The sequence below is a fragment of the Notolabrus celidotus genome, chromosome 11 (assembly GCF_009762535.1).
Source record: "Notolabrus celidotus isolate fNotCel1 chromosome 11, fNotCel1.pri, whole genome shotgun sequence".
Taxonomy (NCBI): domain Eukaryota; kingdom Metazoa; phylum Chordata; class Actinopteri; order Labriformes; family Labridae; genus Notolabrus; species Notolabrus celidotus.
Genome location: NC_048282.1, coordinates 32,871,583 through 33,015,761, shown reverse-complemented (window position 1 = coordinate 33,015,761; position 144,179 = coordinate 32,871,583). Strand labels below are relative to the sequence as shown.

At 41.1% G+C, this 144,179-nt stretch overlaps 2 protein-coding genes and 1 long non-coding RNA gene across 3 annotated transcripts; 2 read left to right on the top strand and 1 right to left on the bottom strand.

Moving 5' to 3' along the window:
* The first annotated feature begins 34,369 nt into the window (after positions 1-34,369).
* LOC117821972 (N-acetyltransferase family 8 member 3) lies at positions 34,370-35,985 on the top strand. The gene is made up of 3 exons (XM_034696562.1): positions 34,370-34,385; positions 34,553-34,651; positions 35,170-35,985. Exons 2-3 carry the CDS (start codon positions 34,633-34,635, stop codon positions 35,919-35,921), a joined length of 771 nt encoding a protein of 256 aa, XP_034552453.1. The 5' UTR covers positions 34,370-34,385; positions 34,553-34,632; the 3' UTR covers positions 35,922-35,985.
* A 13,214-nt stretch (positions 35,986-49,199) lies between these two features.
* On the top strand, positions 49,200-116,317 carry LOC117821032. Its single transcript, XR_004632900.1, has 3 exons — positions 49,200-49,407; positions 53,575-53,638; positions 115,891-116,317. It is a non-coding gene; the product is annotated as an uncharacterized LOC117821032 (long non-coding RNA).
* A 6,895-nt stretch (positions 116,318-123,212) lies between these two features.
* Positions 123,213-127,627, bottom strand: cbln4 (cerebellin 4 precursor). The gene is made up of 3 exons (XM_034695025.1): positions 127,193-127,627; positions 125,795-125,911; positions 123,213-123,954 (listed from the first exon to the last, which is right to left on the bottom strand). The coding sequence occupies exons 1-3, from the start codon at positions 127,457-127,459 to the stop codon at positions 123,757-123,759; spliced, it is 582 nt and encodes a 193-aa protein (XP_034550916.1). The 5' UTR covers positions 127,460-127,627; the 3' UTR covers positions 123,213-123,756.
* Positions 127,628-144,179: the final 16,552 nt, after the last annotated feature.

Below are 144,179 nucleotides of genomic sequence, written 5' to 3'. Positions count from 1 at the left end.
TTGAGAAGACCAAGCCAAATAAACAAAGCTCGTTACCCACCAGGCAAAATCGGTTTCTGCCCCGAGGCCCTTAGACCCCCCCCCCCGAGCACCGCAGATCTTAAGTCCATGGCGTGTCCTTGGTTATTTGATTAAAAATGTACGGCTTTAAGGGAGCTGGTGGGTGTAATTTTGAACTTTTGAGAGGGCCAGGGGAGCCATTTACCCCTGCTGCCAATCTTTATGCTAAGCTAAGCTAATCAACTCCTGGGCCTTGCTTCATAATTAATGAACAGAATCAAGAGTGGTTTGGAGCTTCTCATTAAACTCGTGGCAAAAGGGCAAAAAGTTGTCTTTCCCATGATGTGAAAAATCACCAGAAAGAAGACAGAAAAGAAAATGTGTTTTCAGTGAAGTCAGAATGTTCCAGTCTGACTTTAATGTCTATTTAAGCTTCAACTGAAGCGATGTAAACTAGGACTGTCAAAGGATTCATTTTCAAAATCCTGATTTATTGCATGATTGTCTGTAGGTAACTTCAGATTAATCACACACTTTTTTATCTCTTCTAAACCTCAGGGGGACCCCTCGGTGAAACTCCTGAAGTTCGCAGACGACACCACCGTCATCGGTCTCATCCAGGACGGAGACGAGTCTGCTTACAGACAGGAGGTGGAACAGCTGGCTCTCTGGTGTAGTCAGAACCATCTGGAGCTGAACCCGCTCAAGACGGTTGAGATGACAGTGGACTTCAGGAGAAGCTCCCCTCCACCATCCTGAACAGCACTGTGTCTACTGTGGACTCTTTCAGGTTCCTGGGATCCACTGTCTCCCGGGACCTGAGGTGGACCTCCCACATAGACACAATCAGAAAAAAAGGCCCAGCAGAGGATGTACTTCCTGCGTCAGCTCAGGAAGTTCAACCTGCCCCAGGAGCTGCTGATCATGTTCTAAAACTTTCCTTTTTGATAAAGCTTATAATTAAAGCTGGCTCAGGCTTGGACCAGCTTTTGTTATGCTGCTATAGGCCTAGACTACCGGGGGAACTGGTGCACTAACACACTGGGATCCTAGCTCACCTCCTTCCCCCCAACCCCTTCATCACTTACTTTAACTCTTCCTGTCCCATTAAAGTTACTAACCATAGACCTTTCTGGAGTCCCTGAGCTCCCTTGTCTCGTAGATTCCTCTGAGCTGCCGTAGACTTCCTCCTGCTGCGGACGATCTGGACTCCAGCTGACACGGACATACTGGACTTCAGCGGCAACACTTCTACTACTCGTCTCATCACTATCACCTCTCTCTCTTACTCCCCTCTATCTGTCTTTCCAGACCCAACTCAGTCGAGGCATGATGGCTGTCTAACATGAGTCTGGTTCTGCCTGAGGTTTCTGCCTGTTAAAAGGAAGTTTGTCCTCGCCTCTTTAACTAGCTAAATACTGCGAGGTGCAATGCTCATGGTGGATTAAGGTGGGGTCAGACTGAGTCTTACCCTGTCTTGAAGTTGGGTCTCCTATGTTTGTAAAAGTGTCCTGAGATAACGTTTGTTGTGATTTGGCGCTATACAAATAAAGATTGATTGATTGATTGATTGATTGATTGATTGATGTTCTACACCTCAATCATCCAGTCTGTTCTGTGCACCTCCATCACTGTCTGGTTTGGATCTGCAACCAAACTAGACAAACACAGACTGCAACGGACTATAAGGACTGCAGAAAAAAATCAACGGTGTCGACCTGCCCCCCCCATCCAGGACTTGTACCGGTCCCGGGCCAGGAAACGGGCAGGTAGCATCACCGCTGACCCCTCACACCCTGGACACAAATTCATCAAACTCCTCCCCTCCGGCAGGTGCTACAGATCACTGTGCGCCAAAACAACCCACCATAAGAACTGCTTCTTCCCCCAGGCTGTCACTCTGATGAACACTAAACCATAACAGTGTCATACCTGCTGGATCAATACTCTCTGTAAATATACATGTAAATATACAATGCAACAATTCTCCAAGCAGAATTCCATATTTCTATTTATTTCATTATTTAACTACTATTTTTTTAATGTAAAACTACCTCTGCTACTCACCTCTGCACTTTATCATATTATTTTAGCCTGTACATATTAGTCAAGCCTATTTGTTGTTGTTTTGTATTTATAGTTAAGGTTATTGTTATTATATGTTTATTTGTATGTCTTATTCTTGGGCTGCACGGTGGTGCAGTGGGTAGCGCTGTTGCCTCACAGCTGGAAGGTTCCTGGTTCAAATCCCTGGTGTGGCAGGTGCCTTTCTGTGTGGAGTTTGCATGTTCTCCCTGTGCATGCGTGGGTTCTCTCCGGGTACTCCGGCTTCCTCCCACAGTCCAAAAACATGCACTCCAGGTTAATTGATCACTCTAAATTGCCTATAGTTGTGAGTGTGTGCGGGAATGGTTGTCTGTCTCTCTGTGTTAGCCCTGTTATAGTCCAGGGTGTACCCTGCCCTCTGCCCTCTGCCAGCTGGGATAGGCTGCAGCCCCCCCTAATGGGATAAGCGGTCAAAATGATGGATGGATGGATGGATGGATGGATGGATGGATGGATGGATGGATGGATGGATGGATGGATGTCTTATTCTTATGCCTTGTACAAAGAGAGCACAGTTTACCTTAGTCAAATTCCTTGTGTGTTCAAGCATACCTGGCCAATAAAGCTGATTCTGATTCTGATTCTGATTCTAAATGCACCTCAAAGGACATTTTTAAGTTTTAAATATTTGTGTCAACATAGGAGTGAACAAATATGCTGGCTTTATACAAATGTATGTCTATCATTTTTGCAAAAATTCAAAAAAATGAAAAAATACCATCCAGAGAATTCTACAGAATATTCAAAAGACCTATTTCCTTATCAATTTCTGCTTCAGGATTGATCTATTTCTGCATGCCGTCCATATCACTGCTGCATCACTTCCTGATTTCCCCTGAGGACAAGCTGAGGATCATTATCACAGAATATGCATGTCTTAATCACGCATCACAAAAATGAGTGGGGTTAAAAGGAACTTGTGTTAACGTGTTATTATTTCATTAACCCCGACAGCCGCAACGTGAACATAATTATTGTTAGGAGTGATAAAGGGGACAGGTGTCTTCGATGAACACATGGAGAATACATGACACAAATAGAAACACCTTTTTCAAACATGTTGAAATAATTTAATCTTCACCTTTTAAAGTGTGACTGGCTCTATTTAAAATTCGTCATTGTTTCACCTTCTGATTCTCGGCGCTGGTTTGAAGGGACATGTCTGGAAAATTAGCTCCACCATCTGTTCATCTCTGCAAACTAACTCCCAATAATAACATAATGTGAATAAAAACATAATAATAACAACGTTTATTTATGTAGCACTGATCAAAACAGACATTACAAAGTGCTTTGAATCATAAAAGTCCACAATAATAAACAAAGCATGAGGGGGAGACAGCAAGACAATTTAAGAGGAACAACTTAAAGAAACAGCTGAGTAAAAGAGGAGAAGAGAGAGAGGAGTCCAGCTGCAGACCTCCACTCTCAGCCGGCTTAACAGCTCCTCCAACGAGAACCGGAAGCTCCCCTCCATTGTGGGACGGAAGTGACGTACATCTAATCCTCCTTTGCAGTCTCAGCCGTCTGATAGGCTCCTCCACCTCCAGCTCCTCCTCCTCTATCGTCGGACGGAAGTCAAATTGCACATGATAAAATATGCCTGCCTAACATAAAACAGCTTCTTGACCGTTGAGATATCATAGCATAAGACCATTAGCTTTGGACTGTTGGAATCACTTTAATCACCATTGTCGTGGAATTTTCATAGTCTTATATATATGTATGAAAGAATGTTTCACTATTGTATTCTTTCAGTCTAAATGTCATGTTTATAGTAACTTCTTTCCTATGTCGTCTGTGATGGGCGAGATAGTGTCAGGGTAGTAGTCAAGGTCTCTCCCTCTGCTCCCGTCTTTATCTATGTGTTATGGCCGACTTACTGGCTCCAGAACCAGAGCACAGGTCTTCTTCCCACTTGTTGTGTTCCTATTGTCCAAACATGGTTATCTAACTTTAGTGTCGTATTCAGAGGGAATAAATACCATGCCAAGGGTTTTGATTGGCAGAACTGCCTTGGTATTGCACTGCACTCTCCTGCCTGTGTACTGTTATATGTTATTTCTCCTTGATCAAGTTCTACATAAACTATTTCAACGTGAGCCGTCCGAGTCTCCTGAGTCTTCTGTGTCCAGTGTCCAGTTTGTTGCTGAATTCCATCACAACCATCACACAGAAAATAATTATAATGAAATAACTGTAAAATTATTATCATGAAATGGACTTAAATGAACATATTTTACCTTTATGTGTTGCATATAGGAGGAATCAGGTTAACCCAAGCGGCAAACTCCGGTCTCAAACGATGAAGCCAATGCGGAAGTGATATAAACTGCAATACATCGAAAATCCGCTTGAGGCTGGCTGCAGAAACACCGGAAACCACATAGATATGAATGGGAAAAAGACGATCTTTGCAGCATTAATAAACATGTTTACAGCCTGGTTCAAAAAACGGCTTGGCCCTACAAAGCTAATCTCTCTAATGGCACACACTGTACGGGGGGTGAATTTTTTTCTAACTTGACGGTTAAGAAGATATTAAGATTATGAGTTTTGCCCAAATAAGGACATGACTGACGTGACTCCCGGTCGGGAACACACAGCCATTGGCTAAGAGACTCACACTACGTCACACTCTGCCTAGTTGAGTTCCGCATTACCAATATGGCTGCTGCCGTCGATTTGCTTCAAATCAGCTCTCAGGAACAGATGGGTGACGTCACGGATACTACGTCCATATTTTATACAGTCTATAGGTTAACCAAAGTAATCAAAACGCAGAAAAACCTAGAGGGGTCCAGCTGCAGACCCCCACTCTCAGCCGGCTTAATCCTGATGTCACCTCCTTCTGACGGTGGAGGGAATGTCAGAGTGGGGCCTGCAAGAGAGTCGGCTGAGAGTGGAGGTCTGCAGCTGGACTGTCTTGAAAAGAGAAACTATTAAAAGCAATTAAAACAATAAAACAATTTAAAAAAGTAAAACAATTAAAAACAAAAGAAAAACATGAATAAAAGTAAATTAAAAATAAATGTTGCATCATGGATAAAACAATATTACAAGAAGCCCTTTTCTAAGATCCTCAGGCAGGTCGTTCCACAGTCGTGGAGCCTGAGCCACAAACACTCACTCACTCCTAACGGGAGGGAAATGTATCTTATCTTGATTTGCTGCAGAATTTCTTCCTAATTTTGGAAGTTCATGCACTGATTTAGCTCAGTGGTTAAAATGTGTGCTTAAGTCCTAGAGGAGGGCAGCCCAGGGTCAAATCTAATACTGTGGCCCCCTGCTGCATGTCATCCTGCATTTTCTTCTCCTAGTTTCCTACTCTACTCATTGTTGATAAAGATGTTAAAAACCCACATAAATAACTTTTAAACATTGTGTACGTTCTGGCTGACTGCCTTCTTGCAGTTTGGGACTTGGTGAGAAATTTGCACAGTCATGGTTTTGGAAAATTGTAGTGGTTAAAAGAAAGAAACAACATTTATTTTCTTACTCTTCTCTATTACTCACTTACTACACTTGAGTGTTTCCTTATTATTCACATTCATACGTCTACTACATTTTTAAGACAATAACGTTATATCCCTGCTTCCCATTAATCTGACAGCAGTCTTTTTGGGCTCACAAATATTACTAAAATTACCCTCAGACAAGGATCCACTCTGCATAGTGAGTACTTGCACCTAGCTCTGAGCAACTCCTGCACTTTTAACACACTGACTGCAAAGTGTATGAATAATTTTCCAGCATTGTACCTCCGATCTTCCACTCGTCACAAGCTGTAATAAAGGCAAAGACTTGGAGCAGACGAGCTGCAAGTGTTTGGAAGTTTGAGTTCTCAGTCGGCCTTGTAGTACATGTAAAAACCCAGGGATGAAAATGCAGGTATTGTCAGGTATAATCCTCATTAAATTCCTCTGTATGAAAGTATGACAACATGGCTGCAAAGATCCCAAACAAGCTGACAACACGTTGCAGCATCTGTCTCACTAATTACACCTCTGCATAGAAGTGAAGGGAGAGGGTTAAAACAGAGCGGGGCAGAGGTCATTTGGAGAATCTGAAGGTTTTGTCAGCGTCATGATGTCCTATTAGGTTTTGTTTACTTTCTAAAAAATATCCCTCCGTCTTTTAAACCTCTCCCAAACTGCTGTGATTAATAATATTCTCCAAAGTACCACAAATTGATGGAGCAAATTGCTTTTTTATCCATCCTTTCAAACTCAGTCTAATTTGCATTCTTGTATAGTGCTTTCACCTTGTAAAAAGACAAAAGAGCCCTGCTTTAATGCACTGTGCATTATGGGACCTGCATTTGTAATATGTTATGTCAGAGAGAATAATTTGATGCATAGACACATTTTACATTTTAATCCACTCTACATCTAATCCAATTTTCAGATACACTTTTTGCAGAGTCCATTAAAAGTGCTCTCAGTCAAACGGGAGGCTGTTTACTTTGAAATGAACCCGGAGCTCTGCCAGGTCACAGAAAAATAAATAACCTTAAGTGCCAATAATAGACTCCACTTCTGTGCTGGCACGTCCGTGTTAAGATTAAGACCGGCATTAAACAGGGCGTGCCATCAGATTATGCTGTGCATTAACATCAGGAAGGGAGGAGAAAATGGCAATATTTAACTTAATGAGTGGGAAGAGGGTATAAATAATAATAATAAGGAATGGTTGAAGCATTCCCAAGCAGGATGTGTGTGTCATGAACATTCAAGAATACAAAGAAGACCACAGTTTGTGTCAGGTTTTGGTCCGTTCTTTGTTTTCTCTTGGTGATTTTTGGTTCTTCTTGTCTCTGTTCTGGTGTGTTTAGTTTCTAGGGTCTTTTGTTTCCTTGTCTGTGTATCTGTCTTTGATTTCCTGTGGTCTTGAGTTGGTTTTCAGTGATTTATTTTGTAGAATATTCTTGCCTGTTAAGTTTAGTTTTACTTCCTGTGTCTTCACGTCTTTGTGGTTGTCTTCACCTGTGCCTTGCGTCCTCACCTGTGTGTCCTTAATCGTTACCCAGCATGCCTATTTAGTCTCTGTGTTTCCTCCCTTGTGTTTGTCTGTGTCAAGTGATGGTATAGTGTTTCCAGAATTTCCTGTATTTCCAGAGTTTTTTGTTGTTTTAAGTATGTTTTTGTTTCATCTTAGTTTAAGTTTATTAAACCCTTTTTTAAAATTAAATCTGAAGTTTGGGTCCTCCTCCTTTTGGTTCTCAACCATGACAGTTTGAAGTGTAAAGCAGGGTACTGCACATCCCTATGTTCCCACAACCCTATGTCCCCACATTTCTAGAACATTTCCAAAATTAGTTCTTGTGTTCCTATATTTCCCTTTAATTTAAGCCCTATCCTCCCACAAGATTTTTGGAAGCCCTTTATAGTAAATGAATGAATGAATGAGTAATTTCATTTTGATCTGCAGCAGAATGTGGGAACTTAGGGATGCTCCCCACACTGCAAGATAAACAGACCTGATTCCCTCCTCTGACAAAAGTCAACAAAGTTTTGATTTTTTGATGTCTGACAGATTGTCTTTCCAGATCTTCCTGTGGTGTGAGGTGCATTTAGAGTGATTTTACTTCTCCTGGCATGCTTTAAGGGGTCAAAGGGCAGCGTCCATTTGAAGTCGTAGACAAATCTAAGCTAGGACAAAGCAAGTTAAGCAAAGCTAAGAGGGAAATTGAGTTGTTGCATCAACACAAGGCAACGTGAGCAGGTAAGAAAGAACAAATAGAAATAAGAATAAGGATAAAAATACATTTAAAATATTTGCGATACAGCTAGTATAGAAAAACGTAAAAATGAAAGAACTATTAGGGACAGTTGGGAATTGTTCTGCTTCAATGACAAGTTAAAGGGGGCGGCAGTAGCTCAGTCCATAGGGTCTTGGCTTGGTAACCGAAGGGTCGCCGGTTCGAGTCCCAGCATGGACGAAGTTTGGCAAGTGGACTGGTGGCTGGAGAGGTGCTGGTTCACCTGCCTGGGCACTGCCGAGGTGCCCTTGAGCAAGGCACCGAACCCCCAACTGCTCGGGGTGCGCTGGTTGACGGCAGTATCCTCACTCTGACATCTCTCCCTAAGCATGTTCCCTGCATGTGTGTGCATTTGTATGTATATACCAAAAAAACTGTATGTGTAGCATGTCCAAAATAGCATGAGTGAAAAAATTGAATTTCCCCCTGGGGATCAATAAAGTACCTTTCTTTCTAAAGTGTCATTTATGGGATAAAGTGAAACGTGATGGGATACATTGGGCAGGTTCACCAGGATGAGGTTTAATGTGATGTGATGTTTAAAAAACGTTCATATAAGGTGTGATGTGAAGTGGCAATAGTATAGTGTCTGCATGTGTCTAACATGAGTCTGGTCCTGCTGGAGGTTTCTGCCTGTTAAAGGAAGTTTGTCCTTGCCACTGTAACTTGCTAAATGCTGCAAAGTGCTCTGCTCATGGTGGATTAAGATGAGATCAGACTGAGTCCTGTCTGTAAGATGGGACTGGATCTGATCCTGTCTTGATGTTGGGTCTTTGTCGATGATAGAACATAGAGTACGGTCTAGACCTGCTCTGTTTGTGAAGAGTCTTCAGATGACGTTTGTTTTGATTTGGCGCTTTATAAATAAAGATTGATCGATTGATGCAGAGTGCAGCAGTAAAACCTATTTTCTAATTTGGTAGGACAGCTGGAGAAAGACAGGAAATGTGGGGAGCAGGGCAGGAGTCAAACCCACGAACGCTGCTACGAGGACTATAGCCTCTGTACATGGGGCGCATGCTTAAACCGCTAGGCTAACGGTGCCCCAGTTGCCACATTTTCAACATCTGTTAACACTTTTTTGTTTGTGCCAAGCTTAAGGTGGATTCCTTTCGACAGATGTTAAAGCTACTGTGATGAACTTTAATTTATGTCATGTCTGGCGCCCCCATGTCGACAAATTACATATTAATAACAACACATTAATACATCTCCCTTTAAAAGTCTTCCATAGAAAAATAAATCAAGGCTGTGACTCTCATTAATGTTAAAAATTACTGAATAGGCTCTATGGATTAATTTGCTTGTTTAGGTCATAAAGTGGTCTCTGCATTAATGTTTAAACCTTCTATTAAGTCTGTTTCATGCACAGTTAAAAACTCCTCACAGTACAAATAAAGCTAAGACACACACAGTGAGAATATGAAATCATCTGTAACAACCAGCTCTTTTCCAAAAGGTTAAATGTGAGATAGTCACAGCTAGAATCCTGTTTCCCTGATGATAATTACTGTGATATAATCCTGCTTTAAAACATCCACATATAGAAAGCTTTTTTGCATGCAGATGTGTCGATTCATCGGAAACAGAGAAACAAAAGAGAGAAAAACAGAAGATGAAATGTTGAAAGTATTTAACTCTTTCTGCTTTCGCCTTCTATAGAATTTCAACTTGAGGGTTTTTCACGAAATCCAGCAGAATCGCAGACCTCTTTTATTCATGATTCAGCACATTTCTTAGAAAATATCAGGAAATCTGGACTTTTTCTGGGATTGCCTTCTACACATGAACCTCACAGTAGGACATTTTTGGTGCTGGAAATTGACTTGACTTAATGTGAGGGTGGGGGTTGCATATAGATTGCAGAGGATAAGGAGCATACAGCATTTATAAGAAGGTTTTGAACTCAACATTAGACTGTATAAGAAATGGACGTAGGATCTGTGACGTCACCCATCTGTTTTTAAAGCGCTGTTTTGAAGCCGATCTTTGGCTGGTGCCATATTGGAAATGCTGACCTCAACTTCTGTCGAGCTAGTGTGAGGTAAAGAGGCGGGCTTTGAGCCTCCTTGCTACAAGCTACAGTGTTCCCGCCTGTCAATCAAGTCAGGTGTGCCTCTCATAATGGAAAACTGGTAATCTTAATATCTTTAAAATTGCAGCGTTATGAAAAAATTCACCCCCTGATAGAGAAATTAGCTATTCAGACTAAACTCATTCTTGCACCAGGCTTTACACATGTTTAGTTCAGCTGTAAAGATTGTCTTCATTGAACATGTGTGTATGTGGTTTCCGGTACTTACGGAGCCAGCCCCTAGTGGACACTCAAGGAACTGCAGCTTTTAACTCTTCTGCATTGGCTTCAATACAACATACAAGTATTGTTACGGACTTCCCCGAGTAGAGGTATGAATGCAAACTAAAAGCTCTAACATGAACAGTGATATCACACATGAACGAAGGGGATGACTGGTTCCCAGTAGGGGAAACTGAAGAAGGATCAGCTCACCTGCGCGCCGGTCCACTGGGATATACTGTTCGGCGTGGGTTGTGTGGGGTGAGCCCAAACTTCTTCTAGGAGTTCAATAGTTATTTTTGTTTGGTTGGGACAAGGTTAAAAGCGTTGTTGGTTCTCCAAGGGTTTTCGGATGTCTCTCTTGGTTGTCCTAGGTGATGTCATACAAACAAGACCAAGCCCCTTTCATGGGTGGCACCTCAGGCACAGGATGCATTTAACATTGTAGGACAAAACCTGTGACAACCGAACCCAATCCCAATTTCCCACATAAGAACCAGTCAAAACAAAATAAAGAAAAGAAAAGAAGAGGAGGTTTAAGGTACCCCTTTGTCCTAACAGTATAAAACTGCAAAAGCAGACCTAATGTATGTCTATCCATTCGTTCACAGTGATCGTTGCAGACTTTCTGCAGACTGTTTGACATTTTGTCTGGGAATACGTCTGCTTCAATTCGGGGTGAACAGGTTGGAATATTTCCTTTTTTATGCACAATGATTTCAAGAGTGTACTGCATTTGTAAAAAAGGCTGAAACTGTAAAGAGGTCTTGTTGTTGTTCCCCCTTGTCATCGTTCGTCCCCGTCACATTGGCTGCGACAGAGTGACTTACACGTCCTGTGTTTCTTTGTTAACCTACTTATTGTTTTAATTTTCTCCTCAGTGTTGCGCCCTTTGTTTGTCAGGCTTCCCTCCAGGAGCTGCTCTTCAAAATGTGCCTTGTCTGAGACAAATCAGTTGTTTAATATAGCCCAGAGCCACGCGGGGACTTGTATCCTTCTGAGCCATGTCCCCCAGTCAGTGATTAACCTTAAACAATACCAACCTCTCCTAATGAAAAAAACAAGCCAATGGTTATTCACAGCTTTATCTCTCTGCAAAATCCCTCTCTAATCCCCCCCAACATCTCCTGGCGTGTTGGTGGTGAGGTGGAGGTGGGCAGCTTTTTAAGTGTGATAGATGGAGTTTAGTTTCAGGCTGCTGCCGCTGCAGCTTCCTGCTCTCAGCCAGCCGTCCCCAGAGAGACCAGGGATGAGCCGCAGCCACAATATAGTTCTGCTGAAAAGACTTTTGTTGTCGTTCAATCTGTATTCAGGAGGAGAGCACACAGAAGACCACCTTTACTCAAGGACTTTTAAAAAAAATGTTGGCTTTGTGATGTTGATTTTGATCCAATTAACTATAAAAGTACACATTTCTAATATTAGGGCTTTGTTTCATGAAGAGGTTTTGTGTGTCTCATGCTTGACTTCTTTTTGACCGACTTTTTCATCTGCATTCAGAACTACTCAGCCTTTCCTCCTCGCTGAGAAACTCCTCTCACTTTATCTTGAATTGAAATCTTGTTGGCTGGCTTGTGGATTTCTTGTCTGATAGGTCACAGTGTGTAAGGGCGTCTTGTCCTCTAATTTATTCTCCTCCACGGCTTCCCCACAAGGCTTTGTCCTCTTACCGTCGCTTTTGATTTTATACGCTAATGACTGTAGAAGTGCTCATAAAAAAGAGGCATCTCGTGAAATTTGATGGTGACACAGTCATTGTGAGTCTTTTAAATAATGATGTCGTTAATGATGGGGCTGCAGGTTGGATTCAAACCTGAGATGACTGCTTGAGGCCAATAGCCTCTGAAAATGGAGCACACGACTTAACTTTGGCGGCAGTAGCTCAGTCCATAGGGACTTGGCTTGGGAACCGAAGGGTCGCTGCTTCGAGTCCCAGTATGGACGAACTTTGGCAAGTGGACTGGTGGCTGGAGAGGTGCTGGTTCACCTGCCTGGGCACTGCCGAGGTGCCCTTGAGCAAGGCACCGAACCCCCAACTGCTCGGGGTGCGCTGGTTGACGGCAGTATCCTCACTCTGACATCTCTCCCTAAGCATGTTCACTGCATGTGTGTGCATTTGTATGTATATACCAAAAAAAATACACTGTATGTGTAGCACGTCCAAAATAGCATGAGTGAAAAAATTGAATTTCCCCCCTGGGGATCAATAAAGTACCTTTCTTCTTCTTCTTCTTCTTCTTTCTAACCACTTGTCCAAACCAGCACCCTGAAGAGATTTTTATTCATGAATAAATGTGACTCAGATTAAAGACATAATGATTGACTTTTGTTGACACAGCTCAGTGTCAGTCAAATTGTCAGTGAGGACGATAGCCTCTGTACATGGGGCACACCCATAGGGCGCCCCAAAAGTTTAGTTTGTTTGACTATCAATCAGTCTTTATTTATAAAGCGCCAAATCACAACAAACAATATCCGAAGACTCTTTCCAAACAGAGCAGGTCTAGACCGTACTCTATACTCTATTATTAACAAAGACCCAACATCAAGACAGGATCAGATCCAGTCCCATCTTACAGACAGTTCTCAGTCTGATCTCATCTTAATCCACCATGAGCAGAGCACTTTGCAGCATTTAGCAAGTTACAGTGGCAAGGACAAACTTCCTTTAACAGGCAGAAACCTCCAGCAGGACCAGACTCATGTTAGACACACATCTGCTGAGACCGTGTTGGAGAGAGGGATAGAGGGAGATGAAGAGAGAGAGAGATGATAGGGGTGAGATGGATAGTAGTAGTTGTAGAAGCTGGAGTCTGGCATGTCCACAGCAGAAATCCAGAGGAACCTACGAGACAAGGGAGCTCAGGGACTCAAGAAAGGTCTTAGGTTAGTAAATTTAAAGGGGACAGGAACACATAAAATAAGTGAGGAGAGAGAGGGAAAGACAGGATCCCAGTGTGCCAGTTCCCCTGGCAGGCTAAGCTTATAGCAGCACCGGCTCCGGTCGCAGGTACAGATCCCCTTACTGTAGGCGAGCCTGGTTTGGCAGAAGCTTCGTCCCATCGGCCATAGCACTGCTAAACAGAATGCCACTGTAATGTGTTCGGTGTGTTTATATGTGTCCGGTGTGCATATTTGTGTCCAGTGTGTTCATATGTGTTCGGTGTGTTTTATATGTGCCCAGTGTGTGCATATGTGTCTGGTGTGTATATTTGTGGGATGCGGGGCACCATTGCTGTGAGGCTGGGTGGATGGTTATGGTTATTGTGTTCATACATGTAGTCCTGTACAGACGGTGGCAACAAATCTCCTTATTAAGGACAAATAAAGATCTATCTATCTATCTAACTAAGAGCTGGTCCAAGTCTGACTCTTGTGAGTGCTTCGTATCTACACTTCCTCTGCCCTGGCACGGTTGGAAAAAGCAAGCCTCAGCATGATACGGTTGCTAATGCAAGAGCACAAGCAATGTGGACAAGACATGTAATAATGCAACCGTTCCTATCCCCACTTTAAAATACTGATCTAAATAAAAAAGAATAACTGCATTGGTTGGATACAAGGCAGGTTTTTTTCCCTTGAAATGCATGTGAACAGTGAGATTGTCAACTCAAGGTCTACCCTTCATTATACCAGAATACTTTCACACCGGTTTAGTGAAGTACCTGATTTCTATTCTTTCAATCAAACGCCACAAGTCACAGCGACAGAAAGGAAATAAGGAAATGAGTCGTGTCAGGTTGTCAAGTTTGCTCAAACAAAAGCTGCAGGAAGACACGACTCAAACAAATAAGATGACAGGAAACATAAACGACTCCTGTACTGGTAATGACTAAACGGACAGATTGCACAGCGCACACGCACGTCATCAATCATCATTCTCCCACTAGTTGGTCAGAATGAAGTCTGGAAAAATCTACCACAAATGAAAAGATAAGACAGATCCATAACCTTACATGTCTTCAAACACCAGCAAAGGATTATCTTCTCTCTCTCTCTCTCCTTCTCAGTGCAGAAGGTTAGAGTTGACTTTCTGTCTCATACCTCTTTTCCACCAACTCAAAGTGGGATGTATTTCCGGGCTGATGCTAGCACTGGTTCAGAGCTGGTTGAACTCACGAACCAACATGGCACCCGTTTGTTTTTCAGCCCGCTCAAGGAAAAGGAAGAGGCACGCCATGACGTCAGATTCACATGACCGCTTTCCCCAGCAGCGCTAGTGCCAACTTTCCCTCACAACAATGAGGGTGACCAACAGCAGCTTGTCTCCTCGACCGACCACCGCTTATCCTTGGAATTCATTAGTCTCTTTTAATTTTTCACTGCAGGTATTATAAAAAAGGTCCATAAACAAGCAAAAACATGATAGCTTAAGTCACAAGATCGTCAAACGTGTTTTTATTTGCAAAAACAAGTGAAAAAAAACAAAATTTCAGAAACAATCAAAAGAAAAGATTAATTAACACAAAATTCCAGCATGAAAACCAACCTCACTCATTGAGAGCTACTCTCAAACTCCTCAAAAAACATGGCGGACAGAGGCTTTTAAGGGCTTAGCCCCTCCCTCTGGAACCAACCAACACTTACAAATAATTAACAGTTCTATACCCACTATACCATATCACCAACTCATCTTACCTTACACACCTATGTTACAGTACAGCACTAATCAAAAACCTCTCTGTTCATGAATAAAAGAGAATTAACACCTCACCACCCTCCACATGGTTCCTTCCATTATTACTACACCTGGGCTCCCCCATAAAAGGAGGCTGCACCCTCAGCTCCTATTCCAACCCTGCAACTGTGAAGGAGCAGATCAACATGGTTAGTGACCAGAACATGAATAAACGGCGAACCTTAATGATCTAGCAGTGGGTCTCTTATTAAGGAACACTTGATCATCATAGTGTGTGCACTCACTATACAACAATCACAGGGAGACAAGGTGTGTGTGTGTGTTTGTGTGTGTCCAGGTGTGTGCGTGCCTCACCATGTGCCATCCACAAGTGACAACACCTTTGTCAAAGCAGGACAATGGTGGAAACATATTTGGTTTGTGTTTTTGATCACGGCAGCCCCACTCCCCGCCCCTTGCCCCTGACGTAAGTGGTTTGCGGTTCTAGACTTCCAAAGAGTTGGAGCTGCTCTGGTTTTCGCCAGTTTTCCCGGCCGGGAGCCGGTTCACTTGCAGTTGAAACACGAAAAACCGGATCCTAATTGAGCGCCGGCTCCAAACCGGCCCTGAAACTGCCTCGGTTCAAAAGGGGTATCAGTGCACGATTGTCTTTGGGCCCAGTGTGAACATGCGCTTCAACCGCCATGCTAACCGACACCCTGAGTACAGAGTGTTGATTCCTTTATAGAGTCCATCCTCGCTTCCTGCATCAAGGCTTGGTTTGGTTGTCTCAACAGTATGAATCAAGCGGCAACCTCCGGTCTAAAAATATGAGTCAATGCGGAAGTGTTAAAAGCTGCAGTTCATCGAGGATCCGCTTGAGGCTGGCTCCGGAAGTACCGGAAGTCACATACACATGAATGGGGAAAAGACGATCTTTGCAGCATTAATAAACATGTTTACAGCCTGGTACAAAAGATGAGTGTAGTCTGAACAGCTAATTTCTCGATGTCCTCTCACTGTGAGGGGGGTGAATTTTTTTCTAATTCGGCAATTTCGAAGATATTGAGACTACCAGTCTTCCAATGAGAGGCACTGTCACAGTTATCACCTGCCACACCTGCTCAGCCTCTCAGCCCACTACATTTCCACTCCCCTTCGTTTACCTGAACCACACTCTCCTCATTAAGCCAACACAAATCACCTGTTTCTCATTACCTGCTGCTAGTATTTCAGTCCCGGTTTCAGCTCACTCAGTGCCAGATTGTTCTCACTGCAAATGCAAGACTCTCCAGCACTTTTCCTCGGACTTATCTCCCGGTTTCGACCCTGCCTGTCCCCGACCTTCCTTCCTCGTTTCTGTCCTGGTAACTACCTCAGCCTTCTGTCCCCTACCGTGAGATTTGCCTGCTCCTCGTCTGTTTCCAGCCTGATCCTCCACACAGAAACCAGCTTCAAGACTGTTACCTGCTGTTTCCTCCGGGCTCCAGTGTGCTGCTTTTGGGTTCACCCTCACACCCGTAACAGGCACAGCCTGCAGGAACACTGCAGCTGTTGGCTAGGAGGCTCAAAGCCCGCCTCTTTACGTCACACTGGCTCGACAGAAGCAATATGGCTGCCGCAGCCGATTGGTCTCAAAACAGCTCTTCAGAAACAGATGGGTGACGTCACGGATACTACGTCCATATTTTTTACAGTCTATGGTATGAATAGGCTGACAAAGCTTGTTAAGGTAGCAGGTAGGGTGATCATGGTGCAGCAAGCCCAGCTGCACCCGATCTCCTGAGTGCCCTCTTCTTGTGGCGTTTGATCTCCTTCCCTCCTGCCGCCATCTTGATTATTTATTGCTCTATTTATGTATCTTACTGTGACTTATAATTACTACTTATTCTACCTTGCCACTGCACAGCTCTTTATATATCTTGTTTATATTCTTCACTGTGCCTCTCTGTAACTGCCTCAGTGTCGGCTTCAGTGTGGGAGTATCTTGTCTTCACTTGAATGCCGGTTTCAACGCCAGATGCAGATCAAATTTCCTTCATGATAATGATAATAATAAACTTGAACTCGACAATTTGCTTCTGCTCTGAAAAATGAGACTAATAAACCAAAGAGAAGTTAATATAATAATGAAGTCGTTTCTCTGCAGCTCCATTCATCCTTCCACACACTTCATTTTCCTGGCGTTGACCTGCTTCATTCTCACGTCTAGGGCTCTGGTAGAAACAAGTTCTGGTAGAGTAAAGGTGGAAAATGTGTCTGAATGTATTCACACATGCACCATCTGGAAGATACAGTTCAGAAACAGTTCAGGTGCATGTGTGAAGACGGTTTTGGATATCCCAAAATATCAAAAAATCTGAAGTGATCCACCGAAATGACCTTCCCTGTAACCGCCCTCAGGCTGAAAACTAGATAAATAAAAATAGAATAAAAGAGATGCCACAAGAATATCTAAACACTCTGATGCCCACTGGAGGATAAACACTTTTGATTCTGCTTTTTAGGATTTCAGGATAAAAGCGTTCTCCCTGGCACTGAATTCTCCTGTCTTTTTCCTCATGCATGCCGCAGCATTACAAAGATTTACTGCATATTTACAGAGCTGTATTTGTTACTCCCAACCTTCAGTCTGGTTCCGGTACAAAATGTCTGTGTTAAACATAAAACCATGAAACTTCTATGAGCTGTGGAGAGAAACTCGATAATGTCTGGCACTGATCATTTCTCATTTTGTGCATTGTTCAGAGCTGACCTCTTCCCCTTTCTCCTTTTGCAGTATGTGTCTAGACAACTTTGTGTTATTATTCAGAGGAATGCAAAGCACTGAAGACTGCAGCATCTAAAGGGAGCTTTATGTCTGTCTGAGATCTTTTTATTTCAAGTTTGAAAATGACCTGATTCTCAGTTCGAGGTGAGACAATTGCTATTGACTGCTTACAATGTGTGAAGTGTCTGAGCGATTGCAAAGAGAGAGAGGCGTGACTTGGATTGAGATAAAGTAAGATTATCATAAAATAAGATTTGAAAGGAGACTCTCTTCGTCTGCTCGTGGGTTTGCAGAGTACTTCAGACTTTCATTATGGAGCCTTATTGCTCCTAATTTAAAAAAAAGTTTTACAAGATAACCAAAGCACAGTGTGATCCCTGGATTCTCAGAACAATTACTTTAAAATCTGAGATTAAAAGTGAAAGATTGGGAGAATATGCATTCAGGCAACTTAAAATCATTGTTCCCATTGCTCTTTTTTTCTGAGCTGGCAGGTCAAAAGGTCACAGAATCAGCCCACATACACTTTTAAAGCTCACTTAACACACACAGCATATGTGTGATTAATGCATATAATAATAGAGTCACATATTTCATAGTTTAATGCAGGCTTTGTGATGGTAAAGTTAGTGGAATTTGTCACATTTGGACAGAATCACATCAGCTGTTTCCTTGTTTCCTGTCCTTAGGCTAGCTTAATTAGCCGGCTGAAAGTGGTAGCTTTTGCCAGACATGTGATTTAAGGTTTGGAGTCCAGGCTTTCTGTATGCAAATGTTTTTAGTTTACTTCTGGCATGACACTTTTAGTTCTATTGTTGGGTTGATGTTGAGACTCTGTGTTGCTGCCTTTCTCTTTAACATCTCCCTTAAAAGAGACTAACCTGGTTAAATAAAGGTTAAATGAACCGATAACTGTCTTTTTAATTAAATAAAGTATTGATATTGTGCTAAAAAAAAAGGGAATATGTGACTTTATTCAAGGATTCACAAAGAACACACAATTAAAGCTGGGGTTGGTAGTCTTGGAAAACTAGCATGAACCCCTCCCCTCCTCCCTCAGAGCTCCTCCAAAACGACGCCCCCCCCCCCCCCCCCCCCCCCCCCTCCGCGCCGCTGACTTCCGACCATTCAAAACTTCTGACTGATTCAAAACCGGTCCTCACCAAAACATTATCATAGTGAAAGTTAAAAACACAAACAAACATGGCTGCTGTTAGTACTCACAACTATCATTCTATCATTATCCAGTTGTCATGGTGACACGACATCAGGAGAAAAGTTATAACACATATATAACACTGTAACAGCTCTACTGTTTGTTAAACCTGTTCAGTGTAGATGTTCTTAATTCCTACAGTGTTGACAGTCAGTGAAGGCATCAGGAGAGGTGTAGAGTGTGTGAGCTGGAGAGAGGAGAGACAAGCGGAGAAGTTCTTCATTCATTCAAACATTGATTGTTGTTTTGTTGGTTGGCGTGATCACGGCCGACAGTGACCGGTTAGTAAAGATCAACGTGTTCACGAATCGGCTCGTCATCCCTACAGCGTCCGGATGGACGCTACAATACATATACATTTTCTGTAGGACTTACTGAATGTCATTCATTCTTCTGCTTGTCAGAGCCCCCGTGGTGAGAGCTTTTTAGACTCTGATCTGGACTACAGTCCTGAGCAAAGTACCTCATCAGGTCAGAGGGGACAGGCCCGAGGTCGAGCGAGAAGGGCAGTAAATAGAGTCAGGGGAAGTAGAGGCAGGAGACGGGGACTCGGAGTGCACGCTGGGGAAATGTACGCGCAGGAGGAGGGCAGAACGGCAGGACGGGATTTGAATGGTTTAAAATTTTGGCACCCAAAAAACGGTGATTGGTTGGTGTTTTCCCAGGTTTACTCCGGCTGTAGATAGCAGCTTTCCTTCGCTCTTTTTTAAGAACACATTATGTATTGATTGCCATCAGGACATAAAGATCATTTTAACCAGTATAACAAAAAGTGTATCTAAATCTGATTACCAACCCCAGCTTTAAAGGAGGACAACAGTAATAAATATAAATACAAATATAAGTACTGTGCATGGACTGATCGGGTTGTTTATGTCATAGTGCAATTGAAAGTGCAAATGTACGATGTGCAAGTTTTTGAGGTAGTCCTTTGTGTTGTACTGTTCGTATCGGAGTCTGTATGGCTGGGAGCGGCCGAGACTACAGAGCACCACCAGAGTTCAGCAGTCTTACGGCCTCAGGAAAGAAGCTGTTCCTCATATCTTTTATCCTTTATGTAACCAAGCTAGGGCTGGAAAGGGATTTCTGGGATTAGAAGATAAAATACCAACAACGCCACCTTGGGACTTTCACCCAAAGAGTTTTAACAATATACTTATTTTTTAGTTACCGACCCTTTAACAGAGGGTTTCCCCTTTAACAATACGCAGGTGAGTTCACAAATGAATACAAAGGCATGGTTTAGGAAAATATATACACGATCTTTATTTAACTGGCAGAAAAATAGTTTTAAAACACAATTATTATTATTACTTCAACATGAACCACATACTAGAAATCAGTGTTGGGACACCGCTAACTGCAGCCAGGTTATAAGTATCGGGCTTATGAACACGGCACACTCACTACAACAACACACATCTAGTTGATAAATTAGACTATGCAAAGAACATGAAAAAGCCTGACACAATAAACTGTAGCTACAGCCACGGCTGCTTACACAGCCTGGACGGGGATACTTTAACACTGTTACTGAGTAGAGTCTTTAAAGCACACTGTTACTGAGCAGAGTCTTTAACTCACACTGTTACTGAGCAGAGCCTGTAACTCAAGGCAAAAAGAACAAAACAAAGACAAGCTAAATAGAAGGCAAAAAGAGACAAAAAGACAACAAAAAGACAACAAAAAGACACCAAAAAGACACCAAAAAGACAAGGCAAAAGTGGCAATCTGCAACAAAATACATGAACGTTAACCACTTACATACAACAAAACGGCACATTAAGATAAACAAAACCCAGTTGAGGTTTACCTCGGCCGCCCGCGACCCTATCACGTCACTACCCGCGCTCGTACCGCGTACTATATGCGCTGGCGGCACACAACGATCCACCAACACGAAAGGAACACCGTCCTGGAATAAGAGTGAAAGTTACTCACATGTACGAACATTGAAAACACTTAACACACGCGACTCGTACCTGCTCTCAACCCGGAGCTCTGCAGAGACTGAAGGGAGCTCCGTCACTCAATTTTATCCCCGCAAACAACCAGGTAACCGCAGGTGATTGGTTCCCACCCAGCTTTGGGGCATCAGCGCTAATCAGCCGGTTACATTTACAACAAAGGAAGACAAAGAAGAAGCAGCAGCAGCAGAAGAAGACCAAGTAACCAGCTAGCTAGCTAGTCTCAACTGCAATATGTGGCTTCTGCTGCAGGAAATGAGCTGAAAGCAAGGTCTTCTACCTGCACCCAACAAAAGTTTCCTCATCAGTTTGGAGGTTTTCAGGGGGTTTTGTAAGAAAGATGGGGATGTTAGCGGACAATGTGTAACGCAGAAGAAGCTGAGGACAAAACATAACTTTGAACGTTATTAGAAATGGATGATGACATGTCAGTAAGTTAGTTGTGTTTAATAGTGAAGTTTATGGAGTAATGTCTTGTTCCACCTTAGTTTGGCAGATATTCCATTGATTTTTTTCTCTGTTTTCCTTACATATCGTAATATTATCATGATTTATTTGGCCATGATGATCTTGATGTAAAGAGATGTTATCATGACAAAGCACAGAACTGGCTAATGCTACTGTAGCCATTATTTTCACCTGGAGAGGGAGGCGGGTTACTTTCATGTTTGCACAAATTCAAAGTCTATCTGTCTAACCTACAATGCAAATGTGGCCTTGCAGAAGAAGAGCAATTTGGAGCAGAATTTTAAGACGGTGCTCAAAAGTTATGGGACTAATTTCCCACAGGAAGTGTGACAGTTGAAGGCTCAATTAGCAGAGCAGCAATTCGTTTTCACAAAGCCACACACCGAGTAAGGCTGTAACCATAGAAATGTATGGTGTCAGACAGCCTTCGAGAGACAGCAAAGTCGTGAAAGACGTATTCTTGGACCGCCTTTGTTAGATCTGTATCTAGGTTTACTTCTCTGTTTGTTGTATATTTGTGTTTCATACTGTGATGGGTTATCTGTAATAGCTATGGCTCCCTGCAGACTGGCAACTGTTTGCATGTTTGTGCGTGTCCGAACCCACGTGTATGTTTGTGTGTGTTTGCAGAAACTGGACTGGTCGATCTCGGCAGACTGGTGACTGTGAAAGTAGATAATGCTTCAAGAAAGGTTGGGCCCCCATGTCTTGTCATGTTCATTAATAATAGCTGTTATATGACCGTAGGCTGTTTAAAACATGGACCACTGACTTCTGAAAAGAGGTTCTAAAGCTTAGGAGTAGCCGTCGTTGTATTTGAAATGCTGACCCAACTCGACTTTCAGTCAACCCAGAAACAGACAAAGAGGTGGAGCTGAGACGAGCTACACCTTGCTCACTTGCCTGTCACATCTGCTATGCAATATGCAATACCGTGCATAGTTCTTATTTCCTGCTATCTTTAAAACAGATGAGGTATCAACAAAAAAAAGACCTTAGTAGCCTATAGTGTGTTTGAACAAAGACATTAGCTATCTAGACCTTCATGTTTTATGTACCAGGCTGTAAAAATGTTAAAAATTGATGGAAAAAAAATGACATTTGTGTGCTCATGAGGATTCATTGACTTTTGGAGACAGCCTCAAGTGGCTACTAGAGGAACTGCAGTTTTTAGCACTTCTGTATTGGCCTTTCATTGCTTGGTTATGACTCCTTTTCGATTAACGCGAACCTGGTTCTAGTTTCCGGCTGGTGCTCATGCTGGTTCAGAGCTGGTTCGGAGCTGGTTCAACTTGTGAACCAATTGGCACCAGTTTGTTTTTCCATCCTCTCGAGCCCGTGGAAGAGCCACGTCATGACGTCACTTCTACGTGACCGCTTTTCCAAGCTAGCACGAACTTTCCCTCACAACAACAACGATGGTGGACAATGTCCCATGCTTGCTGGTGTTGCTCCTGGCTTTTGGTAATCACAGGAGGTCCCGAAGAGAACTTGTCCAACTTTACCAACACTTCTGTGCTACTCGTTGTGCTTTACATTTTCGTTTTGGTCACGGCAACCCCACCCCTCGCCCCCCACCCCTGATGTAAGCGGTTCATGGTTCTAGACCAGCAAAGAGTTGGTGCTGCTCTGGAACCTGTTTTCCTGGCCTGGTGCCGGTTCTCTCGCAGTCGAAAAACAAAAAACTGGTTAAGGAGAACATTTCTGATTTTTCTGAAACATACATTATTTTGACCCTAACTCGCTACCGTATGTAATCGCTAACGTACAGTACAGTAGCTATCATTTTTTATAGTTCTGCATAAAGATAGTGGGATACAATTCATCATGCTCTCTAACTGACTCAAAGAGAATTACAGTCTCTCTCTTCATTGCAGGGATTCAACTTACAGGAACATTTTTCTTATGTGTTTTCCAAAGATAGTAAAGACCCTGCACAGAGCCAAGGTGTGATTATGGTGCATACGACAGGAACAGCCTCCACTCTCATGTACGACATACCTGCCACACTTAATACCTGTGTTTCACTTGTCCAGCACTGTCAGTCATACCCCATTGTAAAAGCTTGATTTTCCAAACTTATATTCCGTACAAGAGCAAAGGGAGGGTTACTAAAATAATAAAAGATGGCTGGAGTTAAATGGAAATCTCTGGGGAGTGTTTTTGCCCACTTTGTATGCTCTTACGCGACACAGCAAGCCACCGAGAAAGTCAGACTCCATTCAGAGTTTTTTGAGAAAGGCAGTGGGTCGGAAATAAAGTTGTGTGAGGTGTGTTCAGTGCTGGGGAGCCACTGGATATGTGGAAGAACTCAATAATGTAATGGTTTAATCCCTTAATGTCGTAGCTCTGTGACAGGCATGCCGAACAGGCTCTTGAGGAAGTGCATGACCATGAATAACAATGTATTCCAGCGCGCTCTCATCGTCCCATTAGAGGTAGACCCTGCAGTTTGCAGACGGTGTTTGGTTTCCACAGTAACTTTTACCTCCTTTACTTCTTGTGACTTTTTGTCTCAAGACAATGTGCAATCAACGCTGAAGCACTCTCGGCTAATTTTATCACGCCGTGTTGGAGTATTGTGTGGCAATTCATACCATGACGCACTCTAAGTGGCTTGATTATTGCTACAGCTTGTTCTTTTAATTTTCAAGTAGCGGTCAGGACTCAAAGTTTGGTTTAAGAAACTTTTTCCAAGTGACTTTGATTCAAGAAATGTACCAAAGTGATGGAGTGGCAAACTGCTTCTGATGTGATTGTATTACCAGATATTTGTCAACTACTGTTTGTCGTCTTGATACCAGTTTGAATTTTAAAAGCCACAGATTTATTTTCTCCCCAGAAGAAAACAAACTCTTTCAAAGTCAGCATGTGTGAGTGGAGTGCAGCACTGTGGCCCTCCTGCAGCCCTCTTAATCAATACATTTACATTTACGTTTCTTTAGACCTTAATCATATCAAAGCTGTCCTGAGACCCTTCACAGAAAGAGCAGCTCTAGTACTCTTGGAGACCGTATTAATCAACCAGGAATGAAACACTTGGCAGTAGTGGTGAGAAATAAACTTTCTTTAAGCCTCATTTCCACTTACGTACGTGGACCGGAAGTCTGTTAACTCCCTGATATCCAATGTGCCCGTGAAACTCCTCCTCTGCCTCCAGTCAATCAATCAATCAATCTTTATTTGTATAGCGCCAAATCACAACCCAACATTATCTCAAGACGCTTTTACAAACATAGCAAGTCTAGACTGTACTCTATGTTTAATTATTAACAGAGACCCAACTTCAAGACAGGATAAGACTCAGCCTTATCTCATCTTAATCCACCATGAGCATTGCACTCAGTATTTAGCTAGTTACAGTGGCTAGAACAAACTTCCTTTATCAGGCAGAAACCTCAAGCAGAACCAGACTCATGTTAGACAGACATCTGCCTTGATAGAGTTGGGGTTGGAAAGAGGGATAGAGGAGAATAAGAGATAGAGGGAGCGGTGATAGTGATGAGACGATTAGTAGTAGCTGTTGCCGCTGGAGTCCAGCACGTCCACAGCAGCAAGACGTCTACAGCAACTCAGAGGAACCTATGAGATAATGGAGCTCAGGGACTCCAGAGAAGTCTGTGGTTTTAACAGTGCGCTGTAAACAATTCAACTTTTGGGTTTTATCTCTGGGAGACTGAGAGTGTGCTAGCTTAGCTCAGAGGTTTATATTGCGCACAGCAGCAAGCAAGAACTAATAAGCCAATCATAAAACCTTCATATTTTATTGTATTGTTCTTTTAAAGCTAGAGGCAGCATAATTCCTTCAGGGATCATGATGAAACAAAGACAAGAGGAAAATTGGGTAACACTTTATATTAACTACACACTTTTAAGCATTAATTAAGCATTAATTAATGCTTAACTCATCATCTGTAAAGCATTGTTCATACATTAACACTCATTTATATATCATGTACAAACACAGTTATAAATGTTTTATTATTCATGAATATGACTCTCTATAATGTGTTAACTAACTCTGTTCATACTTTATAAATGATGGATTCACCAAATACAAATGAGATATTATGGTCATTATAAACCAGTTATAAACACATTTAAAGGTTATGATTCTAACATTTAGTAAGGGTTAGTGAACACCTTAATACATAGCAAACTATGATTAATTAAGATAGTCACAAAGGACTTATAAGCTGCTTGTTCATGGATTTGTGAGCTAATCTAAAGTGAGGACTTTTTATGCTTTACAAAGCATTCATTAATGAAATTTAAGACCAGCAGCACCTTAAAACACAGAAGTCACAGATTTTGATTCAACAGAATAAGGAAACAGACACAACACATGGACTTAAACTTGTAATGTATGAACAATGCTTTACAGATGATGAGTTAAGCATTAATTCATGCTTAATTAATGCTTAACTAATGCTTAAAAGTGTGTAGTTAATATAAAGTGTTACCGAAAATTGAAGACAATTTTATATTTGCTCCTTTTTTTTCTAAAATGTAGCTACAGTTTTTGTCTATATTTTTACTATAATGGATAAAATGTGCTATTTTACATAATTCTAAGAAGGCATCTGGCGATCCACAGGGGGTCCCGACTGCACTCTTTGGGGGCCACTTTGTCTACAGCCTGCTGGCTAGCTTGAAGGCTATTCCCTTCAATTCGTTTGCCTGTGTTGGTTGTCAAATGAGTTTGTATAATTAAAAAGGGTTTGTTTATCTTGCTTTAACATATTCTGAATTTGAGTAATGTTATCTTTATTAAATATGGTCATTTATAGTCATTTAAACAAACATTTATATGTTACTGAAATAAATTAGCTTCTCTACAATGGCTACAGGTAGTTTCTCTCAGGTTTCTATCCATCTGTAAAGAAACACACCCCCTTGTGTTGGACACTAGAGGCATCATTTGTATGTTTCTGAATCTAAAGTCACCAGCTGCATACGTTGGTGTCAAACAGGCAGAAACCTGAAGCAGAACCAGATTCATTTGTGAACTGCCTTCTGCTTCAACTGGAAGAGAGATATAAAGAGATATAGAAAGAGATAGAGATGGATAGAGAGAAAAACACAATAGGTACTTCAGACCTTTGGTTACAATGCTAATGAGCTCCTAGATGAACAGTAAAGACTATAATTAAGGTAGTATAATAAGACTGACAGTAATAGTTGGAGCAGTCAAGCAGCAGGCGGCCCCTTAATTTCACAGGAACCTGTGTGAGACTAGAGAGCACAAAAACTCTAGTGAACAGTTTTAATGTGAGCCAGCCATTTAATGCTCTGATAACATCCAATGTCTGTGTTTTAGCTCAATTATTTCATCAGTAAACAAAGTGAAATTTAAAGGTGACATATCACGCTTTTTTCATCAATATATATTGGTCTAAGAGGTCCCCAAAACATGTCTTTAAAGTTTATGCTCAAAAAAACACTTTGAAATCAGATTTTGGCATGCCTGAGAAGCCCTCTTCTTCAGTCCTCCTCAGAACACTCTGTTTTCCCTCTGACCACGCCCCCTCAGGAAGTGGATGTGGCCTCGGCTCTCCAGCACGTTGATCTAATGTTTACATGTTGGCTGAATATACACGGCTGTTCAGAGATCACGTTACTTCAACCCTCTGAATCTGATCCAGAATCTGATCCTGATGGAGAGGCGCCTGCAGCAGGACCTTTCTGAACGATTGGTCACAGATTTAGTGTTTCTTGTTGTTTTATTTATCAGTATGTCGACGTGTGTCTTGGTACACAGCTACGAACATGTAGCTATGTGGCTATGCTAACTAGCGCTAGCACTTATCCATGATAAATGAAAATCATCCACTAGATCTTCAAATCTGCAGGCCTGGGGAGTAAAACCGACCTCTGCCAGAAAGGCAGCAGGACCTTTTCTGAAGGATTGGTCACAGATGTAGTGTTTCTTTTTTGTTTTATTTGTCAGTATGTCGACGTGTGTTTTGGTACACAGCTACAGCTACAGCTATGAACATGTAGCTATGTGGCTATGCTAATTAGCTCTAGCACTTATCCATGACAAATAAAAATCATCCACTAGATCTTCAAATCTGCAGACGTGGGGAGTAAAACCGACCTCTGCCAGAAAGGCAGCGGGACCTTTTCTGAAGGATTAGTCACAGATTCTGTGTTTCTTGTTGTTTTATTTGTCAGTATGTCGACGTGTGTCTTGGTACACAGCTACAGCTACGACATGTAGCTATGTAGCTATGCTACCTAGCGCTAGCACTTATCCGTGATAAATAAAAATCATCCACTAGATCTTCAAATCTGCAGACGTGGGGAGTAAAACCAACCTTTGTGTTTATTAAGACAGCCTACAACTAGCATGCCTCCCTCCTAAGCTCCTTGTTAGCACACATTTGTGCAGGTAATGAAAAACGGAGGAGGGGATTCAGTATTATTTTATACAGTCTATGGGCTGAACAAGCTCCGAGCTCTGACTCCGTGACAGACCGGATATTGTTGTTACGTAACAAAAGCACGGAAGTCTGAAACGGCTCGTTTCAGCACACATTTACAGAAAGGTGGAGAAATCCGAACAGGGGCAGAATGGATTTTTTTCATTCTCGGGGGGTTTGTAGACAGGGACACATATTTCAGGTAAAGAACCATTAAAAAGTCTATTTTGCATGATATGTCACCTTTAAAGTCGGGTGAGTATGGAAGCTGATTATTTATGTTTTGACCTCTCAAGGATCAAGGTTGTCTTTATTAACCCCAAGGGGCAATTTGTTTCACAGCCAGCAGACAGATGGTGGAAATTAATATTAAGACAAATACATGAGAAATAAAACAACACACTACATTGATTAAAATGGTAATGGCATTAAAACATAGTGTTAAAAAAGCACCACATTGAGCTGTTTGAAGGGCTGATGGCAGCTGGGACAAAGGACGTTTCAGTCTGTTTGTCCTGCATGTTGGCAGGAGACATGAGTAGCAGCCAGACAGAAGCAATCAGCAGGTGGTTTGCATCATTTAAGATTGAATACGTTGTTTTAACAGTCCTGAGTTTCCCTCAATTAATTTTAAGTGCCTCTGATTTTTCACCACATTCTCACAAACTGTATAAACATTTTAATAAAAACATTTAGCTCGGCTTATGACGAACTCAAATTCTTGATGTCTTCCTCATGAGGCTCAAAAGTCTGCTCGTCATCCACACTGTTGTTTGTACTGGTGCCATCTCTGTCACCTGTCCTTTTGTTTCTCCTGGAGTGACTCATTCCTCTCCTACGACCCTTTGAGTGTATCAAGAGTATCAAGCTCCACTATATTTACTGTGTCCTCTGATACGCCACCCCATGCACTTACACTGAACCTTTACAAACCTTTAAACTGCTTTTGATCCCACTGTCACCCAAGCAGAGCTAATCCTGCAGGATTAATCTGCAGTTTCATCTGAATGCCAATGCCCATGACGTAGTCCACCATGGCTGTTTGTGTAGTCCAAACAGACTTACCCAGTACCTGATAATTAACATCTACACTGCTGAGAGGAACATAAACCATGTCCCTGGATCTGTTGGTGAGAGTTTGAATGCAGTCAGCAGGGCGCTCTGGTTATAGTTGGGATCTGAAGTGAGAGGAACAGTGTGTTCAAATGTCACAGAGCCATCCAACTCTGTCTGCACCCAAACACTCAGCACAAACAAGTTATATTCACTTGCAACAGCTTTAAACTAGCAAGCATGCTTCCAAATCCAACGTGGAATGCACCACATTAGGCTTAGGTGATAATCATGAGTGTGTTCTTGACTTTTTCAGATGTAAGCTCGTCAAAGAGAGTCAAAGAAAAGATGTGAGAGAAGAAAACTGAGATTGTTTTTCCCACATGGCATTACCAACAGAAGTTAAAACCTGTTTTGCAACTGAAGTATTATTAATTGACCATCATGAGTTTGAGTGATACCTAGCTTAGCTCCTCGAATATAATCTCCTCTGTTGGAACTCTAAGAAAAAACAGTCCAAACTGCAAAGTTAGAAGCCCCTTTCACAGAAGCACTGACGCATAAATGAAATTTCCCAACATTTTCCAGGTGCTTGTATGAACCATAGACGGCAGGCCTTTAGGCTCCTCACTAACAGCTACAGTATGCCCGCCTATCAGTCAAGTCTGTCTCTAATTATGCAAAACTTGTGATCTTAATATCTTCCAAACTAACAAGTTGTTAAAAAGTCTCCCTCCCTTCAGTGCGTGCTTTTAGATAAACAATCTAATCAGACCCAATCTGTTTTTGTACCAGGCTGTAAACATGTTTATTTCTGTTGTAAAGATCTGCGTGTTTTGAATGAGTGTGTATGTGGTTTCTGGTACTTCTGGAGCCAGCCTCAAGTGGACACTCGAGGAACTGCAGTTTTTAGCACTTCTGCATTGGCTGTAGTTCTCACGGCCTGAGGTTGCCGCTTTGCATTAACCAAGCGGCAACCTCAGACCGTGAGAACTTCTGAGTGTGCAGTTCCTCGAGTGGCCACTTGAGGCTGGCTCCAGAAGTACCTGAAACCAGGTTTACAGCCTGGTACAAAAAATGAGTTTAGTCTGAATAGCTAATTTCTCGATCGGCACACACTATACGGGGGTTTAATGTCTTCATAACACAGCAGTTTTGAAGATTTAAAGATTACGAGTTTTCCATTATGAGAGGCACAGCTGACTTGACTGACAGGCGGGAACACTGTAGTTGTTAGGGGAGGAGGCTCATAACCTGCCTCTTTACCTCACAGTTAGGTTGAGTTCAGCATTTCCAATATGGCACCCACCGACAATCGACTTCAAAACAGCGCTTCAGAAACAGATGGGTGACATCAGGGATTCTAAGTCCATTATTTATACAGTCTATGATATTAACAGAGACAGATAAATCCGCTGACGATCTGAAAATGCTAATTTCGACTAGGAAGTATGGAATTAAAGATATCTGTAATTATTATTTAATGTTGGTATTCAAAGTAGAAACAGCTTGCCTTAATCTACAGCTAAGGAGGACACTTGTGAAAGTCTTTTCACGAAAACGTCAGGACCTGAATGTCCTGGATTTGTTTAGAAATGCCGGGGTCTCATGCCTGACAGCGTGATGTAGTAACAAGCCATCAAGTTGATGTTTTTGTAAGCGTACGTCTGTATTTGAAGTACTATTTGATATCTATATACACATCAGGCTCCTCATCTCTGCAGTTAGCATTGATCCAAACTAAAAATAGAAGGCAGCAGGCAGCTGATGATGGTTGTTGTGGTGAAAGTGTGAGCTGTAGGTCTGTGCTCACCTCTACAAAGATACAGAACCTTTATATTTTCGTCTTTAGTGTCCTGGGATGTTTTATTTCCCAGCAGCACTTCTCACAAGCTGTCCTACTATCCTGTCCTATCAATCTCTGTTTCTCCGGGCAAGTCATAATGGCCCATACAAACCGGCGTTACCCAGGGGGCAGTGCGTGATGTCCACCTGTTCATGTTCTCTTCTCACTTCTTTCTCTGTTGGCTTTGTTGAATGGCTGCAAAGAGCATCCATAATAATCCACTGGGGCTGCTACACCAACACTATCACACTACTCTTTTCTTTACATGGCTGATCTAAATACTTCCCTACACTCTTTCAAACATGCAAAGAAACACATTAAAATGCATAGAAGTGTTTTTAAAAAAGGGACAACCGTTAAAGAAATGATGACAGAAGCTGTCCCAGCCTCTTATCAGGAATAAAACTGCGACTGTCTTCATCCACAAACTGAAGTAAAGACTTTTTGATGCCACCTCGGACATTTTAATTACTGAGTGCGTATGAAATGGCTTGTAGCTAATACCAAAGTTATTGTGACAGCAGTGGAGGTGTTCATTGTACATTCACGGCGGCAGCACAGAGCAGTTTAATGTGTACGCGACAGTCTGAGAGAAGCAAAGAAGTAATAAGTTAAAGATTATTATGGAAGTGCAAATGAAGTTTGGCGACAGAATTGAGTGCAGACTGATTAATTGCTCCATTAATCTGTATCTACGAGATACATTTCTCAGAATTGCATGAAAAAATTGTAAGACAATTAAAAATCTGCACAGTTTTTGTGAATTTTCAAGATAGAGTTCTTTAGTTTCACTCCATGGACGCCTAGTATTTCTAATAATTGCTTTATCCTCTCTTATGTCACCACATAGCTGACCTGAATGCATTTCAGAGTCACCATCTTTAAATCTGTAACATGCCTGGGCAAAATCAACAAGTTTATAACAAATCTGTCCGTGAAGCCATGAGTAACTCCCAATGTCTCAAGCTCAAACTTAAATAATACTGGATTACACTAAGCAGTCAGGCATGTTTCCTTCTTAAGTGGACTTAATTAAAACTTTTATTGGGATATTGAGGCAACGGAAGTGGGTTGTACTCCCTTGAGAAATAAAAAGAAGTGCTTTTCTGAATTAAGGAGATACTGACACCTCAAAATCCAAACCAAGCTTAGACCACTCAAGGGAGCAAACATGCCACAGCTGTTTATTTTGATGCTGCATATTTTTGGTTTGGATCTGAGGCATTGAGGGATACTCATGTCTTAGAGCAGGCATGTCCAAAGTACGGCCCGGGGGCCAATCGCGGCCCAAGGTCCATTTATTTATGGCCCCAAGCTTCCATCTTAAATTGTGTTATTAATAGCAAAGAAATTAATCACCTTCTGAATTATGTGTACATTTGCAGTTTCTATCAAGCGCAAAAACAAAACTAAAGTCAAACCAGAAACGTCTCAAAAAGCTTCATATGGACTGCCTGTCTAAAGCCAAAGTACTGGGAATTCTGCAAGACGGCAATGAAGAAGAAACACAAGAACTCTTAAAACTAGGGTTGGTAGTCTCGGAAAACTAGCATGAATTTGAATGTAGCTTTTCCTCATGACTCCGTCTAAACCTTCCCTCCTCCCTCAGAGCTCCTCCAAAACGACGCCCCCCCTGCTAACATCACTTATGCTATCTGGATTAACATAAAGCACCGGCTTCTTTTTCTTCTCACTGAAAGCTCTGCTCAACCCTCTGCTTCTGTGCACCTCGTTGGCATTCATATAGACTCATCAGCTCATTCACAGTGTCTCAGATTTATGGATTTGAGTAGAAGAGAGTTCTATATAAGAAATGTATTGAGGTGATCTCAACAAAGGTATTGAGATGGGCAATTTGACTCTGTGTTTAACCTTGTGCTGGCGGAGCTTTTATTTACCTGTGAGGAGGTAATATTCAGATCTGTGCTGCATTCACAGACTGAATCAAATAATTAAATAATATCATTAATATAGAGTCTGTGGTTTCATTACAGAAATGTTATTTGGCCTGACCTTTTCAGATTGCCTTGACTTTTACTGTTAAAGTGGCGAATAAACAAAGGAGATAAAGAAATGAGATCACTGCTTTTACATAACGAGTTAAACGTCTGAAAAGAGGAGTTTTATGTCTCTGAATGTTAACTGGATGTAGGATTTAAACACTAAACACAGCTGCTGTGCTTATGAGAGATCCAGAGGCTGAGACATTCAGAGTCCATGTTGGGGAGGTGAGACGGTGTGAGGAAGTGAGAAAGTTCCAGGTTTCTTGACCTTCATGCACTCGCAGATTCATGAGGCTGCTCTATTGATTTAAACAGGTGTAAAGGCCGTTTCCCTGCCACGCAAATTTAATCATGTCAGAGGGACACCGGGTTATTGCACAAGACACCGTCACCGACTCCACAGATATGTCAGAGGGGCTAGAGAGACAATATTAATTTTAGCCTCGGCTTATATTCCCAGAGAGGAAACAGTGAGGAGATCCAGAGCAGCTTCCTCAGAGAGCATCGCCAACATAGAAGCACCGAATAATGAGGTTAATGAGAACATTTCATTCTTGGAAAATATCAGATTCACATTCAGCTCAGTATTCTGCTCTAATATATTCACGATCTGTGCTCATCCTCCTTGAGAAATCCAATGATGGAGTTCTTTACTCTGTTGACTCAGCTAATTAAGTTTGAAAAAAAAAGTTTCATAATCAAATCAACACTGAGATTAATTTCAGTTAAACTCTGGAGCACGCCGCCTCAAAACACCGCCGGTACAACCAATATTTCTCACAATACGCTGCAGTTTTACCTCAAAGTCCTTTAAAGGTGACATATCACGCTTTTTTCATCAATATATATTGGTCTAAGAGGTCCCCAAAACATGTATTTAAAGTTTATGCTCAAAAAAAGACTTTGAAATCAGATTTTGGCATGCCTGAAAAACCCTCTTCTTCAGTCCTCCTCAGAACAGTCTGTTTTCTCTCTGACCACGCCCCCTCAGGAAGTGGATGTGGCCTCGGCTCTCCAGCACGTTGATCTAATGTTTACATGTTGGCTGAATATACACGGCTGCTCAGAGATCACGTTACTTCAACCCTCTGAATCTGATCCAGAATCTGATCCTGACGGAGAGGCGCCTGTAGCAGGACCTTTCTGAAGGATTGGTCACAGATTTAGTGTTTCTTGTTGTTTTATTTGTCAGTATGTCGATGTGTGTCTTGGTACACAGCTACGAACATGTAGCTATGTGGCTATGCTAACTAGCGCTAGCACTTATCCATGATAAATAAAAATCATCCACTAGATCTTCAAATCTGCAGACGTGGGGAGTAAAACCGACCTCCACCAGAAAGGCAGCGGGACCTTTTCTGAAGGATTGGTCACAGATTCTGTGTTTCTTGTTGTTTTATTTGTCAGTATGTAGACGTGTGTCTTGGTACACAGCTACAGCTACAACATGTAGCTATGTAGCTATGCTAACTAGCGCTAGCACTTATCCATGGTAAATAAAAATCATCCACTAGATCTTCAAATCTGCAGACGTGGGGAGTAAAACCGACCTTTGTGTTTATTAAGACAGCCTACAACTAGCATGCCTTCCTCCTAAGCTCCTTGTTAGCACACATGTGTGCAGGTAATGAAAAACGGAGGAGGGGATTCAGTATTATTTTATACAGTCTATGGGCTGAACAAGCTCCGAGCTCTGACTCCGTGACAGACCGGATATTGTTGTTACGTAACAAAAACACGGAAGTCTGAAACGGCTCGTTTCACACACATTTACAGAAAGGTGGAGAAATCACAACAGGGGCAGAATGGATTTTTTTCATTTTCTGGGGGTTTGTAGACAGGGACACATATTTCAGGTAGAGAACCATTAAAAAGTCCATTTTGCATGATATGTCACCTTTAAGAGTCTAGAAGTTTTCTCCATGTGTGTGCAAGTGTGTGTGTGTGTGTGTGTGTTTGCATGTTCTCCTAGGTGAGCATGCTCAGACTAATTTCAATCCCTTTGGTGAATGGCTGATTACAGCAATCTGAAGCTTAAGTGCAGGCGAGCAGCAGCGCTAAGTCCTTCAGATTGAGCGACAACACAAGGGGGAAGGAGTCGGCATGGCCCAGAAAAAGAACAGTAAGTTTGATGTTCTGATTATGTTAATCATGATAGCTTTTTTTTTTTTAGGCGGCTGATTTTGAACAACAGCGTTAATAAGACAGCGAGGGTGTGAATGAATGACACTACTAAAATGCCTGAATGACACATCAAACATTTCAGAGCAGCTAAAAAGCTTTTGTTTGTTGCCTCAGGGTTCCTCACCTTGCTTTGATTTTCATCATTGAAACTCTTACATGAGCTAATTGTATTATACTTTGAATGGCTCTCAGTTTTGAAGTCTTAAAAGAGACACAATGATATAATTGTCATTTTAATTGGGTCTCACCTCAGGTTGTATTTTGAATGCAGTAGAGTTGAATTAAAAGTGAAAGGTTCTGAAAAAGGTGCATTGATTCAGATTATTCCTTTTCAGCTGTGTGTTACGTGAGCGTATTGAGCCGTGTTGTGAAACCAGGAGGAATTTCTGATTGCAAAAACAGGCAGATCAGATTAGTCTCACTGAGCTCCTTCTCTTTCTTTCCTCTTGCATACAGCTGTGTTCTCCATCCGGGAGTATAGTCCCTCAGACAAACACGTGATCCAGTCGCTCTTCCGCGACGGCCTCCTCGAGCATGTTTACCCGGCTTTCTTCAAAGCCATGAGCCATCCGGACCACATTGGCATCGCTCTGAGCATCTCCATGGCGGGCTACGTGCTCGGTGGCAGCTCCTACTTCCAGGCGCTCCTCTTTGGCAGCGCGTGGGCCGGCCTCATTTACTTCTGCTGCCATGAAATCTACGAAGGCTACGTGTTGAGGCGGCTGAGCTCAGACATGGCTGACATTCAAGCACACTACCTGGAGAACCCTGATAACGGCTTGTGGGTGGCTGAGGCTGACGACAAAGGCAAGTCCAAGGTGGTGGGGTTGGTGGCGGTGACGGGGAAAAGAGGAGCGGACGAAGTCGAAAGGTTTGACGACTGCAACGGGGGCGTCTTCGGAGGAGGAGCAGAGTTCGGCCAAGATGCCATAGACGGGAGTTACGGCGAGATGTCCCACATGGTCGTGTTGTTTCCTTGGCGCCGCAAAAACCTGGGTACGCTGCTGATGGAGAAGGCTCTGGATTTCTGCAAAGACAGAGGCTACTCCCGACTCATTGTGGACGTCAGCTCGCCACAGAAAGCCGCCATTTCCCTCTACCAGAAGTTTGGTTTCATTCAAACTTCGTCCCACAGAAACACACACTCAAACCGCTGGTTCTCCAAACTGGCAAGAATAAATGTGAAGCAAATGGAGAAGTTTGTTTAATGCAGAATGGACTTCAGCAGGTTCTCATTCCCCCGATCGAAATCCACACTTTGTCGCCTCACTTTGTGTCTCATTTAGCGCACAATTTAAACCCTTCCATACAGTGATCATTTCATTAACGAAAAATATGAGGCTAAACATTCGTTAACAACACATTATTTCATGATGGAAACAAGACTATGACATGATAAAGTGCATCACTGATAATCAAAACTCTGTCAAACGTATGTTTAGTTTTTGTTAACAAGGCGGTGATGAGATGAAAAAGTTAGTAGTGGACTGCCGGACATTTAAAATCCATGTTTTCCCCCACTGTGCTTCTATTCTTTAAAATTACGAGTGACAGGCTGAGTTATTACTTGAGGGTTAGCAGTGTTAGCTTGGTCACCAGCTCTCCTCGCCTCCATGCCTATGTCTCATCTTCATTGATGATTTTTAACCCCCAGTGTGCGTTGATGACAAAGACCCAACCGGGGGACGTCTGTTTCATATTTCACCTTTGCCGATTTTGCTGCTATAGCCCTCAAAAGCTCTGCGTCTAGAGCTTGATTTAATCCAGTTTGGCGACACATCAGACACGTTTAGTAAGTTTTGATCAACTCCTTGTCATCAATGGTGCAGATGCATTGTCACCAGTGTTGCCAACTTAGCAACCAGAGGTTTTCAGACCCCCCTAGCGACTCTTTTTCAAAAAAGCGACTAGTGACAAATTTAGAGACTTTTTTTGGTGTTAAAAGGAGACTTTTGGAGACACATATTTAGAGTGTTTTTAACCTCTTTCTGTCTCTCCCTCAACATTACACGTCTCTCCTGCAGCGTCCATTACAATTCCAAATATGCAAATTAAGTGATGATGTCATTTAGCGACTTTTAGGACAGCCAATAGCTTCTTTCCTCACTGAGGAGTTGGCAACACTTATTATCACTGCAGGTGCATTCAGGGACCGTTGTAAAAGTGCAATGCAGCCGTTGTGTTTGGTGTCATGGCATTTTTATTTGAATCAAGAGAATCAAAATACACTCATATTGGTCACATCAAGAATGTTTGCTTTTGATTTTTTTTTGCAGGGACAGGCTAAATTATTCAACTTAAGATATTACACAAGCAAAAGTGTTAAAAGAGTGAAATATTGCTGATTTTACCACTTGGTGCAACCCTGATACCGATATCTGACTGACTACATGAATTATTTGAAGAGAGGGAGTGTTTTGACAAAAATCAAAGACTAAAACTAACAGCCATTTTGGTTTAAAGACTGAAATAGCTGCCAAAATTAACACTACTTACACTTCCTTTAGAGGAACCGTAAGTGAGGTTACATAGAGGAGGTGTAAGTCCACCCAGGTTGGTAGTAATGGGCCAAACAAGTCAGGACTTTCACCCGCTTAAAACAAAGTGAACCGTGCAGATTGTAACACTTGGTACAACCCTGACACCAATATCTGATCGACTACAGGAATTATTTTAAAGAGAGGAAGTGTTTTGACAAAAATCAAAGATTAAAATGTGACTAAAACAAACATCCAAATACTAAGACTAAATCTAAAAAAGCTGCCAAAAGTAACACTGCTTCCTCTTCCTTTAGAGAAGCTGAAGAGACGTAATATAGAGGAGGTGTAAGTCCACCCAGGTTGGTAGTAATGGGCCAAACAAGTCAGGACTTTCACCCGCTTTAAACAAAGTGAGGCGTGCAGATTGTAACACTTGGTACAACCCTGACACCAATATCTGATCGTCTAAAGGAATTATTTTAAAGAGAGGAAGTGTTTTGACAAAAATCAAAGATTAAAATGTGACTAAAACAAACATCCAAATACTAAGACTAAATCTAAAAAAGCTGCCAAAAGTAACACTACTTCCTCTTCCTTTAGAGAAGCTGAAGTGACGTAAAAGAGAGGAGGTGTAAGTTCACCCAGGTTGGTAGTAATGAGCCAAACAAGTCAGGACCTTCCCCTGTTTAAAACAAACTGAGCCGTGCATTACTGACTGAAACTTCAGGCCCAGAAACACGCCGTTATTCGTACCTCAGCCGAACCCAAACTTAGTGCAGCGTTATCATTTTAAATCTACCCCAAGACCTTCACCCTGCTGCTTTCATGCCCAACAAAACCGACCCTTTGAGACCGTCACAACTCAGCTGAGTACATCTGTATTCCATGCAAGAGACACTTCTTTGTGAATCTGAATGTGTTCACAAAAGGACTGTGACAAAGTGTGCGTATCATCGACCTGGGACGAGGAACGTGTTGGAGACGACCTCGACTGTACAGCACATTAAGAGCATTTCCATTAATTTAAGCTTCTTGTCTCATTTAATGCAACAAAATCTGTCCAATGTGTGATACTCAGTCACTCATGTCTCTTTTCTTGATCTCATTGTAGGAGAAAAAAAATTATTAAATTCCATGTTTTTTTTCCACGATGCAGTATTAATGATCTGAGTTTTCTTGTGTTTCTTCGTTCCTTGATGTTTTATGCATACACCTGCACCCCCTGATAGCTCATTGCCCACGACGGTGGAGAACAATGAGACGATTGGTCGACTTCTCCGGTACATTAGATGTATTTAAGATCTGCTTATGCACGAGTTAATCCCAATAAGGTATAATTACTGAAAATTGACAGTTTAAAAGAAGAGACTCTATTCAGAATCAATAATCTATTTTTCCCCTGTCCACTGAGGAATATAGAAATCTATGTGAGAAAGGAGCAATTTAGTCATTTGGAAGCAGGAGAACTTTCTTTTAAGCCTCTTTCCAGGCAGAAGTTGAATCCCTCTGCCTCAGAGGAATTAATGCCAGCTGACTTCTAAGACCTCACAACTCTTTGCTTAAAATACCAATGAAAAATGCAATAGTATCAGGACATTGGGAGGTTTAAAATTCTTTGGAGCTAAAGGAGCCCCTGTGTGAGTGTGTGTGTGTGTGTGTGTGTATGTGCGATGCATAAGAAGAGGATAAAGGGTTCAGTATACCACGCTGCATTCAGGTCATCGAACACAAGGCGAAGACGGAGATTATCGACACTGAACAATGGAGAAAAGCTTGAGTGGTGGTCTCATGATGCGTGTGAAGGTTGCCTTGACTAAAAGAGAAGAGGGCTCTAGAGAATTAGAACTAAAAAAACAAAAACAACCCCCGGTAATTACCCAGGGTTTCTTAGCTTAAACATCGTTCTTGCCAGCTACACCGCCAGCAGGATATTTCCTTAATCAACCCATTGTCCGCCACACGCATTGTGCAGCATCAGCCAAACTACTTAGATTTGCAGATCTTTTTGAACCTACATTGGCTCAGAAATCCCCCAGAAGTTGTTCAAGTTTTCCAAAATATTATCAGCACCAGACAGGACCTGCTTATCTCCAAAGAGAGCATCCAGGGTAAGCCTTTAAAGGAAAACTCGTGTGTGCAATGACAGGTGTGTCCTAAATGAGTTTCAAGAGAAATACTCATGTACAGATAGAGCAGTGTTGGAACGGACACACATACATGCACAAACACACACACACCATCAGAGGCCTCCGGGCATCAATCATTCCTGCTGAGCCTGTCAGAAAAAAAATTAGGCCGTTGGCCAGCAGGCAGGTGCCAAACTAGCCAGAGGAAGATGAGCCCTAATGCCAGCCAACCTGTTGTCATCCTCACAATTACCACTACAACTGGCCTCAAGGTAATGACAGCTTGATTGTTATTCCTCTCATACACATGCTCTGCTGATGAGTCAGTTGGCGTTCTGTGGGTCTGCTGGCTGAAAGAGCTTTTGCAAAATCCTCTCAGAATTGATAGAATTGCTGCATCTTCAGCGTCCATAAAAAGTACTCACCCTTTGTTTTGTACCGACTGGAGAAATTGAATCAAAGCACATTTGTTGTGGCAAATCAAACCCCTTTTTGTGAAAGTGGAAACAAATCTCTACAAAGTGATCTAAATTATTTTTTGAATCCAAAAACATGACACTTCTTTGCACAAATACAAACCTCTCGAAGTCATGATTTAGTAAATGCACCTTTGGCAGCGAGTGCAGCACATCTTGGCACAGCATTTTCCCCCCTTATTCTCTCCTATAAAGCAGCTCCAGCTCTGTCAGGTTGCATGGGGGATTGTGAGCAAATAGACTTTCACAGCCATCAACTCCCGACTGGTTTGAGTTTTGACTCAGTCCCTGCAGAGCTAGCTTGGCATTTCGAGACCAGTTTCCTGTGTGCAAATTTGTCTGGGAACTCTCCGGTGACTTCTTATTTCCAACAGATGACCTCAAGAGACATGTCCTCGCATGCAACAACCCATAGTACGACAAAATGTGTGATGCAGCAGTAGGCTGTATGGATTTTAGTTTTCAAAATAAGCTGCAACCTCTGTCATTGAAGAAGCACAGCTGATACTTAGGGTGCAAAAAACTGCAGTTCCTTTAGAGTCCACTTGAGGCCAAAACCAAGGGTACCCTGTTGAGGTTTATTTTAAATTGCCTATTTTTATAGCAGAATTAAACATGATCACAGCCTGGTACAAAACAACGCTTTGGTCTACACACCTCAGTTCCCTGGTAAGTTTTTCAATCAATCAATCAATCAATCAATCAATCAATCAATCAATCAATCAATCAATCAATCAATCAATCAATCAATCAATCAATCAATCAATCAATCAATCAATCAATCAATCAATCAATCAATCAATCAATCAATCAATCAATCAATCAATCAATCAATCTTTATTTATATAGCACCTTTCATACTAATCAAATGCAACCCAAAGTGCTTTAAAGCGATTGAAAAACAAGAAAGAAGCAGAAGTAAAACAATGGCAAGACATATTAGGGGAAAATAATAATAATGATAATAATTAAAATAGTACTAATACAAATAAAAAATAAAAATAGAATATAATAGAGACTAAAATAGAGACTAATGCACACCAACAATATAATATGTGTTATTAAAATAAGTTAAAGCATCAAAATTAAGAATACAAATAGTTAAAATATTTTTAAAAGGGTAGGGATACGAGTTGAAAATAAAACTAAGGCTAAAAATATCAAAAATAGAGTAGATAAATAAAATAAATAAATAAATGAATAGATAGATAAATAAAAATAGATAAAGCAGCATTTAAATCAATATTAAAGTAAAAGGTAATTAATAAAAAAATTTGCCACAGTGACCTTGATGGATTAATGCAACCTTGCAAAGCAGATGAATTTGCCATATGGATCCATCTTCCATTCAGGATGATACGCTCATTCCCAATCATACAATTACCAGAGCAATGCAACGTTATTTTAGAGGAAAGAGGCGGTAATTTAAGGCACAGCTTAGTTGTGGCGTGAGCAAATCTGTAAAAAAAAAATGGCAGCCAGAGAAGAGATTAGCATGGATACAGCTATTGTGGCAGTTTCATTAAAACTGTTACATGTATTTCTTAAAGGTGACATATCAAGCTTTTTTCATCAATATATATTGGTCTAAGAGGTCCCCAAAACATGTCTTTAAAGTTTAGGCTCAAAAAAACACTTTGAAATCAGATTTTGGTCTGCCTGAAAAGCCCTCTTCTTCAGTCCTCCTCAGAACACTCTGTTTTCTCTCTGACCACGCCCCCTCAGGAAGTGGATGTGCCTCGGCTCTCCAGCACGTTGATCTAATGTTTACATGTTGGCTGAATATACACGGCTGCTCAGAGATCACGTTACTTCAACCCTCTGAATCTGATCCAGAATCTGATCATGATGGAGAGTCGCCTGTAGCAGGACCTTTCTGAACGATTGATCACAGATTTAGTGTTTCTTGTTGTTTTATTTATCAGTATTTAGACGTGTGTCTTGGTACACAGCTACGAACATGTAGCTATGTGGCTATGCTAACTAGCGCTAGCACATATCCATGATAAATAAAAATCATCCACTAGATCTTCAAATCTGCAGGCCTGGGGAGTAAAACTGACCTCTACCAGAAAGGCAGCGGGACCTTTCTGAACGATTGGTCACAGATTTAGTGTTTCCTGTTGTTTTATTTGTCAGTATGTCGACGTGTGTCTTGGTACACAGCTACAGCTATGAACATGTAGCTATGTGGCTATGCTAATTAGCGCTAGCACTTATCCATGACAAATAAAAATCATCCATTAGATCTTCAAATCTGCAGACGTGGGGAGTAAAACCGACCTCTGCCAGAAAGGCAGCAGGACCTTTTCTGAAGGATTGGTCACAGATTCTGTTTCTTGTTGTTTTATTTGTCAGTATGTCGACGTGTGTCTTGGTACACAGCTACAACATGTAGCTATGTAGCTATGCTAACTAGCGCTAGCACTTATCCATGGTAAATAAAAATCATCCACTAGATCTTCAAATCTGCAGACGTGGGGAGTAAAACCGACCTTTGTGTTTATTAAGACAGCCTACAACTAGCATGCCTCCCTCCTAAGCTCCTTGTTAGCACACGTGTGCAGGTAATGAAAAACGGAGGAGGGATTCAGTATTATTTTATACAGTCTATGGGCTGAACAAGCTCCGAGCTCTGACTCCGTGACAGACCGGATATTGTTGTTACGTAACAAAAACACGGAAGTCTGAAACGGCTCGTTTCACACACATTTACAGAAAGGTGGAGAAATCAAAACAGGGGCAGAATGGATTTTTTTCATTCTCGGGGGGTTCGTAGACATGCCAGGGACACATATTTCAGGTAGAGAACCATTAAAAAGTCCATTTTGCATGATATGTCACCTTTATAGAAGAGCAGAGTCCTTGAATTTTCTTTTCAAAAATAGCAAGAACCATGTAATGACATGAAAGCGTCTGCCTTTTGAGCTCAAGTTATGTAGTTTACTCTACTACGTCATATGTCTTGTTGCTCTGATTGGCCCATATGAATTTGACTGAATTTCCCCTTTCAAATTCTTGTTTTGAAAATGTCTGCCCTTCCCAAAAATCGTCTTTAGGATGTTGCACAGATGGATGTGAAATATATCCCATACTATGAATATGTGAAACAGTCTATCTGGCGTGTAGGGACAGGATTAATGATGGGTCTCTGTTTATACCATAAGAGACCTGCGTGTCTTGATATAACATTTGGTTTCAATTGTCGCTATACAAAGAAAGCTTGCTTGTTCTCTTGAATTTTGTTTAACTTGTCTGTTTTGATTATATTAAAGCTGAGAGTTATTCATAATCATGCACACTTTGGGGCTTGGTTGAATTGACTGACAGGTGGATACAACCTCCACCTCATTCTGGTCAGACAAGTTGGTGCATGTTGGCATTTCCAATATGGCCACTGTCATTGAAGCCTCTTTGGAGCGTGTGGCGGAAATCTGGAAATGATAGACTCAAACAACAACGGTTTGTCTTTGTGAGCTTTATTCCGGCCTTCAGTAAGCTTTGCAAAGCGGTCAGATGGCAGAGTGATCTAACAACCGAGACAAGGTCTGCTCAACTGACCCAGAGTGAAGATACAACACGTTACTTATCCTCTTCAGAGAATAATGTTAACACATCATTAAGCATCTTCAAAGAACTGTAAGACAAACAAGAGAGTTTCTTATCACCTCTTATCACCTGGTCACCTTCCTGACTTCTCACCTTATGGTCTGCTCCTCAGCCATGGGAATAGATAAAAATATGCAAATCACAGAAGGTTTGGTATGTGTGAATGTTTCTAGCTTCTGATCAAAGCAAGAACAACATACTATCATGTCTGTATTTTTCCCACCACAAGCGTCACTAACAGATAATGTCACTAAGACTACATCTATGTGTGCAGTCTCTATCTTCTACAGAAGTGTATAGCATAGCATGATTCACTTGTTATTTCTGAGTCTTTCTGCAGTCGTTGCTTTCATAGATAAGTGCAGAGGTTGTAGCAATCCATAATGACAACAGTGTAATGACAGTCACAGAAGGGAGCTTCAACCAAAGGCACATGTGCAATGTCTCCTCAGTTATACCAAAGAAATCTGCAGCTGAACACAAAATGACATCTAAAGGTTTAAAACCACAAACGTTAACACACCCATGCTGGAGCGTCTCACTCTGACAGCTAGTTTGGTGGAGAAATATGAAAATGTGCTCCGCCACAGAATTGGTAGCTCCTCCGTCTCACTGTGTGTGCTTTGTAAAGCCTTATAAACACTTTAAACATTTCATTCCCCCAAGAGACAAATTAAAGCCAATCAAACTATAAAGGAGACGCTGCATGATAGCACTCCGTGTCTGCTCAGGCAGGAGAGCTGTGCTGTTGTGTCAAAAAAAATATTAATGAGATTCTCTGTGATTGTCACAGACGAGTCGCACATGACGCTCAGAATCAGTTGTTATTGACACTCGCTCTGCATTTGGCTGTTTGTGTTTGACTTTGAGCTGATACACATTTGTGGTGTGCTCTTGGGAAAAATGCTGTTTGATATTGTGTCACTTACGAATCATGTCAGGAAAGTTGTTACTCCTTACTACAGTGGTAGGTAATTGAGGCTAAGTTGTGCCTGGGTATAGTGTTTAATGTTTAGGTCTGCTTGGGCTGCAGCTTGCTAATGCTTGTGTTTTAAAGGTGTACTCGTTCTCTGTCTGCCATTGTTCTTGCTTTCTACAAATTGCACAGACAAACTTTTGGATGATGTCTTGAATTCTCAGGAGGAGACTGTGAATTGCTTTGGTTATTGCATACATTGTTTTCTCTCCTTGTAAACCAACCACTGCTTATTGGCGAGCCACCCTAGTTAACGCTAGTTAAGATAAAAGGTCAAACTCAGTCTTGTGAGATTTAGAATTTTGAGGACAATAAACTGGTCCATCACACATTTTTACTGATCCATGCCAAGTTTGAATTGGTGAATCTTTACATCTCTAGCATGAGTCTTACAAATTTGCATAATTAGGGGCACAGCTGAGTTGAGAGAGATCGGTGAGTTGTGTCCATAGACTGTATATAGTCACATAGTCACCCATCTGTTCCTGAGCGCTGTTTTGAAGCATATCGTCGGCGGGTGCCATATTTGGAATGCTGAACACAACTTCGTCCAAGCTAGTTTGAGGTAAAGAAGCAGGCTTTTAGCCTCTTTGCTAAAAGCTACAGGGTGCCTGCCTGTCAATCAAGTCAGCCATGCAGTGGTGGAGCCAGACAGTTTTGACTTGGGTGGTCAAACTGGGGCACTGACTGTTGAAGGGGTGGCCAGGCGTGGAAAACAAACTTAAGAGCTTACCCCAAACCTAAGAGGGTTACTTCCAATAATCACATCTACATTAACTTCTTTTATAAAATAATTTTAAAAATATTACATTTTTGTAGATTTCTAACGGTGACATTAAAAATGTAACGGTACAGAGTATCAACATTTAAATCTGCTGAACTGAACTCTTTAAGGACTCAAAAGTCAAAGCATCAACAAAAACAACATTCAAATGCAAAGAAACTAGTTTCTCTGCAGCTTGCTGAAACACAACACAATAGCTGATTTCAATATAAGTAATGCCTCTGACATGGCAAATAGCCAATCATGTTTAAGAATTTCAGGGTGGTCACAGGGGTGGCCAATCAGTTTTCAGAGGTGGCCATGGCCACCCCGGCCACTCCGCCACTGCAGGCACGCCCTTATTTGGGCAAAACTCATAAGTCTACTACAGTATCTTCAAAAATATTGAGTTTTTAAAAAAAAAATCACCCCCCGTACAGTGTGCGCTGATACAGAAATGAGCTACTCAGACCTAAACTGCTTTTTGAACCAGGCTGTAAACATGTTTATTTCAGCTGTAAAGATCGTCTTCTTTGAATAGGTGTGTATGTGGTTTCCTGTGTTTCTGCAGCCAGCCTCAAGTGGACGCTCAATGAACTGCAGTTTTTGACACTTCCTCATGGGCTTCATATTTAAAGACTGGAGGTTGCCACTTGGTAAAATACACCTTTTCAGAAATCTAGAGTCTATTATTTACACGGTCCATGTTTACAATATGTAGCATAAACTCTCATCCAGTTACCTTAATCCTTAAGTGAAGCTGATTCAGACCATTCATCCTCATTGGTAGCCATCTTTGTTGTTTACAAAACCCCTGCTTAAACCCGCCCACTATCATGTGATTGGCCCTAATGGGGAATCTGTTTCATCAGAAGGGGGACACATATTTCACCAGGACCCAAAACAGAGGCTTTGACTGGTTCCCAGGATACTCCAGAAGATTAACATTGTTGTGTTTAAGTCATTCCTGTAGCTTTGACTCCATTATCGCCGTATTTATTCTCCAATCCATTAAAACCACTCTGCTACACAAAGGTGATCATGTTTTACTCGATGATGTGACTTCTACAACTTAATGGCTGCACTTGTGATGACTGTAGTGTATCCTATAAAGGCTGACTTTAAATTAGCATATTCCATATACTCTGTGTTTGGATCCTCTTTCACCTTGACATTGAAGCCTCTTTTTTTCCCGTTGATCTGCGCTAAAAAAAGGCAGCAAATCTAATTCAATTCATTTTGTAAAACAATAAAACTTTCACGTGGGGTGAACTAAAGTGTGAAATTTAATTTTTCCATGGATGCTCGCATGCAACAGCTGGGAGATAATTGGATTTATTAGCATAATGACTGACTTAATGAGTGTTAGTACTGACTCCGGAGGAAAAAACTTCACAGGGTTGTCGTCCAATTTTGCCTGAACGTTGTTTATATTGCTCTGCCCTTTCATTTTTGTTCTAACAGGTCAGGTATGCACAAGAAAATGTAAAGGGGATTTTCATCCGTCAGTCATTATTGGACTGGAGGTTTTCCCAATTTGAGATAACACAGAGATCAATGAGAGAGGTTGGACTCTCATCAAAGGATGAGCTCAAGAGATTCAGTTGGAAAACATCCCTTTGTCCACCACTTTCAGAGCAAATAGTGTGCGTGTGTGTGAGTTAAATATAAGTAGGTGTGTGTCTGTGTTTGCAGGGATTATCCTGATCATTCCTGCGTGCAAGCATTCTCACCACCAGGTATTTCTTGCGATGTTTAATTAATCTGACTCGGATCAAGATGGAAGCCGCGAAGCTTACCGAAGGAAAATAGTAAATTTATCTTACTGCAAACTTTGATGACACTTTCAAAGTAATAAGAAAGCCAGTAATCAACATTACAAACAGCACCTGTGTGTAAACAAGTTTGTCTCTTTTTCTACATTAGCACCCTTATTGAATCGGCAAAGATTATGGAGATTAATCGCATCAGGATAGCAGTCGCCCATGTGCTGCTTGTCTGAGAGCCAGAGATAGATTTGTTTGGATCATACATCATTGTACGCTGCTCACCACTGCCGCGCATAATCACTTTTCATCTTCTTTGTTGCACCACAGGAAGTAACTTTTTGGCCGTGCTGTTGAACTTAACTGCAGAAGACAACACCTGGGTAATTACTTTAGATATTAAATCACAACTTACAAAGGCCTGCCACGCACGTCTACAAACAGATAGCTTTTTCTGCACCGTCAATTTTGCTTCATTTTCGGAGGCTGACATTATGCAGAATCTGCACTTCCTTTTACTGAGTAATTGGTCAATTATTCGCTGCATGGTTTCAAGAATGATAAATATGTTTTTCTGTAAGAGAAGAGTATTAGACCACAGTGCACGCTCTGAGGCACTCACAGGTAAAGTATGAGGAACAGGGGAGAGACCTGCATGCTTATAGAGTGCTCCTTTTCAAATGCCTTCTTACTTTACAACACCGGAGCATGTACAGCCGCACAATTAGTCTCATTATTATTCAAAATGAAAGTCAAATTATGGGGATAAATGTGGGATTAGATGTGGCTAATGAGTCAGTATTGAATATGTTTACACCACAGTGAACCTCCACATGCTGGATAAATGTTTCAGAACATTAGGCTCCGGCTCGTTTGCCGAGCTGCAGCTCTGATGCAAGAGGACTGTGGGGATTTGGTCAAGGAAGTAATTGGACACAACAACAAGCGAGAAATTGATCACAGCTGTTGTAATCAGGAGAAATATGGGACAATCAATTTCTTTATTGTTTCTGGCTCAATGCTGAGCTGCCTACAATAACTGCATTCCAAAACACAAGATAGTGGAGTTTGATGATTATAGAGTGAGCCGTTTATGGGATCCTCACAGTGATTCAGCTGAATTTTAGGGTAAAGAACACAGATCTCCATCACGCTGAGAGGTGCATGTTACATTACAAGACTGACTGTACAGCTGTACTGCAATTAAGGTGTACATAAAGCTCATTTGAAGGACTGTAGGAGAGTTATTGAAGAGGGAGGGGGGGCAGGAAACTTTTATTTCACTTAAAGAAGAAAAAAAACTCGCTACTATTTTAAACATTTTCTCTACACTCTCCCTGCTAAGTAGGGGAGAATGGGGTTGGTTGTCACACGGGTTGGTTGGCACACTCATTATATCTCGCCACCAGAGGGCGCTGTCTCTCAAATTGGGGTATGGACATTTCCAGAATTAGGATCAGAGCTCAACTACATAGTCTTCTCTGGAGTCAGACAGCTGAACTTGAGGTGAGAGGACTTTTTGTGTTTTTCATGTCAAATTGTAAATATTCAGCTCCTCAGTATTTTTCTTCTAGGCTTTTAAACGATGGGTTTATAACAAAACAAGTTGTACCCTTACAAAGTGTGAGGGGAAAGCTATAGTTTAGATTTTTATTAGCTAGCTAAGTAGTTGTTAGGTGGTTGTTAGCATTGATGCTAGCAAAAATTCCAGTTGGGGTTGCTCGTCACGTTCTCTTTGGGGTTGGTTGTCACATGTAACGGCTTTGTCTTTCCTGCATTTACAGCACTTCCGGGATCCCGGACATCGGCCGCACATCGGCCGTGTATTTCATCTCCTCCTCTCTATTCTTCATGTAATCATGTCTGTATAATAAACAGCAACACGTATCAGCTGTAGATGAACATAACACGCTCTGAATCTCTGTGGAAAAGTAAACAGAGATCGTAGCGGGACCGGAAGCAGGCGGCCGGCTATCAGAGAGACCGCACTGCCCTCAGGCGTTTCGGCGGAGAATTGCTGCGCGACACGGACACACCGACGCACAAGTATGTGGTGCTCATGTCTGCGTCAGCCCCTGCTGCGTAGGGGAGACGCAGAAGTATAAATCAGCCTTTACTTCCTGTTTGTCTGAGTCATGAGTTATTCTTGTTGTCCCATTATTCAGTTTTCAGTTCTTGTGTTATTTTGTGACTCAGAATCTGAGTCTCCTTGTGTTTTGTCGTTTGATACCCATGCCCTGAGTGTTTCCTGCTTTATTCTGAAAGTCCTTGCCCCAGTGTGTCAGGTTTAACTTCACTTCCTGTCTTTATGTGTTTTCCCACCTCAGTAATTGTGTGCCCCGCCCTAATTAGTTTCACCTGTGTCTCGTTCGACCCACCTGTGTCTCGTTTGACCCACCTGTGTCTGATTACCCCTTGCATGTATTCAGTCTCTGGTTTCCTCCCTCCTGTGTTCTTCTGAGCTCCTGTTTGGATTTTGAGTTGGACTTTCATTGAGAGTAAGTTATGAGTTTTGTTATTTGGATATTTTTATGGTAATAAATTGCAGAGTATAGCCTGCAGGCGGGTCCTCTCCTTTTGTTAAATCGTTACTGTGACAGCCTCACAAGCTTTTTTTGGTTGAACTGGGGACTGTTCCTAATAACAAAACAGCTCTCTAAGCAGTGGAGCCAAACAGAACAGCATTAAGTAAAGTGACTATTTAAAAAAATGTGTCTGAAAAATGAAGCCATTGCCTTTGAGCCTTAAATCTGTATTCTCAGTAACAGCCAGCAGAGGGTGACAAGATGGAAAGTCCCCCTTACCCCCTGTCATCCCACAATCCATATACTAGTTATACAAGGTATAAAATATGCCAGAAAAAAAACAAACATGTGCTGATGAACAAGATAATACAAAAAAATGGAGGCATGAATAAGAAAATACAATAAGAGAATATTACTTCTGGGAAAAGAAAATGAGAAAATGAAATGGTAAGATTTAATATTGTTAAGTAAAACACAATAAAAGAAAACACTAAAGGGTAATCCTTAAATGAAAACTTGAATAACAGAACATTAAAAACTAATAAAGAGACTCTTTAAAGTAAAAAGCAGGTCTAGACTGCTCAAACAAGAGCCAACATCAAGACAGGATAAGATCCAGTCCCATCTTACAGACAGGACTCAGTCTGATCTCATCTTAATCCACCCTGAGCAGAGCACTTTGCACCATTTAGCAAGTTACAGTGGCAAGGACAAACTTCCTTTAACAGGCAGAAACCTCCAGCAGGACCAGACTCATGTTAGACACACATCTGCAGAGACCTTGTTGGAGGGATAGAGGGAGATGAAGAGAGAGAGAGATGATAGTGATGAGACGGAGAGTAGGCACATCCACTCACTGCAGCAGGCCAGAGCAAACCTACAAGACAAGGGAGCTTATCAGGCAGACAGAGGCCAGAGAAGGAAAGACAGGATCCCAGTGTGCCAGTGCCCCCAGCAGTCTAAGCCTATAGCAGCAAAACTAAGAGCTGGTCCAAGCCTGAATAGCATGAGTGCTCTGTATCTACACTTCCTCTGCCTTGGCATGGTTGGAAGAGGGGAGCCCCAGCATGGCACGAGCACAAGCATGGGTAGACAACGTGGACAGGACATGTAAGGGTTCAACAATTCCTTTAGCAAGTTACAGTGGCAAGGACAAACTTCATTTAACAGGCAGAAACCTCCAGCAGGACCAGATTCATGTTAGACACACATCTGCTGAGACCGTGTTGGAGAGAGGGATAGAGGAGATTAAGAGAGAGAGATGATAGTGATGAGACGGGTAGTGGTAGTTGTTGCCGCTGGAGTCTGGCACGTCCACTGCAGCAGGCCAGAGCAAACCTACAAGACAAGGGAGCTTATCAGGCAGACAGAGGCCAGAGAAGGAAAGACAGGATCCCAGTGTGCCAGTGCCCCCTGCAGTCTAAGCCTATAGCAGCAAAACTAAGAGCTGGCCCAAGCCTTAATAGCATGAGTGCTCTGTATCTACACTTCCTCTGCCCTGGCATGGTTGGAAAAGGTGAGCCTCAGCATGGTACGGTTGCTAATGCACGAGCACAAGCATGGGTAGACAACGTGGACAAGACATGTAATGGTTCAACAGTTCCTTTAGACGAACTTCCTTTAACAGGCAGAAACCTCCAGCAGGACCAGACTCATGTTAGACAGACATCTGCTGAGACCATGTTGGGGTTGGGGAGATTAAGTGAGAGAGAGAGAGATATGATAATTGTGAGATTTATTAGTTGTTGCCATGTTGTTGTTTTGGTGTCTCTTTTGTGGCTTATATCTTGAAATACATTTTGTAAATGTCTCTTATAATAAAGTTTTTCAGATATTTTTCTTTCAGAAATAAGACAAAAATACTTGCTTAGTCTTGAGCTTTTGCAGTGTCAGCATTTTTTCTTCTTGGGGGTTTATAGTCTCAATTTTTAATCCCCTTTTTTATTATCACTGCATGGTTTTTAGATTACCAATTTCAGTCCCTTTTAAAAGTAAAAGCCACCATGAAGCAGGGTAAGTCTTCAGCCTGGAAACCAAAGAAAGAAAGTGATGAATAACCGGAGGCTCCAAAACAGTCATCAACAAAATGATGGGTCATGTGAAGCTATCAAAGCACACAATGATTACAGAGCATCCATTCATCCATGCATTATAAAGATGGTTTATACAGACTGGAATGAAAGTGGTGGGCTCCTGTCAGCTTGTAGTGACTGTGATCCATCAATAAAATACCAGCGTTTACTCTGCCTCTGTGAACCGACATATTGACTCTACATGTTGACTTAGTGGAGGGAAAACAATCCGAGACAGGACGGTTGTTCCCTTCATATTGTCCGACACACCTTTTATGACCTGTGGCAGGTACAGACTGAAACCTCATGAGGTTAGATTTATAGGAAATGTATTAATCTACACCTCCACCTTCACCCTCTCATCATTTTATTCTCTCCCTATAACTAACAGCATTTGAAAAGCATAAGTCATGATCCAATATATTTTGCAAAATCATTAATTTCTGATGATAAAAAGCCTAATTTCCTCATATCTGTGCGTTTCCAGAGGTATTGAAGAAAATTAATCCCCATCAGAACCGACCAGCAGAATCCATTAAAACCCAGCTTTGATTGATTGGATCTCTATATTAACTAAAGACCAACTGAAGTTATTTGACAAGGGAGTTGGAAGACAGTGTTTTATCAGGCACCTTCAATGAGTCTCGGATTAAGTTATGCTGCGGCGGAAGATATCTGGCACGAGTCACACTATTGAAGGGGCGAGAGGATAATGTCTCAGTCTGTGGGTGATGAGATTTGTGCTTCCAGCAGGAAAAAATAGACCTGTTATGGGCTTCGATTTCTGCTCGAGGAAACGTCTGCGAGGATGCACGCATGTCTCCCAGTTATTGAGCGTTTGTTACCATCTGTTATGTAACTGCATACATGCCAGCTGTCATATCAAAACAGATTATGTATTCATTAACTGTGCTGCTGTTTGTGTTAGACACTGAAGCAGCAGATTTCTCTGTTCCAGCATAATGTGTCTTCAAGGCAGAGACCAAACCTCCTGTTCTTGTTTTAGTCACTTCATATGCACGGACTAATCCTGCATATAGGCGGCACTAGTGCACACATTATTGATTCATGCAGAAGCAGATAGGCTAACCTCTGTTTAAAAAAGCCTCTGATAAAAAAATAATAATTAGCATTTCATATTTGAGAGGCTATAAAACCTTTATATGAAATTATTGAACATTTGCTTTGCCACTATGTTCCAATGGGTGGAAGGGGCGGAGCTAGCAGGCTGAGCCCCCATACCCAAGGCAGTTATTTTATTATAATTATTTTAAATCACATATATTAAATTTTTCATATATATATATATATATTTTGGGGGCTTTTTCACTTTTATTGGATAGGACAGCTGAAGAGAGACAGGAAATGTGGGGAGTAGAGAGTGGGGGAAGAATTGCCGACCGGTCTGGAGTCGAACCAGCGACCTCTGCAACAAGGACTATAGCCTCTATATGAGGGACACTTAGACCGCTAGGCCACCAGCTCCCCATATATAATAATTTTTTAACTTCAACCTGACAAATATTTACTTGAATAATTATAAAACAAATTTTTTGATTGCATTATTTTATTCACATGATCACCAGGGGTGTGTCCAGAGGGGCGGCTATGGGTGGCCTTGCCCCCCTGATATCTGATTGGCCACCTCAAAAACCTAAACTATGATTCAAAGCCTGCTCCAAAAGGCTAATTGGACTGTTATATTAAATTATATGCATTGTCTTTGCTCAGTTTTCCCAGAGAACGAGTTAAAGCTAGTGGTTATTTGAGATCACTATTAATAAATCATGACACAGTTCGTTTTCTTTTTTTTTTTATATTTGAAATGTATTAGTTTTTACAAACATTCAAATAAAGACACACAAATAATGACATTACAATAAAATTTGAAAAATGATAAATACAATTAAAAAAGCTGTTTTTCTCATTATTTGAGTCGTTTCCTCGAGATCTTGACTCATCCTTCTCTAGATCTCGGGATGTCACAGCTTGTTTCCTATAATATGTGATTATTTGAATGAATTCCAATCATCTTAAGCTAACAAAACTTGTCTTCTTGTGGTTACAGGATCATTTCCTGCTGACCAAGGCCGGATCATGACATGCCACGCTGCCATTGACCTCACAAATGAGTAAGTTGTTTTTATTTCAATGCTTATTTTGTGCTTTTGAAGCTCTGGAGATACAAGTTTACAAGGAAGTTTGTCCTTGCCACTGTAACTTGCTAAATGCTGCAAAGTGCTCTGCTCATGGTGGATTAAGGAGAGATCAGACTGAGTCCCGTCTGTAAGATGGGACTGGATCTTATCTTGTCTTGATGTTGGGTCTAGACCAAGGTTATTATAGTTAACGAAAACTAACGAAATAACGAAAACGAGAGGTGAAAAAACATTTTCGTTAACTGAAATAAAAATAAAAACGAGGCTTCACAAAAAAACGAAAACTAACTGAAACTGTATTGTGAGTTTACAAAACTAACTAAAATAAACTAAAATGATAGAGAAAATGTCTTTAGTTTTCGTCTTAAACTCAGTATTTTGAGTGGATATGTAATAAAGTCAGAGACTGATCGGGTGGACGTCTCTGCTCTGCTCTCTGCTCTCTGCATCAGCGCGGGAGCGCGCCGAACGGAGCCTGCAGCTGACAGGCGCGCGCACTCACAGCGAGGCAGAACTGCAGGGGGATTAAATCGAGACGAACTCTCTCGCTCCGACTACCTGCCCTGTTTATAACCGTTCCTGTGTGAATGCCCAACAAGTAAGTATAATGAGACGGAGAACTGACTTTTCCTGTCCATAAGCATTCACGTGTGTTAAAACTCCCGAGAGAGAAAATAGACGCCATGAGCGCATGCGTCATCTCATATTATTAATCACCCATATGATCCTGTTGATTATTGATTATTAGTATACTTGTAGTGGTAGCATCTGAATCATTATCTCTGTATCAATGATTATTGTTTATTGCTTATTTTATTGTTAAAGATGTATCAGTGAGTCACCATATTATTTAACACTATAGAGGGTCAGTAATGCTAGCCTAAGTGTCCATATTGTGACCATCACCCTTATGTTTGTGTATTTATTTGATGTGTTTCCGACCACACTCATACCTATTCCTCTGTGGCCTCATTGGGTCTGCTGAACTGTTGTGCTGTACAAGGAGAATATTCACTAAACGGTTAAAGCTCCCTCCTGCCTCCTGTCCAGTGTGTTCTGACCGACACCCCAGGGAGAGTACTATCCTACAGAGTATCCACCAGTATTCCCTATTTTTTAGGATATGAATTTTTTGTTTGTTTTCTGCCAGTTTCACTTCATTTGGCTCATTCGCACAAGCAGGCACACGTCCACACTTTGCCTGCAGAGCGTTAATGGCAGCGAAAGTCAGGAGAAAGCGGCAGAGCCCCATTTGGGATTACTTTGAATATGACTGTCTCTGATAGGAGTAAGTGCCTTGCAATGGAAGGTGATAAAATATGTTGAAAATATGTTTCTCAAGGGGGAAAATCCCACTAATCTTAAAGTCCATTTGAAAAGCTCACACAAGACGGCTAACCTAGCATACCTTGTCAAGGCAAGAGAGAGCGGCCAGGCCCCTTACCCTGAAACAGAAGCTAACCCCCGGCCAGGCACACAGGCAAAAAAGACTAAAACTAATACTGAAACTAATAAAAACTAAACTAAAACTAAGCATTTTCAAAAAATAGAAACTAAACTAAACTAGCAAACCCGCTTCAAAAACTAATTAAAACTAAACTAAAATTGAAAACAAAAAGTCAAAACGAAATAAAAATAAAAACTAATGAAAAATGCAAAACTATAATAACCTTGGTCTAGACCAGCTCTGTTTGTAAAGCATCATGGGATAACATTTGTTGTGAATGGGAATACAAAGATTGATTGATTGATTGATTCATTATAATAAGAAATTATCAGACCGTATTTCACTTGAAGCCTTTGGCTCCATCTTAAATGAAAAACAGACCCCAGAGCAGTGCCTGTGTTTTTAAATCCTGTTTTCATGATCACAAATTACACTTTATTTGCAAATTAGTTACACTTTTAAATCATTGATTGTTTCTACATACTGTCTGTATATATGCTCCATGCTGTTGAGTTGTGCTGTTTATTTTGACGTGTGCTGCTGACCTCTTGGCCAGGTAGCCCTTGTAAATGAGGTCTTGATCTCAATGGGTCTCATCTGGTTAAATAAAGGTTACAATTATAACAGGAAAACATAATTAAATTGTAAGGATGCAAATCCACTTAGGGCTTCCATAGTTTAGTTTAGTTCATATCTTGAGGAGACGTTTTGCTTGCTCTAAATATTGAGTAACGTGCAACAACATCTGTAGTATTATTCATTTTTATTGTGGAAACACTAAAAGAAATAACAGCAATCTTTAATTCCCCTCAAATGATCTCAGTCTAAACTAAGTAAAGTTTAGAAAATGTTGAAAGAGTAAATAAAAGAGATGTGTGATAAATATAAGGGGTAAAAATAGACAGACAAACTCAGTAAATCACATACTGGCCTACCTGAAGACTCTTCTTGGAAATGGCATCTTATTTTTACTGGGTTAGATCTCACCTCTTTACCTGGCTCATATTTCACACAGACAATCAAAATGTCAAATTAAAGGTTTCATGTCAGCACTGCTGGTATTTTGTAAATTACGGGCCAGACCCGAGCACTGGTGGATGTTTATAAATCCTTAAAGGCGTCTGCTGGAAAAGCTCAGTGTTGCTGTCCGTTCAGGCCAACAAAGCAGAGTGACTGAAGGATGTGCAAGGTGCAACCTGAGCTCTGAAGTGAATCAAAAGGTGCAGACACCGAGTATCGACTGTCTTTGAGAGCTTAATAGGAGATTTAATAGGCCCAGACAGGACAACAACTTACATTTTTCATGAGGCTATTCCTCCTGAGGATTAATGTTTGGACAAGCTGACAAACCTAAATGATATTTAGAAACAAAGTGTTGTGGTTGCAACAATTCAGGCGTCTCCGAGGATCTGTTTGGGCGGGATTCTTACTTCTGGAGCAGAGGGCCGTAATGGATTTCTCTCAAAATGAAACACAGACATACAGCACCTGCTCGGACAGGGAAGGCTCTGCAGTGCAGTTTCTTCACGGTGCATCTATAAATACTCGGGAGCAGTTTATCATAAAGGGCCCACAAAGGCAGATTACAGGATAAGAAGAGTTCAGACGAGGTACAGTAAATCTGTCAGAGTTTGAGCTGAATGTATGGATGCATAAATCGACATTTCAGGGGGTGTGTTCATATACATCAGTTTAACCCGTCTGTAGTCACCGGATTGTGTGGTTCCAAGAACTGTAGGTGTGCCAAACATCTTCCTATAAGCTATTTTTATATTCCTTCCTGTGAGCTGCAGCAGGATGTACATTTTGCAATAAACAGTCCCTGCTGTGTTAAAGAGAAACTGAGGGTGATGGAGGGTCTAATGTGGGAGCACAGTACACAACCAGGCCTCTTCAGTGGCGATGAAGCCTTATGGAGCTTTGAGACTGTCTATTCTTTTCTATGTGTACCAAAAAAGACTGAAAGCTTCAAACTCGGCGAACATGGTGACATCGGGTGGCTTTTAAAACTTACAGCAGCCTTTGCAGTGACGATCTGAACTATGGCACCCCGCTGAGATTGACAGCTTTGATCTAATTTGTAAGAAATGAAGGCAGAAGAACACTTTTATGCACGTTTATTTCTATGTTGATATTTGTATTTTCGGGCATTACGTTGCAATTAAATAACCTTGCGCTGTCGCAAAGCTGTAATATTCAGCCTATTTTGCAGTGCTTCTGCATCAATCATTTTGGTGTTGTTGATTGAGAACATTTTGGGAATCAGATCTTTTAGCTTCATGATATTTGTGTGACCTCTCAGTCCCAGTGTAATGGAGTTAAAGCTGAGGTTGGTAGTCTCGGAAAACTAGCATGAATTTGAATGTAGCATTTCCTCATGACTCCGTCTAACCCCTCCCCTCCTCCCTCGGCGCTCCTTCAAAACGACGCCCCCACCGCTCACATGCAGGAGCGCCGCTGACTTGCAACCATATGATCGTGACTGATTCAAAAACGGTCCTCACCAAAATATTATCATAGTGAAAGTTAAAAACACAAACAAACATGGCTGCTGTTAGTACTCACAACTGTCATGCTAGCATTATCCAGTTGTACTGGTGACACGATATCAGGAGAAAAGTTATAACACATATATAATACTGTAACAACTCTACTGTTTGTTAAACCTGTTCAGTGAAGATGTTCTTAATTCCTACAGTGTTGACGGTCAGTGAAGGCATCAGAAGAGGTGTCGAGTGTGTGAGCGGGAGAGAGGAGAGACAAGAGGAGAAGTTCTTCATTCATTCAAACATGGATTGTTGCTTTGTTGGTTGACGTGGTCACTGCCGACAGTGACCGGTTAGTAAAGCTTAAAGTGTTCACGAATCGGCTCGTCATCACTACAACGTCCGGACGGACGCTACAATACATATACATTTTCTGTAGGACTTACTGAATGTCATTAACTCTTCTGCTTGTCAGAGCCCCCGTGGTGAGAGCTTTTTAGACTCTGATCCGGACTACAGTCCTGAGCAAAGCACCTCATCAGGTCAGAGGGGACAGGCCCGAGGTCGAGCGAGAGGGGCAGTGAGTAGAGTCAGGGGAAGCAGACACAGGAGACGGGGAATCGGAGTTCACGCCGGGGAAATGTACGCGCAGGAGGAGGGCAGAACGGCAGGACGGAATTTGAATGGTTTAAAATTTTGGCACCCAAAAAAGGCTGATTGGTTGGTGTTTTCCCAGGTTTACTCCGGCTGTAGATAGCAGTTTTTTTTCACTCTTTTTTAAGAACACATTATGTATTGATTACCATCAGGACATAAAGATCATTTTAACCAGTATAACAAAAAGTGTATCTAAATCTGATTACCAACCCCAGCTTTAAGCTATTACTAAAGGCTAGGACTGTTGGCTGTTTGCTTCTATGACATAATTACTTGGTATCAGGCGTAGATTGAGTGTTCATATTTTTGTAATGTGCATGGCTATCTTTCGTAGTGAATGCCATCTCTTCTGATCTGAGAACAACAATCCAACAATCACACAGTTGAGGTGTAAAAATCTTCCCTGTAGTTACACTAAATAAGCACCCGTCATGCTCAAAGTTTCGGACGTCAGCAGTCACGTTACATTTAATGTTCGAAAATTTGTATTGAAACCAAGCAGCAACCTCTGGTCTCAAAATATGAGTCCTATGCGTAAGTGCCAAAAACTGCAGTTCACCGAGCGTCCACTAGAGGCTGGCTGCAGATACACAGGAAACCACATACACACCCATTCAAAGAAGACGATCTTTGTAGCAGAAATAAACATGTTTACAGCCTGGTTCAAAAAATGGTTTAGGTCTGAAAAGCTCATTTCCCTATTGGCACACACTGTACAGGGGTGAATTTTTTTTAAAGCTCTGTTTTTTTGAAGATATTGAACTTGCAAGTTTTGCCCAAATAAGGACAGCCTGTTGGCAAAAAGGATAAAGGCCTGCCTCTTTACCTCACACTATAGCTTGAACGAAGTTAGGTTGAGTTCAGCATTTCCAATATGGCTCCCGCCGATGATCGGCTTCAAAACAGCGCTCAGGATCACATGGGTGACTTCATGGATACTACGTCCTTTTTTTATACAGTCTATGGTTGAAACAGAGCGGGTCACTCAAGGAAACTGCAAAAACTAAAATCTAAGAATGTGTTTTGTCTTGTTTCTATTAAACAATGTCTCTGACTAGTCCAGATAATTGTCTTAATTTAAGATATAATCAGCCTTATAAGTAAGATCTGGATTGCTTGTACTGAGTAAAAAGTTTACCAATAGGAAGACAAAAATGTGCTCGACAAGTTTCTTGAAATACGAATAATGTCTTAATTCAAGAATCTTCAGTCAATGTTCTTTTGGAGTTTTTGCAGTGTAATACAAGCTCAGGAGCTTTCATATCACCTCCCTATCTCTACTCTAGCCGTCACTCTCTCTGCACTGATACACACGCACACACACACACACACACACACACACACACACACACACACACACACACACACACACACACACAAATGCACCAAAGGTTGGTTCAAAAAGGCAGCAAATCAGACAGATCAGACAAACCAACTGAGAGCTGGACGGAGCCGTTTTTAATCTTTATTTAACCAGCAGTGAGGTCTCATTGCGATTAAAAATCTATATTTCAAGAGTTCCTCGGCCAAGATTGACAACAGCACAAAAAAAAAAGTGACTTCAAGACAAAAAAACTCCAAAAACCTAACAAAGGTTACAGAATAAGACATGAACACACACTGATCTGACATGTTGTATCAGAGCAGACTTAAAGTGCATCCAGTGAGGCCTGCTGCTGATGAGTCAAAGGAGTTTACAGCTGATTCCAAGAAGAGGGAGCGTTGCACTTGAACGCCCCTTTTTCAAAGTTCATGGCAGACATCAGGGACAGTTAGTAAAAATAAGCCCAGGAACCAGAGACAGTCACGTCTCATATTTTATTTAAGCAGGAGCAGAATAAGAACAGCGCTTTAAATTAGGAAACATGGAAGGTTACGTCTGCAGATTGTACAACCAAAGTATACCATAGATGGATAGATGCAAAGATGCTGAGAGAGCATGGCAGCAGCATTCTCAGTGACAGACAGATGTCACCTGCTTCATTTTTTTTATGTTAGTGTTACAGAAATTGAAACACATCCTTCCTGCTCTCTCACATCTCTCCCTCTGTTCTGGCAGCAGCCTCAGACATCCGCTGCTCTCTCCCTCTCTCCCTCCCTCCCGTGGGAATGGATTTAGTTGGATTTTTAATTATCCAACGCTGATTTCTAAATTAGTTTTTTTATGCCAAAACTAATAATAACAATAGACAGTGATGGATCTTGGGAGACTTGAATATGCTTATGAGGAGACAGACTGTTCTGTATCCCAGCCGTCAGAGAGTACCACCCCCACTTAGAGGGTTATGAGCAAATAAAAACACTTGTAAGATAATTAAATGACACTATCACAGCAAGTCTTCAATCAGTGTGATCAAGAAGCACACACGGCTACATCACATGTTTCTTATTTAAGCATTTGGATCCTTTTTAGCAGCTAACCAAGCAGAAACTACTTCATATATGAAAAACCACAAAGCACAAATGTATACAAATAAAAATCACTGACAAAAACAAATGTGATAATACTAATAATATGGCAATAACAATATAGTAATAATAATAATAAAAAAAACTAATAATAATAATGATAAATAATAACAGTACTACTAATAATAACGATAATGATTATTAATAATAACAATAATAATGGTACTATTATTATAATAGTAATAATAATCATACATACATACATACATACATACATACATACATACATACATACATACATACATACATACATACATACATACATACATACATACATACATTTATATATCAACTTCAATGCAATACTGTTTGGCTCACTGATAAAATCAAATCAAATCAAAGTAACACTATAAATACCAGAAGAGGGGAGACATGTTTCATCTCCAATGATTATACAGTGTTGTCATATTTTATTTAACAAATCAATCCCTATTTGGAGAGATACTGGCAACATGATTTCTAAAAACTCACTTTTAAAACAGTGTTAAATGTGATTTTCCTCTATATAAATCATAATTCCCATGAACGTAACAGTACATTGTTTGTCATTAGTTGATATTATCTTCACTCCGTAGTTCAAATAATATATATGACACGATACAATATGATACGGTAAGATGCGATAAGATACAATAAGATATGATACAATACAATTAGATTGGTACAATAAGATAAGACTTAATTGGCCTTTGACTTCAGATATTTTAACATCACTGTATATACTGTAAATCCTCAAACAAAGACTGGGTCCTTTATTTGCAATTACCACTGTAGGTACCAGGCTTTTATATGAAGCAGGCTTGTATGATTGATGAACAACATCAAGTAAACCCACACATGTATGTAGCGATGTAACGATACACTCAACTTACAATACGATATGATATTAGATTATAACACAAGTTAGTAGTCAGTAACTTATTTTATATATAGGCTTTAGAGAAGATGTTACATCATTTAATTTTTGTGTGTGATGCTTCTGCCTTATGTACGGGTAGCTTTATTTCCCTTGTAGATGACAGATGTGCTTTTATTTTGTAAGGACGCAAAGGGTACTTCCACTAGATTGGAAAGTCAGTAAAAAAATATTTAAAATAAAGAAATTTGATGCACAAGAGCCCCCAATAGAAGAGCTGTAAACTCGTACACCTGCATGCTGTAATGTTGGCTGTCATGTTTCTCTATCTCTGGTGTGTGCAGAGCAAACGGAGGGACACTACTTGCAACCTGAGGCAGAGTAGAGAGAGAGAGGGGGGGATCATCCACCAGTTTATTGATGGCTGATGGTGATCTTGTATGAACAGAAAAGTAAAAATGAAAAAAAGGTCAGCAAATGTTCAGATATTCTTTAGCGGTTTGCCCCGGTATGAAGGGAAACATTGGCTATGTATCCTGCAACTGCAAATCTTCACCGGTTGCTGCATTTATGTAGAAGTCTACACCTGTATTCAGCTACAGACATGAGAGATATATTGTGTCAAACAAGCAAAATCAAAGCCAGTTAGCGCCCTCTGCTTTTTAAAATTAGTATTGATATTTAATTTTCCTCTCTCCTATTTGAGTCGTCCCTTCAACTATCCAACCAAGTATTGTTATGTCTCTGTACTCAGCTTGTGTTTGGAGCTTACAGTAAGAGAACAAGGGGACAAAGGAGTGGACCCTGTGGCATCCTCCTGATAGGTGGAGCTGGTATTCACGGTGGACAACATAAGGCAAGTCTGAGATAATGAGTTTGTGCCTGTCAGATTATGATCAATAGAAAAACATCCTTGATGCTGTTGAACTCTAATGATTCCTGTGGCTGTCTGCGTGAGTCTCTTGATTTGGGGCCTTTTAATTGAGCAGTCAACTGACTTTACATTTCTGAAGCACATGACTTGAAGTTTCCTGCTGTTTTTCTGAATGAAAATCTGAAAAAAACATGTTTTTGCAGTAATTAGACCGTACTCCCACAATAAGCATATTTGCTGACGTGTTACAGCTTAATTATTACCCTGTTCTTTGGGAAATGTAACACCAGAGTCTGCCAGTGAGACAATCCATGCTGGAGACACTGTCTTCAGATCACAGCAATAATTCTTCCTCTCCAACTGGGTGAAAGCCACCCATCCACCCATCCATCCATCCATCCGTCCGTCCACCCTCACACACACTCATTCACCACTGTCACACACATACAGAGAGACTCCCAGACAAACCTTCATCCCTCATTTGCTGGCTCTGTCTCTGTCTGTGTCCCACTGTACCGCTGAACCAACACACCGATATCACTAAATTTGACAGATACACCTCCAGGCTCCGTCTGCTGGCACTTTGAGACGAAAACCCACAATTATTACTCAAAGGCAGCGCCCCATGTCCAAGTTTGGACACGGGCTACAGAGGATAGACAGATGGATGTTTACTAATTCTGTGTGCTGCATATAACCGAGCAGTCTGCCTTGGATCTCGTGTTGTGTACCGTCCCCGGATTTTGGCAGCTGAGACCCTCTGAATAAGCACATCCTCCTGCTCCCTTCTCAGGAGACCTAATTGTTGCTGGACATTGTCTGTGATTCCTGCCAAGTTGCCACAAAGTTTTCCTTTCTTGCAGCTTTTTGTAACCCCAACACAGCATGGTCCCTGTCCTGTTAGTGTCGTCCCCTCATCAGATTCATGACTATAGAAAAAGCTGATGAGACCGGAATAAGTTCCAGCTGAGGGGCATCATCAGTCACATTTCCTCCTCTGGGTCAAACTCACATAAACTGCAGCAGCCTAACCAGGCTTGCATCTTAATTTGGACTGATTTCCTTTGTGTCTGACTGACACTTTGAGATCATAGATTGGCAAAACTTTGCTGAACTGTGTAATGAAATATCTTAAGTTTTGTATCACTCTGTTCTTTGGGGTTTTACTGAGGATTAAGAAATAATCAGGCTGTTTTTGCTAATGTAAGAATATCCCCCAAAATGAAGCCTGTGATGAAAAGCCTGCATGAAGCCATCCAAAATATCTGTTAGAGATAATGAAATTTAAAAGGCAAACCTCTGATATAAGTAACAACAGTCATGCAAGCAGCTTTGTGAAGATGCACATTAAACTATATGCCGATGACAGCATGCTAACATTCAGCTGAGATATAATTGTGCTAATATTGATCAATTAAAGGATAATCTTTAAAGAATGGATGGTTATGCACATTAGTGTTTTGACAGGGTGAGCAAATATTACCCTCTGAAAAAGCTCTAATTTGCATAACCACTCATTCCCTGTACATTATCCTTTAATTGATCAATTACCCAGCTCCTAAGCTACTTTGGATGTGCAGTTAAGATCTAGTATTCTTCCTCTGGCCATTGAGGTCGGCTGATTTAAAAATATCCCAAAAGACAGACTCTGTGAGATGCGTGATTTCAATGAAGTGGAAACAGTCCCATTTTCTTTTGTACTGTACAAATTATGAGACCTCAGGGAAAGATTTATTCAAGAAATTGCCTGCAAAAAGCCTGAAATATTGAGGTGGACTGATGTACAAAAACTGCATTGGTTGTTTAATTTTGAAGTGTTCAAACTAGCTAATTTTGTAACAAAAGCCTGGAGAAGAAGACAAGATAGTCTTTTTTAGTAGTGTGCTTTTTTTATTTGTATTATTTTTTTTTTCTGTTGTAATTTTCTCCCTCAGTTTCCTTACAATGAATGATCTTGCTGTGGGCTCTGACCCTGCACTGCACAAATTGATGGCAAGGCAAGGCAAGGCAGCTTTATTTGTATAGCGCATTTCATACACGAGGGCAACTCAATGTGCTTTACATTAAAACATTAAAAGCATTGGAGACATTCAGACAGGCATAAAATAACACAATTAAAATGACAAATATGATAAAACAGAAAAGAAAAGGAAAATTAGAAATAGATTAAAAATTACATTAAAATTTTAATTTAAAGTGGGTTAAAATGAGCTAAGATAGGAAGGCAGTGGCAAATAAAAAAGTCTTAGTCTTTGATTTAAAAGAGGTGAGAGTTGGAGCAGACCTACAGCTTTCAGGGAGTGTGTTCCAGATATGTGGTGCATAATGACTAAACGCTGCTTCACCATGTTTCGTTCTGACTCTAGGGACTGAAAGCAGACCAGTACCTGATGACCTCAGAGGTCGAGGTGGTTCATAAAGTAGTAGCAGATCAGCAACGTATTTTGGGCCTAAACCATTCAGTGCTTTATAAACCATCAGCAGGATTTTAAAGTCTATTCTCTGACAGACAGTAAGCCAGTGTAGAGATCTAAGAACTGGAGTAATGTGGTCTACTTTTTTGGTCCTTGTTAGGACTCGAGCAGCAGCATTCTGTATGAGCTGCAGTCGTCTGATGGACTTTTTAGGGAGTCCTGTAAAGACCCCGTTACAGTAGTCTAGTCTGCTAAAGATAAATGCATGGACCAGTTTTTCTGCATCCTGCTGAGACATAAGTCCTTTAATCCTTGATATATTCTTAAGGTGATAGTAGGCTGACTTTGTAATTGTCTTAATGTGGCTGCTGAAATTAAGGTCTGAGTCTAAGACTACACCAAGGTTTCTGGCTTGGTTTGAACATTTCATCATTGCAGATTGGAGCTGAGCAGTAACCTTTAACCTTTCTTCCTTGGCTCCAAAAACAATCATTTCAGTTTTTTCTTTGTTTAACTGAAGAAAAATGGTGTCTTGTAAGCCCATGCAGGCTGGGCATATGAGTGTATGCATGACACAATAATAACATAAAAACTTCCACAAAGTCCACACAAAATATTGATTCACAGATAATTCTATTGATTCAAAAAATATTTATTTATTTAGTTAAAAAGGAATGTTTTTCCACAGTGTCAACAGGCAGAGGAGGAATTTCCCAGACCCCTTTCTGTGAATTGATTTGATATGACATGCTGTTCATACATCTGTGACAACAGGGCTCCCAAACCTTTTATTCTGTGACCCCCAAAATAACAGTACCAGAGACTGGAGACCCCCACTGTCCTGATGTGGTTAAATGTTGCTCACAGAACTAGTAGGCCAATCCAAAAATGTAAAGAAGGCTGTAGCAGTATAACTTCCTTAGGGGTCCTTTTTTTTAAATAACTTTATCTGCCAAACACCTGAAATTCCCTTCAGGGATTAATAAAGTACATTCGATTCGATTCTATTCTATGTGGCATCAAGGTAAAGAAGAAGAATTGATGATGTTTTATATTTACATTGTTGTATCCAAGATTTAGCTACAAATGTTGTATATGTTTTTACAACAAAAGGATAAAAGCTGCAATTTTAGATCAAGTTTTTATTGATTTTTGGAAGGCATCTTGCGACCCCCCCCCCCCCCCAATCAGTGTCTTGCGACCCCCCAAGAGGTCCCGACCCCCACTTTGGGAACCACTGTGCTACAACAGAGTCTAGCTTGTCTCATTTAATCATACACCCCACTCTCATTTTACACACTTCAAGACAACGTGACACAATTTTAGGCAACTTCATGATTTCCCAAGTTACCTCCATCAAATTACGTCCTCCAGAAGCATCCTGTGGCTCTCTTCAAAGTTACCAAACGAGTCCAGATTTCCTGTGAAATATTACTACAACCCCTTCTCCTTCTCCACGTCACCTCACTTGTTGTTACTTGCCAAAAGAGGAAACAGGAAGTAATGTCCCGGGCCTAAACTGACCTTTCAAGATCTGAGAAATTGTAACAGTTTACACGATATAAGTTCAGCTCATGGCCTGATACCTTATGACACCAGCTTCCAGTGGGACTGAGGGTTTGGTACATGGTCTGATGTAAAACCCTACAATATAATCTGCTGTTGAGAATACGTCACTGTTGTTATGGGGTTTCAACCAATGAGAATCAAGTATTAGACACAGATGTGAAATTAAGTAAATGTTAACCAAGTTCCACATCTTAGCACACTGTACAGATACATACTTGTTCCTGCTGAGTACACTGCAGAGCTGAGAATGTCCTTAACCAAACTAAAGTCATATTTTCCAGTATAATAGGCGTGTTAGTGCTGTTATTTTAAGTCCCCATTAGAACAAGAGGTTAACACCACAGGAAGCAATAAAAACCGGCGGGAGCAGATATTAGTGGCTGATTGTGAAAGAGCACTGATGGGAACTTGTTCCGTAAGTGGTCGCCTGGGGTGAAGAATTCCTTAACTGTGATGAGAACAGATGGCTGCAGGATATCTGGAGCCATGAACTCAATTCATTCAACTTCACCCGAGACCAGTTTGTAATGCTCAGTGATCACTTCGGCCATTTAAAGACCTTATATAAAGATTAAAGCTTCAGATTAAAATGAGCTATTACTGATGGGTTTTTATATGATGGATTCAATCTTGCTTGTTAATTTTGGAGCCAGGTATAGTGTAACATCGGACTTCCACCAGATCCGATGTGGTCCGGCTCAATTATCTCTCATCCGTCAACACCCACGGGTTGCGTTTTCAGAACCCAGCACTGAGCAGGACCGCCGGACAGCTGGAGTCAAGTGACCGAAGTTTTTCTGCAATAACCACTGAATCAAGGATTCTCCTCCTCCTCCTCTCCTCATCCATGTTGTCTTTCTGGTCCTCTGAAAACCTCTGACCTGTTGACTCCAGGCCTGGCTCCGCTCATCATGACGGTTTGTTGTAGTTAAGTGAAATACGATCTGGTGATAACACAGAGTGTTTTATTCTGAAAATTAACCGGATGTTTTCAATTTGTTTTGGTGCCTGACTTCCTGTTCCACTCCATCTGCTCTGTTGAGATTGATGCGTCGTGCTCCGGCACTCTGGCAAAAATAGAAGTCTTGTGGATCTGATCCATTGCGCTCCGACCTGCCAGATCAGAGATACAGCCGGAACAGAGCAGATCCAGTGGAAGTTAACACATTGACTAGAATAGAAACCAATCAGATCCGGTGCTGTGACGGATCAGAGACGGACCGGACATGGTTCTGGTGGAATCTGGCCGTTAGTGAACAGCTTCAGTCTTTAAGTGAACCATGACAAGATCAAACCTATCAACTAAAATGAGCATCCTGGTGCTTTTTTTTGAAAGGCTTCTAATTCTTGAGCTAACCTATCAACTTATTTCGATTACCTGGTGTTCATACTCAGCTTTCTAGATTGTTCGTTTGTTTGTCCAGTATTCCTGTAGCTAGTGCTTTCCAATGGTCCAATACATCTTGTTTTGGGGAATACATCAAATTTAGTGGAAATTCATTAACTAGTCTGTCAAGAGATTCCACCCACGCAAAATCAATCTACTGAATAGAAGTCCAGATATTTTAAATGAAAAAGTGGAAACTTTACTGCATTTATATTCTTCTTCAGTAGAGCCTCCTGTACTTCAGTCTGCAGCCCTTATTCACTGACATTCACTTAACTACATGAATTACTGTGTTCTACTATAGAGTCATAGACAGGCATTAAGTGTAAAAGCCAAGAAAATCTGCAGCTATGAAAACTTAGAAACTGCAACCTGTCAGCTGAATATTTGGCCAAAGGATCTGGCTTTAACCCCAACACATGGAGAACTTCCCCTAAAATAGAAGAGCTAAGGGTGAAGAAACACTGAACAAACAAAAACTTAAACCTACACCTCTCTAAGGACATACCAACCTGTTGGGTCTGTCCTGATTCATTAATTCAACTCCTATAATTGTTCACAACAGCTGCTTCACAGGTACCGCTTACTACATTTGGATTACTAGACGCATAAGCCATGCCGGATGCCTGTTGGGTACCGTAAACACAGCACTCTGTAACTCTTGTTACTTCTCGGTTGATGCCAGGATGTAAGCGGTTGTTCTCTGCCTCCAGAGTGGACAATGTTCACGTTCATGAGCTGCAAACTGAGCAGTTAAGTTCACCAAAATATGAGCTCTTTCAATGAACGTGTTCATTTTAGCATTTTATTTATTTATCTTTTTAAGTTATATTTGGGGGCATTTTTGCCTTTTATTGGATAGGACAGCTGAAGAGAGACAGGAAATGTGGGGAGTAGAGAGTGGGGGAGGACATGCAGTAAATGGTCGAGGCTGGAATCGAACCTGTGACCTCTGCGACAAGGGCTATAGCCTCTGTATATGGGGAGTGCACTTAGACCGCTAGGCCAACGGCATCCCCATTTTAGCGTTTTTGCGTTCATGCACAACACTGAGTTTAAAGCAGGTTGTTATAATGTTATATCTGCTTGGTTATTTGACTGTAATATGAAATAAATGATCTAGTATCTACACAAGTTTTAACTGTAGTTCATGTAATTAGTGAGATACAGTCCAAGAGGGAGGAACAGACTGATACAACCAACAGCCTTTCTCAGAAACAAACTCACACAGAGGGATAAAAAGGTCTGAGTCTGAACACGCCGCCTGACTTGATCATAATCAGTGTTTCAGTTATGACATTGGAAATACATGAAGACCCATTTTGGCACAGAGTGAAACTGACACACACTTTTATCTGGCCTCATAAATATCTCTGTGCGGTGGAGACTCGGTGAAATAAAGTCTCCACAGAGCAGTAAATAACACAGAGTCCAGTGTCATTTTAGACCTGCATGCACCGTCAGACCTTGAGGAGAGTCTGGAGTCACTTTCCTACCTGCTTTTATTGTTATATTACTCTATACTCTTAAACATTGTGCACGTTATACTATCTCACTGCATTTACATTAAATGTTAAATGCAAAAGTAAGGTCACAGTTCCACACATACAACCTCAGAACTCATCATCTGTAATCTGATGATGATATATGCCTCTGGGACTGACTGTGGACTTAAAGTGAGACCGTGCAGCCAGCAGTTAACTTCCAGCCAAGACTCTTTTCAGTCCTCTGCAATGTTTCCAATCAAATCAGCAACTTTGGACGCATCCATGTGTTTAGATCAGAGACCCAGCAAGAGCAGTGTGCACTTTGGGTCTCAGTTTCACTGTAAATCAAGTTACACAACAGCTTCTCTCTGACTAACTTCAGCAGTATGAGGCTGAAGAAGAAGCCAATCTTCCTGTGATTTACTTGGAATTCACACGTCATAAGTTTGCTGAAATAACATCACGATGCAGGTTTGTGGAAAGATGAGATGCAAACTTTGTTGGCGGAGTAGACCTGACCTGGATTCTAGGGAGCTGAGGAAACAGTGGTTAGCTTTTGTTTCAAGCAGCATTATAGGTTGAGAATTTTTCATCTAGAACAGGTTTTTAGCTGCATTTCCTGCAGAAATCTGTTAACAGAGATAAATAAATTGTTATCAGAGTACTGATAATCTAGCTTTTAACTTGGAATAAATTATTTTTAGCTCTGGACTGCATTATCACCATTGTTTTAGCATCATTTTTATTTTTTATTTAATTATATCTTATTTTATGTTACTTTGTTTTAATTTATTTTATTTGTTCTGCTATTTGTGTGATTGTATTTTATTGATTTAATTTGATTTTTAAAGCTGCTGTGAGGAACTTTTGATTTATATCAACTTTGGCGCTCCATTGTGGACAAAGTGATACCTCTTATCTCTTGTTCTGTACATGCAAAAGTAGTGTTTTCAACAAAAACCTCACCCTGCTGTCTTTTAACAGCCAGATTTATCACTCAATGTGATTATTTGCCATGAAAATAGATGAAAAAGGGTGTTTTTAAAACCAAATATCAATCATGTGGTCTTACACCTACCCCCTCTGAGTGGTTTAAGGCAGGGGTGTCAAACTTATTTCAGTTCAGGGGCCACATACAGCCCAAGTTGATCTAGAGTGGGCCAAACTAAAATCATAACATGATGAACTATAGACAACGACAACTCTACATGTTTCCCTTTGTTTTAGTGCAAAAAAGTACATTCTGTAAATGTCTCTTTTTACATAAACAGCTGTTGCATTTTTCACCATGATGAGTCTCATAGTGGGCCAAATATTATATTCTGTAAGCACTGAAACCTGCTGCGAACACACCAAACACACAGGTTTCCCAGTCACCTTCCACACAGAGTGTGATGTTTACTGCAAAAGAACAGAGATTATAATAATGAAGAAGGTAAAGTGGACTATTAAGGACCCCCCTGCTCAAGCATGAACAGTTTGCTTGTTGGACAGTGTTGAATGCAGGGGTCCAAAAAGTCACAAATCTCGACCAGATTATGCAAACTGAAAATATTCTTTTCCTCTCTTTGAGAAAAACAGTCCCGGAGCGCTGTTCAGATGCACTCTGTCAGCCGTCTGATTGTAGGACAAATTTGAAACAGTAGTTATGTTTATTGAAAAATTGCAGTTAATGTCTTCTCTGTATTTTTTTCACTTTGCAAAGTAATCCTGTGGGCCGGATTGGAACCTCTGGCGGGCCGGTTTTGGCCCGCAGGCCGTATGTTTGACACCCCTGGTTTAAGGCATTAAAAATGACAACAGAGAAGGTATCAGTGTTGTTGTTTATGGTTCTGGTTGCTTTTGAAGGTCATAAAGAGGCATCAGTGTTGGTTTCAGTCTGTTTCTCAGCTGGTGAAAAACTCCTCATAGTGCCTTCTAAGTTACTTTCCTCTATCTTGTTTTAGATTGATATCATCAATTTGCAACCAGGAATTTTCGTCCCCATGGTAAAAAAAAAAATCTAATCAGTTCGCATCTCTTCACTATTACATATTTTCAATATTCTTTGTGTGGCCCAGTTAGAACTGTCCTAACTTTTCTACCCCATACCACCCCCTGTATGTCTTCAGTGTCTGGTGTTCTGCCTGCTTTTGCTCTCCATGCAGACTATTTCCCTCTCTCCTCGCAACTTTCCCGCAAATTTGACCAATTACCTTAATCTCAGCCCCTGTACGTCATCGGTTTTGTCATCAATTTGACTTCCTTGGAACATAAACATAAGTCCTCACTTGATCGGCACTTTTCAGCAACAAAACACGCACAGAGAACGGGTGAAAAGAGGGGACAGCAGGCAGGACAAGTGAACATGACAACGTTATTATTTATAGATTGAGGGGCTCAGTGTTAGCTTGGTCTCTACCTGCAGCAGGTGTGCTTTATGAACCAGCTCTCCTCACCTCCATGCATCTGTCTCATCTTCATTGAGGATTTTTACCCCCCGGTGTGCGTTAGTGACAAAGACACAACCGGGGGACGTCTGTTTAATATTTGATGTTTGACGTTGTTGCCGTGGTTACCGTAAAAAGCTCTGCATCTACAGCTTGATTTAATCCAGTTTGGTGATACATCAGACACATTCAGTAAGTTTTGATCAACTCCTCGTCATCAAAGATGCAGATTCATTTCAGAGTGCCGTGAACTGACTGTGCATCAGTCGCTGCGAGGTGCATTCAGGGACCGTCGTAAATGTGCAATACAGTCCTTTCATGGCATTTTTCTGTGAATCAAGAGAATCAAAATACAGTCAGTGGCCACATCAAGAATGTTTTCTAAAAACAACTGTAATTTAGCGTATTTACTTGCCCCTGAGATGTTATTGGGGGAAAAAAGAAAAAAAAAAACAATCACAACTTTCACCGCAATTTTTTCAAAGAGCTGTCGCAAATTCAGGCTTTTTGGGGCCGCAACAATCACTAAAAAGTCCCGCGAAATCCTGGAGGGACTGAAACTGGGTCCAAAATAAAAAAGTTTAAAAAAGTTCTTCTTTGGGACTTTTCACACCAGACTTAAAGAAGTCTTAGAGGCTCTGACATACATTTTTCCAATGAATCAACTGTGAGTTGCATTTGATGATTATAATAATGATTGGGCCATGTATTATTGGTCCCAGGGGAGGCGTACTCTGTTGGTGTTCTTGTTCAGGACGCCGTTTGATGCTGAAGGACACTTCAGCAGGCTGGCTGATTGCTAATAACCGAGTGTGAACCCAAATCGTCAAGGTGATGGAGCTCGCTGCTCGCTGAGCTAACCTTGTGATCTTGATTTGGTTCTCTGATAGAGGGGACTGGGTGCTGTTTGAGCTGTTTCCTGCTCTGTGAGAGATAAGGAGCAGTGGCCCATTAAGTCTGTTCTCCATTAAACACAAAACTTGTTGACTTGTTTTCAATTCAGGGCATGCTGTGTCGACAGCAAGGTGTCTCTCACCTTAGGCCGGTGAGGGAAAGACACAAAAAGGTTTTGCAAGATCACAAATGGAGATTTATTTTAAGAGTCAGCCAGGCGATGCCTTAGACTTAGGGTGCTTTCACACCTGGATCGTTTATAGTTGTTCTGAAACGTGGGTTGTTTTCCCCCATGGCTGGAATAGTTTGGACAGGTGAATGCAGCAATCGCACTCTGAAAAAAACGAGGGTGCTTGTGTACAAGTGACCCACGGCACTGTGGAACATGGAGATGTGAACTGGAGGAGCTGTGTGGCGGCACATAAGAGCTGCAACCAAACCTGGAGAGCAGACTTCACAGAAGAGAAAACCTGAAGAAGTTAAAAAAAAAAAAGAGAAAGAAAGAGGAGACAAAGAAAAATAGATAGGTTGATGGTGAAGATCCACCAGATCCGTCTCCAATCCATCACGGCACCAGATCTGAGAGGTTTCTATTCTACTCAATGTGTTAACTTCCACTGGATCTGCTCTGTTGTGTTCTGTCTCTCTGTCTCTGATCCAGCAGGTCAGCTGTGTTGGATAATTGATTACGATTGGTCCAAATAACAACAGTGATTATTTCTCAACAGCAAAAGTGACGCCAGGGACAACCTGATCACACACCTTGAGGCAATTTGCAGAAAGGTATCCACCACATTTGCAACTCTGCCTGTTGACACTGTGGAAAAAAATGAGGGGAAATAACGACAAGGACAGTTATGGCCATATTCCACCAGATCCGTGTCCGGTCCATCTCAAATCAATCACAGCACCAGATCTGATAGGTTTTATATTCTAGTCAATCAATCAATCAATCTTTATTTGTATAGCGCCAAATCACAACAAACGTTATCTCAGGACGCTTTTACAAACATAGGAGGTTTAGACCACTCTATGTCAAATTATGAACAGAGACCCAACTTCAAGACAGGGTAAGACTCAGTCTGACCCCACCTTAATCCATCATGAGCATTGCACATCGCAGTATTTAGCTAGTTACAGTGGTGAGGAAAAACTTCCTTTAACAGGCAGAAACCTCGAGCAGAACCAGACTCATGTTAGACAGCCATCATGCCTCGACTGAGTTGGGTCTGGAAAGACAGATAGAGGGGAGTAAGAGAGAGAAGTGATAGTGATGAGACGAGTAGTAGTCAACTTGTTAACTTCCACTGGATCCGCTCCGTTGCGTTCTGACTCTCTCTGATCCAGCAACAAAATGAAAACATCCGGTTAATTTTCAGAATAAAACACTGTTGACAGTCGAGAGAGCAGAGACCAGACACGGATCTGGTGGAAGTCCAATGTGAGAATGTCTGATGTATGATCCAACCAAGAAAATCAAGTGCAGCATTTGATTGATTGAAGGACGTACAGTGGGGGAAAGTTGAAGATGGTCTCTCTTTGGGTAGTGACCTGTCGTGTTACAGATATTATGTAGTCTTGATTCGTTTGTGTACAGTGGACTTTTACATCTAGTTCAAGTACATTTCAGCACGCCTCAGTCCACTTGTATCATATTAAATTGAATTTCCCAACAATAAAACTTTGGCTAGAGAAAATGCTGAGATGCTAGTGACTCTGGAAAAGCACTGGGCGAAAGAGTTGTCAAGCTAAAGTTGGTGGACATCACGTAAACCTGTCGAATTATTAAGGAAACTAAGGTGGTTTTATTTATAAGAGATACTGAGGTATGTGAACTATGATTGCTTTCATGTTTTACATTTTTTAAAAAGTGGAATGAAAGAGAATCAGGTGTTCTGAGACCTTTTGCATCTTTTTATTTTTCTGCATGTTGTTAACACTTCTGATAGCTGAGTTGCTGATAGTTGAGTTAAAGCATTGCTTCCAGTTCTTCAGTGAGAAGAGGGCAGAGAATGTAGGTGCATATTTTCCTCCAACAGCCTAAATGATTGTCAAAATTCAAGAAAATTAAATGAAATCCAAACACAACTCACTTGTTTAGACATTCAGGCTTTTGGTGTTCGTCTGACCTTGAGAAAGATGGATCAGTCTTTTATATTAAAAGTACATTTTATGAAAATCCATTTCATAATCATTTAAAGCTGGGGTTGGTAATCAGATTTAGATACACTTTTTGTCATACTGGTTAAAATGATCTTTATGTCCTGATGGCAATCAATACATGATGTGTTCCTAAAAAAGAGTGAAAAAAAGCTGCTATCTACAGCCGGAGTAAACCTGGGAAAACACCAACCAATCACCGTTTTTTGGCTCCCCAAATTTTAAACCAATCAAATCCCGTCCAGCCGTTCTGCCCTCCTCCTGCGCGTACATTTCCCCAGCGTGCACTCCTCCGAGTCCCCGTCTCCTGCTTCTGCTTCCCCTGACTCTATTTACTGCCCCTCTCGCTCGACCTTGGGCCTGTCCCCTCTGACCTGATGAGGTGCTTTGCTCAGGACTGTAGTCCGGATCAGAGTCTAAAAAGCTCTCACCAACAAGCAGAATAATTAATGACGTTCAGTAAGTCCTACAGAAAATGTATATTTATTGTAGCGTCCGTCCGGACGCTGTAGTGATGACGAGCCGATTCGTGAACACGTTGATTTTTAATAACCGGTCACTGTCGGCCGTGATCACGCCAACCAACAAAACAACAATCAATGTTTGAATGAATGAAGAACTTCTCCTCTTGTCTCTCCTCTCTCCCGCTCACACACTCTACACCTCTCCTGATGCCTTCACTGACCGTCAACACTGTAGGAATTAAGAACATCTACACTGAATACGTTTAACAAACAGTAGAGTTGTTACAGTATTATATATGTGTTATAACTTTTCTCCTGATATCGTGTCACCAGTACAACTGGATAATGCTAGCATGATAGTTGTGAGTACTAACAGCAGTCATGTTTGTTTGTGTTTTTAACTTTCACTATGATAATGTTTTGGTGAGGACCGGTTTTGAATCAGTCACGATCATATGGTCGAGAATCAGCGGCGCTCGTGCATGTGAGCGGGGGGGGCGTCGTTTTGGAGGAGCTCCGAGGGAGGAGGGGAGGGGTTAGACGGAGTCCTGAGGAAAAGCTACATTCAAATTCATGCTGGTTTTCCAAGACTGCCAACCCTAGCTTTAAAAGTTAACTTTTTCAGTGTTTTTGTTTAGTTTTTTTACTGCTTTTAAATCTCCACCAGGACACTTTGACTTCATTTTTAAAAATCTGTGTTTTAGTGACACATCCAATAATAATTAGTAAAGTGTTATTTTTACTTGTAAAGATGAGGTGGGGCCTCTGAGGTCAGGAAACAGAGAGGAGACTCTGATGAGACAGGAGGATATCTGTGTAAGAGCGTCAACACTGGACTGTTTAAATAAAGCATTGTGATGCAGATCTGATTTGATGGGACACCAGCTCGGTGTCTTGCAGACCGAACATGAATCCACTTAATGAGCCGCTGAGTCTGAGGGACTGACAAATAAGTAAAAATAAAAGACAGTGCATGTTTAAAAGAAACATGCCGTCGAATCAGAAGCTTTGAGTTCTTGTTTTAAATTCTTAAACAGATGAAACAACTTGAGCTTTTTGAACGTCAGTGTTTCTCCATGAGTTAATTCTCTTTTGGAGGAAATGTATTAATTGCTGGATTTGAGAAATGTTAAAGCAATCCACGCATGACTCCTGAACTTCATGTTTGCTGAGTTTCAGAGTGATTCAGAGGCACTCCACGCTCTCCAGCACAAGTGAGTAATTGCAAAGCGCATAAGAATGTTTAGCTTGTTGTTTGAATAAAACTCCTCACTCTCAGAAGTGAGGGATTGAGCACTAAAGCCATTTAATTGAAAGTTCAGCACCCATGCTAACCCACCTGACTCATGGGTAATGCACTCTGTGTGCCACCATTAAAGTCAGTCAGACAATTTTCCTGCAGTCACAATCAAACACAGTGACAGCCTCAAAGCGCTCTCAGATTTCAGAGATCTCTTTTCATTAAGGTGAGGGTGTTTCATACGCCTTTAGAGGAACCTGTGAATGTGCCATGGTGACTTTGATGTCTGTCGAGTTCCATGGCAACCTTACCCGACTAAACGAGGAAGGCCCAGGCGTTCACTGTGCGATTTGTATAAATATCAGGGTGGAGTGTCAACCTCGTGCTGCACGAGAGAATCGTTAGAAACACAAACGGAACCAAAGCTCAGGAATAATGTTCTCACACTGCAGTGACAGACTGTCGAGAACAACCTGAGTGCTCTCAGTTAGATCAGGATGGAGCGCTGACAAAAGCCAATTAAGTCCTTTTCGATAAACTCCCACGGACTGAAGTTGAAATCAAAGAATATGACTTCAAGAATAGAGAACAACTACCACCTTTCTGTTGCGTCAACAAAAGCTGAAAGCGTAGAAACGTCCATGGTGCTTTTAAACGCTCTCTACCATACAATCAGGAGTAAAGCCCTGAAGCCTTGAGAATCAGCTCGCGGCCTTGCTTTCACCGTGTGAGAGAATACAATGCCAGTGGAACACCGTGACAACATGCCATGGCTTTACAATCATTTCAATCAGGAGACACTTTCTAACAAGTTCACGATTTATTTTACAAGAGTCAGAAAAGGATGTCAAATGTGCAATGTGTTTGATGCTTAGACTCCAAATCACAACAAACGTTATCTGAAGACTCTTCACAAACAGAGCAGGTCTAGACCGTACTCTATGTTCTATTAGTAACAAAGACCCAGCATCAAGACAGGATAAGATCCAGTCCCATCTTACTGACAGGACTCAGTCTGATCTTATCTTAATCCACCATGAGCAGAGCACTTTGCAGCATTTAGCAAGTTACAGTGGCAAGGACAAACTTCCTTTAACAAGCAGAAACCTCCAGCAGGACCAGACTCATGTTAGACACACATCTGCTGAGACCGTGTTGAGGTTGGAAAGAGGGATAGAAGGAGATGAAGAGAGAGAGAGATGATAGTGGGGAGACGGATAGTAGTAGTTGTAGCAGATGGAGTCTGGCACGTCCAGACTCAGAGAAACCTACAAGACAAGGGAGCTCAGGGACCCCAGAAAGGTCCATGGTTTGTAACTTTAATGAGACAGGGAGAGTTTAATGAGCTTCATTAAGATGTCTTTATATCTTCAGAGGGGTGTTGAGGTCCACTACAGGATAGGGTAACATCGCAGTGGAGCCTAGATGCTGATGGTGGTGAAGGAATGGTGCAGGATGCAATGAGGGGTGGACATCTGAAGAACTCAACATGGACACTGATGGTGGGATTTTGAGCTGACTTGGACTGGAGGAGAGTCGCTACAATCCACGCTTACACAGCAGACTGCAGGAGCAGAGAGAGGACCAGATTTTCAGATCAGCGGCAGCAGGTGATTGGTTGATAGAAGTCGTGGCAAAGGGGCGCTGGTGGCCTAGCAGTCTAAGCGCCCCACATACAAGGCGTTTTTCGACCGGAGAAACTTTACCCCGGAAATAGGGACTTTACCCCTGAACTACGTGCGTTTCGACCGGTGGAACTAGGGTCTAAATTTAGTTCAGGGGTAGATAATCTCCCTCCTAAAAAGCCCCTGCTAGGGGGGTAGTACTTTCAAAGGTCCCAAGGCTTTTCGGGGGCAGGGCCTGCAATGCTGAACGTGTCTGATTTGGTAGATTAACCGCAGTGTTTTTATTCCGCCCTCCGTCCACAATAACATCACACACATCTGTGATTCACTTGATTTCTCTTTCTTTCATTAGTTTTTATTTGTTCTATCTTTTTTGTATGTGTGTGTACTTTTCAAAAGAAGAAGCTGTGATTCTCTTGATTTAGCAGCTTGTAACAGTAGTCTTCTCTCAGCCCACCGTGAATGCGTCTCTCCTCCCGGTGTTCCGGTTTTAAAAGTGAATTTCAAGTTTGAGGAAATTTCTTTTTTTCGACAGGGTCAACTTTTTTGTCAATTTTTTTTGGTCAAATTTCTTTTTTTTTTTTTTTTTTAAATTGTCAAAAAAAAAAAAAATTCTAAAAAAAATTGTCAATTTTTTTTTTTGTCAAAATCTTTTTTGTCAAAAAAAAATTTGTCAAAATTTTTTTGTACATTTTTTTACTCAATTTTTTTTTTTTCAAAATTTTTTCCCAAAATTTTTAGTTCAAATTTTTTTTCAGATTTTTTTTTCAATTATTATTATTATTTTTAAATTTTCCAAAAACCATTCACACTCATTGTTTTTTTCATCTGTGATTCACTTGATTTCTCTTTCTTTCATTAGTTTTTATTTGTTCTATCTTTTTTGTATGTGTGTGTACTTTTCAAAAGAAGAAGCTGTGATTCTCTTGATTTAGCAGCTTGTAACAGTAGTCTTCTCTCAGCCCACCGTGAATGTGTCTCTCCCGGTGTTACAGTTTTAAAAGTTACCCTGTAAACTGGACACCTTCAGCTGAACGTGTCAGTGTTTGTCTAGTTTACACAGCTGTTGAAACACAGAGGGAGTTTTAAGATTCAATATCCTCATCAGATATTTAATGATCGTCTAAAGACGTTTATGAGGGATGCATCAGGCTGAAGGTCGGCAGTTAACAGGGTCGCGGTTTCAACCAAACACTGGCAATCTCTTCCACGATCTTTGAAAACGATTTCAAAGCCGTGTTGAAACGTCTTTGCTACTCGCGCTTATCTCCTCTCACGTGTTGATTCAGTGAATCCATCTGTGATGAAATATAGCACCATCTAAAACAGCGCCAGCTGAGTCTCTTCATGCTAACAGGCTAACTGTTGTGATACCTGCCGGTCCTTCTTCTTCTGTGGTGTCAAATTTTTTTGGTCAAATTTTGTTTTTGTTCAAAAAAAAAATTGACAAACAAAAAAAAATAAAAAATTCTCAAAATTTTTTTTGTCAAAATTGTTTTTTGTCCATTTTTTATTCAATTTTTTTTTTCAAAAAAATTTCCTAAAATTTTTTGTTCAAATTTTTTTTTCAGATTTTTTTTCAACTATTATTATTATTTTTAATTTTCCAAAAACCATTCACACTCATTGTTTTTTTCATCTGTGATTCACTTGATTTCTCTTTCTTTCATTAGTTTTTACTTGTTCTATCTTTTTTGTATGTGTGTGTACTTTTCAAAAGAAGAAGCTGTGATTCTCTTGATTTAGCAGCTTGTAACAGTAGTCTTCTCTCAGCCCACCGTGAATGCGTCTCTCCCGGTGTTAGGGTTTTAAAAGTTACCCTGTAAACTGGAGACCTTCAGCTGAACGCATCAGTGTTTGTGGAGTTTACACAGCTGTTGAAACACAGAGGGAGTTTTCAGATTCAATATCCTAATCAGATATTTAATGATCGTCTAAAGACGTTTATGAGGGATGCATCCGGCTGAAGGTCGGCAGTTAACAGGGTCGCGGTTTCAACCAAAACACTGGCAATCTCTGCCACGATCTTTGAAAGATTTCAAAGCCGTGTTGAAACGTCTTTGCTACTCGCGCTTATCTCCTCTCACGTGTTGATTCAGTGAATCCATCTGTGATGAAATATAGCACCATCTAAAACAGCGCCAGCTGAGTCTCTTCATGCTAACAGGCTAACTGTTGTGATGCCTGCCGGTCCTTCTTCTTCTGTGGTGTCAAATTGTTTTGGTCAAATTTTGTTTTTTTCAAAAAAAAAAAAATTTGTCCAAAAAATAAAATAAAATTGTCAAAAAAAATTTTGTCAATTTTTTGTCAAATTTTTTTTTGTCAAAATTTTTTTTGTCAAAAAAATTTTGTCAAATTTTTTTTGTCCATTTTTTATTCATTTCTTTTTCAAAAATGTTTCCCAAAATTTTCTTTTCAAATTTTTTTTTTCAGATTTTTTTTTTATTGTTATTATTATTATTTTTAATTTTCCAAAAACCATTCACATTCATTGTTTTTTTCAGCTGTGATTCACTTGATTTCTCTTTCTTTCATTAGTTTTTATTTGTTCTATATTTTTTGTATGTGTGTGTACTTTTCAAAAGAAGAAGCTGTGATTCTCTTGATTTAGCAGCTTGTAACAGTAGTCTTCTCTCAGCCCACCGTGAATGCGTCTCTCCCGGTGTTACAGTTTTAAAAGTTACCCTGTAAACTGGACACCTTCAGCTGAACGTGTCAGTGTTTGTGGAGTTTACACAGCTGTTGAAACACAGAGGGAGTTTTAAGATTCAATATCCTAATCAGATATTTAATGATCGTCTAAAGACGTTTATGAGGGATGCATCCGGCTGAAGGTCGGCAGTTAACAGGGTCGCGGTTTCAACCAAAACACTGGCAATCTCTGCCACGATCTTTGAAAACGATTTCAAAGCCGTGTTGAAACGTCTTTGCTACTCGCGCTTATCTCCTCTCACGTGTTGATTCAGTGAATCCATCTGTGATGAAATATAGCACCATCTAAAACAGCGCCAGCAACAGGCTAACTGTTGTGATACCTGCTGGTCCTTCTTCTTCTGTGGTGTCAATTTTTTTTGGTCAAATTTTGTTTTTTTCCCAAAAAAAATTTGTCAAAAAAAAAAAAAAAAAAAAAATGTCAAAAAAAAAAAAAAAAAAATTGTCAAAATTTTTTTTGTCAAAAAAATTTTTGTCAAAAAAAAAATTTTGTCCATTTTTTATTCAATTTTTGTTTTTTCAAAAAAATTTCCTAAAATTTTTTGTTCAATTTTTTTTTTCAGATTTTTTTTCGTCTTTACTACTCGCGCTTATCTCCTCTCACGTGTTGATTCAGTGAATCCATCTGTGATGAAATATAGCACCATCTAAAACAGCGCCAGCTGAGTCTCTTCATGCTAACAGGCTAACTGTTGTGATACCTGCCGGTCCTTCTTCTTCTGTGGTGTCACATGTGATGAATGGCCTTCGTCTTCGTCTGGTGGTGTAGTGCACTTACTTTTTTTTCCTCCATACGTCACTGGCCTGATTTACACAATCTACCCGGGGCTTCGGCCGCGTGGTTGAAACGCAGACAACAATGGGGGCACAGGAACCTTTTAGTTCAGGGTGAAGTTGTTCTGGGGGCTGAAAGACCCCGGAACTCTTGGTCGAAATGCACCTATAGAGGCTATAGTCCTCGTCGCAGAGGTCACCAGTTCGACTCCCGGTTGCAACCATTTCCTGCATGTCTTTCCCTGCTCTCTACTCCCCACATTTCCTGTCTCTCTTCAGCTGTCCTATCTAATAAAGGCAAAAGTCCAATATAACTTTAGAGAAGTCGTGGCAAAACCTGGTTGGTTCAAGAGTTAACGCATATGAGCCGCTGAACTTAATTTTGAAAATCCGTTGCACGTCTCAAACAGGTCAGAATCAAATTGCAAGGTGTATCTCCGGCCTGACATCTTGAGGATAAAAAGGGTTTGACATAGTGGCAGGTGTTGTAGAGGCACTTCAGCATGTTATTATCTGTTATTTATAAAATGTTAGGATGTCAACAGAGTCAACCGTCTACTTAAGTAGCAAACAGCAGAGTAGAGTCTGTCGTTGTTTGAACTTGTTGAAGTCGTGGGAGGCAGACAAAGAGGGTGAGTTGACTTTTGTCACTGCCGTGTCACATTTAGCTTTTTCTATCAGAATCTTTTGTGAGTCTTTGGTTTAATAAACAAACTTAAGCAAAGTTTGATATGATTTTGTACCAACATGTCAAAGTAAGCCCACGCTCTGCTCTTACAGGCATTTCTCACTCACAGTTTCCTCACTTTGGTTCAGATTAATGGAGCTGAGTCACTCTTGAGAGCCATCTTTACTTCACGCTCCAATTTTCAAATTAACCCCCCTCGAACATTTCAGTCCAGTTGGTGGCAGTGAGCTGGTTTGTTGACTGCCAATAAACACCAGAAGAAGAAGAAAACTGCTTCTTAGTCTGTCACAAAAACGGCATGATCGGTAAAAAAGAGGAACTAGAATCCATAAAGTAAGAATGATCAGCTCTTTCAAAAGGACAGAGATGTGAAATCTGGCTTCCTTCCAAGCGCCGGTCCCTCCCAGCTTCCTCTACGCTGCGGTGTGAACTCAGTTTGAAGTCACACTCACAGCTGAATGAGGCTTCCTCCATCAGATGGAGGGATCTGTTACAGCTGCAAGCTTTTGGACAAACCTCCCTCTCTCTCACAAAAACAAGAACTGTATGTAGCTGTGGTTAAATGTCACATAAATAAGAAGCAGATCGCATAAATAATTGTTAATCAGACTCTCAATAAGGGTTTGAAATATGAAAATAACTTATTATTTTTAGTCTGGAGTGTAAAATCTGCTTACTTATGAGTCCCTTGAATTCTAAAACTTTACAAAATAAACTAACACTGTTTTCAAGACTAAATGTTGATTAGATCCTGAATATATTGAAAACTGTTATATTTTTGCCTTTATAGATAGTACAGCTTGTAAAGAGACAGGGAGTGTGGGGAGTAGAGAGAGGGGGAGGGACATGCAGCAAAGGATGATGGCTGGGAGTTAAACCAGCATCCGCTCTGACGAGGACTAACCTGAGACTTTCACCAGATCCTCGTCCAGGCCGTCTCTGATTCTCTGATCCGCTGCGGTCCAGGACCGTGGTCTTTTGTCCGTCAACACCCAGAACGCAGAATGGAGCAGACCCGTCGGACAGCTGGAGTCATGTGACCAAGGTTTTCTCACTGTAATTACTGCATTAATGAATATCCTCCTCCTCTCCTCATCCATGCCGTCTTCATCGTCCTCTGAAAACCTCTGACCTGTTGACTCCAGGCCTGGCTCTGCTTATCATGATGTTTTGTTATTGTAGTTAATTGAAATACAACCAGATGTTTTCATTTTGTTTTGGTGCCTGACTTCCTGTCCCACTCCATCTGCTCTGTTGAGATTGATGTGCCGTGATCCGGCATCCAGCAAAAATAGAAGTCTTGCGTCTCTGATCTAGAGGGCTCCGATCTACTGTATCAGAGACTCAGCCGGAACGCAACAGAGTGGATCCAGTGGAAGTTAACACATAAACTAGAATAGTTAAAATAAAATACTTTTCTTAGATCATAAAACACTCAAATATTAAACCATTAAAATAAAATAAAATGCTATACATAAAAAATAAAATAAAAGTAACTAAAATTTGAACTAGACAATAAATAAATAAATAAAGTAAGGTGAAATAAAACTGGTAGAAGACTGAATGAAACTCAGTTAAAAGGGAGACTAAAAAAGTAGGTCTTGAGTTTGCTTTTAGAAATGTTTATGCTCTGTGCAGCCCTCAGATCTTTACATGCACCCTGTAAAGGGCATGCACATTTCTGGGTGCCCCAATTATATTATATTATATTCATAAAAGCAGTTTGTCTGTGTTGTTCAAAAACACAGAACTTTACATTTGAAACTGTTTCCCAAGGCGAGCAATAAACGGCATTACACCTGGTCAGATAGCCAGCCTTCAGTGCAGACCTGCTGTTGGAGGGTCTAACACTCAGATCTGGATGGCACTTTGTGGTGGACCCTTCATACACATGTGTGCAAACAGAGCTTTGTTACCTCTGTTGTTTCCAGAGAGCAGACATTTCTCATTAAGCCTGCATATAAGCATTTGCATTTGCACACATGCACCCTATAAAGGGCATGTACATACCTGTAATTAGCTTGTGATTGAAAGACTCAGTTGGCCTTAATGTCACTAAGTAAGCAGGTAATGAGCATTATATTAACCCCACATGAGATGACCCTGCTGTAGCTGCTGGGGCTGTTTCCATGAGCTCATATTTAGACTTTAACATAAACTGTTTTGGAGAGGTGCAAAATTAGAGCTGGAACGCAACGGAGTGGATCCAGTGGAAGTTAACACATTGACCGGAATAGAAAACTATCTGACCTTGTGCTGTGACCGATCGGAAACAGATCCTGTGGAATTTGGCTATAAACCTGTGCACTTAAACTGTTAGACCAACGGGGCCCCAATTATATTATATTCATAAAAGCAGTTTGTCTGTGTTGTTCAAAAACACAGGACTTTACATTTTAAACTGTTTCCCAAGGCGAGCAATAAACGGCATTACACCTGGTCAGATAGCCAGCCTTCAGTGCAGACCTGCTGTTGGAGGGTCTAACACTCAGATCTGGATGGCACTTTGTGGTGGACCCTTCATACACACGTGTGCAAACAGAGCTTTGTTACCTCTGTTGTTTCCAGAGAGCAGACATTTCTCATTAAGCCTGCATATAAGCATTTGCATTTGCACACATGCACCCTATAAAGGGCATGTACATACCTGTAATTAGCTTGTGATTGAAAGACTCAGTTGGCCTTAATGTCACTAAGTAAGCAGGTAATGAGCATTATATTAACCCCACATGAGATGATCCTGCTGTAGCTGCATGGGCTGTTGCCATGTGATTATATTTAGACTTTAACATAAACTGTTTTGGAGAGGTGCAAAATTAGAGCTGGAACGCAACGGAGTGGATCCAGTGGAAGTTAACACATTGACCGGAATAGAAAACTATCTGACCTTGTGCCGTGACCGATCGGAAACGGATCCGGTGGAATTTGGCTATAAAACTGTGCACTTAAACTGTTAGACCAACGGGGCCCCAATTATATTATATTATATTTATAAAAGCAGTTTGTCTGTGTTGTTCAAAAACACAGAACTTTACATTTTAAACTGTTTCCCAAGGCGAGCAATAAACGGCATTACACCTGGTCAGATAGCCAGCCTTCAGTGCAGACCTGCTGTTGGAGGGTCTAACACTCAGATCTGGACTGCACTTTGTGGTGGATCCTTCATGCACGTGTGCAAACAGAGCTTTGTTACCTCTGTTGTTTCCAGAGAGCAGACATTTCTCATTAAGCCTGCATATAAGCATTTGCATTTGCACACATGCACCCTATAAAGGGCATGTACATTTCTGTAATTAGCTTGTGATTGAAAGACTCAGTTGGCCTTAATGTCACTAAGTAAGCAGGTAATGAGCATTATATCAACCCCACATGAGATGATCCTGCTGTAGCTGCTGGGGCTGTTGCCATGAGCTCATATTTAGACTTTACCAAAAACTGTTTTGGAGAGGTGCAAAATTAGAGCGTCAACTTTTGTTACTATGTATTTGCAGTTTGTAACAGCCAAACAGCCAAAAGCTGTCCTAACAAGCTTCCAGAAAGCAGCTCAGTATAAAGTAAATGGGCTTGCATGGGGAGCCTTAAAGAGAGAGCAGCTAAAACGGCTGAAAATAAGACAGAAAATAAACTGAGGGTCTGCACAAAGGGCAGGTGTTACATAAAGACAGAGTTTTTTCCACAGTGAATCACGCAAAGCTGCTCCACTGGAGTCCCCGAATAAGAATGAGGAGTTAAATGAGAGTAAATCATTATCATGCTCATGTTTCTGCAGGAAGGTGTAATTATCTCAAACATGCTAAAATGTCACTGAATGTTTGCAGCTGCCGCGAGGGGAGATTTCATGCACAGGATTCCTCGCACCAAAGAGCCACGGGATTTACAGAAAAGCCTGTTCTCACTTTGAAAAACACACTCTGCAACTCTACAACCTTTCAGGAAATAACATTTAATATCACACGTTTGTTCTGCCAGTTACTTTTTGCAGGCATCATAATCACTGCCTGGATTAGATTCACAGAAAGGCTTCTTTTGAGGGAGGGGAGTGCTTCATCATTCCAATAGAGAGGAGGTGTAGAGAGGTGCTCAGGGGTGGATGTTTGTGCATGAGTGTTAGCTTCAGCAGCAGAGAGCAGAGTTCACATCTTGAGTTCTGTGCAGGCAACAAAAGCACTTTGGTGGAATGAGGTTGAAGAATGATTTCGGATCTCAGTCAGCCAAGACGACAGGTTTTCTCTCATTTTCAGAGTCAATGTTGACTATTTCAGTATTAAACCAAGGGCTGTGATCTTTATTGAAACTTTACCAGGAGCTGGGTTTCTTATTACAAACTTGAATAAGTTAGCATTCATGGTTACACATTGAATTTGTATTACCAGAGCCAAGATTTATGAAAATGAAAAACCTCTTCAGGGAACATTTTGCAGAAATATTTCTCATGTATATTTTCAGAGCTGCATGTTATAAAATGATCAGCCCACTTGTGGAGGTAAATAACACTGTAGCCTGTTTGTTTGTTAATTACATTAAACTGAACATTTTAGCCCCAGGAAAACAGACTTTTGCAGAACGTCCTCATTCAGCTTTCCATCTCTGAGGTTTGCAGTTCCCACACCTGAAACTTAAATGAGGCAAATGACATCTTGTTGCTATTAACACTGCTGTTTATGGATTAAGTTAGTCTGTAGAGATCAGCAGCTTAGAGACACTCTCACCAGCTCTGGATTGCAGGACAGGAAGTTGCTTTACTTTTCCCTATCAGAGATGGTTGGGGTCCAGTAGCTCCTCAGGATGCTCTCACATTTGTGCCAGCTAACATCCGACTTACACCAGAATCCGTGTCTCTGATCTGCTGTGGTCCGGCTGCATGCTCTCTCATCCGTCAACACCCACCAGCTGCGTTTTCAAGTCATAACTTAATCAACAATTCTCCTCCTCATCCATGTTGTCTTTCTGGTCCTCTGAAAACCTCAGACCTGTTGACTCCAGGCCTGGCTCCGCTCATCATGGCGGTTTGTTGTTGTAGTTAAGTGAAATACGATCTGGTGATAAAACAGAGTGTTTTATTCTGAAAATTAACCGGATGCTTTCATTTTGTTTTGGTGCCTGACTTCCTGTCCTGCTCCATCTGCTCTGTTGAGATTGATGCATCGCGCTCCGGCATCTGACAACAATAGAAGTCTTGCAAACCTGATCCGGAGGTCTCTGACCTGCTGGAACGCTACAGAGCGGATCCAGTGGAAGGTAACACATGGACTAGAATAGACCAGCCTGAGATGGACACATTTTTGCCACAGTGCCAACAGGCAGAGATTGAATGTGGCGGACACCTTCCTGCAGATTGCCTCAAGGTGTTTGATCAGGTTGTCCACAGCTTCACTTTTGCTGTTGAGAAATAATCACTGTTGTTATTTGGACCAATCAGAATCAATTATGAAACACAGCTGGGAAACAATTATCATTAGTCTGTGTATGTTGTACAGGAAAGATGAAGCAGCATGACTCCTATTAGGAGAAGTCCATCAGCGCTCCTTCATGGACACTAAACTGAGTATCACTGCAGACAGGATCCAGAGTAAATCATACTTGCCTCTCAGTGTTGTGCAAGTTCACACAAAAAATGAAGTTTTCAAAGTTCATATTTCTTTTATATTTGAACTAAGTTCATGGTCCGTAAAATGAACTATTTCATATTCTCTTTTTTTAGGGGCATTTATATTCTTTTTTTTGTCAAGCCTCCTTCTGTCTCCAGCCCTTAATCACTGACATTTACTAAACTACATGAATTACTGTGTTGTACTAGGCAGGTATTAAGAGTAAAAGCCAAGAAAATCTGCAGCTATAAAAACTTAGAAACTACAACCTGTTACCTGAATATTTGGCTAAAGGATCCTACTTTAATGCCCCAACACACAGGGACAGGCCTTTTCACCTTTATTGACAGGACAGCTGAAGATGAGAGATGGGGGAAGATATGCAGCAAATGGTTGACCAGCCGGGAGTCGAGCCTGCGACCTCGGCGAGGAGGACTATAGCCTCGATACGTGGGGCACTTAGAACGCTAGGCCTTAGAGACAATGGAGCTCAGGGACTCCAGAAAGGTCTATGGTTAGTAACTTTCAATGGGACAGGTAGAGTTAAAATAAGTGATGAAGGGGTTGGGGGGAAGGGGGTGAGAGAGGATCCCAGTGTGTCAGTGTGTCACTAAGCCAACTAAGAGCTGGTCCAAGCCTGAGCCAGCTCTAACTAGCTGAGCCAGCTCTAACTAAGCTTAAAGGTGACATATCATGCAAAATGGACTTTTTAATGGTTCTCTACCTGAAATATGTGTCCCTGGCATGTCTACAAACCCCCCGAGAATGAAAAAAATCCATTCTGCCCCTGTTCTGATTTCTCCACCTTTCTGTAAATGTGTGTGAAACGAGCCGTTTCAGACTTCCGTGTTTTTGTTACGTAACAACAATATCCGGTCTGTCACGGAGTCAGAGCTCGGAGCTTGTTCAGCCCATAGACTGTATAAAACAATACTGAATCCCCCCTCCGTTTTTCATTACCTGCACAAATGTGTGCTAACAAGGAGCTTAGGAGGGAGGCATGCTAGTTGTAGGCTGTCTTAATCAACACAAAGGTCGGGTTTACTCCCCACGTCTGCAGATTTGAAGATCTAGTGGATGATTTTTATTTACCATGGATAAGTGCTAGCGCTAGTTAGCATAGCTACATAGCTACATGTCGTAGCTGTAGCTGTAGCTGTGTACCAAGACACACGTCGACATACTGACAAATAAAACAACAAGAAACACTAAATCTGTGACCAATCCTTCAGAAAAGGTCCTGCTGCCTTTCTGGCAGACGTCGGTTTTACTCCCCACGTCTGCAGATTTGAAGATCTAGTGGATGATTTTTATTTGTCATGGATAAGTGCTAGGGCTAGTTAGCATAGCCACATAGCTATATGTTCGTAGCTGTGTACCAAGACACACGTCGACATACTGATAAATAAAACAACAAGAAACACTAAATCTGTGAACAATCCTTCAGAAAGGTCCTGCTACAGGCGCCTCTCTGTCAGGATCAGATTCTGGATCAGATTCAGAGGGTTGAAGTAACGTGATCTCTGAGCAGCCGTGTATATTCAGCCAACATGTAAACATTAGATCAACGTGCTGGAGAGCCGAGGCACATCCACTTCCTGAGGGGGCGTGGTCAGAGAGAAAACAGAGTGTTCTGAGGAGGACTGAAGAAGAGGGTTTTTCAGGCAGGCCAAAATCTGATTTCAAAGTGTTTTTTTGAGCATAAACTTTAAATACATGTTTTGGGGACCTCTTAGACCAATATATATTGATGAAAAAAGCGTGATATGTCACCTTTAAATAAGATGTTAAAACTCACCAAAATAAAATAAATGAATAAGATAATAAAACATTAAAATATTACACCAGTAAAATCAACTAAGATGCTACACTAAAAGAAAAATACAGCAAAGTAAAACAGAATAAAATATTAGGTATTCTGAAAAAATCACAAGATGATAAAATTAAATTAATAACTAAATAAAAAATGAAATAATCCACAATAAACTAAAGAAAATAAATACAAAATGACTGAATAAATAGTATATATGGGCCTATAATAATTTAAAAAAGTGACTAAAATTTGAACTAGATTATAAATAAAAGAATTAAGATGGAATAAGACTATAATACAAATTAGATTCAGTAATAAGTCCTTCATTCAACCTAATCACAAATTACGTGAACTATCCCTTTAAGGAATTTTTTTACCAGCTGGACTTCTTCTCTCCTGTGTGACACTTCTGTGTCCGTCAGACCTGCGCACTTTAACTGGTCCGTCACACCCGGGATAACATCCTGACCTAGATTTCCACCTTCTGACACACTTCTCCCCTCACAGGCACAGAGCTTTAGTGTTGTATATTAATTATAAGACACAGAATCATCCGTACAAACTGCAGCTTGATTCCTTTATGCTGTAAAGCCATGTACTGTTACACCACAGCGCTGATGTAAATAATGTACAACTAAACTCTAGTAATCTTCACATTACTTTTCAGAGGTCATTCCAGTTCAACTCCACACATTAAAGAAGTAATTTGTCTCAATGCAGGATGTTAAAGCCGAAACCTGTTAAAGTCCATGTCTGAATCATTTGATATGTATGAAATTAGTCTCTGCAATCAGCTGAAGTTGAATAAGTAGTCTGAGTGTTGCCAACGAGCTGAATGTGTCATTACACTCATGTTGAGGACCTCCTGCCGACACAAGTCAATACACTGCAATTAGATCTGTGAGAACATGTTCAAACACAACCACACAGCCAGAATACCTTTCTCTAAAAGCTTTGGAATAAAAAGCTCTTAACAATGCAGATTTAATAATTCACCCTCGTTATTCCTGCAGAGAAGAAACAGCAGGGATCATGAAACTTGCACACGTGGGCTTCTGCAGTTATTATCGGCTGGTTAGGGAACACATCAGGCTCAACTACGTCTCATTTAGCAGCAGAGAAGTCTGAAAGGTCATTGGTTGATTAGTGAGTGCTACAGCTTTTTGCTCATATATCCATCAGAACACTGTCTGTGTATATTTGTAGACTGGGAGGATGTCTTAATATATCCCCCCCATCACAACTTTCATGCTCATTGTCAATCAAAGCCACTAATGCACTCTTGATTTGACTCATTCTTCGGCTGCCATGTCAGTAAGTAGTCCCTTTTCCCCCTTCTTTGCTTGCTTCTGGGGTTCCCAAGAGACAGATGACGAGACAATGACAATTCATCTTCATCGTGCCATGCGCATTAGCATTAACGTGCAGCTCTTTTCTTTACATAATGCAGCTAATCTTACTCAGGAATGCATCCAGAGGAAAAAGCACAATATCCTGAGAGCTGGGCATGTCATTCGTGGTTAATGTCATGGAGTCATCAGGGAGGAGTCGAGTGGAAGAGACTGGACTAGTTTCCCACAAGTCCTCCACATGTGTTTAATAAGAAATTACCTGCTTCAACTTATGAAATATGTTACTAAAAAAAGGTTCAGAGACATATTTTGAAATAGCCTACATGGGTGCAATGACGTGTGTTTATGCTCCAGTTATTTATCAGGTGTAACATTTGATCTAATTGATTTATTCTCTTGGAAAAGCCACCTGTCAGTTCTTCACTTCAACACTTTTCAGGTGTATTACAGTTCACCAGCACAATACACGATATAGATTATATTTAAATACAACTACTACTGATTTATATCACTATACTACGACTGCTTTATACTTGTTTACTTTGATTTTACTTCCTTTTTGAATGCCAATTGTTTATACACAAGACAAACTGAATGCGTCATAATTGCAGGATTGTATTTTTACCATGTCTGTGTATCAGAAGTTGGCAAAGCAACTGTTAAGTCACACATTGGGTGGCTGTTTTCGAAGCTTTGATGTAGCGCTGTGACTGTCGCCAACATGGTTTGGGTTTGGCAAACCCTGACGGCCTGATTCACAAAAGGATTGCGTGGCTTTCGTGCCTGCCAACCCTGTTCAAATGAGACAAAGAGACATCATTTAACCCTTTGCACACGCTTTGTGTATAAGACACAGCAGAATCTCTGCTGCAGAGGAAATAGTGTCACTGTGTGCTAGTGTTGTTTGCATAAATAAGCCACTATGCACTCATTTGGAGGAAATCAATTCCTTTTCTATGTAAATACACCTTATTGTGAATAACACCCCATACACAAACACAGGGGCTCAGTTTCTTTGTACCTCTCACAGTGAGTGTGATTTTTTTTCAGTCTGCTTAGAGTTGGTGGTTATTGAGAAATAAAAAATACCAAAAGGAGGTTCATTAGGTCTGACACTGTTACTAAAGCAAGACAGTTCTTTTAACTAGACCAGTGTGTTTTCCTTTTTTACCTTGACGTATTTCGAGTCTTATTAAGAAGAGTCATGTGGTGTGGTGACGTGTCTGTCAGCTGATTTATAGAGGATGCTGTCCCAAGACTATCAGACAACAGGGGGCGTGGTTGTCCTGCCGTATCAGGTCGGACCATAGACTGTATCAATAATGGATGTAGTATCCGTGACGTCACCCATGTGTTCCTGAAGCGCTGTTTTGAAGCCAGTTATCGGCGGGAGCCATATTGAAAATGCTGAACTCAACCAAACTTAGTGTGAGGTAAAGAGGCGGGGTTTGAGCCTCCTAGCAAACAGCTATTTGTTCCCGCCTGTCAGTCAAGTCAGTCATGTCCTAATTTGGGCAAAATTTGTAATCTTAATATCTTCTGAACGGCTGTGTTAGACGAAAATTCACCCCCGTCCAGTGTGTGCCGATAGAGAAATTAGCTATGTAGACCAAAGCCATCTTTTGTACCAGGCTGTAAACATGTTTATTAATGCTCCAAAGATCGTCTTTTTTAATGGGTGTGTATGTGGTTTCTGCTGTTTCTGCAGCCAGCCTCAAGCGGACGCTCGATGAACTGCAGTTTATAACACTTCCACATGGGCTTCATATTTTAAGAACAGAGGTTGCCGCTTAGGTAGGACGACCACAAGCTTCCTGATCTCTACAGCCTCCCTTATCAAACGCTGGTTTCTGTTGCTCTTGGAGTGGTTGCTCCTTGGTCTTTTCCCAGTCCATGATGTGATTGTCCCTCTTGCAGTGGTCTGAAATTGCTGATTTTAGATTTTCTTGGTCTGCTTTCTGTGTTAATTTTTCTGTGTGTAAAACATCCTGTCTGTTTCGCCGATGTGTGTTTTGTTGCAGGAAAGGCATGGAATTTAAGAAATGACGTCGCTCTTAATTTTCCATTCCTTTAATGTGCAAATCTACTGGTTTAAGCTCAAACTATGTGTTGTTTTTGGTGACCCCTGTGGATGAAGCTAAGAATGTATCTATTTTCCTATGAAGTGTTGTCTTACAAAAGTCCAACCTTTTTTTTTTTAAAGGTGACATATCACGTTTTTTTCATCAAAATATATTGGTCTAAGAGGTCCTGAAAACATGTCTTTAAAGTTTATGCTCAAAAAAACACTTTGAAATCAGATTTTGGTCTGCCTGAAAAGCCCTCTTCTTCAGCCCTCCTCAGAACACTCTGTTTTCTCTCTGACCACGCCCCCTCAGGAAGTGGATGTGGCCTCGGCTGTCCAGCACGTTGATCTAATGTTTACATGTTGGCTGAATATACACGGCTGCTCAGAGATCACGTTACTTCAACCCTCTGAATCTGATCCAGAATCTGATCCTGACGGAGAGGCGCCTGTAGCAGGACCTTTCTGAAGGATTGGTCACAGATGTAGTGTTTCTTGTTGTTTTATTTATCAGTATGTCGACGTGTGTCTTGGTACACAGCAACGAACATGTAGCTATGTGGCTATGCTAACTAGCGCTAGCACTTATCCATGACAAATAAAAATCATCCACTAGATCTTCAAATCTGCAGACGTGGGGAGTAAAACCGACCTCTACCAGAAAGGCAGCAGGACCTTTCTGAAGGATTGGTCACAGATTCTGTGTTTCTTGTTGTTTTATTTGTCAGTATGTAGACGTGTGTCTTGGTACACAGCTACAGCTACAACATGTAGCTATGTGGCTATGCTAATTAGCGCTAGCACTTATCCATAATAAATAAAAATCATCCACTAGATCTTAAAATCTGCAGACGTGGGGAGTAAAAGCGACCTTTGTGTTTATTAAGACAGCTACAACTAGCATGCCTCCCTCTTAAGCTCCTTGTTAGCACACATTTGTGCAGGTAATGAAAAACGGAGGAGGGTTTGAGTTGTATTTTATACAGTCTATGGGCTGAACAAGCTCAGAGCTCTGACTCCGTGACAGACCGGATATTGTTGTTACGTAACAAAAACACGGAAGTCTGAAACGGCTCGTTTCACACACATTTACAGAAAGGTTAGAGAAATCAAAACAGGGGCAGAATGGATTTTTTTTCATTCTCGGGGGGTTCGTAGACATACCAGGGACACATATTTCAGGTAGAGAACCATTAAAAATTCAATTTTGCATGATATGTCACCTTTAAATGTCTAATGTGCAACTCACAATTAATCTTTGGCATGGAGAAAAAAAAGTGGTCGATTCCATGCTGCTGTTAATCGGCAAATCTGGCCCTCAAGGTATGGCAGAGGAATCAGGTTTTACAAACAACTATAAAGCGACAATCTCCTCCCCGATCGTCTCTCTTACTTTTATAGCTTATAGAGACTTCAGTTTAATTTCAGTCTGTTTAATGATGAGCTAGAACTCCTGCTTTGGAAACATAGGCTACATTTTGCTAATCCTATTCGTTAGCTAGCTCATAAGCTAGTATGTGCAACAATGTTTTCCATATATTGAGATCCAATTTGTGCTGGTGGCCGCCTAGAGATGTTCATTAAGGACAAATAGGGCTATGAAACCATGTGAAGTTTAAACAATAGCGCCTGATTAAATAAAAGGAACCTGTCTTCTCATCATTAAGACCTGCTGTCGCTCTGCAGGGAACGACAACAACTTTGACACCGAGCTTCCAAAAGCAATCAGTGCCGAAGAAACACTGAATAATTAACAAGACATTCAGTCACACACTGTCAATTAGTGCAAACACATAAATAACACGCTAGAGCCAGAAAAAACTGGAGCACAGACACCTTGAACAGACTCTTGTGCCTCTCACTCAAGTCTCATTATGATATAAGGGACTGATTTGTATTTAGATGTAGTCCCTGAATAGTTCTCATAAAGTGGGAAGTACCTATGATGACAAAAACTGTTTTTTGTACAAGGCTGGAGACATGGTGAGGTGTGAATTTGGGCATTTCAACATGTTCAGATGAGCACTGACTCACTTTGGAGACAGCCTCAAGTGGCCATTAGAGGAACTGCAGCTCTTGGCACTCTCTTGTTGGCCTCATTTGTCAGCCATAGAGGTTGCTGCTTGATTTGTACATGTAGTAAATGTAAAACATAAAAGACATTGGATAATAGAAAATATGCCATAGTGATGTGCATTCGTTGTGCTTACTGGCAGGTGAGTTGTGATTATCATGCAGACTCGACATCAACAGACATAATTATTTTCCACTTTACGAACTCCACCAGGAATTGATAGACATATTGGGATTAAGCTCTTTTATCCTTGTTTTTCTCTTCCTGAGAAATGCTTTGCCAAAAATATCAAGCTTCCTCTCTCTACTCGGTCCCAGAGGAAACTGACAGATGCCTGATTTACAAAGGTAGCAGTGTGAGTAATGAACCAACTGAGATCTCATCATATAGAGCGACTGTGAGTTACCCCGAGCAGCCCCTCTGACCCTAACCCCAGCTTCGGAGCCTCGCCAAATGAGCTTTTCATTTACTATTCTCAAACTGGAATGAGGCATGTTGCAGGCACAGAGGTGCTCTGAAGAACTGCATCGCATGCTAACGTGGTTTTGCAGTTCTTAGGCCTGACAAATCAACGATTCTCTTCCAAGCTTATTAGCATACAGCGCTCATATATTCTGTCTATGTGCTCAAATTTCAGAGCAGCCCAGTCTGAGATTATTTGGAGCTGGGTTTGAAGTGAAATTGCTTTCATGAGTTCTGAATATCTGTGAATCAAAACATGACATCAATTAGTGATCAGTGCTTTGATCTGCGTGATTAATAATGCACAGGCAGTAAAGACTGAGTTTAGCTGAGATGATGAGCGCTGTCAGGAAAATTCAACAACATTCATTATGGCTGTTTTTTAAAAAATGCCCATTTTAAGGGAACAGGTATCCTGATGAAATGCTGCTATATTATGACATTGATTGAAGTCTGTCAAATACAGACCATTTTAAAAATCCTGTCATGAAAGGAAATGCAAGAAAAACTCAACCCTGATTAAACATTTACAGAGGGGTACTGTGCTCATTTTCAGGCTTTATGTCCTCCCTTTGATAGCTTTGTTGTAGCTTTACACGAGTTACAGCTCAAACAATTCTTAACTTATCTCAGGCTGGAGTCTTTGAAAACCTTAATTTCAGCTACTGTCTCTTTAAGACCCTCCTGCAGCATTCCAGAACCCAGCACTCGAAAGACAAAGTCAGGGTTCTATGTTTGGAATGAAAAATTATGAAACATGGGCAAAAGTTTTCACCCCAAAGTTAAGGAAGAGAGGGAAAAAACAGCAACAAAGAGCAAAGCAGGAAGTTTCTTTTTTATTACGCCCTTTTAAGGAGATTCAGCAATCTGTGATGTCACAATTTGAGCAGATCTCGTCTCCCTCTCGTGTAAATCTCGTGTGACTTTTGGAACGAGCCGTTCAGAGCAAACTGCAGTCTCATCCAGTGGTGTACTCAGGCTGTTTGAGGGGCAGGGGCGAAAAAAGACCAAACCCCTGGTGCTCACAGGTTTGGATGAATTTAAATGTATTGAGACAGCCTTAAGAAGAGGGGGCTCTGGGGGTCGTCCCCCATTAAAATTTGAGCAGCTAACACTTAATTCCCTGCATTCTGGTGAATATTTATACATCTGAGAGGCTTCTAGGGCACTTTTTTTCTACGTTTTACACATTGAAGGGGCATCCAGAGGGCACTTTGCTGCGTGTTTTACATTTGAGGGGCATCCACAGGACACATTTGTGCATTTTATACATTAAAGGGGCATCAGGAGGGCATTTTTCTGTGTGTTATACATTATAGAGGCATCCAGAAGGCACCTTTTCTACGTTTTATACATTTGAGGGGCATCCAGAGGGCAATTTTCTGCGTGTTTTACATTTGAGGGACATCCAGAGGACACTTTTGTACATTTTATACACGTTAGGGGTATCTAGAGGGCATTTTTCTGCATGTTATACATTATAGAGGCATCTAGAGGGCATTTTTTCTACATTTGATACATTTGAGGGGCATCCAGAGGGCACTTTTTCATGCATTTTCCACTGAAAGGGCACCAGGGAAGGCTATTGTTAATGTTTTATCTACTACAGTGGATCCAAGAGGATTGGCGCAGAGTAAAATGCAAACCGTTGCACATTTTCTTTAGGACATGATGGCACCAGGGGGCCGATCCCTCCCCTGAGTACACCACTGGTCTCATCCTGTGATTACTCCAGCACACGTCCATCCATCCATCCATCCATCCATTTTCTTCCGCTTATCCGGGGTCGGGTCGCAGGGGTAGCAGTCCAAGCAAATTGACCCAGACATCCCTCTCCCCGGCGACACTTTCCAGCTCCTCCTGGGGAATCCCGAGGCGTTCCCAGACCAGGCGGGAGATATAATCCCTCCACCGCGTTCTGGGTCTACCCCGGGGCCTTCTCCCAGTTGGACGTGCCCGGAACACCTCTAAAGGGAGGCGTCCGGGAGGCATCCTTATCAGATGCCCGAACCACCTCAGCTGACTCCTTTCAACGCGGAGGAGCAGCGGCTCTACTCCGAGCTCCCTCCGGATGTCCGAGCTCCTGACCCTATCGCTAAGGCCGAGCCCAGACACCCTTCGCAGGAAACTCATTTCAGCTGCTTGTATCCGCGATCTTATCCTTTCAGTCATGACCCACAGCTCATGACCATAGGTGAGGGTTGGAACGTAGACCGACTGGTAAATCGAAAGCTTTACCTTCCGGCTCAGCTCCCTCTTCACCACAATGGTCCGATACAACGTCCGCATCACTTCTGACGCAGCACCAATCCGCCTGTGGATCTCACGCTCCATTTTACCCCCACTTGCGAACAAGACCCCGAGATACTTAAACTCCCCCACTTGGAGCAAAGTCTCACTCCCCACCGAGAGAGAGCAATCCACCGTTTTCCGGCACACGTTTACCTCTCAATTTGAAACATAGCCCACATTTAGGACTGACATCCAACATTTAACTCGATATTTGTGTTTTAAAATAAAATGATGACGCACTGTCTGTTGGTTGAACATGGGTATCTTGATCAGCACACCATTTAAGTTCCTAAACCCATCCAGTAAGGTGTGTATGGTCCTCTAGCTAAAAAAACATTTGAATCCCTGTCTTTTACTTTGTGTGTTGTGGGCCTGAAATCCAGCACCTTATCTTCAAAGAGACTTGAATGAAAGATTGTTTCAAGTTTTCCTCTCAAGTCTCGAGGAAGATTCTACAAAAAGGTTTTAACTTTCCGTCAGCTCCAATAAAAATAATTGTATAAATTTGCAAAGACAAAAAACTGCAGGAAACACATTATAACAGATTTCTTCTCCAGCAGATACGGAGCATCCCAAGCTCTCAGCTGTAACCACATCTCTGCCCACCTGAAGATTAATATTCAATATTATATTGCCCCTGTTATCTCCATGATCTCCAGTCCATTAGGGAATATCCACCTCTTTAGCTCCTAATGGATCAGTAATGTTCACCATATAGTTGCTAACTGTGTTTGTCAGAAGTCGGTTAGTCTGGTTAGCGCTGAACAGCTCACTGTTGTGGCTGAAAAGACGGCGTATATGGATGGAGAGAAAGAGCCGAGGTACTAAATCTGTTGATAGAACCAAAGCAAGTCATTAATTGCTTTTACTAATTAATACCCAGCTGTGTTAAATACTTGATTCTGATTGGTTAAAGCGCTTAACAAGGATTTCTAAGTTTTAAAAGCTGTGCTGGCTATTGGGCGGCAGTAGCTCAGTCCATAGGGACTTGGCTTGGGAACCGAAGGGTCGCCAGTTCGAGTCCCAGCATGGACGAAGTTTGGCAAGTGGACTGGTGGCTGGAGAGGTGCTGGTTCACCTGCCTGGGCACTGCCGAGGTGCCCTTGAGCAAGGCACCGAATCCCCAACTGCTCGGGGTGCTGGTTGACGGCAGTATCCTCACTCTGACATCTCTCCCTAAGCATGTTCACTGCATGTGTGTGCATTTGTATGTATATACCAAAAAAAAAAACTGTACGTGTAGCATGTCCAAAATAGCATGAGTGAAAAAAATTGGAATACCCCCCTTGGGGATCAATAAAGTCAATAAAGTAACTTTCAAAAGGTTTGTGGGGTCTCCCTGGGGTTGAATCTTTCGTGGTTATCTGTTGGCGTCCTCCTCACATCCCAGCTGCGGCTGATCACATCAATCATATCCAATCCAATCCATTTTATTTATATAGCACATTTTAAAAACAACAAGGTTACCAAAGTGCTGCACAACAAACAGTAGAAATAAATAATAGTAACATTTAAAATACAATAAATTAAAAGACAAACAGAGACCTACACAAACTTGCATGCTGTATTAAAAGCCAAGGAGTAAAAATGAGTTTTAAGATGTGATTTAAAAGTATCCAGGGTGGGGGGCATTTTGACTTGGGTGGGTAGCTCATTCCACAGTTTAGGAGCTACCACTGAAAAAGCTTGGTCACCCTCACGTCATTTTGGACTAACTGTAAGCGAGCGAGGATGGCCTGGTTAATGCAAGTGTAAAGTGCATTGCAGTAGTCCAAACAGGTCAAGATAAAAAAATGAATCAAGCGCTCGAAATCATTAAAAGATACAACAGATTTCATTTTGGATAGAAGCCTCAGTCATCTAAAGTTGACCAAGCACCTTCTTGGGCGCACCTCAGGAAAAGAGTGCATTTTAAATGTCAGACAAACCAGTGACAAGGCTTAACCTGATCCCCATTTCCCACATGAGAACCAGTCAAAGTAAACAATAAAGAAAGGAAAAAGTTAGTGCCATTTTTCCCTCATTGGTTAATAATCATGCATTCAAAGATGGTGGTGTATGTTTAAGTAAATACACATTGTGGAGTGCTGTTTTGATTAAAAAGACTTCTACATTTAAGACGACAAGAGACCAGTGGGGGAGGATGCATGAGTTACCACGAATTGGCAGCATGCTGTGTATCCATTCATGCCTCTAAACCATCAACGCTAAGCAGGACTCAATGACTCTATAGTAGGGATTCTATAGCTAGCAGGGTGTTGAAAACAGATGGTGCTAGAAAGAGCTAGAAACTGCATTACACTGGATGCAAAGGAAGCCTTTGTGCAGGAAGGAAGCTAAACCTTTTCCCCCCTGAGTCTTATACCAGTATATATACCAGTGGGACCTCTGTTCCAGACTTGACAGGAAGTACTTTGCACAGCTCAGTAAGAAACTGAAATAGAAACTGATGCATCCATATAACCTGCAAGATGAAACCTTGAGTGTAAGGAGTTTTATCTAGTCATTTGTGTGCATGTGATAGGTTGGCGACCTGTCTAGGGTGCACCCCGCCTCTCGTCCAATAACAAGCCCCTCTGCGACCCTGAGCGGGAAAAGTGGTGTAGATAATAGATGCACGGATGGATGGTGCATGTCGTTACAGTGCCTTTGGTTACATCTTCAAATAAAAAGATTCACAGAGAGAGGTATATGTGACATTTTACAGCTGCCAGGAGGATAACTTCAGCAAAGAGTGAAGATATTGTACTCTGTCCAGAGGGGTCACCAAAGTCTACACAAGAAACGTTCCTCACAGGAGCTTTAAAGGTCATGAATAAGTGAGGTTAAACCAGCTAATAATGCTCTGTCTTTTTGTTCTAAGTGTCTCCACTCCACTTGGTTGAAACCCTAACAGCAGTTTGCATGTTGGCACACTTCACTCCACTGAGAAGAAATCAAAAGCTTTAAATCTCACAAGTGGGCCCGGCATCTTCTCCAACAATGAGAGCTGGGAGGCTTTCTGCCAGAACCTGAATGTTTATCACACAGAAAACTGCTGCACTTATTTATTCGAAAACAGGTAAATTCTGGGCCTGTTACACTTGAAACGCTTCATTGCTGTCTTTAAGTCAGGCTCTGGGATAGACAGATAGGTAAGCAAAGTCTGACTGCAAGGCTGCACAGAGGGTGGAAGGAATAACAAAACACCTCCAAAATATAATGCAATCCATAACAAGCAGCCTCAAACATACCTACACAGCTAAATCCTCGCTATCTCACATAATGCCCAAAAAATGGAATTATGAGCCCAAAGACGACACTTGTGTAATGCAGAGCTGTTGTATTGCGATGCATTAAACTGTTCAGGTACACGGCTATTGTCTCGCATCGGGAAATGTTGCTTTAATGTCAGTTTTTCAAACATGAGTCAAACTGGATGCAAAGACTCCTGACTCATTTCTCTCATCTCCATCTTTTGCTACCTGAAGCCGACTTATCCCACAGTTGTTTACTCATCCCGGTACGGACGGATGCCTTCAGTTACACACAGGAGAAGATTAGGAGGAATTAGCACTTTTTAAGAAGCACTGCTGGCATTGTCCTTGTCCTGCTAATGTCTCTGCTGAAATAAAGAAAAACAGGAGGCCATTAAAACATTATAATAACATGTTGTTGCACCAGAAACATGCTAATTAGCTTAGCCGGGTCACATTGTTTGTGTTTCTGTTTGTATTACTACTCTATCTCATAATGATTTTGCAATTATGAAAGACGAAATTTCAAGTAACTAGGCACCTTTTTCTAGTCCAACATATTTTGACTGCGGAGGAAACGACAGAATCGTTCCTCTCCTGCAAGACGAAGCCATAGTGATCCCACTATCCTGGGTTAATTGGAAAAAAAATGTAACTATGCTTTATGTTGGTTACATTTTTTTTCAGAGGGAAAGATTTGAGGATAAGGATTTGGGGCAGCAGGGTGGAACAGTGGTTAGCGCTTTTACCTCACAACAGAAGGTTCCTGGTTTGATCCTGGCTGCCTGTTGGTGTGTGTTAATCAATCATCCATCCATTATCTTGACCGCTTACCCCGTTCAAGGTAACGGGGGGCTGGAGCCAATCCCAGCTGGCTTTGGGCGGAAGGCAGGGTACACCCTGGACAGGTCGCCAACCTATCACAGGGCTAACACAGAGAGACAGACAACCATTCACGCACACACTCACACCTACAGGCAATTTAGAGTGATCAATGAACCTGGTGAGCATGTTTTTGGACTGTGGGAGGAAGCCGGAGTACCCGGAGAGAACCCACGCATGCACGGAGAGAACATACAAACTCCACACAGAAAGGCACCTGCCCGGCCGGGGACTCGAACCAGGAACCTTTTTGCTGTGAGGCAACAGCACTACCCACTGCACCACCGTGCAGCCTGTAATCCAATCAATCTCTTTTTGTATAGCGCCAAATCACAACAAACGTTATCTCAAGACTGTACTCTATGTTATATTATTTACGGAGACTCATCAGTTTTCTTTTCCTTTTCTTCTTTGTAAACTCTGGCAGCAGTGTTTTGAACAAGCTGCAATTTTCGGTGACATCTTTTAATCAAACCATTAAAAAGGGAGTTACAGTAGTCAATACGGCTTATAATATCTGCAGAGTCCCTCTCTACTTTCAAAAGACAGCTAAAGACCCAGCTCTTTAGGAAGCACTATGCACTTAGCTAGACTGTTCTCCACTGTTGTCCCCAGTGGCAGATCATGTCTTCCAGCTACAGTTGACTCACACTGTCCTGCTCTACTCTGGGAATCTGTGTTCAGCCCTTGAGTGACCCAGCACTTGGTACTTTGGTCATTATTGTGGTGATGTTAATTGTTGATGATGATAATGGAAGGTCTTAAATTGGTTGGTTGCTTCATTGTAGATGGTCCTTATTTTGAAAAAAAAAAAAAAATTCCTTACTTACTTTTGTGCATTGCCTTTACACTGCTTGGCAGTACCTGCACCCAAATTGACTTGAAGCACTTTGTTACTCTTACTGATCTTGTTCCCTCTTGTCTAGATCTTTGCTTGTGTTGTTCTTGTTCTCGTATGTACGTCGCTTTGGATAAAAGCGTCTGCTAAATGACATTGTAACCTTGTAACATTGTAATAAAAGCATGTAATAACATTCCTGCATTTTTCTGAGGTTAAAAAAAGGTCTGACTTTGGCTTTGTTTCTGAGATGATAAAACAAAGTACTTACGATCTTGTTAGGTATAGTATATTCATTCCATTCATGTATGGTATGATCTATTTGAGGTCAGTTGTAGTTGTATTTTGTGGTATCCTGTGCTGTATAGTTGGCAAATCTAGCATTACTGCAAGCAGCCACATGCTATACAATGTGGTCTTATTTGAGTGGTTTTCTGTCTCTGTATGTTAACTCTGTGACTGACTGGCAACCTGGTGTAGCCCTGCCTCTCAGCCAATGAGAGCTGGGATAGGCTCCAGCCCCTCTGCAATTCTGAATGAAATAAGCAGTAAAGATAATCGGTGAATGGAGCTTTGTAAACACTTTGAAAAATCACAAACCATCAAAGATTTATTTGGCGAAGGTGGCTGGATTGCAAACTCGAAACCAAAAGCTGACCCGAGGAACAGAGAGCGTAACACTCTCGTTATCATCGATTATGTGCTCTTGGATGCAGAAGAAATGTGTGAAGGTGAATACTTCAGCTTTTACCTTGCTTTATGAAAGCTAGAATAAAGACACCAAGCTTCATACTCTCTGTTTTAGCTCCATGCACAACATTTTTGCATGGTGCAAATTGTGCAGGTCTTCTGGGTCACAGTTTCACAGTTGATTGGAGAACCTGGGTTCAGCACATGACCTACTTTTACAACATCTGTAGCCATGTATAGCACAAGACTCTTGCAATGTCTCCACTATTTACTTTAGTGCTCTTCACATACAAATAAGACATTTTTACAGCTTAAGCAGACATTGAATTGAGATGATTTAACCAATGAAAGCTGCACAGAACATATACAGCATGCATCACAAGGTTTTTGATACCCATGGAAAGCTACAACATAGTCTGACGTACTTTTTCGAGAAGTATTACAAAGACCTTTAATCACACCTATGCTGATTTTCAGTGTGAGAAGAGAAGGCTTGTGTTTTGTTTTCTTGGACTAATACAGAGTTATAATTCAGCTCAGGGGTTATGTGTCCCACCAGATGAAATGAAACCAAAGTGCACAGACCTGTCTGACTCAAACAAAGTGCTGCAAACACTCTTTAAAAATGCAGCGCTGTTTACAGACACTGAATTCAATCACATCTTGATATTCTCCACTGAAATGAAAAGGGAAAGGTCAGAATTAAGTTTGAAATTCAACACGGCTCCTCCTCGTGGCTTTGAGGACAGTAGTGAAACTAAAAGTCTTCTTCTCTGCTGCAGTTTTTTTCTTTCCCCCTCACAGCTCTGCGACCATAAAATCACAGAGTGTAAAGTTCTCGAGATGACCTTCTGTTTGCAGTCTAATGAAATTCATGTAAAGGCGAGAGATGTGCAGTTTACTTAAAATGACTTTCCTGTTGGATCTTATCTTATCTCGTAAACAATCTGACAGCTTGAAGACACCTGGGAGCTCCTCAGCCTGCAGCGGCTGACAGGACATCTCCACAAATGATTTAGGGGTGTGATTAATTAACACAGTGTATTGCTGTTATTTAGAAATACATCACACACATGCAGATGACTAGATAAAACACATTTACTGTCACTTTAAATAAAAAAAAATACAACATGTTAAAACGTTATTACAAACCTTTAATTATTTTTGCTCAAAATCTAACTCCAGTCCACACGGCTGGTTTGATAATCAAGATTTAGGCAAGTAATATAATTATTAAGGCTGCCAAACCATTACTTTTCAATCAAAATAAATGGAGCGACGCCTGCGAGCTAGTTCAGGCAGACAACTCGAGCTGCAATGCCATACACGTCACATGTCCCACTCTCATATCCATCATCCAATCCTGCCCTCTGCCTCTCAAATTGGCGGTCTATTTAAACTGGGAAAAAATCTCCCATCTCTCCCTCTGCCTGTCAACGACTCTGCTGCTGCATGCCATTGCTGATATTTTCTTCTTCCCCGCCGCCTCCCCAGCTTCCACCTGCAGGCTCCGGGGGTGTTTAGTATGTTTTGCTCATCACTCCTCAAAGTCTGCATGTAAACTTATCTGCAGGGAGTGATGAGGCCGGAGCCTGGGCGCCAAACATGAATATGTATTTGCTGCTACAATAAACAATTTAAACGTGAGTTGTCTGACTGAAATCATGTAATTTCAATAATTAATCAAATATTAATCACATTTTTTAAATTCTATTTTTTTTTTGCATTTTAAAACAGCTTGAAGTCTATATAAAAAGAGTGTTAAAGAAGATTGTCACCAGTGTCCTCTTGACTTTTAGATTTATTGTTCCAATAAGTGCTGCATTGCTTCACCAATGTGGATTGAAACCATGACTCAGAGGAAGGAGACAGCTTCCAAGTGCTTATTCTGTGAAATACAGGGTTTGTGTTTCATATTTTAAAAGGATGACATTATGACACATTCATAAATATGTAGTGTGCAGTTATTCTGAGATCATTTAGATTTCTCACTGACGTCCAGGGATTCCAAGTGGATGCAGCAGCATTTGCACTTTTCAGGAGTTCCAGTTTGGTTGTTTTCTCTGTGTCATAGAGGTCCTGTTTATATTAAAATTATAGATCCCCATGTCAGTAAGGCATTTCACACTGGCCAACCTGAGGACATCCATTAGACCTGAGTTTTCCATAATTTTGACTGGCCTGCTGCCACCCATTTAGCAAGCCCTTGAGTAACTTCTATGATCTAGTTTCATCCACAGTCAATATTCAATGAATCAATCAATCTTTATTTGTATAGCGCCAAATCACAACAAACGTTATCTCAGGACACTTTTACAAACATAGGAGGTCTAGACCACTGTGTCAAATTATGAACAGAGACCCAACTTCAAGACAGGCTAAGACTCAGTCTGACCCCACCTTAATCCACCATGAGCATTGCACATCGCAGTATTTAGCTAGTTACAGTAGCGTGGAAAAACTTCCTTTTAACAGGCAGAAACCTCGAGCAGGACCAGACTCATGTTAGACAGCCATCATGCCTCGACCAAGTTGGGTCTTGAAAGAGGGATAGAGGGGAGTATGAGAGAGAGGTGATAGTGATGAGGCGAGTAGTAGAAGCTGTTGCCGCTGGAGTCCAGAACATCTGTATCAGCTGGAGTCCAGAACGTCCGCAGCAGGAGGATGTCTACGGCAGCTCAGAGGAACCTACGAGACAATGGAGCTCAGGGACTCAAGAAAGGTCTATGGTTTATAACTATTCAAGATTCAAGATTCATGAAAGCTTTATTGCCAAGTGAGCTTGCACCGACAAGGAATTTGACGTGGTGATTGAAACACTGGTACTCATCAACAACAATACAGTAAGGGCCATCCACTGCTTGACAAAAGTCTTGTCACATAAGGATATAGTGGAAAAGTGGCAGAAGGTTGATTTTTCTGATGAATCATCCACTGAACTGCATCTCAATCGCCCCAAATAATGCATGTTGGAACCTGCATGGACCCAAGATTCACCCAGAAAACAGTCAAGTTTGGTGGAGGTAAAATCATGGTTTGGGGCTACATCCAGTACGGGGTGTGTGTGAGAGAGATCTGCAGAGTGGATGGCAACATCAACAGCCTGAAATATCAAGGAATTCTTGCTGCCCATTACATTCCAAACCTCAAGAGAGGGCAAACTCTGCAGCAGGATGGTGCTCCTTCTCATCTCCTTCAGCCTCCACATTGAAGTTCCTGAAAGCGAAGAAGGTCAAGTTGCTCCAGGAATGACCTGCCCGGTCACCAGACATGAACATTATTGAGCATGTCAAGGGTAAGATGAAGGAGGAGGTTTGGAGGATGAAACCTAAGAATCTTGATGAACTCTGGGAGTCCTGTAAGACTGCTTTCTTTGCTATTCCAGAGGACTTTGATGATAAGATATTTGAGTCATTGCCAAGACGTATGGATAATAATAATAATAATACATTTTATTTATAAAAGCGCTTTAAAAGGTTCTCCAAGCGCTTTACAGTAAAATACAATTATACAATAGGAAAGCAAAAGGAAAACAGTGCAAAAAAGCAAAGAAAAGCAAGGCAGCAAAATAAAACAAAACAAGAAAAAAATCAATCAATTATAGTTTAAAAGCCTTTCTAAATAGGTGTGTTTTGAGTCCGGATTTGAATTTGGTGAGTGAGGGAGAGAATCTGAGGTGTTGGGGGAGAGAGTTTCAGAGGGTGGGGGCAGCGACAGAGAAGGCCCTGTCCCCCCAGGTTCGGTGCTTGGGTTTGGTGAGAGGGGTGAGGAGGTTGGCGTTGGTGGAGCGAAGGTTGCGGGAGGGATTATATGGCTGCAGAAGGTCGGTGAGGTAGGAGGGAGCTAGGTTATGGAGGGCTTTGTAGGTGATGAGTAGGATCTTGTACTGTATTCTGAAGGGGATGGGAAGCCAATGGAGGTTCTGGAGGACTGGGGTGATGTGGTCTCTGGAGCGGGAGTGAGTGAGGAGGCGTGCAGCTGAGTTTTGTATGTATTGTAATTTGTTGAGGAGGGTGTTGGGTGAACCGTAGAGGATGCTATTGCAATAATCGAGTCTTGAGGTGATGAAGGCGTGGATGAGAGTTTCAGCTGCAGTGAAGGAAAGGGAGGGGTGGAGACGGGCGATGTTTTTGAGGTGGAAGAAAGCGTTTTTTGAAATATTGTTAATGTGTTGTTGAAAGTTGAGTGACTGATCAATGATATATGTTTAATATCTACTTTTCAAGACTTTTTTCCAAGCAACATCTGACCTTTCTGTCCTAATTAAATGAAAAAACTCAATGAATGATAAAAAAAACTTTATTTTGGTAAAATAAAAATAATTTAGTGTGCTTTGCCTTTCATATGAGCCATTTCTGATTTCAACTGATCGACTACAAGTAAAGTTGTTCTTTGTTGTTCCTACAACTTGGATAAGCAACAAGACTTTTGTCAGGGACTCTATTTTGAAAATTTAATCTAAATATAAACTTCTAAATAAAAATACTATCTGTACGAAGAAAAGTATAAAAGTATTACTTAAAGAATAATACTGTTGCGCCATAACTTAATCTCTTCAGATCTATTAAACTCCAACAGCGTTAACTTCAAACTTAATTGATTATACTTTAGGGCTGTGGGGAAGAAAGAGCACAGGACGACTTCTGCTGTGCGTCGCGATGCCTTTAATGACCCTTCATCAACATATCTTATTCGTCATCTATATCAATAATTTATGTAAAAATGTAATGGATGCAAAGTTTCATTTTTATGCGGATGACACCGTTTTGTACTCTTCAGCGTCGTCCTTATCAAGTGCAATTAGCAAACTGCAAGCTGCATTTAACACAGTACAAATGAATCTTTGTAAACTAACGCTGGTTTTAAATGCCGACAAGACTAAGGTGATGTATTTCTCCAAGTCCAAGAGGACGGTGAAAAATGAGTCTAAGATTTTCACCTCCACAAATGAGGAAATCGAATGTGTCTCAACATTTAAATACTTGGGTTTTCTCTTAGATGAAAATCTTTCTTTTAATCATCATATTGAGAGTCTTACTAAAAAACTGAGGGTGAAGTTGGTTTTCTTTTATAGAAACAGACGCTGTTTTTCCTTTGCTGTGCGTAAAAAGCTCATTCTAGCAACCTTTGTATCTGTGATTGACTATGGTGATGTTCTTTATATGCATGCTTCCTCAGCCTCTCTGAAAATGTTGGACTCTGTGTACCATGCTGCATTGCGGTTTGTTTCTGGTTTAGGTTTCCGCACACATCACTGTATCTTGTATGAGAAGGTGGGCTTGTCTTCCTTATACAACAGAAGAATGGAGCATTGGTATGTCTGCGTTCAACACCATCATACCAGACATCCTGCACCAGAAACTCACCCAGCTCACAGTGCCGGCCTCCATCTGTCAGTGGATCACTAACTTCCTGACGGACAGGAGACAGCAGGTGAGGCTGGGGAGCATCAAATCCAGCACCCGGACCATCAGCACTGGCGCCCCACAGGGATGTGTTCTCTCCCCACTGCTCTTCTCCCTCTACACCAATGACTGCACCTCAGGAGACCCCTCGGTGAAACTCCTGAAGTTCGCAGACGACACCACCGTCATCGGTCTCATCCAGGACGGAGACGAGTCTGCTTACAGACAGGAGGTGGAACAGCTGGCTCTCTGGTGTAGTCAGAACCATCTGGAGCTGAACCCGCTCAAGACGGTAGAGATGACAGTGGACTTCAGGAGAAGCCCCCCCCCCCCTCACCATCCTGAACAGCACTGTGTCTACTGTGGACTCTTTCAGGTTCCTGGGATCCACTATTTCCCGGGACCTGAGGTGGACCTCCCACATAGACACAATCAGAAAAAAGGCCCAGCAGAGGATGTACTTCCTGCGTCAGCTCAGGAAGTTCAACCTGCCCCAGGAGCTGCTGATCATGTTCTACACCTCCATCATCCAGTCTGTTCTGTGTACCTCCATCACTGTCTGGTTTGGCTCTGCAACCAAACTAGACAAACACAGACTGCAACGGACTATAAGGACTGCAGAAAAAATCATCGGTGTCGACCTGCCCCCCATCCAGGACTTGTACCGGTCCCGGGCCAGGAAACGGGCAGGTAGCATCACCGCTGACCCCTCACACCCTGGACACAAACTCTTCAAACTCCTCCCCTCCGGCAGGCGCTACAGATCACTGTGCGCCAAAACAACCTGCCATAAGAACAGTTTCTTCCCCCAGGCTGTCACTCTGATGAACACTAAACCATAACAGTGTCATACCTGTTGGATCAATACTCTCTGTAAATATACATGTAGATACACAATGCAACAATTCTCAAGCAGAATTCCATATTTCTATTTTTTGTACTATTTAACTACTATTTTATAATGTAAAACTACCTCTGCAACTCACCACTGCACTTTATCATATTATTTTAGCCTGTACATATTAGTCAAGCCTATTTGTTGTTTCTTTGTATTTATAGCTGATGTTATTGTTATTATATTTTTATTTTATTTTTTATTGTAGTTCTTATTCTTATTCCTATTCTTATGCCTTGTACAAAGAGAGCACAGTTTACTGAAGTCAAATTCCTTGTGTGTTCAAACATACTTGGCGAATAAAGCTGATTCTGATTCTTTATAAGGCCATACTCCAGGAGCTGCCGTCTTATTTATGCTCCTTATTGACTCCTAAAGTTGTCAGTGGCTGTCATCTTCGGTCCCATGGACAAATTCTTTTTGGCATTCCTCTGACTCGCTCTGTCTTTGGTAAAAGTGCTTTTAATGTCTTTGCTCCGTCTTCTTGGTTTGAGCTTCAGGGTCGCCTGAAACTGGATCGTTTAATTCGATTGGAGGATTTCAAAACTAGGATAAAGGATGATCTGATCAGCTTGTGCACATGTTTTAAAGCTTAACACTGCTAATTTATAAATAAATGTAATAGTTACTTGCCACTTTATGTTTTGTCCTGTTCTATTTGTGAAACTTTTTATGCTGCTGTCTTGGCCAGGACTCCCTTGAAAAAGAGACTTTGTATCTCAATGGGACTATTCCTGGTAAAATAAAGGTTAAATAAAAAATAGGACAACAGCACATCGAACTTGTGACACATTCACTTAAACTCAAACCATATCACCCTGAGCAACCTTAAAGAGGCAGTGCAATATATGAAATAGAAGTCTTTCAAACTTCATTAAAGACTCAATAATACAAATACTTAGACCAAAATAAAATCTCATCCTACAAGACTGTGATCTGCAGTCAGTCTGTGGTGATACAAACACTCCAACATGATGCACTGCCGATGGTTTCTCTCTGACATCAGCCTGGTTCATTGCGGTATCGGCGATACTTTAATTGTTTGACACAAAGTGCATATTACCTTTGACTTGTCAGCTAACAAGTCTTGAAGTGAAACGTGCAATTCAAAGCACAGTGCTGTTGTTATTTCTGTCACAGCAGCAGCAAGAAGCAAGGGATTCAAAAAAATTAAAGCTTAATCACATCACAATTAACACCTTCATGCTAACAGCTTCTGTAATTATACACTGATTTTTGCATGTAGTAATTATTTCTGAACCAATATTACTGCAATCAGCTCAGTTAGACAGATTTGATAATGTAAATAATATTTTGGCTATTTTTGAGTTAGAAAAGAAAAACATGACCTTTTTGGATGATTGTAAATCAAACTTTAATAACTCAAATCTTCATCATCTTTACTTTAATTTATTCTAACATCATTGTGTGCATTTCAAACACACCAAACAAAGAAACTTGCACAAGGTAATAGTCTACTCAAACAACTTTAGGCTCATTTTTTTGAAGTGTGTCTTACTACGCTGATGGAAGCAGATGATCTCACTTCCACCTTCTTCCCTCACTGATTGTCTCCTTGAAATAAAATCTTGGTTCACCTCAAACTTCCTCAAATTAAACAGCAATAAGACTGAACTTCTTCTAATTGGCACAAAATCTACATTAAACAAACTCCATAACTTCTCTATTCCCATCGACAACTCGCCCCTCTTCCCCTCCCCTCAGGTTAAGAGTCTCGGTGTCATCCTCGACAGCACCCTCTCCTTCACCTCCCATATCAACCACGTCACCCGGTCTGCCTACTTTCACCTCCGCAATATTAACCGTCTCCGTCCTTCACTCACTCCCCACTCCACTGCCATTCTTGTTCACAGCCTCTCCTCCCGTTTGGACTATTGCAACTCCCTTCTGTTTGGCCTCCCCCACAAAACCCTCCATAAACTTCAACTGGTTCAAAACTCAGCCGCCCGTATCATCACACGCACCGCCTCCATCCACCACATCACACCCATCCTGCAACAGCTCCACTGGCTCCCCATCACACACCGGATCAACTACAAAATACTTCTCCTCACCTTCAAATCCATACACAACCCTGTCCCTCCATATCTCTCTGACCTCCTCCATACTGCCACACCTGTCCGCACCCTCAGATTCTCCTCCTCCTCCATCCACCTCACTGTCCCCCCCTGCTCGCCTTGTTACCATGGGGAGTAGAGCCTTCAGCGGCTCTGCTCCCCAGTTCTGGAACTCTCTCCCACCTGACCTCCGCAACACTGACTCACTCCCACATTTTAAATCCAAACTCAAAACTCATCTGATTAAACTGGCTTGCTCCATCTGACCACAACTCCTCTGTCCATTCACTTCAAACTTTTTAAATTGTGTTTTATTGACTGTTTGTTATTTAAACTGTTTGTTTTTAATGTTGTAAGGTGACCTTGAGTGCCAAGAAAGGCGCCTATAAATAAAATGCATTATTATTATTATTATTATTATTATTATTATCTCTGAGGTGGACTCAAGTGCACTGTTTCAGTCTCCACAAAGGCCGTGCTTGAGAACTCTCACAATAAAGATATAATTTATGAAATTTCAAGGAGTCCAATTTCTGTTTATCACCGGCTGATTTGGAAGGAAACCAACTACGAGACACAAAAATGAAAAGATGTGGATTTTTTATTTCTAGTGGAAATGCTGCTTCCTATCTGAGGATGCATAAACAGCGAGTGTTACATAATAATTGGCTGTGGATGCACGGATGATGAAAAGTAGAATATACCAAGATTTTTCTCAGTCGTATAACGGAACAAGAGGTGCTGTGGTGTTGAAACCTCTGAAAATGACACATGCAGATTCAAACCAAGATATCTCACCACTTTTCCTTATCATCTGACACCTTCCTGCCCATTCAGGTGATAGAAGTCCATTAAAATACAGTGATCCGCTGCAATCTGGTTCACAAATGTAAGGGTGGTAGGAAAGCCTTATGAATTTGAACTCCTGATATTCGCTTGATAATTTCAGGACATTCAGGTGGTGAATGTGGAAATTTCCCAACTATCATTGTCACACATCGGCTCACCACGACCTCTCACGGATAATTTTGGCAGGAAAAATATCGACTCAGGGTGGATGGATATGAGCTTTTGTGTTCACATCATAGACTATGTGAAACATGGATGTGGCCATATAGGGCAGTACCTTTTAGACTCCTGGCAAACTGCTACAATGCTCCTGTCACTCAAGTCAGCCATGATCTTAATTATGCAAAACTTGTAGTTCACACCTGTACCATGTATTTCCATCCATCCATTATCTTGACCGCTTATCCTGTTAGGGGTCACGGGGGGCTGGAGCCTATCCCAGCTGGCTTCGGGCGGAAGGCAGGGTACACCCTGGACAGGTCGCCAACCTATCACAGGGCTAACACAGAGAGACAGACAACCATTCACGTACACACTCACACCTACGGGCAATTTAGAGTGATCAATCAACCTGAGCATGTTTTTGGATTGTGGGAGGAAGCCGGAGAACCCGGAGCGAACCCACGCATGCACGGGGAGAACATGCAAACTCCACACAGAAAGGCACCCGCCCGGCCGGGGATTCGAACCAGGAACCTTCTAGCTGTGAGGCAACAGCGCTACCCACTGCACCACCATGCAGCCTACCATGTACTTAAATAGAGAAATGAGCTATTCAGACCAGGCTGTAAACATGGTTAACTTTGCTGTAAAAATTGTAATTTTAACATGGGTGTTAATGCTCGGCTCTTTTCCCCAGGACCTCTACAGGACCTCACTAACTTTCCCCAAACAGCTCAGAGTTTAGCCAAACAGCTCAGTCTGACACCCAGAGCCGAGCTCCTCTGTGTGCACATACTACACTTCAGCTTCCGCTGCTCTGGGTGTCCCATGGTCCTGATGCCCCGGACACTATGGAATGATAAAACTGATAAATGATAGAAGTCCTGATCCCGAAGTATTTTGTAACTCAGCACTCAGAGACCATTTGATATGAATAATTTTCAGATTCTGGAGTTTTTATGTCTTCAGATTCAGAGTCAGACGGCTCAGACATGCAGGCTGTGAACTCTCTCTTGACCTGTCAATCAAAGAGTTAGGCCACGCCCACACAGTCCTGTAAGATGCAATGAACTGGAAAATAAGCTGCTTTTGAACAGAGTTTTTTCATAGTTGTGGATGTTTATTTTCACTCAGATTTTTGTTGAAGCTTGATTACACATTTAATTTTGATTCTATGTGAATTTTAAACATTCCATTTACATTTCCTGAGGCTGTAAGAGTGACCTTGCTAACTGTTGAAACATAAAAAGAGTCCTCACGAATGCATCCTATTTTATTATGTATTGTGATAAAAAATAAACTCATCAGATTTGTGTTTCATGAAAAACTAAAAGCCTCTGTGAGAGGTGCACTTGGCTGACAGTCACCAGTTAACAGGGTCACACTTTACACTGGAACACCAGCGGCGTCTGTAGCTGCAAGCTCTTAAATCTCTTCTTTATCTGACCTCAGTTCAATCAGGTTTGAGTGTAATTAAAAAATGTTAACTGATGAACATCTGAACCCAGATTTCACTGTGGAAAATGTGGTTTTGTGCCAAGGTTATGCCCAAATAAGTCAATTAAGGCTCAAATTGGAGAGGTAATTAGTACATGAAAGTTTTAATTACGAGCAGCAGGAACAGATTTCATCTTATCATTAATACTAAGGGGGAATTATCAGACAAATAACTCTGCTGACTAGCAATTTAAAAACAGAATCATTATTACTCAATACTCTGATCTGTATCGGTGCACTTTGCTATCTGGACTTAGTTCTCTGGCTTGTTTGTTATGATCCAGGTCTCAGACGTAGCAGTCTTGTGAGCTCCTCTTTGACATGGGATGATTTCTTATTTCTAGACACAAATTTGTCTTGATATGTAACAGTCGGTACATGTCCACAGATATTGCAGTCTTAGGCATGCTGGCTTGTGTGCTTAATCACTCTCTGGTGTACATGCTGGTTTCTGAACTAAATATCCGTCCACTTACTGATGCCTTCTATCCACTCAGTGATTTCACACGGAGCTGGAAGTCGATAATTGTTCGTCAAAGTGAGTTTGTTTAGGTAATAGTTGCAGCTTTGAGGGTTATCTATATGGGGATTCCTTGGTTTTTGTAGCCAGCCTCTAGTGGACACTCGAGGAACTGCAGTTTTCAGCACTTCAGCATTGTGTACACACAAAAACGTGGCGTACGCTCTTTTTCACGGCAAAGTTCAGATGTATCAAGAGTCAAATGACCGTGGAAATGTGCAGTGCCTCATGCCAACTTCATGGCTCAGCTGTTGATCCTTGCGCACAGATGCATACATCTGGATATTTTCGTGCGTACGACATTTTCTGGATTTGAGCCTACGCCATGTTTCAGTAGGAAATCCATGCAAGTCTTTGTACATGAAGCCCCAGGTGTTGCTGCCTGCTTCACTCACACACCCTCTTGGACAATGTCGTATTTCAAGTGCAGTGCCTGAGTGAAAGAGGCTCGAGCCAGCTGATAGAAATAACGGCTTTATGAAGGGAGCAGGAACTTATGGTGCTGTCACTTCTGAGAACAAGCTCATTGCTCTTTTAGTTTTGTAGAGAACAGGGGTTACATTAGACTGAGAGGATCTCTTTCTGCCTCAGACGGCTGAAAGGCTGAGAAAGTGGGTTAGAGGCTGAGGCGGAGAGAGAGAGATGTTAAGACCGAACCAACCAAAGTGTTACTGTCTCACAACAACAACCAGGTGTTTTTTTTTTTATTGTTGCAGGGATTAAGGTCTGGAGAAGTTCCTCGTGTCACTTTGGGCGTGTTGGTGGATGATAATGCACCCTGAGTTTTATTAGTAGTCTAATGGTTGTTGATAACACATAATAATAATGATTCTACCTGACATCCATCCATTTAACAGCCATGTAATACTATCTCATGCTTCTTCTACAAATACAGCTAACCCAGGGACATGGTGGCCTGTAACTTCAGCAGAGCAAAGTGATCTAATGAGGATCTAATGGAACGAAGTAGAGGAGCTTCACTTCACATGATTCAGAGAAGGACTGACGATGCTGGCTCCGTTTCAGCTCTTTGATGCTGCTGGAAAACAAGAGTTCTACATTCACAGACATTCATTCAAGTTGCAGAAGTCCCCGCACATTGTGCACCAGATAAATTATGCATATACATACAACACGCAGGATGTGAGTAGCTACTTGAGATTTTAGTATCATTCTTATCACATCCTGGCATGTTCTGTACAGAAGCAGAGTTACATAGAAGTGTTTTTGTTCACTGCACATTAACTCATTCATCTGAATAACGATGCATGAGATAATCTACTGAAGCTGAATTATTCAATCAAATAAATGATCCAAACTTGTAACAGTCAGTAAATGAAGAAATGGATGACATACTATAGTTGCAGTCATTTAAATTACACATACAGGATATCATCTTGTCCCATTTCTTGTTGAAAAACAAGAGTATCATGTAATTTTCTTGCCCAGGGTAATATAATAATTGGTAAACAACAACAGGAGAAAAAAACAAAACTTTGAAAAATGACTTGATAAATAGATTTTATAAAATCATGACTTTATTTGTATTTATAGCCAGAAATATTCCATACATGATCAGCTGGCACATTTAATTATTATCACATTGAAACCTTTAGTAACACTTAATATTCAGGTGCACATATTTACTTTTAGGAAGTTGCTATAAGCATTAGTGTTGGACGCATCTTGGCTGTTTGTTAGTCATTATATAAAAGCACTTATTAATTAATTCATTTTCTACGACTTAGGACTTTAACTACAATCCCACTTCCAAAAAAGTTGGGGAAACTAAAAGAAATGTGATGGTTTGCAAATGGAAAAAAAGCTTATATTTAATTGAAAATACCGCAATGTCAATGTATCAAATTTTGAAACTGTATAACTGAATTGTTTCATGAAAAATGGATGCTCATTTTAAATTTGATGCCTGCAACACGTTTCATAAAAGTTGGTACCAGGGGCTACAGAACACCGAAAAATGTGTGTAATGCTAAAACAAGCACCTGGAGGAACATCCCCCAAATAATGAGTTTAATGATCAACAGGTTGGTGATGTGATTGGGTAGAGTAAGGACTTTCCAGAGAGGCTGAGTCTTTCAGAAGAAAAGCTAAGAAGAGGTTCACCACTCTGTGAGAGACTGCGTGAGCAAATAGTTCATAAAAACTACATTTCATTTTAGTATTTCATCGTCTACAGTTCATAATATCATTAAAAGAGTCAGAGATTATGCAGATATCTCTTTACAAAAGAGAAAAAGCCTAAAACCAATATTGGCTCGCCATGATCTTTGGGCCTTTCAGCTAAACAGCATTAAAAACAGACATGACTCTGTAGTGGAAGTCACCGCATGGGCTCAAAATCCCTTCAAACCCCATTTTCTGTGAACAGTTTGTCACTGCATTCACAAATGCAGGTTAAAACTGCACCATGCAAAGATGACACCATACTTGAATATATCCAGAAATGCTGGTTACATCTCTGGGTCTAAGCCTGAGGTGGAAGACTGTCCTGTGGTCTGATGAATCAAAATCTGACATTCTTCTTGGAGATCTTGGACTCTCCTCTACAGTAGAGCAACCACCAGGCTTGTTATCAGCGTTCAGTTCCAAAGCTAGCATTTTTAAGGTAAAGGGATCCATAAGTTCCCATGGCATGGTTAGCTTAAACATCTGGGAAGGCAGAATTAATGCTGAACAACATGTGCAAGTTTTGGAGCAAGAAATGTTCCCACCCAGACAATGCCGTTTGCCTTTTACAGGGAAGACCATGCATATTCAGCAAGAGAGTACCAAACTACATTCTGCACATATTACAACAGCATGGCTCTGTAGTAGAAGAGTCCACCTATTAAACTGGCCTGCCTGCAGTCACAACTTGACACCCATTGAAAATATTTGGTGCTTCATGAAACAAAGAAATAATAGAAAGAAGACCTGAACTGTTGAGCAGCTTAAATCCTATACCAGGCTATATTAAGACAACATTTGACTTTAAAAATTCCAGAAACTGGTCTCACTGGTTTCAATACTGGTCTCATTGGTTTCAATACTGGTCTCATTGGTTTCAATACTGGTCTCATTGGTTTCCAAACGACAAACGAGTGTTGTTAAAAGAAAAACTGATGCAACACAATAACAAACATGTCCATGTCCCAACTTTTTTGAAACGTGTTGCTGGCATCAAACTGAAAATTGGCATATAGCCTTCATAACATATATTTACATATTTCAGTTTCAACATTTGATTTGTTGTCTTTGCACTAATTACAATCAAACATAGACTTTAAATGCAAACCCTCAAAATCTGTTTCTATCCACATTTTACATCATGTCCCAACTTTTTTGTGACTAGGGTTGTGAGAGTTTATACTTTAATAACCTTCTCAGTACAGATTAGTTATACTAAGTAAGGTAGTTTTTGTATTTAAGTTATGATGTCTTAAGCCGCCGTGCACAGTCTGGGTCTCATAAATTGCAGGTTAATGTCCTACTAGTCGTAAATTGTGGTCATAAGGTGTTAATAAATGCTTTTTGAATACTAAGAAAAAGCCAACATGCTGCTAACACTTCTGATAAACAACCAGTTAAAGGCTAATATGTGCATCTCAGTATTACATAATACCAAACCTTTTAAATCAAAGATTTACATCTGCATCATTTAAATCAAAATGAAGTAATATTTCAATTAACTAATGAAGCTATTTTCATTTTAGTGGCACCGTCCAGCTTCTGTAGTGGTTTTTAATAAAACAATGTGCGCACATACAAAGGAAGGTACTGCAAACCTGCAAACCTAAAAATATAAATTGTTTTAGTTTGGCAAAATAACCATACAGTGTCATAAATAATAGCATGGTGAGTCAATAAATGCCACAGTTTATCCCCTCAGAGCTCCATCAGTGAGTATGTTTGCACGTTTGTTTTAACAGATGTTGCAGTTTAGTGACAAAACTGCACTTTTAAACCTTTAAGAGGATTTTTTTTTTGAGCTGCACACTGCTTTAATTTCTACTTTTCCCTTTTTATTCACACAAACATACAGAAAAAAAACCCCTCTCCATCAAACACTTTATCATCTATGGAAAAATAATGTCAGAAATGCCAAGGACAACTTCTCAATCACTGACAAAAGCACGTCTGCAAACAACTCGATTTGATCAGAGAAAGTGAACAGCGGGAATGCTTCTGGAGAGGCTGAACCTGACGCGTGAGCAGATTTATTACTTCAGGGTGAAATAATGATTCAAATAAACACTCGAGAAAAGCCTCGGCAAGCTTTTTAAGTTGATTTTAACAATGCAGCTCTGCAGTGCACCAGCAGCACACACACTGCAGAGAGGCTGACAGTAACTCAGCTGTACAGACATGAAGGAGAGAGCCATCACATAGAGCCACAATTAAAGAGTTTATTAAGTCATCACTTATCCCGGGCTGCCCGCTGAACTGCCCTGTTTATCCTCACACCCTATGACAGGTATTTGTCTATTGGCAGTGTGTTTAACCAATTTATTTTCCAATGCCCATTAAACTTAATTAAGGTCCATTAACTTAACAAGTCCACCACTGCAGGGTCTATTAAAACTCAGGTATAATTTACAATCATTTCTACTTATTCTAAACAGCAAATACGTTTGAGAAGAAACGTCATTCTGCCTGAATTATGTTTATTTATTCTGACGTTAAGAAAATACCCTCCTTTAAATCTGTGAATTTGGCAGGTCAGGAAAAGTTCAATGCAGCAGATTGTGTTTGTTTTCTCAACATCTGCTCACACTGACACAAATAAAGCATTATAAACACTGTGCATGGTTTTTGTAGGCACTCAGTTACTTGGTAAGGTCGGGTTTAGATTCATGTTAAACAGTGTGAAGGCAATAGAGAATTGAGGCACATTATTATTCTTTTTTTTTAATTAACCAAACTATAATATTTCAGGAAGCTTTAAACTGATTGTGTTGGTCACTTCAGGGCAGCAGAAACACACTGGAAACACTCATTATGGTTGCCAAACAGCGGTCTATTTACAAACTCAGTTTCAGGCATGTTTGTGCACAACCCTCGAATTTGACTCCAGTGTTATTCCTCTGCAAGTTTTGGCCTGGACTCACTCCTGAAGAACATCCGCCTCTTGAGCTGCTCCACCAGCAAGTCACTGGCACTGACTCTCCCTGGTGTGGTAGCTGGGATGGAAGCACACTCTGACTTAATCCCAACATTGCTGCTGGAAACAGGTCTCTGTTGCTGTTGAGGATGTGGGAGTGAACTAAATCATCATATTCCTTGTTGCAGGTTGTAACACCAAAACAACAACAAGACATGAAGAGTAAACAGCTGCATAGACCTGAAGGTGTCTGAAACACACCACTCACACATGAGAAGTCGTGACCACTTGGTTGCTGCAACAACTGAATTTCCTCCCCAGGGGATCAATAAAGTGATATCTTATCTTATATTATCTTAACATCAAATACTTATTCTTGTCAAGGAAGTTAAGTCGTTTCTGTGCCCTAAACCTAACTCAGAGTTCAGGATTAGAGTTTTATTCCAATTTTGTACCAAACAAGTTGAAAAATAAAATACTATATTTGTAACTCATGAACATAGTCCAGGCAAGAATTATGTTTCCCTCAAAATGGATTTGGCAAAACAAATTTGTGAATTATTGATCAAATTTGTCAGAGGCAGGTTAGACAGGTGAAGTGACCTCCATATGATGAATGGAAAGAGAAAAATCAGTTTCAGCAGCAAAACTGAAATGACCAGATATATGATCAAACTGACATCTTAAGGCTGATTTATACTTCTGCGTTGAATCGACGGCGTACCCTACGCCGGGGGTCCGCGTAGCTCCCGTACCTACACCGAGGCCTACGCACGTAGCTGATGTGCACCTCCTCCAAAATGTAACTCCCCGTAGAGCCGACGCGGACCGCAAGCTCTGTGATTGGTCCGCTCGGCGGCTTTGTCTTTCCCGCATTTATAGCATTTCCGGGATCCCGGACATCGGCCGTGTATTTCATCTCCTCCTCTCTATTCTTCATGTAATCCTGTCTGTATGATAAACAGCAACATGTATCAGCTGTAGATTAACATAACAAGCTCTGAATCTCTGTGGAAAAGTAAACAGAGATCGTAGCGGGGCCGGAAGCAGGCGGCCGGCTATCAGAGAGACCGCACTGCCCTCAGGCGTTTCGGCGGAGATTTGCTGCGCGACACGGACACACCGACGCACAAGTATGTGGTGCTCATGTCCGCGTCAGCCCCTGCTGCGTAGGGGAGACGCAGAAGTATAAATCAGCCTTTAGTCTGGGTTGCGTCAAATAAAATATAACACGACTTTTGTTTCGCTTACTTTTCCACGAGACCGCCAAGACTCCTTTTGTTGTGGTTTTGTGCAGGTTTGATATAGCTGTGGATCAAGGCCAAATTAAAGCTGCTGTTGGTAGGAATGGTGTAAAAAATGTTACTTTTTTTCTGCTGGGTTTGTAGAAAAGGTCATAATGCCCATCGGTACTCCATCGGTAAGTGAAGTAATTTGAGATTATGGCGAAATCTCTGTTTTCCAATGCCTTTGTATCAAGCAATGTTATTATTCCCCTCGTTCCCATTAAGATGGACCAATCATAGCTAATCTCCAATCCTCTGTCCTGATTGGTTAAGGGGCGGCCCCTACTACGTCCTCTGATTGGTTTTGAGTCCAGCACTATCATGACTGCACACGCTGATCTGTGTTGGGGGGCTAAGAGGAAATCTGGTTGGGAGGGATAGTGTTGACATTCAAAGTTCCTCTCTCTGAACAGATGTTTACTCTGTGAGTACCAACAGCAGCTTTAAGGGTGACATAAATTGAGATTTCAGAATAAAGTCACAATTTACATGAAATAACAAAACTGTCATTTAAAGAGAATAAAACCGAAAAGAAAAACTAAATCTACAATAAAAGTTGTAAAATTGTAAATGAACAGGATTAAAGTTGTACATCTGCAAAACGTTTGTAGATTTACTAGGAACAACTTGTAAATTGACAAATCAAGTCATAAAATATTACAATTTAAGCCGTTAATTTATGAGAGAGTCGTAAATTTAAAAGATTAAAGTTGTGAATTTACTCTCGTACTTCATTCTCAGAAATGTATAAGATGAAACTTTGAAATTAACACTGTAAATTTATGACAAAGTTGTCATCTCATAAAAAGAGAAGTTGTGATTTAATGAAAGCCAAGACTTTACACCATGCGGCAACCTCCGGTCTAAAAATATGAGTCAATGCGGAAGTGTTAAAAGCTGCAGTTCATCGAGGATCCGCTTGAGGCTGGCTCCGGAAGTACCGGAAGTCACATACACATGAATGGGAAAAAGACGATCTTTGCAGCATTAATAAACATGTTTACAGCCTGGTACAAAAGATGAGTGTAGTCTGAATAGCTAATTCCTCGATGTCCTCTCACTGTGAGGGGGGTGAATTTTTTTCTAATTCGGCAATTTCGAAGATATTGAGATTACTAGTCTTCCAATGAGAGGCACAGCTGCCTGTGGGAACACTGCAGCTGTTGGCTAGGAGGCTCAAAGCCCGCCTCTTTACGTCACACTGGCTCAACAGAAGCAATATGGCTGCCGCAGCCGATTGGTCTCAAAACAGCTCTTCAGAAACAGATGGGTGACGTCACGGATACTACGTCCATATTTTTTACAGTCTATGCTTTACACTCATAGATGTCTGACTTCATTCCTGTAAATGTATGGCTTCATTCTGAAAACCTTTTTTTCTTCCTTTATAAAGTTTGAAATACTCCCTCATAGTTTGAGATTGTTTTGTTCTGCCTTTGTTGTTTCTTTCTAGTTATCGTGCATCCCTCTGTGATTGGTTTGAACCTTTTTGCTGTCCATTTTTGGTCACTTGTATGTATTTGCAGTTGTTCTGTCTTGCTTAAGGACTTTGTGGCCGTTGTGCAACTTTGTGCTTGTTTTATAACTGAATAGTTGCTTCACATTACGTTTACTTATGTCCCATCATCATCCTGCATGTCTTTAAAATCACTGAAGTCGTTTGGACTCTGAGTCGTTGATCTAATACTCTTTCAGGAACGTTTTGCAGGTGCAGCTTGAGGGTGCAAGGAGTCATGTGGTGCCCTAAACCTGAGCATTAAACTCACTTATGATGTGCTCTTGCTAATTTAATCCCCATTATAATCAAATCTAAAGTAATTAGCTCCGTAAAACAGCTCCCATAATGTTGTATTTCTTATCAGTGCCCTACATCACTCTTATCCCTTCTATTTGGCCGACTCTTGGCCTCAAAAAGTGAGCTCCAGAGAAAACATCTCCCTTTTATGTAGCATTGAAAATACTTCATTGATAACAAGTCACACAAATAACACAAGCATTTATAGTTTACCCCCAAAAGGCAGATGTACTTGAATGCAACAGCCGTCATGAAAAAATGATAACTTCTCCAGCCAGTCGAGGTTTGAAAAGTACTTCTGGGATGTGTTGGCGTTCCCCTCGGAGGCTCTCTGAGTGACGGGAACGTACAGTAGCGATTGGGAACATTTCAAGTCTCTTTCATCTGGACGGGGGCTCAGCACTTCCAGAAATGTGATGATTTCCAAAGTCTTATCTCCTCTCTCGGTTCAGATCCATTTTTCATCTATAATATCTCGAGCACTCACCAAGATCCACCAAGACGCAGCAGCAATGTTTGGATTATACAGTGACAACACATTATGAAGAAGTCAGTAAGCTTACAATCTTCTTTTTTTTTTTACAGTGGGAACACAAGAAAGCCAGAAAATGTTGAGTATTGCCATCCACCAACGAGGTTCCCCTTCTCCAGCTTCAGGTAAACTTTGTCCTCTTTTTCTAGATAGAGCAAAACTCCATTGGTTGCTGCCTCACGCGTTACGTCTTTATCACCCGCGAAGGCAGAGATGACGGGTTTCCCATTCAACATCAAGTTCACCTGGAACACAGAAATCACAATTAGGAACAGTAATGGAAAGAATAGCTTAGAAAATATGTTTTAGTATTGTGTGCATCGTCTTAAATTCTTGGGCCAATTAAACAGGGTCCAATCCAATCCACTACATCTACAGAGGAACTTGCTGTCAATCAGATAAAAAAAAAAGCAAAGGGTTGAATGTTCAGTGAATCTAAGATGAAATATTAATTCTCATTGATTATTTTGAATCCAAGCAGTAAGATAAAAAAACATCAACAAACTTCAGAATCATTTTCTCCCATCAAATTAATTCCCAACTCTTATCTTCATTATATCTTAAAGGACAACTAATGTTATCCCCCCATATAGTGTGTACAATTAGAGTAATGGGCCCCCATGGACAGATCATGATGTTGTTGTTTTTTTTAATTATATTATTGGGCATTTTTCACCCTTTATTGACATATGAAGAGGGAGCAGAGAGTGGGGGAAGACATGCAGCAGATAGTCGAGGCCGGGAGTCGAACCCACGACCACTGTGACAAGGACTATGTGGGCTGGGCGCTTGAACCACGAGCCCAACGGCACCCCAAGGTTGGTTTTTGAACCATGCTTTAAACGTGTATTTCTGGTGTAATAATTACATTTAAACATGGAACTTAAAGGGATTTCTTTGGCTATTGAAAAAACCATACACTGTATAATAAATGGACGCAGTATCCGTGACGTCACCCATCTGTCCCTGAGCGCTGATTTGAAGCATGTGCCATATTGGAAATGCAGAACTCGTCTTGTTATATAACAAAAAACTGAAAATAAAGCATTTAAAGAAACTGCTAACAAAAAAAAAAAAACAGATTAACCTGCTATCTGAGATTATTCATTACAGTAGCTCACTGAACGGTGATAAACAAAATGCATTGCTATCAATATTAAAGTTAGCAGTTACTACAAAAAAAGAAAAAGAAAAAAGTAATGCAGAACTCAACCTAACTTCTGTTGAGCTACAGTGAAGTAAAGAGGCGGGCTTTGAGCCTCCTCACTAACAGCTACAGTGTTCCCGCCTGTCAATCAAGTCAGCTGTGCCTCTCATTGGAAGACTTGTAATCTCAATATCTTTGAAATACCACGTTATAAACAAATTCACCCCCCTACAGTGTGTGCCGATAGAGAATGAGCTATCCAGACTACACTCGTCTTTTCATGTTTATTTCTGCTGCAAAGATCAAATTTTTTGAATGGGTGTTTATGTGGTTTCTGGTACTTCCGGAGCCAGCCTCAAGTGGACACTCGAGGAACTACTTCCACATTGGCTTTATTTTTCAACAACAGAGGTTGCTGCTCAGTCTGGCCCTGAACTCTTTCACTCTTAAAGCTGTTAACTTCTCTATTACATATCATTCATTTTCAAGGGTTTAATCTTTTCATATCTTCTTCTACTAAAATATGGTCACTCATTGAGCCGATGTTTGAATACTCTTTGCAGAATCTCCACTTTGGAAACTGCCCTTTTATATATATAGTTTATTTCTCAAAGACTGCGCTTTTTGTACCAGTTGTTCCCTTCTTCTTATTTGTTCTATTTTATTCCTGTTTCTGTGCACATCGTATTCCCCTCCGGGATGAATCAAGTATTTCTGATTCTGACTGTGATTCTGAATAATTAATCCCTTGCCTCTCTAAGTTATTAAAACTGAGCTGGTAGTACTCTTTAGTTATTTTAAGTGAGGTGTACTGTAAGTTACACCCCCTCTCTGCAGCAGTGATTTACATACAGTCCCTGAAGAAGACATGTGGTCCCCCGTGCAGCACTAAAACAGGTTTACAACAGAATCAATTACACATCCATATGAAGTAGTACCTGTATGGTCTGGCTCTGATACACTTTAATGACATGGAAGTTAAAACTGTAGACTCCTTTCCTCGGGGACAAAAATACTGACTCAAACGTGAAGTAGTTTCCTATATTCACCAGAACCTGCAGAAGAAAGAAAGAAAGACACGTTATGAAAACGGTTTTATATCAGCAGCACTCACACAAAGACTTTCCATTTGAAAGAAGGAGCTTATGGATTAAATATGTAAATATTAAATCAGCAATACACACAGGAATCACTGTTGTGGCTAGCGGACTCGCCCCTGCTCAGACACAGAGTGAGTGTGACACACTTCAAAATTTATTTCATTCAACCTGCTTCTCTGTGGACCTAACCCAACATTTAACTTCGAATGCTCAACAAGAAACTAAAGACACTTTGACCCTTTCTTGTTCTGCATCTTTCAGCGACACATGTAGGATAACCTTACATTTATTGAAGTGATGATGAATTTATAAGTTTCCCATCTTTTTTTCCTGCTTAAAATGATCCACTCTGAACGTGTCAGCCTGGGTAGCACTTAATGCTGTCTCATGAGTGTCGCTAAAAGGTTTAGAGCACCCTATATTCATATTAGACATACAGTATTTATCCACAGTGCTGTGAAAATTTAACTTCAGTGGAGGAATGATTAATAGAGGAGGCAGGAGCTCCTCTCAGCACCTGCAGAGTTGAGTCCCACCTGTTAAGAGACACCTCTGCAGGCTCAAACAGGGACCTTTGACAAACGTTGCTTTCATAGCAACAGCGTGCACATGATCCACACCAATCAGCACACTTTGCAGAGTGTTATGACAGCAAAAAAGATCAGCTTATGTAATTTAAATGAAGGGGCAGCAGATCAGAGGCTTGGTTTTTTTGAATCACACACACCTTACACTGCCCACTGCTGTATGACTAATCACATTCTGCTTGTTTGTGTGTTTGTGGTTTTTTTTTTGGGTGCACTGAGGCAAGGTGAGGTTGTGCGCAAGCGTGCGTGTGCGCAAGCGTTGTGGGGTAGCTTGAGGCAATGTGATGAATGCGTGTGCAGGGCTCTGCAGGGCGCCCGATCCCAAAACATAATCCAGTCACTTTTCCAGCCTGCCTGCGTGTGATATGTGCACTTTTACAGAAGCTACATGCCAACTGCAACTAGCCTCAAACTAAACTCTGGGGGTGCAGCTTCACTCAGTGACACTTTGATATTCTGCAGCACAGATCCAAAGTGAGCTTAAGAATTCAAATTTGTAAGAAGATTAAAAAAAACAAAGGGGGAACATTTGATTTAGAAAGATTTAGTGTCTGGATTCAGGGGGATGAGAAAATCACAGGGAAGCATGGTGCCAAAGTGCAATTTGGAGCAAATTCTAACACTTATTGTTCATTAAAATCGTCTTCACCTGGTCGAAGTAGATTATTCTCGTTTTGTTGCTCATCTCCGAGGGCTCGTGGTTGTTGCTCCGGACTGCAGAGAAAGCCACCTTCGAGTTGGCAGCGCGCACAGAGATGCCGAGCGGAGAGGACGAAGCCTTCCAGTCCGTGGCCGGGTTCGAGTCACACACCACGAGGCATTTCCCCTCCAGGACAATGGGCTCCGTGTCATTCTGAGCTCTCGCCACCTCAGACATCACTGCCCAGCTTAACACCAGTATGAGGGAGTTCACCATGGCTCTCTTCTTCTCACTCTTTATTATAACAGATGTGGCAGCGCAGATCCCAAAAAAAAAAGAGAGACCGTCTCCTGCACCACACAAGTTTCCGAGTCCCTCCGCTCCTGGTCTCCCCGCCGCAGACGCGTCAGACGCTGTAGAAAAAAAAAATCTTAATGCATCCAAATATTTGCCATTATCCGAGTGTGAGGAAAAAAAGAATCCGTATCAAGTTAGATAATCTCTCCTTTGTGCAAACAACCACAAAGATCACCGATTGCGTCTCATTTTCAGGTTGACTTCATACAAAGCGAGACAAAGTAGAGACAGTGTTAGATGTTTCTGAGGAGACTGTTCCAGTCTAAGAGGCGAAGCAGTCGATAAATCGTCCATAGCCTTCACTCCCACTCCGAATAACGCGTCTGACAGCAGCTGTTCCCCGCAGTGATGTTGCTGCGTGAGTGCGCGCAAAAGCCATCCACTTTACGCACGCACATGTGGTTCGAAGTTATAATTAACGGCCCCATGCGTAATTTGCAGAAAGCTTATATTTATTTGATTCTCTTTAAAATAGCCTCCAACTTATATATACATTCAGTAATTGGCTGTGGTAATTACACTGGGAGTATGCAGTGGATGTACAGTTATGTCCTTTTCTTGGATCAAGGAGGAAATCCATAAAATAATTATCTCCAAATATATTTCTGAGGATTGTTCGGTTTGTAATGACTGTAATCTGGATGTGTAGAGCTTTAAAAAAAGCTCTCTGAGGGGGAGTTCTCTTTTTTTTTTTCTTCTCACAGAGCTTCCTGTCCACTCTGGCTTTAGGTTTAATACAGTGACTCATACTTATCTCATTGCACAGGTGGGCTGAAATCTTTCTCTTTGAATTCCACAAAAAGTCAGTGATGGGACCTTTTTAGTCTTTCCATGCCTGTATGTGTGACGCCACCCCTGTCTTCAGTCCACCTGCAGAAAAAAAAAAAAAAACACCCTGAGCTTGTTGTTTTGTTGCTCTGAAAATAAACATGTCTCACCTTCAGAGTCAATAATGTCATCTACAATTTCTCAAATGATCCAGGAGAAATGAAAATCCAATGTAGACATGCGTCACTTTCACTTAAATAAGGATCTCTGGTGTAATGCATTTATGTCCAAGCATCCTGGGCTGCACCTGTCTGTCACCTGCATTACATCAACAAGTCATTCAACGTGTCCAGTGACAATATTGACAAGATCAGAGCACATCACCTCTGTCCTTGTGTCACTGCGGGCCCCAAAACAAACAGCAGATCAATCAGATGTCCTTCCTCTGACTTACAGAGAGATCTAGCACCATCACTTTTAACCCCAGACAGAACAATACAACTTAATCTCCATTTAAAGTGCTTTAGTCATTTCAGTGTGATATAAGGACATCATATGCTCTTTAAACAGGTCCATAAATTCCTGATAATGTGCATCTACGGGGAGAAATTTTAATTCAGGGCTATTTTGACTTAAATGAAAGCAGGTGTTTAATTCTCTGCACTTCGAGTAATTAATTTAAATTAATTTGTGAGTATGATTCCTTATCGGTGCATTTCAGGTCAGCTAAACATGCTAATGTGTCAAAATCCTCTAAAGGCAAGCTTACACTTCCACTCAGGATGAGGTTTGAGTGGTGCATGTTCATTTACATTTGTCTGGGAATCAGCTACTGCTTTAAAAGTCGAACAACAACAGAACTCTAAAGTGGATGGATGTTTTAGTAACTATATTTCCCTCAATTTAAGAAGCTTTTCACACACTTGAAACAACACGACTTCTTCTTTTTGGAGTTTAAACTTTAACTGCTAATTTAAAAAAACAAGAAGAAAAAAGAAAATAAATGAAAATGGAATTTGGAAAAACAAAGAAGAGCACTCCTCTTGGCAGTGTTTGGCACAGATTGTCATATCACTGTGTTAAATCACATGATTATCCACTGAGCACATGCTGTGATGTGGTGTGCAGAAAAAAGACAAATTAACTGACTATCAAATATCACTGTATCACCTTCACCAATCATTTTCAGATATAGATTAAAGCTTCTTGAACTCTTCTAAGACTCTGTTTTGAAGTTATTGGAAGAAACAGCCCAGTAAAATAAAGTCTAACGTGTTGATCAATGTGTTTTTTAACTGGAATAATTTCTCCTCTTTGGCATTTATTTGCCTAGTTGTTTGCTTGTTTGTATTTATGTGTCTTGGCAGGCTGTAAACTGAATTGGCCTTCTGGGTAAATAAAATTGTCTGAATAAATATATGCCTTTTAGTTTTACTCAGACCTGATACGATGATGTCAATGGGTTGCAGATGCACCCTTTTTAAGGCGTCCCTTCCTGTTTCCCTGGGACCAAAATGTGTCTAATAATTATATATGTCTTTGCAAGTTGTTAGACAGTGTGCAGGAGTTGTGAATTTAATGATGAATAATTAGCTGCTACCTGTTAATACATAGAGACAAGTCGTTCACAGGAGGGTTTAAAACTGTACAGAAAAACTGTTTCCAAGACGCCTAGGTATCTGGAGCCTGAAGGTTGATTTATAACCTCAGATACATTTTTCTTTCAAAATACAAAAATAAGACATAAGTACAACTCACAATCCAGCAGCATATGGCATTCATCAAAAGATGGAGAATGTCTCAGCTGCTGTGGAGAGCAGAGCATTTACAGAAAGGTAAAGTGTTCTTTTACATCATGGGAGTTTATCAGATTTATATCAATGAATCAATCAAATGCGAAATCATGACAAACATTATCTGAGGGCACGTCTATTATAAAGTCTTATTTTATTTACAGAGCATGAATCCACCTTGACTAAACACTGTGCAGCAGCTGCAAGGAGGAAACTTTTCAACGCAGAAGCTTTGAGCAGAAGCAGACTCACGTTGAAGAGCCATCTGCCTGGACTGGACTGATTTTATCTTCACATCCTGAACACATCCACCAAAACTAATGCTCTGACAACAAATTTAAAAACTCTTCCAAACACTTTGGGAGAGGATTTTTTAATTGAAATATTATAATCTAGCTTCCTCTGCCACTTTCCTCAAAGAGGCAACCTCCCATGTGAGAAAATTAAGCCAATGTGAAAGTGTCAAAAGCTTCAGTTCCTCAAGTGTCCACTGGAGGCTGGCACAAAAAGCCAGAGAGAATTAGGCACTACGTTAAAATGCCCATTTATATCAGGGAAAGACATTTTTTTTTAAAAACTACTTCTTTATTTCATTTCTTCACACTGTAAGTGGATGAGAGGGATAATATGAAGGCTAACCCAGGGACTTCCACCAGATCCATGTCTGGTCCGCCTCTGATTTGCTGCGGACCGGCTCCATGCTCTCTCATCCGTCAACACCCACCGGTTGCATTTTCAGAACGCAGCACAGAGCAGGACCGCCAGACAGCTGCAGTCATGAGACAGAGGTTTTCCCTCTGTAACCACTGAATCAAGGATTCTCCTCCTCCTCCTCTCCTCATCCATGTTGTCTTTCTGGTCCTCTGAAAACCTCTGACCTGTTGACTCCAGGCCTGGCTCCGCTCATCATGACGGTTTGTTGTTGTAGTTAAGTGAAATACGATCTGGTGATAACACAGAGTGTTTTATTCTGAAAACTAACCGGATGTTTTCATTTTGTTTTGGTGCCTGACTTCCTGTCCCGCTCCATCTGCTCTGTTGAGATTGATGCGTCGTGCTCCAGCACTCTGGCAAAAATAGAAGTCTTGTTTATCTAATCCGGAGGGCTCCAACCTGCCGGATCAGAGACGCAGACGGAATGTAACGGAGTGGATCCAGTGGAAGTTAACACATTGAATAGAATAGGAACCTATAAGAGCAGTTGCCGTGACAGATCAGAGACCGACCGGACAGGGACCTGGTGGAATTTGGTCATAACAGTTCTAAATGGATTTGCATAATTAGGGGCGTGGCAACTTGACTGACAGGCAGGCTATTGTAGCTGCTGGCCAGGCGGCTAAAGCTCCACCTCTTTGAATGAAAGTAAGTTGGGGTCAGCATTTTTAATTTGGCGACACAATCATTGGGCTTCAAAATGTTCGTCCAGAAGGCAGTGGGTGACATTACAGAAAATATGTCTGTGTTTTCGACGGTCTATAATTTCTCCAATGTTTCCAACCCCAGCTATAAAAATAACCCTCCATAGAGTAATGATTATTGGGCGTAAACATAAATAAACCCTTAGTCGTGTCCTTGAGTCTGCTTCAATGAGCTGATAGTTTATTTTTAACATTTTATTAAAGATTTAAAATGATTCAAAGGTTTGTTTACTATAACAAACTATATTTATTTGGAGAGGCGAGATGTGGCGATGTGAAAAAGCTCAGAGAGATAAACAAGAGAGTCAAAGATTGGAATAAATGTGAGATAAGAAATATAGATAAACAACAGACAGACAGATGGATCAACAGACTTTAGAAATGGTGCTTTAATTATTGTCATTGTGAAGGGAGCTTTTGTGCTATTAAACTAAAATAAGCCTCAATCCTGAAAAGCACATTTGGTGTTGGGGATTCATTTGCTTTCTCATTAAATCCATGCTTATGAATGCAGCCTTTTGATCTCTGAGACTGAGCAACAACAAATCATTAGGTTACACTGCTGAAAGTGATGAAAAATGGACGAATTTTAAACAGCCAAAAACCAAACGAAGCTGAACGCTGACACAAATCAGGCTGTGCCAACACACGGTGGACCGAGCAGTGTTTCACGTCTGAATGTTTGGAACCAGGACAGACTGAGAGCATGCAGACAGTACAGCTGGTCACCAGCAGATTTCAGGTGGTGGTCTGCATGAAGAAATGGAAATTAATTAAGTCAGCAGCATTTGTATTCAGCAGACAGCCAACGTAATGGAAAAATCATTTGATTAAGATTTGCGTACCACGGTGTTTGAAAGCAGAACAGAAAGCTGTATATCTGATACATTCTGAAGTCTTTAATTTATTCAGCTGGACATGGTTTCTTATATTCTTGTAGCACTCACACAAATGTGACTCTCGTTCTGTTTTTGGGCATTAATCCATCTGTAAATGGAAGCATTCTGCGGGTATCAGCACCCCGACCTGAAAAGCTGCCATTTTGTAAGACTCGTGTCACCACCCGGCTCTGTACCATTTGTCAGAGCCTAATGTTGTGCATGTCAATATGTTTCCATGGCAATAGAGTTTTCAGAGCCAAGAAGTGAGGGTTTAAAATGTGCCAAGAGGCTCCCCCTGAGAAATCACACAGGGCGAAACTATGTTTTCTAACTTTTTCTTGCAGAAGATGATAAACTGATGCACTGCCTCTTTGTTAAAAATAAAAAGACTTCAGATATTGATAACTCAGATTATCTGATTGCAAGAGGTTGCTGTAATCTAACAAATACAGAAAAACTAGTCCATACATTTGTTACCTCCAGGTTAGATTACTGTAACTCCCTCTTATCAGGCTGCCCCAATAAGTCTCTAAAGATTCTTCAGCTAGTTCAAAAAGCCGCAGCTCGAGTATTGACTAGAACTAGGAAGAGGGAGCACATCTCTCCAGTGTTAGCTTCTCTACACTGGCTCCCAATAAAATATAGAATAGAATTTAAAATCCTTCTTTTAACCTACAAAGCCATTAAAAATCAGGCACCCTTGTATCTTAAAGAGCTCATAGTGACCTATTACCCCTCTAGAACACTACGCTCCCAACATGCAGGCTTGCTAGTTGTACCTAAAATCTCTAAAAGTAGTATGGGAGGTAGAACCTTTAGTTATCAGGCCCCTCTCCTTTGGAATCATCTACCAGTCAGGGTCCGGGAGGCAGACACCCTCTCTACTTTTAAGAGTAGGCTTAAAACTTTCCTTTTTGATAAAGCTTATAATTAAAGCTGGATCAGGCTTGGACCAGCTTTTGTCATGCTGCTATAGGCCTAGACTGCCGGGGGAACTGGCGCACTGACACACTGGGATCCTAGCTCACCCCCTTCCCCCCAACCCCCTCATCACTTACTTTAACTCTGCCTGTCCCATTAAAGTTACTAACCATAGACCTTTCTGGAGTCCCTGAGCTCCATTGTCTCATAGGGTCCTCTGAGCTGCCGTAGACGTCCTCCTGCTGCGGACGATCTGGACTCTAGCTGATACGGACGTGCTGGACTCCAGCGGCAACAGCTTCTACTACTCGTCTCATCACTACCACTTCTCTCTCTTACTCCCCTCTATCTGTCTTTCCGGACCCAACTCGGTCGAGGCATGATGGCTGTCTAACATGAGTCTGGTTCTGCCTGAGGTTTCTGCCTGTTAAAAGGAAGTTTTTCCTCTCCACTGTAACTAGCTAAATACTGCGATGTGCAATGCTCATGATGGATTAAGGTGGGGTCAGACTGAGTCTTACCCTGTCTTGAAGTTGTGTCTCTGTTCATAATTTGACATAGAATACGGTCTAGACCTCCTATGTTTGTAAAAGCGTCTTGAGATAACGTTTGTTGTGATTGGGCGCTATACAAATAAAGATTGATTGATTGATTGATTGATTGATTGATTGATTGATTGATTGATTGATTGATTGATTGATTGATTGATTGATTGATTGATTGTTTGATTGAAATAACAAACATGATAGTGAGATAGGAATAATTAATATACAATCTTGTGAAGAGAGCAATTTTGATGAAAAAGTTTTCCTCAATCCCCAAAATGTGACAGAACTTTCTTTAAAACCCCAGTGAGGAGTTTTTTATTCAATATAAAAAGGACTGAAGTGAATACTGATGCCTCCATGTGATAGATGAATGCAAATGATGACCATCAGAGATAAATAGTAACATCTACTAGTTATTGCTGTCATAACAGTAATCGGTCAATTTTATTTATATATTTATTTCCCTTAGTTTTTATCAATGTCATCATGATTAATAATTGATTATTGTTGTTACTATTATAATTATACTTTTACTTATAATTGTTATAGATTTTTTTAAATTATTATTATTAATTTTCTATCTGTTAGGGTCCTTTTCTCTTTCTTTAGGTGTTTATGACCCTGTCCTCTTCTATTACTCCCCTATGTACACTGCCATATGGTGTGGGGTGGGGGGGTGGAGGGGGGTCAATGACATGGCTGAACCATCACTTATGCTGCGTTTTCAAATGTCAAAGCCACTGTAAAACAACCAATACACAATTGATCAAAAAAAAAAACAGTAATCGGTTACCAGTGAAAGTAACTTCAGTGTTACCTCTAGTTGCTTCAGTACATTTATTAGTTTGCATATTAGTTAACTGATGATTCCTCTGACAGCAGCAGACTCAACAGTTGATATAGGAAACATGTCTTCAATGGCATACTTACTAAAAGTGTGTTTCATCCTCCCTGGCTCACAGGATTGTGGAGCTGGCTGTGATTTAAAATCAAGCCGTGTCTGTTTGGATGGAGTCACTCCTCCTTGGTCTGCTGAGCTGCACCTGGGTCACCGGTGTTTGCAGCACCAGGTTCTCTGGAAGCTAGCTTAGAAGAAGCTTCATGTTTGGATAATGTTGTGTTGGTGGTGCAAAGTTTGCCTTCCTTCACATGGATTACAACTCACCATAGGTGCAACTTGAGCTGCACTACTGTTACATTTGCCATACGACATATACCCACAATCCCAAGACAAAGTCTCCTCCCAATTAGTCGGTCTATTTAAGCTGCAAGATTTCCTGTCCCTGCCTCTGCTTTGCCAATGGCACTGCTGAGATGCACCAGTGCTGTGCACCACCACCCCAGTCTCCACCTGCAGGCTCCTACAAGGGTTTAAGATATTATGTTATCCCGTATTATTTTCTACATGCAAAGTTAATCTGCAAGGAGTAATGAGGTATGGAGCTTAGACCCTAAACAAACATCGTTATCCTGCTGAAACGCGAGTTGACTGACTGAACTACATTCTTGCCCTTTTCATCAAGGCGGGAAAAATAATGCTGATATTCCCAAGACAGAAAGCTCAAATCTGAATGATCAGCAGCTAGTTATGTTTGTTTACTGTGCAAGATCTCCTTGCCCACTATGTCAGATGATTAATCTTAAACAGGTGTCGGGCCTTTCAATTTCTGTAATTTCAGAAAGTTACTGTTTTGGCGTTCTAATAATTTTAACACGTTACTGACAACACTGGTCAAAATTGATTATTCAGTTGTTTCTTTAAGTCTCATAACGCTGAAGGCAGATCAGTGTCAGGTGAAATGGAGCCCCGCCTGCAAGCCAGGTCATGCCGGCAACTCTAGCTGCATTGATTCATACTGAAACATCATCCTCTCTATCTGCTGACCAAACATCCTCTCATTTTGGGGTCTACTCAAGCTGCAAGAAAGACAAAAGCCTATTCTACACTTTCATAACAAAGATAGCAAAAAAAAAATTCAATAGAGAAACTAACTCTTAAGTCTAGAGGACCCTGAACTGTAAAAGATTGTGGACCATGATTAAATGGCAGTAACTTCCAAACAAGTATTTGATAAAGCTGACTGGCTGCAAAAGCCCAGTGATACAGCAAGTAACCAACCAATCAGATTTGAGGGATTACACAACAGCTTAACCCTCCAATTATCCTTGGGGTCATTTGGACCCCCTTCAATGTTTGACGTCTCCTAATTAATGACTAACATGATTTTTTTGGCTTCATATTTCACGACTTTTCCTTATTTATTTGGGAAAACTGGGAAAACATAAAATTAAAATGTTGACGTTCCAATTTTCTGTGAAAAAAAATTATGCATTGGTGCTCCTTGGGGTCAATTTGACCCCAGGCTGTTGTAGCTGTATATAACATAAGAAATATCAACATTTTACACACATTTGTTTTTGGTTGTTTTGGATGATATTGAGGTCACTATAACCAAGGACACTTCTGCATGTGACTGCAGGAGCTGGGATCGAACCGCCAACCTTTAGATTGAGATATAATATTGTATGTCCAGCCACCATGTCTCTAAAGACATTCAATGATGAGTCCTGTGTCATACGTTTTCATAACATAGAAACAAGGCAGGGCCGATGAGAGCATGACAAACTCACAGCAGTTTGATGTTCTGTTTTACAAATAAAGTCCTTCTAAATGCTTTAAATTGTGTTTATGGTTAAGATATATTTTATTTAAAGGCTATTTAGGTAGTCGACAAAGAAACATAAAGTACCTGACACCAACCTGGGTAACAATCAGTTTCTGGAGGTTTAAATTGCTGGGGTCAAATTGACCCCAAGGATAAAAGATGTTAGTAAATTTGAGGGTAACAGGAGGGTTAATAAATAAGAGCTCACTCTTGACTGATAATGTGGCTCTTCTTATGTTACATCTTAAGTGATACATTTCCCTTCAGAGGTTTTCTTGTCACGTCCAACCGGGAGGAGATCCCGGGGTAGACCCAGAGCTCACAGGAGGGATTACCCATCTAGTTTGAGACCGCCTCAGAATCCCCTCAGGAAGAGCTCTAAAGCATTGCTGGGGAGAGGGATTACTTGGTAACCTGCTGCCACATCTACCCAGCCCAGTAATAGAGGAGGAAAATGGATAGATAGACAGATGGATGGAATATAATCAATACATATTTATGATCCCTTCATCTGTCCTTGATGTAGTTTTGATTTTGAAAGGGGTGAAGAAGGATCAATATAAAGATGGTTATTTTCTAGTTTGTATAAAAATCAAACCTCATTACAGTTGATGTGATGGGTGGACAGGATCCTAAAGTAGGTCGTGTTATTTCATTTTGATTCTAAGCCTTCAGTTTCAGAGGTGAATTGTATCTGACAGCTTCCTTCTGCACTGTATTTTGCCTCTAGTTGTCAAATGAAGGTAAAGGAATACTTGCGTGGCTAGTTGATAAAACATGTAGCTCGTAAACATGCTCGCCACGTGGGACCTGCTGTCCGGGCTCATTTCTATTATCCCGTACTGTGCTTCTTATTCCACCTAGCTTTCAGGATGGTTATTTCATTTCATTATTCAAGAGATTTATTGAAGAGGATGGGAAATGTCCATGCAAAAAACATTTCTAACTGCAAACTGGTTCTCTTAGTTCATTAAACAACAGTCAGTTCACGGAGTTCATGCAGGGAACAAACACCAACACCCACTGCCTCGTAACAGTCTGCAAAGCATTCCTTCAGGAGCAATTTATACCTGGAAGAAAACAATAACTTAAACTGGGTGTTGCAACACTGCTAAGAAGGTAGAGCCCATTAAACACAGCACACAACGTACCCAGACAGATGAGATGAGCTGCATGTTTGGACAAAAGTGTCCCAATCACTTGAACTGGACATCAAACAAGCTTTACCCAGCTCGCCTCATGCTCCAGTGTCCCTGCAGTGTGGTGTTGAGCCCATGTGTGAGCAGAGCAGGTTACTGTTTGGGGAAATCATAGTGAGCAAGTGGACACGATGATGAAGATGGTGGCAGACAAGCCCAAATCTCAAAAAAGTAGTAGGGTAGTCATATCGGTGCAAAATATGGTTCACTTTGACAGTTTGTAAAAGTTAGATTTAAGGGTAGAGATTTAGCTTCCTCCAGGTTCTTACTGTTTTGTTTGTTGTCCCCTGAGTGAGGGTAAATGAAGGAACAGAAAGAAAGACACACGTATCACATAATAAAACCAACAGAGGATTTTTTGATCAAATACACAGTGCAGCATATTGCTCAACCAACTTCATCCTTAACCCTAACCACTCAGGGTCTGTGCCTTGGATATCTATCTGCGGACTCTGTACCTAACCCTAACCTTTGATATGTATCTGTGGACTCTGTACCTAACCCTAACCGTTGATACGTATCTGTGGACTCTGTGCCTAACCTTTGATATGTATCTGTGGACTCTGTACCTAACCGTTGATATGTATCTGTGGACTCTGTGCCTAACCCTAACCTTTGATACGTATCTGTGGACTCTGTACCTAACCCTAACCTTTGATACGTATCTGTGCCTAACCCTAGCCACCTGGGCTTTATACCTAACACTAACCATATTCCATTCTTGCTGGGAATTTGCCCTTTTACATTATACACTTTGTGACATGACAACTGTACCTGCCCTTGACGGGAAGCAAGGGTTCACTTTACATCCTATGAATACCTGAACTCTGACAAACATAGGACACAGCATCTGAAACATGATGAGTTTCAGAGGCTGCCATCTGGGAGAAGGTTCAGTCTTCCCAGGTGTAGCACTAACAGATATAAACTGTCTTTTATTCCGTTGGCTGTTGGTGTCTTGAACAATCTGTAACCACTGTGATCGAGACGTGGACAATGTGTGGATCTTGTGTGGTGTTGTTTATGGTGTACTGTTTTATTTTTGTATTGTGTGGACAACTGTCTGCAAACTGAGTTGCCCCTCAGGGACAATAAAGTCATACTCTACTCTACAGCAAATTTTCTGATCCTAACATTGGGCTGTGACAACATGCGCTGGCCCGTGCATTCCCTTGGCTCACTATCTAACTATCAAGTTGTTGGCCAAGGTTGGGAGAGTCACTGTGTCCTTACACTTTCCTAACCCTGAACCTAACCACAAACCATAAACCCTAACCCTACAACCCGACATACAACTAAGTTGTAGGAGTTATAATGCATTATGAAACCCAGAATTAAAAATATGCTGTTGTTAATCACTTATACGGTTTGTTTAAAGTCTTATAATGCATTTATAAGGCTTTATTAATGTGTGTTATTTTGCATTATAAGTGGTGGGTTCATAGAAAGTGTCGCCACATTTTCAAACAGACATGAAAATAAACTCCAAACACTCCCACTTGCTTTGACTGAGTTTTGGAAATTGTGGTGTAAATGATCTTCTGTTGTGTCATAGAGCGATTAGTACATTCAATTTGTATAGTGAAAATATTGAGGCTCATGCATGATAACAGTCATTCACTACCTCACTGAAATTGTTTGTAAGAATATTAAAAAGCTTCTTTATTCACTGGAGGTCCTCTAAAAACATTTCAAGGTTCAACAGCAGTGTAACCATGAACTGACAGGAGAAAAGGGACTTCATTTCCTTTCAGTCACTGTTGCTTGTTGCTCTGATTGAAGTATAATTTTAAGATGTAAAATTATTTCATTTTTGTTCATATCTAAGATATTTGTTTTTTAAAGTTTGTAGTTCTAGTTTCTTTTTCAAAGGTAAAAACTGGAAGAACAAACTGGCAGTCATTAGAATTCCTCGACCTGTCCTGTGACAGCCGTGCTCCTTTGGGTCCTTGTGCTGGAAACTACTTCACCAATGAGCACACATAGCATTACCTGAAGCGCTCATGTGTCACTGTGTGGCACTGAGTTGAAGTTCAGTAATTCAGTGATTAAAAAACACTTTGCGTACGAGCACAGCAGTCTATCCAGGTGCCAAAGACACCAACCAGGTAAAACAACTGCCTTAAAAACTCTGAACCTGCTCCTCAGATGAAGCAAACAAATCATTTTAACATTTCAGCTGCTCTCTCCTCTACTCTTAGCGCCTGTAGCAAATGCAGTCTAAAGAGGACACTGATAGTTTTATCATCTGGAAGCGACAAATAAAAGAGACAAAATTCAGAGCCATGACTGGGACTTGATAAAAAGAACGAGTCTCTAAGGAATTTAATTAGCGGTCAAAAGAAGAGCATGTACTCTCGATATAACACACTGATCATGTCCGACAGCCCTGTCGCACATAATGAGCTGCTTTGGTAATCTTCAAAAAGGCACAGCCTCATTTTGTACGTAGTCATTGTATATACTTTTACTCTAATTAAACATAAATCTAATATGGGGCATGTGCCAATTTTCAGAGTAATAAAAAAGTGAATCAGCCGGAGGCAATCACAGATACGAGCTGTCAATCCCCGGCAGAGGCAGCCACTACTCTTCACTGGGATATACAGTATATTAACGTTATGTCAGAAAGAGAGGCTTTTCGGCTTTAAATCAACCGTTAGCTATATTAATGGATATAAGCATATTGATTTTTTGTCAACAAGCTGTAAACACAACATTGACACCCTCATTTAAAAACACATCTGACATTCAGTACACACTATCATCCACATTTATAGTTAAGTTTCTGCTGCTTTGACTTTATTATTATTATTAGTGATATATTGTTATTATAATATTTTTTTTAGATTATGAAACATATCCAAAAATACTATTTGTATTGATGTTATTATTATTGTTAATATCAGATTAGTTGGAGCAACTAAAATAGATCAAAATATTAAACAATGAACAACATTTTGAGTTAAACATTCAAAAATGATCTGCCTAAATTATCTACTATCTCTCCATAAATCAATTGACAAGCATGCCACAGCTGTTTAAATGAAGGCAAACTAAATTTCCCAGGGTCTATCTTTCTAATGTTCTCTGTTCACACAGTCTTATGATCACAGGGTCTTTGTTCAAGGGTCCTAGATTCCCAATTTCCTCTGTTTCCTTGGTCTTCTGCCTCTGAAGGTCTTTGTGTCCAGGCCCCTTTGTAGGTTGGTTTGTTCCTAATGGTTCTATTTTCTCAGGGTACTAATTTCCTCAGTGTCCATTGTTCTAATGGTCTTATAATGCCAGGGTCCTATGTTTCCAGGACCCTTTATTCCCAGGGTCTTATATTCCCATGGTCCTTCAATCCCAATTGTCCAATGATGCCATAGTCCTATATTCCCAGGGCCCTATTTTCTCATCAGGGACTACAGTACTAGGGGCAAATATTCCCGGGATCCTCTGTACTCTTAGTCCGATCATGTCTTTTGTTTTCTTGGTCCTGGAGCCCTATGTTTCATGGTTGCTAAGTTCTCTTGGCCATACACCCCCCAAGGTCCAATACCTCTGGGGTCTTATGTTCACATGATCATATGTTCCCATGGGGGAGGGTCCAATGTTGTCTGTGTCCTAGGTTTTCACAGGCCTGTTTCCTAGGGGCATATAGTCCTGGGTTCCTATGTTCCCAGAGTCCTATGTTGGCTGGGTCCAATGTTTATATTCCATTTGACATAGACTTTTAGAGATCTAAAAATCCCAGGGTCCTCTTTTCTCAGGGGCCCATTTACCCAAGGGTGTATATTCCTGGAGCCCTCTATTCTCAGGGTCCAAGTTGCAATCGCCTCAAGTATTGTCCCCTCGGGCCTGTGTTGGCACAAACCATCCTATTGAGTTTAGATCTAGATGGACCAATGTGCAGTTGAGGAATAGTTTGACTTTTACTCCTTTTTGTTAGAACAACTTTCAAAACTGTTCTCTTTGAACACAAATAACCAATGTCCTCTATGGGTTGGATTTAACCTCATCCTTCAGTATCTGCAGATTTCCAACAGATGAAAATGTGGCTTTTGGACCACATAATAAAAAAGAGTGACTGGATCAACAATACCCTTGTAGGTACAATGATATTTTGAGTACAAAGAAATGTTTTTGGAGTGTTTTGAAGGAAGAATATGTCACATTTGATCTGCCACCCTAAGAGTGTTCTTCTCTCTCTATGACTGCTGAGTCAACTTTTCAAAAGGCTTTGTGTTCAAGATGTTTTCATGGACTCAATCTCCAAGGGCTTTAAGTTCAGCTTGGTGTTACTTTCACTGAACATGCCCACACATGCAAACATCCATTATAAATACCTGATGTAAGTGTAAAATGTTGATAGTAATGTTGTAATGCATCTTTCCCGTGCTGGCATACATTGGGGTCTCAAGGTTGGTTTTGTGTCACACAGAAAAGTGTGATCACATTATGTGATTTATTTTTTTGAGTATTTGGTATTTTTCAATTTGTAAATGTATAAATGGGAGCATTAGTTCATTAACTTTGTGTAAAATCTCATTTAGAGTGTGGTTCCAATTTGTGCCACAAGGAGGCGTAACCTCCAGGTGAGGTGGCTTAGTGTTCTCGATCGTCCTCGTCTTCAGACTGGCAGAAGCGAGGAGAAGAAACACACTACCTGTTTGCTTGTCTCATTATTTCCCTGTTATTAACAGGTGAGTAAATGTTACAAATCACATACATGTGGTCTATATATTTTTCTATTACATTAAGAAGCTAACGCCATCCTAAAGTGTGTGTCAGGATGTGTTTTAAATGTGTCTTGAAGGTTTTAAGGTACTTTAGCTTAGATGCTCATGAGCACTAGCTTAGCTCATCGTCACGGTCTTAAAGCTGGGGTTGGCAGTCTCGGAAAACTAGCATGAATTTGAATGTAGCATGTCCTCATGACTCCGTCTAACCCCTCCCCTCCTCCCTCAGAGCTCCTCCAAAACGCCCCCCCCCCCCCCCCCCCCCCGCTCACATGCACGAGCGCCGCTGACTTGTGACCATATGATGGTGACTGATTCAAAACCGGTCCTCACCAAAACATTCTCATAGTGAAAGTTAAAAACACAAACAAACATGGCTGCTGTTAGGACTCACAACTGTCATTCTAGCATTATCCAGTTGTACTGGTGGCACGATATCAGGAGAAAAGTTATAACACATATATAATACTGTAACAACTCTACTGTTTGTTAAATGTGTTCAGTGTAGATGCTCTTAATTCCTACAGTGTTGACAGTCAGTGAAGGCATCAGGAGAGGTGTAGAGTGTGAGCTGGAGAGAGGAGAGACAAGAGGAGAAGTTTTTCATTCATTCAAACATTGATTGTTGTTTTGTTGGTTGTCGTGATCACGGCCGACAGTGACCGCTTATTAAAGATTAACGTGTTCATGAATCGGCTCGTCATCACTACAGCGTCCGGACGGACGCTACAATACATATACATTTTCTGTAGGATTTAGTAAATGTCATTAATTCTTCTGCTTGTCAGAGCCCCCATGATGAGAGCTTTTTAGACTCTGATCCGGACTACAGTCCTGAGCAAAGCACCTCATCGGGTCAGAGGGGACAGGCCCGAGGTCGAGCAAGAGGGGCAGTCAGTAGAGTCAGGGGAAGCAGTGGCAGGAGACGGCGACTCGGAGTGCACGCCGGGGAAATGTACGCGCAGGAGGCAGGCAGAACAGCAGGATGGGATTTGAATGGTTTAAAATTTTGGCACCCAAAAAATGGTGATTGGTTGGTGTTTTCCCAGGTTTACTCCGGCTGTAGATAGCAGCTTTTCTTCGCTCTTTTTTAAGAACACAATATGTATTGATTGCCATCAGGACATAAAGATCATTTTAACCAGTATAACAAAAAGTGTATCTAAATCTGATAACCAACCCCAGCTTTAAATGAGCACCATGTTATGTCTATTATGGATTGTCACTAGCTCCCATGTTGTTTTTCTAGTTATGTAAAGGTCCTGCATCTCTTGAAGTAACCGGCAAATCTAATCTGGCAACAGTCCTCCATACGGGTCCTGATGCAGTTCCAATTGGGATGAAAGACAACCAGTAGGAGAAAGAAAGACTAGCTTAAAATGGTATGCAACAAACCCACTTAAAACCATGCTTTAGCCTGAAGAGCAACCTGTAAAATAAAAATGTGTTAACTACAAACTTGTCCCAACCTCCACTTGCACTGAGGCCCCATTCTAGATTTCATGTTGGTGACAATCTTTGTGAAAATATTGATATTGATGATGAAATGTCGCTGATATTGACATTTCATCTCAGGACTTCTCGTTGCTTGAAGTAACCAGTTGAATATAGACACTGAAGGTCTTGCTGTAGTGAGTAGAGAGCCTTCAAATGAACAAGGATAGCATAATGTCAGGATAACTTGTTGATCGCCTGATAAAGGATCAGTGTGAAGCCTTGGT

Bases quoted from the DNA above. Each gene is read 5' to 3' on its own strand.
- cbln4 (XM_034695025.1), bottom strand. From the start codon at position 127,459: ATGGTGAACTCCCTCATACTGGTGTTAAGCTGGGCAGTGATGTCTGAG. The intron at 125,912-127,192 runs GTGAAGACGATT...TTTCTTCTGCAG, and splicing joins GAATAATCTACTTCGACCAG to GTTCTGGTGAATATAGGAAA. The intron at 123,955-125,794 runs GTACTACTTCAT...TCTGTGTTCCAG, and splicing joins ATCAGAGCCAGACCATACAG to GTGAACTTGATGTTGAATGG.